The following is a 144,179-nucleotide window of genomic DNA, read 5'->3' on the forward strand; positions in this document are numbered from 1 at the left end:
AATTGATTTCATGTCCACAGAGTAGACGCCTACTTGTCAGTGTATGCAGGGTTTCCAGCTACTCTGGATCAACTAAACCTCTCAAAGTTTCGATACTGCAGTCATGGTCAACTTGGATTTTAGCTTCAAATGTTGTGCTATATATATTTTATGTATTCAATATCTCTTTTTGTGTAGCAGAATTTTTTTATTTTTTTTGCCCCAGCATCGTTCTGAAAATGTTGCTACCTGAAGCTCTTTTCTACTGAATGCTACACAATAATATGTGCGGAAAGGCTTTTAATGTTACATCATAACAACATTTTAAATTCACTTAAAGGCAATAGAAAATATAGATATCTTAAAGGCAAGATACATACTATAGTCTTAGTGAACATGGACATTCCCCCTGCCATCCTTGTTCCTCCTTTTACTTGACATTTACCGTGGGCAAAGGATATTTTATATCGAACTGTTGCCTAGCAAGCAGTCCTCCAAAAAGTTGAGCCTGATATATTCTTTTCAATTTGCAACAAATGTGATATTTCTGCTTTTTATTCTCTTAGACTTGAGAGTGCGGGTCACTGGATGTCTATGCGCCAGCGACCTTCTTTTCCTGCCTTTTTTCACGCCAAACTCTATCTGAACAGATCTCCTAAAGACACCTACATCAAACTCCCCGTAAGTAAGAGGCTGCGGCACAGAACATCCCCACTGTCAATGACAGCCTCAGAAACTGGCATTAATCTGTTTGTTTTAGTCAAAAACGGAACAAGGGACAGTTCAACAGTACCAACGCTCTGTCGGTCTGTGAAGCTAGAAGATGCCTTTTAGCCAGACTGCACTCTTAATTCAGTTCTATGTTTTTCAATATTCATCGGAAAAAAGAAACTCATGTCAGAAATGTTTATTTCTGACATGTTCTGTTCCTCTTCCACAGAGAAATGCCCTTCTTAAGAGATGCATTATAAATGTATTAGATGCATTCACACAGAAAATATTGTGTGAGAGGTCAGTGTTTGTGCATAATGCATTTTCATAGAAACATGCTCAAATGTTCTGTTTTCATTCACTTCTGTATAATACAGTTATTGATTTAAAAAAGAAAACTCCTGTCAAACAGTCATTTCCCTGGTGTTTTACAGCAACTGTGCTGTCTGTTTTACCGTCTTTATTTTTTGGGTCGCATAATGCATTTTTCTTTTTTTTCAGAAAAGTTCATATTTGAAAAATGACAGCACAGAATATGATTAATGAAAATATAAAAATCATATTAAAAAAGCGCCATCTGTAACTGGTTGTGTTCACAGGGCTGGAGCAAAGGTGTTGTTTTTATCAATGGTAGGAATTTAGGACGCCACTGGTCCATTGGTCCCCAGCAAACGCTCTATGTCCCGGCTCCCTGGCTTCACAGAGGGGACAACCAGGTACGCTATTTGATCCTCGCACACATGTATTCACCATTCGGAAAATGTGTTCATCATCAGCATATTTATAGCACTGATCACTTGAGGGCAGATGGAAAACTTCTGCACAAAGAACAACACCTGTAAAAATAGACCATCCCCTTATCTGTGTGAGCATCTGTCTCCTTCTCTCTGAATGGTCACTCAATTTGTAGCACTTTTTATTTTCAAGTAGGTCACCTAAAACTGGTTCGTGAATGTTGTTTAATTGTTCAAGGTCTTCCCTTTACATATGTTTCTCTTAACAACAACTATGTCATCTCAGTCCCAAATATTGAGCTGACAATGATTGAAAACTGATTAAATTGATGAACCGATTCACTGATAAAGTTCCTTGTGCAGTTTGGTTATTTATGAGCTTATTTATGATATATCTGAAGGATTCAGAATGAATCCATCCTAGTCATCAGTGCCCTAATATTCCCAAATTGTAGGTATTTTAAAAAACCCTTCCGATTCGCATTCATTATTTCTATTTTTCCAAACATTTTACATTTTAACCACAACTCACCTTGATGCGTATGCCAAGATAAAATACTGCAACTTTAAAAGACTTCAGCTCCATCCACAGCATCCCAGTGTTTTGCCCTTTTGCCGTCTCCTGCAGTTCTCCTCGGAGAGTGGGCAGATATCGACAGTATCGCTCAGCCGCCCACTCTCCCTGTCCTCCCGTGACCTTAACTTGGCTGCTATTTCTGTGTTGTCACAGGTCATAGTGTTTGAAGAACAGGAAACGGATGGTAAAATCCAGTTCAGCAGCAGCCCAGACTACGGCATGGCCGTTGACGTCCAGTAAGGACAGCAGGTGCAGAGGGGACCGAGGCCAACGCTGTGAGCTATGTTTACATGGGACCCAACGTCCTAATCTCATCAGCACCACTCAAGTGTTCATGTTGTCTATGGAAATAATTAATATGGAAGTTTGATTAGATTTTATCTTGGCACTTTCTTGACTGACACGGTTTGCTACATTTAGTTTAATCTGTTTTATTCATTTTCATAAAAGCCTTTTCAACCTGCATTCTTGTGCTGTGTAATTGAAGACTGAAAAGCTGTTAAAAGAAATGATTCTGATTATATTTAACCCTTTTTAGAAAGACTTATCTGACCTGTTTTAAAAACGTGTGAATAAAGTCTGATTTGACCTTTGTGTCAGAGAGGGCCTGTGAACTCTTTACTCCCAGCAGCACTTACCTCTTCCTGATCCTGCATCGGGATGTTTTGTCAGGAAATCATGGTTATAAACAACCTTTAAATATCAGTTTTTCACAAACTCCAACTATGAAAATGGCTTTCTTCGAACACTGATACCTGAATTTCAGTCATTTTTAAAATGGCATATTAAAAGCTAGTTCCATGTTGATTATAGAACAGCAGCTAGTTTTGGGGGATGATTAACAAAAGGCTGCTTGTAAATGTGGGGGATTCGAAGGAGGTTGCAAACACGTTATTAGGGCCTGAGCACTGACAGTGCGAAGGCCCTATTGTATCTGTAGGAATTATTATTTTTTCCTTCTTCCGACGAAATGAGGGCCTTTTTGCCCCCCTAAACGTGCCCCAAAAGTCACGTTGGCGTGACAAAATGGTTCAACAGCGCCCCCTAGAAAACTTTGTGCCTCAAGCCCCACAATACGGTTTGACGTACATGCACGAAAATTGGTTCAAACCTGTATCATGTCACAACTTAAAGAAAAGTCTCTTGGTGCCATGGCCAAAACCAAACAGGAAGTCGGCCATTTTGAATTAATCGTGTAATTTTGTTGCAATTTATGCCATTCCTTCGGCAGTTAATATGGCCCGAACCGTAACGTGCACCCAGGTGTGTTATACATCAAAATGTGAGTCTCGATCCTGCGACGATGCGCATTACTTTTCTCAGTCAAAAGCGTTACCGTGGCGACGCCAAAAAGCGCGCGCCCCTTTATCTGATTGGTCCATATTTGATAGTTCCTACTTTCTTCCATAACTTTTGAATGGTTTCACATAAAGAGTCGTGGGTGGTGTCATCGGACTCGGTATTGAGTCCTTGACCTTCATTGGCCTGAATTAGCCCCGCCCCTTCTTCTGATTGGTCGATATCTGATAGTTCCTACTTTCTGCCATACCCTTTGAATGGTTTGGTATAGAGAGTCGTGGCTGGTGTCATCCGCTAAATGTCCAGGCCTGAAGAATCTACATGCAAGTCATACAAGCGCTTCCACTGCAGCCTGAACGTGCACAAGGGTGCGAGGGCCCGTTCATTGCTGCTTGCAGCTTTAATTTGAATTTGCATCACCAGTGGGCCGCTTCATGCGGAACATCTGAAACTAGTTATTACGAAGCGAGGGTAACAAATACACACGGACAGAAATTCTGTGTTTTTTTTATCAGGTTGCACTGGTTGTTTGTCTTGAAGGCTTTGTGTTTGTAGTAGATGTTTTCAGCACCAGCAACTAGAAGATGTCTATCAACAGTGCAAGGACGTCCTCTGGACACATCACTCAGGGCCAGATAAGGTTCTTCTCAGTTATTTATTTCTCTTAGTTCAACTAACATTTTTCTTTGAGACTGAGTCGCTGTGGCAAATAAACAACCTTTAGAATAACATGCATAAAATGTGACTCACATGAGGCTGGAAGATGACAGTTGAGATGAGGAAAAGGGGAGGACTAATGTGTAAAGTGTGTTGTGCCTGAAGAGGATGCACATTAGCAGACATTAGATGTCTCCAGGTTGACAAACGCTGTCAGAAGGTGGGTTGTCGTAGACCCCGCTGGGATGAGATATTGCTTTATGTGTCATCTGTCTGAATTGGAGATAGTTCAAATCAGATGTAGGGTAGAGTTGCGAGAACATCATATTTAGGATGAAGCCCTTTGATTTGTTCTGCTGCTTTGAGGACACATCACAGAGAGGAACATCACACAATCCTGTTTGACCGCTCCGACCACATGCTGATCTGTACACCACAGGCCATTAGTGCGCCTGCACCTCCACAAAAGCAACGTCGGGAAGATGAGAGCAAGAAATTATTTCCACTTGAAAAGTATAAACAAGATGAAAACAAGTCAATGTTGCTTTTTCAAATGCTTTTTATACACACATTGGCATTCTTCCACTTTAGACTACAACTGGTGGTTGGTTTTAGTGCTAACACATTTCAAATGGGTTCTTTCATTCAAATGAACACCCCACTAAAGGAGAAGAAAGCTAACAGCACTTCTGACGTGCCTTTTAACTAGTTAACGTCTCATTGATGGACGTGACGGTCCACGTGTGCAGGATACAGTATGTGAGCATGCTGTTTTAGAGCGCAGCTGGACAATGGCAGCTACTGTAATTAAATTGCACATCCACACTTGAAATAAATATATAAATAAATATATTAGATTTGATTTTGAATAAATAATGGGACGGTAGGCTGGCGGTTATCCACGGCCAATCCCCTGCACAGTGTAATAACTTGCGGTAAACGAGAGCATCCAGATGCGAAATAACCGTTGTGGGGACTTTCTAATCATATTCCGGGTGAAATATGGAATAACACGGGTTCTCTGGTACGTTTTCTTCCTGCAGCAGTTTATAGTGGGTTGTAGGGGTGGATGAGGCGTTCTTGGTGTTGGAACCTCCAGCGTTTGATGAGAACCACCGGTGTGGATCACGGGTGGGTGATTTGGAGGGGAGACTCTGCTGCACGACGTGTAAAAGGACTTGGTCGGGGAGCTCTGCTGCACTCAATGCAGCTGATGCCTCTGTTAAGGGTGCAGGGCCTCTTTTTAATGATGCTCATGTGAGTGCTACTAGATGCCAGGATCAGCACTGAAGATGGCATGTTGATATCAGTACCAAAGCATTAGTACAAATATGCTTTATTGTCATTGTGCTTTTTCTTTAGCCAGCTTTCACTTAAGAGCCTCATTTATTATCTGACCTACCAAATGGAAGCTGCAGTTTAAAAAAAAAAAAGGGGGGGTGGGGGGCGCAGTTTTTGGGGCCATGCAACAAATTTGACGCATTTTGAGGAGATTTCTTTCTTTTCTTTCTTTCTAGAATTACACACCTGACTCAGATTACCAGTGCAGACTTTTTCAATGTGCATAGAAAAGAAGAAATAGTAACTCAGTTCAACTCAGTTTATTTTATTTTGATCTGAATCTACATTAAAGCCAATCAGGTGGGCGTGTGTGGTCGTTTCTTGCATTGAGAATCTGTCACAAACTAGACTTTCTGTTCATGTTCGTCCACTATGCTGTCCGTGTGTTGTCACCAGCGCGGGGCTTCGCCTGGTTGCACGTGTTTTACAGATTCAGCAAGGGGAATTAAAAAGGTCTTGCTTTTAACACAAAAACACGTTAATTACGCCACAGCTGTCAAAATTCCTCTCCTTCCGTTACTATTTATACATGTTGCCATGAAAGGAATACATCTGTGGTTTCTTAAGTGCTAAGAAGAGTATTAAGATTTGAATGTTTATATCTATTCAGGTCCCAAACACAAGGGGCAGTTTGTCTTCGAGTGTAAGGGTGTCTCACTGTAAATACCTACGTTTTAATGACACTTTAAATGGACGATGATAACACAACAGTAAATGAAGGTAAAAGTGTTGAACAAGCAGGTCAAGTGTTTGTAAAATGCCTAAGCCAGTTAAATAAGATTAAAGCAAACATTTCATAGTTATCAAAAGAACATTCCTTCCTTTGCTATGTTTGTTTGTTTGTTGTTTTTTTTTCCCAAAAGAAAATCCCCACAAGAAATCTTTCTCCTCGACCTTCAACAAGGCTGTTGATGGAGACCACGTCGCGAAACCCAAGTGGAATTTCTTCCGTGCGCCGTGTACAGATCCAGGTCCGCTTTTTTTTTCCATTTCCTTCCATTTCTTTAGTTGAGATGACATGATTTTTTTTTTTTTCCCCCGTCTTGCTTGCTCAAATCTGCTGGCTGTATGCTCTTCATATTGTGCTGTCTCTTTTCTTAAGCTGTCTTCCACAGGCCTTGTTTTTGTTTTTTTTATTCAGTGGAAGTGCAGGTCACAAGTGTCTGCATCCCCTTTGTGAGGGATGCCTTATGTTCTCTCCTCCAGAAGGACTGCTGCCTCGTACTAATCTGTGCTTTAATGCAATATATTAGTCCTGTTTTGGTCCATATTTGGGAGGAAAGAAGAAAGAAGAAAAAGTCAGTTTCATTCAAGAGGATTAAATCCCTCTTCAAACCCTCCCCACTTCCTTTTTTCCTGATGATTAAGACATGAGCACTGGTCGCACTTATTAAGGAGCTTGACTCTTTTCTCCCCCCGCAGGTCCAAGGCCAACCACCTGCAACAGAAAGGATTAAGATAGACTGAGAGAGAGCATTAAAGCTTAATGTAAGATTATTAAACCTGTTTATTTCCTTGGTGACATTTCATAATGGACAGCAGCAGCTGTAATCGTGCCTTTACAGAAGGAAGACAACTGTACTCTGTATTAGAAGATATTAAAAACACCAGCTCCATTTTTCAATCAAACTAGATATGACAAAGTGACAGTCATCTCATCTCCATTTCCTCCTCTTATCACATTTTCAGTATATTAAGTATTACTTTTGATGGATGAAGGGTTCAGCTCAAACTTAGTACCTGCTGCAGCGTCATTATTTACCGTGGACTGAAGGGAAAACGGTCAAATCTCCACATTGGGGTCTGTGAATCCTTTCTTCCCCTCGTTCACAAGGACGGGCTTCTCCGTTCTTGTATGCCAGACGAGTATCTGGTGAGAATGCAGCGTGGAAACACAAACAACGGCAACATCAGTGACATGCTGTTCCCTTAATGCACCCATTCAGCCTCTGCACCCTGTCAGCTCCCGCTCTCATGTTCTTCAAAATAGTCCGATGTGGCTTTAGCTTTAGCAGTGCACGCACCACCACGGGGGCCATCTACGTGTAAAGAGTTACTTGAGCGTGAACCTTGCATTAGAAGAGGAAAGAGGGGATACAAAAGAGGTTTTTTGTTGCAAATATGACGCAACCCTGCCAGCTTGGCCGGTGCTCAGTCCTCTGATGACCACGCACTAATGGCTACCTTCAAATCACCAGAGATGCTTTGAATTTGTTTCAGTTTTTGCCATTGTGGCAGCCATTTGTGCAGCTTCTTTGAACGTGTTCTGTGAGCATTCACCCTGGCTTGGTTTGGCCAAACTCAAGCAGCCAGAGGGAAACATTATAAAGTAGAATAAGGAGGGTAAACAACCTAAAGTGTCAAGCTCACTTCCCCTTCTCTTCTGTGTCCGCACTCTTCCTCCTTTTATCTCACCTTGGCAGGAGGCATGAATTATGCATGAGATGTGCTCCCAGCCCCTCCCACTTTGCTCAGGTGTAGTCGCAGAGGAGGAAAAAGCAGTCAGACTCGTCTGAAGTGGTAGATTATAAGGAAGAGAGATGCACATGCACGGCTTACCATTTCTTCTCCCCGTTTCTTTCCCTCCACCCTTTCATCCATCCCTGCGCTAATCTGTAATCAGTGTGATGTCTCTACCTCCCCCAACAAGTCCAATTCCGCTCCGTGAGCTGTTCCCTGAATACCCTCTTTTCATTTAGCCCTGTGAATGGCAGGGGGAGAGCAGGAGGAAAACCTGGCTAAAAGCACCTCTCTTTCCCTTTCCTTTCTTCTCTTCTCTCTCTTTGTGAATGTGAGGGTGGTTGTGGCGAGGATATTGGCTCGCTGAAGCCCTCTGGCTGACTTTTCCTTTCCCAGGGAGGGGCTGAGTGACCCAGACCATCAAACATAAGTAGGACCGGAATGGACGACACTATTGCTGATGCTGCTGCTGATACCCTTGAGCATCGCACTCAAGTATACGTGTCGACGTGTCAGGGTGCAGACTGGGCAGCAGGAGAAACATGATCAATGTTTTTAACTTTTCTGCAACAAATCCAGAGTAATTGACATTCAGGTCCTAGTTAAGTTGTTATTTCAAGGATTTCTCATCTAATGTATGCTCAAGAGGACTTACCAAGAATTGCACTCCGGTTCAGGAAGGTTTTATCCAGCAGGGCCGGTTGTCCTGATCAGTCATGGTTTGAAATAAGCTCTAATGCTGCTAACAAACCCTAATTATGTCATAATGACAAGTTTACTCCTATAATATGAAAAGCATTGTGGTTTCATGTTTTCATTTAAAGGAAATAAATATTTGAAGTCAATAACAATATTTATTTTTTTATTATATAATGTTATGTTTTGGTGAACTTTTGAAATTTTGCATATCAGAAAAAAAATCTTAAGTAGCAGTTGTAGTAGTGAGTTAGAGCCAATTAATTGTGCTGCATTGTTTTGTCAGAATGTGATGGTTTAATTATTGTCACATATGACTGTAATACACATGGGAAGACAATAATTATCACTGTCTTCCAACTAAATTTCAAGTATTAAGACACATTCAACCGGTTGCCTTGGCGACATATTTTTTAGTATTTAGTGTCGTGTAATTAAATATTTTTGTATTGTCTGATAAAATAGGCCACGTAATTCTAGATGCAGAAGAAGCTCAACAGAGTTAAAGCGAAAGTATTCATCAGGGCATACTTACAAAAGGTATTTTCATCGTCATTATCTGCTTTTGTTTAAATTTTATCCCCAATTTTTCCCCATTTCTATCACCCAGTGCTCCTACCTAAGTTAGTCCTGGGCATTGCTCACCCTCTCCCAACCCAGGGAGGGCCCTGCACTGAGCTCAGGTTTGTAAAGTAATGGGGATTTGTGAAATGCAAACATTTTAATCAATTTCTTCAATTACAGCATTTTAAAAAGTCCAGCAATATTAGCTGGATAAAGTTTTAAACTAATGCTCAAATAACATACTGACACTCGTTTGTTACTGCCAAACTTTTTGCTTCTACTTCTGCTGAGCATTTAGATTTTCTGCAGCTTTTAAATCTGAACTCCATTACATTTCAAAATGAAACATAATAGATGTGTTTCCATTAGAGAGTGGCCGGGCTAAAACCTGGGAAGCTGGAATAATAAAAGAGCCGATCGCCTCCTTGCTCCTTTTAGCAGCTGTTTCTCCATAAAATAGTCAAGACCCCGGTAGGATCCACTGACTGAGCAAACTAACCCTCCATACCACCTGGTGGCAGTAATGCACCTTTTTCACTGTTTACCAACTGCCAATAAAAAAAGAAGAGGAAGACAAGGAAAACAATGATGGAAGAGCTAAAGAAAAGCAAAAACAATGAGGTCACCATTGCAGAAGTTCAGATGCTTTGTGCACTTCTGTTTGCTAGTATTGCACACATGATAATGATGGCGGTTGAGGAGACTCGAACTTGAACGGCTATTGATGGTAATGGAGATGCAACAATGGTCAACAACCCGTAAAACTAACACAGACCCACATTAGAAATCTGCCCAGTACTTTGCTAATTATATAATAAGAGGTTTTATAAATTGACATGAAGAGAATAATTATTATACACTGCTGCAGATCAAACATGTTAATCCAACCTGTCTGGCGAGTAACACAGTCTGTAGTTTAGGGATGTTTTTTGTAGGTTGCACAAAGTCCACAGGATGTCACAAAGACTTCAAGGCCAACTGTTCAACAGCCGTTAACATAAAATAAGAAATTACCTTTGTGCAATTGGCTGCTTTGGGCTCCAGGTCGTTGAGGGTGACGAGTTCCCGGAGCAAACTACTCTCCTGGTAGCCTCCCTTTACTCCACGAAGCTTAAAATACGCCTGAGGCTTGAAGAGGATCAGCCTCAGGTTGATGGCGAAGCCGGCCATGTCGATGGCGAAGGGTCGATGGGGGTCGAACACCGTCTTCCAGCCGTAGACCTTTCCAGCGGCATTTACCTTGGGGGACTCGTAACGCAGGCCTCCCACAAAAGCCACAGGCCACACCGACACTTTCCGAGTCGATCTCATCTAGCGGGAGGAGAAATGGAGGGAAAGGAAGCAAATTAGTGATCTGAGAAAGTGTCCGTGACAGCGAGAGGGTCTCTGGACCTCAGTTGTCAGCGTTGTAACAGCTCTGACGGAGAGTTTCCGAGCTGCTGCTATGATTCATTCTGAGAGATGCTGCTTATTGACCGCGCTGCTGTACTCTGCTGCAGACGCCGTGTAAGATGAAAGACCGTGACACACTGTTCAGCAGCTGCCCTACAATGGGATAATGAGGCAACAGCATCTTTAAAGGGAGTAAACATGAACAGAGCTGAGAGGGTTTGAAAGAGCGAAGCCATTAGAGCAAGTGGCTCTAGTTGCTGGTTGGCTGAGAAGATTCTTTTAAAGTAGAGCAGCACATCCTCCTCTTTTTGTGTGCTTTTTTTCCCTTGTCCTTTAATCTTCTAGGATCAAACGATTACGCAGCCCCTTCTTTGTCTACCTCTCATTGGGCCTTTGCTGTTCTGGCAAGAGCCGTGGCGGTTATTAAAAGGTACATTTTAATAATGAGGGAAGAAGGTAGTTTAGAAACAGCAGTGTCATTTAATCAAACTCAATGCAGCAGAAAGAAAAATGCCTCTGAAGTGGAGAATGTATTAGAAATTACAGGACGCGCATGCTTAGAATGAGAAATCATGTAGGAAATATCAGTATGCATCCACATGTATGCCGAGTGGTCAGCTCAGTTGATCAGAGGAGCGTCTGAGCAGCAAGATGCAGCGCTGGGATTATGGGGATCAGCAGATTTGAGCTTCAGGGAAAACAACTATGTGATGTGTCTTAATGAACTGTGGGCGCTAACTAGAGAAGGACCGAGTTCATATACAGTATACAAGTGTCTACCTGGTGCTAATAATGTGAAATATTGAGGAAGGCTGATTCATCGTGCAGCAAGAATGCAATGAAAGGCGCATCAACTCTTTGTTGCATTCTCATGCTGTTTTGCTAGCCATAGCTAGTTTCTATTCACAGCACTTCTTCAGAAACATGAATATTCTTTTATGATTTATAGACAGTATATCAGTCTGCTTTCCTTCAAAGATATAGAGATAACTGCAATCAGTTGAAAGCAGTTGAAGCACACTGACAATAAAACTTTAATCAGAGCACCTTGTAAACAGCCCATGATATGCAAGTCCTGAGAAATAAAAGAGACACAATCAAATATAAAAACACTATCAGAGATGCCTTCTGTTGGTAAATTTATAGCAGAAGAGGATCATAAAATTAGAGATGCCGTCTGCTTCCCATATCCAAACTACAGAAGCTCAGGTTGCACAAGAGAGGTTTCTGATGGTGGAACGTTCTGCCTCCAGTTCTGCTTTTGGAAACTTGAGGAATCAAAACAAAGTCTGCCGTCTGAAAGAAAAGTGCTCTGGTGGGATAATTAGACAGAATATTTGACCTATGAGGTTGTAAAGACGAGATGAAGCTTGACCCATAAATGTTTTATATGAGAGGAGATGAGTTTTAAATATTTCTTTCATTTAACAGGAACTCAGTCTAGAGAAGCTGAAACTGGATAATTAGGACCATCTTGTTGATTGTCAATGTTGCTACAGAGTTCTGGGTCGGTCAGAGGCCTTTCAGGGTAATTGTTGGAGAGACTGGTAATAAGGAACGGCAGTAGTGTCATTTTGTAGAAAAAAACAACATGGGCTAGTTTTTCTGCATCACTCTCAAATAGGGCTGGGCGATATATTGAGATTTTAATATATATCGATATATTTTCTAACGCGATATGGTATGAGACAATATCGTTTATATCGATTTAAATTTTTATTTTTTTTTATTTTTATTTTGATATAGCTTATTTTGTGACAAATTGACTTGAATGTTTTATTTGAGATTTGCACAAATGTTTTGTTATTTGCACAACTGTCAACCTCAGTGGAAAAGTCTGCCTGTTACTGTCTACATTGTATTAATTGTACAGTGTATTTTAATTTAATTGTTATGCAGGAAAGGGATATTTGTTTTATTTTATTCAAGAAGCATTTTTATTCTATATATGCAGGCAGTTTATTTTTATTTCATTTGTTTTACACATTTTGATATTGTGCAGACCTCTGTTAATAAAGGAACCTGTGTGACATTTGGCACGAGGCTTTGTATTAAAACTGACTGTTTTTTTAAGGGTTTGCCTCAGAAAAAAATGAAGCTAACAGAGATGCTATGCTATAATGCTTTGGGGGAAACACCAATTAAGGCACAGAAAAAATATCGAGATATATATCGAGTATCGCCATTCAGCTAGAAAATATCGAGATATGACTTTTGGTCCATATCGCCCAGCCCTACTCTCAAACAGCATATTCCTTATTTTGCCAACATAATATGGGTGAAAGAAATTGATCATATAAACTTGTATTTATTTATTTATTGATATGTGTGTGAGATCATTCCGAGTCAAACCTACTGTAAGTTCAAGGTTCCTCTCAGTTGTACTGGAAGCCAAACTGTCCCTCAAGTCCCTCAAGTTTAAAGGCAGCAATAGGAGTCTTGTTTAACTTTAAATTAACAAAGTCACGCCTCTTTTCGTTAAACGCATGCTTGTAGTCACATTTATTGGTTTCATTTGGCTTTATTGAAAAATATAGATGAGTGTGATTTGCACAGTAATTAGATTTCTAATAATATGATGTGAAAGTGTTTATAAATGAAACATTTTCAATCCCAACAAAGAATCCTGTACAACTCCATGACTGGCACGTGCGGAAAACGCATTTATCAAACAAAGAAATTGGAATCTGTCAGACAAATAATTGAGAGGGAACACATTATAATAATAATAATCCCTTTTTTGCTTGAAGGTATACTGTATAACCAACTCAAAATACATCAATGTTATTTTCAGGTTGTTATTCCTGGAGCCGTAAGTCTTTGGGGAGTGTGTGTACGTCTGAGCTATTAATGCTCCGTGATCATTTTGGTTATTGTTTTGTATCCCAATAAGGAAAACCAACTCTTATTTGTTGTCCATTTAGTTTTTTCCCCCACAGTCGTAAATTGGACATTTCTTTTTTCTCTTTTTTCATTGAATACACAGTTAAAAGGAACAATTTTTCTACTTGTAAATATTGGCAAAAAGTAGGCTGTATGCGCAGCGCTTCACAACATTAGCCTCCATCGGTGAAGCCTGGCTATTTTGAGACCACAAGTGATGCAGGGATTGCAGTGGGGTTTTTTGTTTGGCGATTCATCTCCCGGCTGACTGTTGCATTAGCTCATATCTGTGATGAAGTGTCTCAGTAACCTGGGCCAGTTCAATCCATGGCTGGCTACGCCATCATGCTTAAAAGTAGTGGGATCAGTAGTTACTGTCTGTCGCCGAACCGCAGACAAGGGTATGTAAGGTTTGACTGTAAAACTGCCAGTCAACCATTTTCCATCTTTTTAACTTGTGTCTCTCTGTCGTTTATTCTTCTTTCAGGCTCTAACCACTTTTTAATGCAGTTTTTAATGCATTTTGCTGAAAAAAGAAACTCTATTCCGAAGTGAAAAACAGGGTTGTTGAACTGTTCTTCTCTGGTATTTTGTTCAATGCACATTTCTTTGAGACCTCAGGAAAACCGCATTAATTTATTAAGAACGGGGATAAAACGTGTCCTTTAAAACGGGTGCAGTGGAGTTGGTTTAATCCTGGTAACATTTTCATACATGTCTGGCAGAATTTCATGACTGATTACATCAAATGAAAACGTGAGATCTAAAAAGACAAATCGAAATCCATCTGGTTTGCCATGAGGAAATCATTGATACCTTTCAACAATGCTTTTTTCATGGTCTATGAAATATGATTTGAATCCTTCAAACACATCATTTCAAATAGTCAAATAGTTGATTTGCAACAGAATCCTGTCAAACAGAGCATGCCAAATCTATTCATATCTTATCTTACTGTTTCTGTGTAAATGGTAACATTTGCAACTTTATTATTATTATGAGAATTTAAATATAACATCTTGTTGTTTTTTGGGGGTAAAAGTTTAATTACACTAACTGTCAAGAAAGATGTCAATGTTAATTAAAGTCTAATTAAAGTTAAACGCCTCCTTGAGCGGTCTGGTTGGGATGTCTCTGCATCGCGGCTTTCTGGTTTGGATGAGCCGTGTTGCAGCTCTGACAGAGACGGCCCAGATGCCTCTAAAGCTGCTCTGCTTGATGGTACAGTAGAGCCACCGGCGTCTGTGCATTTGGAGCAATATGCTGCCTTGATGTTAGTCTAGCAGAATCTGTCCTTATCGCACATGTATTTATATGAGGAAAGACTCTCTTACGAACACATTTCGGTTTTATAGATTTGTGTATCTATATTATCAGTTATTTGTCAGACCAGTGACAAGCTTAATACGTTTATTCCTCACACAGCACCTGAAAATTGGGCTAACCCTCTGACGCTTAAAGGGGATCTATTATGGCATCTAATACCTATTTTCAACAAGCCTTGAATGTCTTAAAAACAAGCTTTTGATTTTTTTTTGCTAAATAAATTAGAAATTCAGTCTCTAAGCCATGTCTTTATCTTCCCATTTTCTAACCTCATTATCTATGCAGGATTCTGAGTGGGCGGGGCTATGATAATGAGGCTCTGTGCTGATTGGCTGCCTGAATGACGCAATACACCGCTACGAAAAAAGCTGGTGGAAGCTCCGGCCGGCAGAGTTAGTTGTGGGCGTGGTTTCACGCATCGGAGGCCAATCTATGTAAATCGCCTTTTTGTTACGTAACGAAAGTGAGCAGAATCTGAACGGCTCGTAGAAGTCGCATCACACTGGACGGCTCATCCGGGCGGCTGTACAGACACTGCAGAATTTAGTTGCTTTCCTGCTTCTCTGAGTTGGCAGGCTGAGGGGAGACCACTTTATAGATGTTAAAGCAAGAAAAAACCTGTTTTTCATAATAGGTCCCCTTTAAGTAAGGAACCGGTTGGAATCACTGTGCGCATGCTGTACACGGTCTCGGTAGATCACTGGGGAGCACAATTACAAACTTTAAACCTAAACAAACTTTAAAAACATTAGACAAAAAGCCAATTCGCTACCATCATTGCAGAATACTTGAGAAACACAACCTATTGAGCTTTGTGAATTTTAGGTAATTTGCCAATTTGTGCATGGTTTTTAAAATTGTAAATGGTTTGGCCCCACAGCCCTTGTGTGACTTTGTTCACACTCGCTTGTTAAGCTCCATCAGGTCCACTAGGATATCCTCAATACTAGATTGCACTATACCATTTCGCCGCACTGTAACTGGGCAATCAGCTTTTTCTGTAAGAGCCACAAAACAGTGGAATACCTTACCTGATACTGTAAGGAGCAGTAGCTCTCTCAGAGTCTTTAAAGCCAACCTGAAAAATCTGTTAAAAGCTGCTCAGCTCTGTAACCATTAATTTGGGCTCTCTTCTGGGTGTGTGTATGTGGGATAAGGGATGGGTGGGTGGGTGGGAGGCGGCGTGTCGGGGTGGGGGGATTGCACGCAGATGTGTGCAGCCATGTTGTTTTAAATTGTGTTCTAAATAATCTGTGTATTTTTCTTGGTATTGTATTACTTGTTACTGTATTTCTTTTTTATTGTGACCTTTCAAGGGACTGCAGATGCAAATTAGCTTAAAGCTATAATCTGGTACAGTGCATCAGATGGCAACATTTATGTTTTAACTGTACACTGTCCCTTTTTAAATAAAATTGAAAAAAAAAAAAAAAAAAAAAAACGGCCCATGCTGAGACCATCCAATTACAACATTGGATGACTTACGTATGTAATGTACTTCAGTTTTGGACAATGGTAGGGTCGTTTTATACAGTCTATGGGTAGGATGCCCAGCATGGCAGTGCACCACAATCATTTACATGTAGAGGAAACCCTGCCTTTAAAACCAAGTAAATTTGGTTATAGGTGGTGTCACAGAAAAATAAGATGCTACATATAACCGTATCTAGTCTGTTTCCAACTGGAATGTTCATGCTATGGGTATGATTCATTGTCAGTCTGGCTACGGTGCTGAAAAGACATGTAGGTTGTTCTTGTTACATTCTATTAATTTTCCCTCTCCAGCCCAAGATAAACTCTTCTAAATTAATCTAACACCACTACCTCTCCAGCTTTCTGGCATCAACTTTTAGGTATGTACTGTAGCTGAGAATAAATCAAACAACCAACTTCCTCAGACTGATTACTTTCTTTCTTCTGAGGAGCCACAGTATTATTATACACAGTACAGATTCTCTTGTGTGGTACTAAGGTTCAGGTATTAGACTGACACAAAGCACTCAAAAAATTGAATTCAATCTTAAAATATGCAGCATCTGATACATTTGAAAATGTCATTTCCTCACAGAGGCTGTGTTGTCAGTTCATGCACATTTAAAAACTGCTTTAAAAGCAAGGGAGTGAGTACATTTGTGCATGCTACATTGTGAGATGAGCAAACTGAGCCTGCTGTAGAATTACAGGCAATATATCATATTCAGCATCTACATAAATGTTAGTCATCTACTATAATAACTGTATCTCAGGCAGTGTTAAAAGGTTTGTCACTCTCCCAAACATACATTGAAAATGTGAAAATGACTGTTCTGCCTGCTGCTTACGGAAACAACACAATTCCCTTTTTTTGATGGCAGCCAAGCAGATGAAAATATAACGTTTCCCCAGCCCCCTTCTGGTGTGTTTGTTCACAGTCTCTTGCTCAGAACTGCTCCAGTTTGTGAATGTATGCCAGCACGTGCATTTAAACTCTGTTTCCTGCTCCAGTTAGTGAGAGGTCTATAGGGAGACAGTCCTATGCTTTAGTTTGGAAGTCAAGACAGCAGGAATGAAATGAATGAATTCAAAAAACAAGCCCCACATAAGAACAGAGACAAAAAGCAAGCATCCATGTGCGTGAAACAGCCCTTAAGGGCGTACCGGAGATGACAGGAACGCTATCTTTCACTTCTGCAACTGGTAGAGTCTGGAGAATAGTCTTTGTCTAAACCACTGTGAAATGATACTCCTGTGCATTTATTTTTACATTTCAGGGTACTGATTTAAATCTGTTAAATCACATTTATCATTGAGTGTTTTTTTCTTTTTTCATCTAATCTTCTTTAAACAGAGAGGCTTTGTTTAGGCGGCCCCTGTGGAGCACAGTTTTGATTTTGAAGTCATTACTTTGTACAGCGGTTTTTTATATTCATGTAAAACTTTCACAAGAGTTTTACACACACACACACACACACACACACACACACACACACACACACACACACACACACACACATATATATATACAGTAGTTGAGTGAGGGAATGTCAGTGCATATCCAAGGGGAGTCATGATTGTAGCAGGTTGAAATGAAAGTTTTATATACCGGTAACCATCAGCTTCTTACGACGGAGTATTAGGGTCAAACTAGGACAAAAAAATAAATGGAAATTACGAAAATAAAGTCATAATAATATGAGAATAAAGTCGTAAAATTACCAAAATAAAGTCATAATGTTGTGAGAATAAAGTCGTAATATTACGAGAATAAAGTCGTAATATTACGAGAATGAAGTCGTAATATTTTGAGAATAAAGTCGTAGGCCTAATATTAAATATATTATAAATATATAAATATAACTTCACAAGATTCCTCATTTTAACACAGGGAGAAGATTAACTTCCTGTTAGTTCTCATAAATTAACACTTTATTCTTGTAATATTACGACTTTATTTTCATAAATTACCAATTTATTCTCATAAATTACCACTTTATTCTTGTAATATTACGACTTTATTCTCATAAATTACCACTTTATTCTCGTAATATTACGACTTTATTCTCATAATATTACAACTTTATTCTCGCAACATTATGACTTTATTCTCGTAATATTACGACTTTATTCTCGTAATATTACGACTTTATTCTCGTAATATTACGACTTTATTCTCGTAATATTACGACTTTATTCTCGTAATTTTACGACTTTATTCTCATTATATTATGACTTTATTTTCGTAATTTCCAACAAATGTTTTGTCTTAGTTTGGCCCTAATACTCCATCGTAGCTTCTCCACCAGAGAGCCAGATATATTAACCTGGTGTATACCTGGGGTGCTTGCCTGTCCAATATTCTGGACCGAGTTTATTCTAGCATCTTGAGGGTGTATCAAGATGGGCCTTCTCGTGTCTGGCATGTCTGACCACGTCTCGATGGAAGATCCCTCATCCCCAAAACAAACCAAACACTGCTTTGAGCACAATGAGAGCAGAGTGTTTGTCTAAGGACGGTTTACATTTCTATACGGACACTAAATCCATGAAAGTGTTTCCAAATCAGAAACCCTAGCTCAACAGTGCAGTGAGGTATTTGCTCAGGGGCTTAGAAGCCGCCCACAGGTGTGGAGACATGCTAGCCCGTCACAGGGCCTGGACAGGCCTGGAGAAGGGCCTGGGGGAAGGAAAGGGACAGGTACACGCAGCTCATTCAGTGTCACTTTGACAATGACAGCCCCTGGATTCTGGGGGTTTCCCATTTGACAGTGAAGCTGGCAGAGCGATGGTTCAGTCTTCAGCCTGAAGAGCAGGAGCATCAGTCCCTTATCATTTAGTGTCATCATGTGAAATCCACATTGAGCAAAAATGACACCACCAAGGCTGTAGTATCAGACAGGCTGTTAGGCTGGATACTGATATGTGGACCAGCTAGTGGTAGTTTTCTTTAGATATTACCATTTTGTAACCAATCCCTGCAGGAAGGTATAGTCCCCTGCAACATCAAATCCTTCACTATTGTGCCCAAAAAGTGAGCTGTCATCTTCCTCAGCAACTAATCCCCAGTCTTGCCTCACAAAATTCTTGGAGAGGATCATCGTGCAACACAATTTGCTTACAGGGGGAAATGATCCAGAGATGATGGAGATGACGGAGCACTTCGCACAACACTGTCTCACCTAGAGCCTCCTAAACAATATATTAGGATGCTATTCATAGACTGTAGCTCTGCCTTCAAAACAATAACCTCTCATAAACTGAGGTAATTAAATGCTGCAGCCCGGCCGGCTCTTTTCACTATCTTCACACGGGACTGTACCCCCATTAATGACCCCAGCAGTATTGTGAAATTTCAAAATCACACCACTGTAGTTGGCCTTGTATCAGACAATAACAAGATTCACTGCAGAAAAGAGATTCACCCCCTCACTCAGTTGTTGTCACCTTGTCCTGAACATCACCGAGACAAAATATGTTACCGTGGGTTTCAGGACTACATGGATAGACAGTGGAGATAGTAGACAACATCAAGATCCTGGGAATTCACATTAAAGGGGACTTCTCCTGGGTCCTCCTATCCTGGTGAAGAAGGCTTAAAAAAGGGGCTTCTTCCTTAAGAAACTTAAAGGGGATCTGTTATGAAAAACAAGTTTTCTCTTGCTTTAACATATATAAAGTGGTCTCCCCTCAGCCTGTTAACTCAGAGAAGGAGGAAAGCAACCAAATTCTGCAGTGTCTGTACAGCCGCCCGGATGAGCCATCCAGTGTGATGTGGATCTACGAGCCGTTCAGATTCTGCTCCCGACGGGAGCGATTTACATGGGTTGGCCTCCGATGCGTGAAACCACGCCCACAACTAACTCCGCCGGACGGAGCTTCCACCATTTTTTCGTAGCGGTGTATCGCGTCATTCAGGCAGCCAATCAGCACAGAGCCTCATTATCATAGCCCCGCCCACTCATAATCCCACATAGATAATGAGGTTAGAGAATGGGAAGATAAAGACATGGCTCAGAGGCTGAATTTCTAATTTATTTAGCAAAAACAATCAAAAGCTTGTTTTTAAGACATTCAAGGCCCGTTTAAAATAGGTATTAGATGCCATAATAGGTCCCCTTTAAGCAGGCTAGACTCCCGTATCAGCTTTTAGTTAACTTTTATGGAGGCATCAGAGAAAAAGATTGTGAGTCCACTCCCAGATCTGGACAGTGTGTCTGCTAGCTGCCTCTGGAAGAAGCTGCGCTGATGCAGATCCCACCCAACCGAGGTCACACACTATTTGTCCCCATCCTTCAGGATGGAGGTATAGGTGAATAATAAGCCGGACTAGTTAGAACAGAGTCTTTCCTTGGGTTGTGACCTCCATCACCCCAATGTACAGATATAACCACATAATTGAGACACATTTACATCACTACTGCACAGCTTGCTAATGATTTGACCTACATGTTTTGTGTTTCTTGAGCCCTATTTTGTTTGTGTACTCTAAGTCTGTTTCCATCTCGGTCATAACTGAGTACTAACAAATAGTTTTTGCTGTTACAAATGCACTATAGCATTCAATTATGCCATGTCTTCTCTGTATATTTTGGTTGTCCTGCTTTTGTTATTTAATTTTTAATCAGCGTTTAATGTTTAAATTAACAGGAAAAAAAATCAGGCATTTTTCTTGAGGATTAATGTGTTTTCAAAGCACAGATGATGAAAACACAACCACGTTAGTAAGTCTGGATACTAAATGTTTCTGGAAGACAGCCAGCCAAGGAGCAGAAATGTAGAACAGAGACTTGAAAGAGCAACACACCAAACAGCATGTGAGTAATTGTTTTTTGTAGTTTTTTTAGAGGAAAAAGTGAACGCGTTCCTATAAGGAATTAATACATGAATAATTAAATGCATTCTTTGCGGACATGTACTCTGACCGTGGGAAATTATTTTTTAATGACGTTTTTATTCGGTCCTGACCTAAAAAGTATGAGTACATTAAATGACGCTATGTGTGAAAACGTCTCTTGCTGGAAGGGGGGGAAGTCTTTGTATGGATGGAAACAATAGCCGTGTTTTCAGCGCCTCATTAACAAAGCAGCAGGTGCAGGACATGACAGCGACACAAATATATTTCAGTAGTGTATCTGTATCATGTTAGTTCTTCATATCCCATTTTTGTTTTGATAAAATATGAGATAAATGAATTAAATAACGAATTATTGATTTGTATTAAATGCAATCACATACGTATGATGGTTTTTTCCCTGTTGAGTATTTTACTGCTGTAAATTATTTTTGGACAGGTCTGGTTAGTGGAAATATAAGTATGAAATATTTCACATAATAGAGACCTAACAAGAGCGATCATCACCGTATAGGATCTTGTTTCCATTTATCATCATTTATCTTCTGTACAAGCCAATGACTTGAGTATTTACTCTTTGAGTAGTACTTTGAAACCGATTGTCTAAATGTTTGTGGTGAGCATTTCATTCATTGCGCTATACAATACATATAAAAAGCTTGCAAAAACAAAACCCCCAAAGTCTATATTAACTACATCTTCAGAAACCAAATTATAATGAAGAATCCAAAATCTTCTATATATCTGATGTGACAATGACTCAAAAGCTCTGTAATAATACAACACTGTCACTCTGTTTGTCACTTCCTAAGTCTGCAAATGCACTAATGAGTCCATCAGATTTGCAGAGAATTGTGACATAACATTTGCTGTTTCTTCCAGTTTTCCAGCTATACCACAGCACAGAGACGGCTATAGTAAAGATCCTTAATGACATCCGCTCCAATACGGATAGTGGCAACATTTCAGTCTTGGTCTTACTGGATCTCATTTGACGCAGTCGACCAGAACATCTTCCTAACAAGTTCCTCAAGGTTCAGTTCTGGGGCCTCTGTTGTTTAACTTCTATGTGCTCCCACTCCCTCAAATTATGAAAAAGAACAAAATGTGTTACCATAATTATGCAGATGACAAATTTATATAACCGTCTCACCAGGAAACTAATCCAATTCAAACATTGATCAGATGCAGTGATCTAATAAAAGAGTGGATGTGCCAGAATTTTCTTCAGTTAAATGAAGACAAAACAGAAATAATAGTGTTTGGAGCCAAGGAAGGAAGATCAAAAGTCAGCACTCAGCTTCAAGCAGTGACCCTAGAAACAATAACCAAGCCAGAAATCTGGGAGTGGTTCTGGACTCAGGCCTGAATTTTAACAGCCACATTAAGACAGTAGTGAAGTCAGCCTGTTATCACCTAAAGAACATGTCAGCGGTTAAAGGATTTATGTCTCAGCAGGCCTGAGAAAAACGTGTCCATGCTTTTATCTTCAGCGGACTAGACTAAAGTAAGGTTGTTCTCACGACTGTCCCTAAAAAAATCCATCAAACAGCTGCAGTTAGTTCAGAACGCTGCGGCCAGAGTCCTCACTAAGACCAGGAGAGTGGACTATAACTCCAGATCTTAGATCTTTACACTGACTTCCTGTCTGTCACAGAGTAGATGTTAAAATCCTGCTGTTGGTTTATAAATCTCTGGATGGTCTAGGACAGGGGTCGGCAACCCAACATGTTGAAAGAGCCATATTGGACCAAAAACACAAAAAACTAATATGTCTGGAGCCGCAAAAAATGAAAAGTCTCGTATAAGCTTAAAAATGAAGGCAGCACATGCTGCATATATCTATATTAGTTATAACTGGGGGAAGATTTTTTTTTTCATTATGCACTTCGAGAAAAAAGTCGAAATGTCGAGAAAGAAGTCGAAATGTCGAGAAAAAAGTCGAAATGTTGAGAAAAAAGACGAAATGTCGAAATGTCAAGATTAATGTTGAAGTACAAACTCGAGAAAAAAGTCGAAATGTCGAGAAAAAAGTCAAAATGTTGAGAAAAAAGTCAAAATGTCGAGAAAAAAGTCAAAATTTCGTGAAAAAAGTCGAAATGTTGAGAAAAAAGTCAAAATGTTGAGAAAAAAGTCGAAATGTCGAGAAAAAAGTCAAAATTTCATGAAAAAAGTCGAAATGTTGAGAAAAAAGTCAAAATGTCGAGATTAAAAAGGAAAGGAAAAAGGAAGAAAAAAGAGAAAAAAAAGGGAAAAAAGAAGAAGAAAAAAAGGAAAAACTGAAAAAAAGAAAAAAAGAAAAAAAAAGGTCAAATATTTTTGAAAAAGCTCCAGGAGCCACCAGGGCGGCGCTAAAGAGCCGCATGCGGCTCTAGAGCCGCGGGTTGCCGACCCCTGGTCTAGGACCAAAATACATCTCTGATCTCCTGGTCCATGATGAACCAACCAGAACCCTCAGGTCGTCAGGATCACGCCTACTTTCTGTACCCACAGTTCTGTACCCATCTCATTTTTTATATTCTTAAAGCCTTTGCAAGACACTCAAGCCTGAGCCAGCCTAAGTGGGAGGGTTTCCTATACCATAGCGCCTTGCAAGGGTTAACTTATATCTGCCTGTCTTTAATTCTGCTTTTAAACTCTTTTACTTTTTAATACATTTTTTAATGTAATCTCTGTCCTGTACGTTAAATGTGTTACAGTATACAAATAAAGTTGCTTTGTTTCTGAAATAAATAATACAAAGCTGTTCCACTGATTCTAAAAGAGCCACACCTCATAGAAAAGGTTTTCAGACTCCATCTTTTAATGGGTGTTATTTAAAGGAGATGTAAAGACATCATTGAAAAGAGGAGCATGTGTACTGTATCAGGGCTCCAGCAGAGCAGGATTAGCTGCCTGCACGCCGCTGTTTTTACCAATTAACTGCACAATCGGACCAGAATGGCCAAATGAGGGCAGGCCATCAAAGGGGCTAAAACTGAATATTTCCCAGAAGACGAGATGTGTTGAAGCTACGTGCACTGTGGAGAGAAACATTTGGCTTTTGGACATGAAAGCCTAAAGCCCTCTTTTCACAGACTCTTGAATAAAAGCATAAACCTCCAAATGAGCACTACTTAAAAAAAATTTAAAAAAATGGAAATTTTCAAATTCTTTTTTTTTTCTTTTACTAAGGACAAGACACGGCAATGAAGACACCTTTTAAATCCTATAAAATATGTTTTGGTATGTAAATAAAAATGGTTTAAAGTAAATAATTATCCCTTTTTCCCTTTTTTTTGACAATGGAGGAAAGAAAAAAAAATAATGCTGTATTTTTGACGTCATGGAGTGGTGCATTAACACCCATCTGGAACATCATCTGTAGAAAACATCTGGACAGGCTTCAACATTGATTAGAATACATATTTAGCAGTAAGTAGCTGACATTGTTGTCACAACTATAACCCAGACATCGCTCCCAGATAGGAGGCTGATTTGTTCAAACTTTTATTTGTTTTGACCCCGAACAGATATAGAGATCACAAAGATGCTGTCTCTTTGTGATCCTCTCCTGATACCTACACATGTGTAAGCACTTTGTTTAGGGTTAGCGTAAGGAGAAAGGCTGGTTTGCTGAGACACATGTGCAACTGCCTTCTGAGCGTGTGCCATTCACGTTGAGATAGCTGGCCTGTAAGATAAGCCGCCGACTTTTCAATCCTGTTTTCACACAAACGGAGCCACCTATGAATCTATCTGTTGAGACCTGCAATAAAATTTACTAACATTTATGATAATTTCAGAACACTGTAGAGTGTTGGCAGTCAAGACTCTCTGGCTGTTATCTCCCTTTTTCTCTCATTATTTTTCCTGTCTCCACTTCTCCCTCTTCGTGACTCTGTCTTTGGCCCTAAGGGCTGTTATTCTGACCATAAATAGACATATTGGAGGTGATGGAGGGCCTTTGAGGGAGACAGAGCACTTTGGCTGATTCCCAGAGAAAGGTAATGACAGCTGCCGTCAATACCCAGTGCTCCATTTACTCTGGACCTGGCCTGCACTACTAACAAGACTTGAGGCTAATACCCGGAGGACCCCGGCCGTGTCTGCTCAGGTAATTCCACTGATGTCAAGATGGATGGCCCCAAATATACTCATTACTCGCCCCAAACTTCTCTGAACCACCTCCAGATCCCTGACTATCCTTGTTAAAAGCTGAGAAAAACCTCTAATGAAAATCAGGGTTGGGTTATAGTCGAGCTGCACCTTATAATTCAGACTCCACAGTAGGGCTGTTCGATTTTGCCCAAAAATAAAATCTCGATTTTTTTTCTCTCAAAATCCGATTTTCGATTACGATTATTTTGTGAATTGACAAAAGGCAAAGAAATGATTTCAAATATGCTGTTTTTTTTATTGAACATTTGCCCCATTGGGCTTTAAGTGCACACTTTGCTCTTATTAAACCAAAAATGAATGAATAAAGTGCAAAACTCTGTAAAATAAGTTGAAAAAAAGTTTTAAAAAATATAATAAAATATAAAGTTTTATTTCTGAAAAAGAAAAAATCAGCAAATCAGCACTTGCAAACATACAGTAAGTTATATTTCCAATTAAATAAAACAAGACATTTTCTAATTAAACTAAACTGGGTCTTTGCATGCTAAATAATAATGCAACCCATGAAGGAGGTAGAGGTGTGTAATGTCAGTCATTACATTTGCTATTCACATTTGCAAGTTTTTTGCAAAGAACACCAGCCGGTCTACCGCATCTGGCTTGAGATGCCCCCTCCTACACTAAAGAGCCTCTCTGATGGGGTACTTGTCGCAGGTATTGAGAGGTATTTCCATCAATCATTAATATGTTATCAATCATTAATATGTGTGCAGACAAGGTAAAAAAAAAAAAAAGTGAAAAATCGATTTTACGATTTTCACGTTTTAACATCGTTTTAATTACATAATCGCGATTACGATTTAAAATCGATTAATCGAACAGCCCTACTCCACAGAAACCGAATATTTAATTAGCCAGTGTTGCAGGATGGAACCCCAAATCAGCAAAAGTTGGCATGGTCCTGATGATGTTAAAAATGTTTCAAGCTGCACATTTTCCTCTTGACCCTTGTTTAGCAGCAGTGAGGACCAACTCACGACGGTCTCATTTACATTTAATTTTATACACATCATAAAAAAAGACAATGAAGCTCATTATTGTAGCCATTCTTTCTCCCAACACTTAAAAGACATCTGGCATTGATCATAATACGTTTTTTATCTCCCAACAAAAAGAAAAGAAGGTATAAAAATTGTCCAATTTTCATTGCAAATCTTTATGTACATTTATGCTTCTGTCAGAGAAGTGTTGATTCACTTTGACAGCAGATTCTGGCTCTGGGACTTAACGATGATAACAGAGAGACCCTGTTGCCTTTTGTCTGAAACATTACATCCATTTCTTTAAAAAAATGATCAACTGATTCATCTTTTCCATCATAAAGTCCACTGTCTGAGTAGTCTATCCCCAGATGCCTTTGAGCGCACAGTTGTCAAGCCCTGTCTTCAGACAAGGTTAATGTAAGGCTTCTCTAGTCGTAGGTGGCATTTGGGAATGTGGCTCCGTATTGTAGTGACTCGCCACAGTAAAGCCTTGCTCATGTGGTTTTATCAGCTACTGAGGAATGATGGTTCTGACATTTTTAGGCTTTGGGCATTATGGGTGTCCAGTCTAAGCTGGAGCTTTTACCCTTTACTCTCTGAAATTCCTTTATTACTTCAATAATATGATGTATTCTAGAGGAAGTATTATGCAAGAAACATCAATGGAGATGGATTACTATCACAGAAACACAGAAATCTCACCCTGTTTTTAATTGCACATACTGTATTTCTCTCTTATCATGCCATACATGTCATATTGTGTGGAGGTTTGGGGGAATACGTATACAACTTATATAGACCCTATAGTTAAACTCCAGAAAAGAGCTGTAAGAATAATAAATAACGTTTCTTATCATGACACTACTAATAAATTATTTGTAGAGTCATGCATATTAAAATTCATAGATATTGTATATTTAAAAACATTAGAAATCTTGTTTCGAGTTAAGAATAATAGCCTTCCTGCTTGTTTTCATCATTTCTTTAAATTAAGAGAAACAAATTATAATTTAAGAAGGCTGTGGGTCTTTGAAAGATGTCGTGTGAGGACTAATGTTAAATATAGATGTGTTTCATTTTTGGGAGTCAAATTATGGAATCAACTTAGTGATGAAGTGAAACTGTGTAAATCTCTGTTGAATTTTTAAAAAATATTGAAAAGTAAAATAATTAAGGATTACAATGCTAAATGATTGGAGTATAATTTGGTTAAGCAGAACAATTTAAAGGGAAATTTCTCTTTTTGTTTCTTTTCATATTGCAGATAATCTGGGTTTTCTGTTGGAAAGTACAGGGTAGGCAAATATAAGCTTTGGCTTCAGCCTATTCCTTTTTCGGTTACAGAGTTTATTATTATTTTTTGTGTGAAACTGATGAGTGTAAACTTGTATGAAAGTGTTTTGTCATTTACACACACACACACAGTTTGAATTGCAAATAATGTAATGTAACCGAAATAAACAATTCATTCATTCATTCATTCAATTTGGATTTTCAAAATCATCTCATATGTCACTGATTTTGGCCTGAATATTTTACGTTTCATTACTGTAAACGTCACAAAGTGTATATTGAAACTCAATTGGAGCATTTTAAAGTTGAGAAAAGTTGACAAAAATCCATGTTTTTCTTTTCCAGTGGGTGTTCTTGGGCTAATTACGTATAGAAGTAAACATTCAGATGGTATAAATCTGGAAACAGTTCAATGGTCAGATGAAGTTAAAATATTTTTAACGTCATGAATCTGTTGCATGCAAAGGCTGACCTGAATGTTTCAAAGCTTCAAACTTGTCAGCACGAATAAAGTTAGTTTCCAGTGATTTACAATGTCACTGCATGACTAACCTCCTCAAACAGCTCCAGGCTGTATGTGTTGTCGTCATCAGCGAAGTAGACGATTCCTGCCTGGCTGCTGTTGGGGTTGAAGGTTTCCCTGAGCCACCGCAGGGCCAGGTTGCGCTGCATGGTCCCCCTGGGGATCCTGGGGTCCCGAGTGTCGCCTCGCAGCTTATAGTTCCTGGGTGTCTCCACGTTGAGGTGGGTGTAGTTCAGCCCCGTCTCCCGGAGGAGTCGCGTCACCAGAGGCGTCCTCCTCTGCGAGTCCTCCACCAGGATCCAGTGCAGGTTGGGCACGTGGAGGAAAGTGTTTGCCAGCCGTGTCAGCTCTGCCTTCTGCACCGGCCGGCTATAGGTGGGCGTGATGATGTGGATCGTGGGCAGCACATCCGACCAGGGCGGGGGGCGCGTGTACACATACTCTGTCCTCACCACCTCCACAATGTCCTTATCCGAGGCGCAGTATTCTTTGGAGTCCTGCGCCTGGCCGCCTGCCTCCCTCTTGCCCTCGCCGCCTTCATCTGTAGATACGGGGAGAAGAAGAACACGTAAGGCATTAGTGCAACCTTGAGGGGTTCCTTATATATTTGCCTCAGGTGACTTAAGCCCAATGCGGGTAAAGTGTACCTGAGAGTCGGTGGTGGTGAACTGCAAGCCTCTCTGGAATGATAAAGATCTCTTTTACTAGATGGTGACAGGCTGCAAAAAGTGAAAGCAGGCTCTGTGAGAGGATAACACAGCTGACGGACAGAGAGACAGTGCAAGACGCGGGAGGGAAAAGATGAGCCCTGCTATTCCCCAGGCATCGCCTCTGGGCTTTGTTTCATAACGAAAGAAAAAAAGGGTACGTGGATCCAGCAGAAAGGCCCACTTTTTATGTTCAGACTCCACAGACTCCTTTACCCCTCAATTTCTACAGCATATTAGGATTTATTTTGGTTGGTCTTTCTACATTAAAGCGTTTGCTCCGAAGATGGAATGACCTGATGCCGACTGTGGTTTTTATTATCACGGAGCTGGAGCAGAACTGGTTCCAAGATTATCAGGCTCATGTAGTGGTAAGCATACAAGTAAGATTAAGGAATCTTGCTAGTTATTTTGCTCCTGACAAAATCTATAAAAATATGCAAGATTCACAGTTTTTTTCTGTAAATATTTAGGAGGGTATTGCTCAATTATTGAAGGCATGTATACAAACAGTGTTGAGACGTACATTGAGTTGGCTCCAGATGCTGCGTATGTGCTCTGACAGCATGGTGATGATGGGCAGAATATGATTATAGGAGCATAAATGTTGTTACTATCTTCTCATTGTGCCACCGCTCACAGCTAATGGCAGCCTTTGTCACCGCTGTGCTTGAGCTGCATTCGCACCTCCAATGTAAAGAGGATTTTTCTGCTGCACAAAGATTAACGCAATCCGCTGATAGCCAGATGTTCAGCGTCAGCTGCCAGGGTCCGGGAGGCGTGCTGCCAAAAAAAGAAGAAGAAAAAAAAAAGAAATCTCTTGTCTCTCTTTTAGGAGCACACAAAAGGAAACGTCCGGACACATCCTGGTCAAATAGTGCAGACCAAAATCTATTCTTTAAATTATCATTTTTCTATTTTTTTGTTAGAATCGACCTTCAGTGTATAAAAAGAAAGAGTAGAATAATATAATTTCTTTTAAATCTACACAATATATCTTTAAGGGAAAAGTATTTTAGTTATTCAATGATTTTTTTAAAGCAAATAGCTAATCATACTACTGCAGTCTGAATATGTTTAAACTATCTGCAAAAACAGATCGACCTGAATAATTTCTAATTTGTGGGATATCGTCATTGCTGCTTTAGGCCATTTGAATAAACCTGTTATATTTTCTGGCCCCTGTATCTGGCCTTATGGCGCTACAAGGAAAGAACAAACGACTTCATCGATTTGGTGTTGCTCTAATCTGGTTGTGTTTACGTTGCAGCGTACTTGACATTTTACACTGTTGCTGGCTGCGTGGTCTCTGAAGATGATGGAGAGGCTGATGAGCTCATACAAATGACTGGTGTGCAAATGGGACATGTGGGAAGGAGGTATTCACATTTCGCTCTGAGGTCAAACTTTATTACTTCTGGAGTCATTTGCAAAGGCATGGACGCAGTTAAGTTGTTAGAGGATGTACTTTTGGAACATACTGCAACGGGCAAGTTATTAGCAATGCAGAAAAATAAATAAAAGATGCAAGATTTTATTGCAGCCAAGCGATTTCGGAGGGTGTGGTAGAACAGAGGTAAAGGTAGAGCTGTCATTTGTTAATTGGAAAGTTGGTGGTTTGATCTTTGCCCTCTGCAGTCCACACATCTAAGTATCCTCGGGCAGGAGCCCCTCAATATTCTCAGTGCGTTCACTGATTTCCAAGTAGGTGTAGGATAGAGAAATAATAAAGTGACTCAGAAGTGCTATATGAAGGTATACATGAATAGGTGAATGTGCATCTAAAGCCATTTTGATGCGCCAACAAGACTAGAAAATTGCTTTATAAATGAAGTCCATTTACCTTTTATAAATGAACTCTATTCAAGTGACAGTCTGAGTGTCTGAAATCAAGCTAATGTATGAGAGTGAGTGTGGGATGGTAACTTTTAAGCCTCCATCACATAAATATGCAGATAAACCGTCCACTCTGATGAGTACAGAGACTGGACGAGTGTTATTGAGATCTGATGAAACTTGTGGTCATTGGCTGTGAGTGCTTCTACATCAACGACTTATTGTCTAAAAGGGAAGTGGAGCGTTAGGGTCAAGGACCCACTTCAGGTTTGATATTGACCGTGGAGTGTGTTGTACTGCGTACCCTTGCGGATGGCGAGGAGTGGAGCTATCGCGCTTTGGTGCCAAACAGTGATGAGCAGAGTCCAGGGTAATACAATCAACACGATGGCAAGAATATCTCTTCTCTTCGGCATCTCCAGGATTGGTTGTTTGGCTCTGCATTACCTGGAGAAAATAAAATAAAACAAAACTGGTCACTGTCAAAAAGAGGGATATTTAAGTATGATGGATAAATAACCTGGACGAGACTCAAGCAAGATCACACAGTATGTAATAGAGATGAAATACTTGTAAACTCAACAGCACCAACTGCTTTTATAACGATATATCTGGCACTAAAGGACACCCCAAGAAAAAAGGTGCATCAATACCTGGCTTTGAAAAAATAAAATAGCACTATGCCACAAATGCAGCAACAATATTAGTACACAGATCATGTAATGATGGAGGAGGTGAACTCTGTAACATCCATCCTGAATTTAAGTGAGGGAAGAAAAAATATTGGAAGCATCAAAACCTCTGGAGGCCTTAGATCGGGATAACCTGATAGGCTCGTCAATCCCATCACTGTTGTGGTGAAATTGATTACAGGCCAAATGGCATGAAGTGATGTTACCCACAGTTGGTGGTCTTGGTGGAAAGTGTGCGCTACCCTTTCAGCCTTGAACATTTCTTTCATAATGTGTCCCTTTGGGAATTCTAATTGCACTGTGAAAGTCATTAAACAAATACTAAAATATATTGTAGTTAGTAGTGTTGGAACATAACTTCAGGTTATTATACCCAGCTGGAAAGGAAGGAATAAGCACGTACATAGTAAGAAATGCTTGGTATTTAACAACACCACTGCAGCTACAATGTCGATGTACTAATTGGTCTTCGTGGCATGCTGCTGATGTTTTGCATATAGAAATTAAATTGAACTAAATGCTCTGGCTGGGACATGACATCACTGTGGCCTTCATGAAGGTGGATTTTAGTGCCGGTACTCTCATGTAGCTTCACCCTAAGAGACACGGTTCAAACGAGGAGTGAAGCACCTACTCTGTCTACATGGAATTCAACTTATTTTGTATGTATTAGTATACAAATGGTTTTGTATTAATATTAGTTATGACGCTACATTCATGTGAGACTCAAGAGTTTCCTTTAAAGAGGACGTTTTTATTTTAATTTCATTTTGACAAATAAAAAGGATCAATACAAATACTAGCTAACTTAAAGGTCATAACTTGTCCACAAAACTATCGAAGCATATAAGTTTTGAAGTTAAATTATTTTAATGATATTAAAATGGTAGAAGCAACACAGTAGATACAGTCCAACACAATATACAGTACGCCCCGCCGACGGGTACGTTGGTAGTTGGTAGTACAGTATGTAGCGTGACACCTCAAAAGCGATGAGGCTATCGACTGTCTGTCGTTTTTTTGGTTTTGCCGTCGAGTCAATATGTGAAATGGTACATCACGCTGTAAACGTCAGTTGGCAGATCTTCAGATAGTTCAGAGAAAAGCTAACTTTGATTGACATACGCCAACTTCCGGAGCAACATGGCTGTGCAACGCAAGAAGAAAAACAGGCCTAAGAACTGGTCTTCAGAAACCACTGGGTCATGTGACCTAATGCTTTGTGCATTGTTGTAAACATCTATGGAGGTTGGTCAATGGAAATATTAGTGGAAACAGCACACCATCTCTTTTTCGCCTAATGCAGGCTGTACAAGTGTTTGCATACTGAATACTTTGTAATACATTTTTTTTATTTTTTTATTTATTATTTATTTTTTGCACAGTGATAACACAATAATTTTTTTATCATATAAAGACAAATAATTTGTGCAGGAGAGGAAAAGAAGCCCGAAGGGCTTATAAAAAATCCTCCCCTCAATACAAAATCACCAAAAACAAATCAGTCGATAGCAAAAGAATAGAAAGGAAAAAAGAAAAGGTAAAATAAACAAAGAAAAATACAATAAGTACACAAACAAAAATATCCATGAAATGGCAATTTCATTTCCGTAAGAATAGCCTGTTAATTTTGTCTAGATAAAAGATACCCCACCAAGCTGGTCCTAAACGTTTTTAAGGATGAGGCTAACTTAAGAAACCTATCTAAAGAGTTCCAGAGTTGAGGGCCATGGAATTTGATAAAGGATTGGTGACTGCAGGTACAACAAAGAGGTAAATGAAAGTTCTTCCCTCCTCTAACTGAATAAGGGAAGAACTTTAATTTACCTCTTTGTCGTACCTGCAGACATTAGTGATGTGAAGCCTCTTTTTTCTCATACTGCATGGTTGCCATGACACAAATTGGTGGTACAAAAAGGCCCAGGAAGCCGACTGGAACACGCCCACCGTCTGCCAATAAGAGTTAGCCGTGGCTACCAGATCCTTCAGCTGATCCATAACGCAGGAGGAGCATGGGATCTGCGCATGTGTGCACAGATTGTTTTACAAAGCTTTGTAGCATGTCAATGACTGATGGGGAAGTGATCATTGATAGCCACTTGGATAAGCTGACTACCAATCAAATGTTTATGCACCATATTAGAAATCCATTTATTATTATAAGTAAATTCACCTGACACGGTTAAAGAGAGTTAGTTACTCTGCACTATTTGAGCGTTTAGTGTGCAGTAGCATGGACCCATGGGCAGTTCATCACTGGACTTAATTTTGTGTAGGGGTGAGTGTGAGTGTGAGCAAGGATGCTAAATTCAACTTTACAGTGTTAGAGTTTGTATGCATTTATTAATTAATTATTTTTCAGAATTCGTTTTTAAACCCCTTTCACTTTTGGTAAAGAGTTTTGACTGAAAAAACTAAAGTCAGGTTTGAATGGTGTCCCTTTAGGTTTAGCCATTCAGAGCACAGAGAGGAACTGCTGCTGCTCTGTTCAGTTGAGCTTGTTTGAACATCCATCAAGACTCCTGCTTTGACACCTTTGAGATGAAGTATTTTGGTTGTGTCCTATCTGGAGGATCGGAACACCTCCTTTCAGAGGGAGCACCTGCTTTCTAAACGTGTCCCTCTGGAATAGCATAAGCAGGAGACTGGGGAGAGGAACCCGTTGGCAGCTCTGCCTCCACTGCTGCCTCCAGACTCAGATAAGCACAAAAAACATGGATAGATGACTGAACTCCTCGTTCTTCATTGCTCATTTGCACTTGAGTTTAAGAACAGCACACCTCCATATTTCTCCCAGAGTTTGCTTCTTACTTAAAGGCTGTTTGAATTGTGCTGAGCCTAAACTGGAAAATGCTGTTATTAAGTGGTCTGCTCAATTAAACAAAGATGAAACAGACATAATGCGGGCACAGGTGTTTAGCATATTCATTTCAGCTTTACACATGAGAAAACAAGTCATCACATTTTCCAGGGTGATCCAGTTCCCACTGCTCGGGAAGATGGCAATATGCTGAGGCTTAACTTAATTGTACATGGCAATTATGTTTATTGAGCTCTGCTAATAAATACACCATTAAATCCTCAGCCTGAGGTGAGAATAATTCTTGCATGCACCATTCAAAAATAAAAGCTTATACAGATAAGACATTGAGCTGCAAAGCTGTTTTTCTTTCATTTTCTTTTTTTTTTTCTAAAGAGGTGAATTACATTGAAGAGGTCTTCAGTCAAAAATATGATTTATTATAATATTGGAGCAGACTACAATGCAATAACATTGGTCCACTTCCAAAATCCCTCAGGGAATGATGCAGGAACTTTACTAATTCAGAATGTCTTTTTTACTCACATTTATTTTTTGCTACAGTAAAAGTTAAATAAAGGTTTAAAATCTGAAAGCTACTGTTGGGCTTGTACATGATAAATAAGCTTTTTTCATCTTTTCATCCTATTTTTATGCTATTGAGGAACTCTGATCCGGATGAAAATAAAATCTTCCCAATATTATCTTTCCCTTTTGAATGGTTTTTAGGTTTTTTTCCTGTAGAAACAGCATTTCTTCAAGAATTGCCTTCATGTAGCGGCATAGTGCACTGCAAGCAGAGATGGTATAAGCATGTGCATCTGTGTACGTCTCCAAAAGACAAATCTGCTGTGCTGTGTTGTATACTACTGTATTGTCAATAATCCTTTTCTGCTCAACGTTTAGCAGATAAGTGCAAGATTTAACTGTAGTAGAGCTAATAGACTCAAATAACCTTCTGCGGCACAAACACAAGCATGTAATCTGATATTGCAGTTGATGATACGTCCTAAGGGGTAGACTGGAGGTGGGAGTAGAGCATCTCCGTTTGCATGAAAATTGTCTTAGTTGTGTAGATAAAAACATCTTTGTTGGTTTTTTTTTTTTTACACCTGGGACCCATTTTCAAAAAACAGTGTTTCAAGGCTTCCAAGATGCTGGTATTGGATACAATTCTGAAAGGACTTGAATCTTAATTGTGATTTTTATTTTTTTCAATGATTACGAAAACAACATAATGGAGAAAAACGTGTCCACATGTGAACGTTTCCTTCCTTCTATCTGTGTTTAACAATGTTTTCCAAGTAATATCTGAGCAGTTTGAACTTCATTCTCTTAAGTTTACAAAAGAAATGTAAAAAATGTTTATGTTTAGTTTGATAAATGCAAAATGTTTCAAGTCATCTGATAATTGTTTTAGATAATTGTGATTTCAGTGTCCCAGCTGAAACAATCTGGGCTTACTGACAGAAATGAATTCTTGTATGTACATGTTTCATGTATGTACAAGTTCTTGTAAGTATTTTAATGAGATTTTGCCCAACCAAATATGATGACTGTTGTCATCCAAAAGTAGAAAGAAGGACCCAAATGCAGGAGAGCACACGAGGAGGCAGGAATACCAACTAAGGCTACTGCAGGGCTTCATGCTCAATTCAGATTTCTTGCCAAGATCCAATTTTTTTGTGGTTGTTCACATTAGTATTTTAGATGAGTCTCATATGAGACTTCGTTGTGAACAGGCGTCTTTTTTGAAGTGACACCCATGCAAAGGAAGACGATGCGACGCCATTCATGAACTAATTATAATGAGAAGAAGCCTGGGGAAGTAAAACTTTAAACTTTGGCTTTGTGTGGAGCGATGGCTTCAAAATCTGTACAGAGACGGTAGTACAGACAGAGTGGATGCGGAATTGGAGCCAGGGGTGGAGCCTGACCTGAACGGCTTTACTGAAGCCTTCAGAGAATCTCGCCACTGCAGAATTGTGACACTAATCATGAAACGCTAACCTCAAAGACGGATGAGATTTGATCTGACAGTTCAGACTGAAGTCGCTTTGGAAAAACTCAGATACGTATCCGCATTGGTACCACATATGAGGTCTTACGTGAAAAGATGGGACTTTGTGTCATTTGAGCTGTTCAGAAAATCCGATATGGGTCGAAAAAAATCCAACTTCGGTATCTTTTGCCTGCAGTGCGAAAATAGCCTTACTGTCCTTTATTAAAACAGAAAGTGCTGCAATGCAGGAAATCCTGGACAAAAAACAGAAAACAACCTTTACAGGAAAGAAAAACCGTAACAGTAACAGTAACGCAGAACACAAGGACATGCCAGAACAAAAAAACAGACAGATGCACCAGGAAAAGAGGAAAGACAAGACAACATATAATTCCAGGGGTCGACAGGACTCAGGTGTGAACAATCAGGAGAAAAAAGGGAAGTCAAATCAAAACACACAAAGAATCAGCTTTTCAAACTAAAGCAAGCAGCACATCAACCAGCAAACCTAAAGCAACACAAAGAAATACAAGACAAAGACTCAAACAGGAGAACAAAGAAAAACATCAGAAAACACAAGAATAGATACTGAAAGCCATAAAACTGACAGAACCGCCTTCGTACGACCTTGGTATTGATTCGGTCACTTTCTGGAGCTCAGTTGAAGTTATGGAGCATCATCTTTCAAGAAGATATCAGTCACAAAGAAATTATATCTATTATAAAAAGGATGAAGCTCTGCCACTTTAGCTGAGATCATAGCATATGATTTACATTTCATTGATCCATTTCAGATCTTAGGACATATTATAACATCTATTAGATTCTTCATAGTAAATGCACAAAGTTCCGCTGGTTTCCTTAGAAATAATTCATGTTTCCACATGCTAACAAGTTCCATTCATGACCAGAAAAATATGCTTCAATGTTTTAAATGTGGACTGGATGCTCACCCACAGTTAGAACTGGATCATGGCACCACTGGGGATGCACAGCTGGGAAGGGCAGACTGCATGCTGGACGGGCTACCTAAAGGTGACCGTCTCCATAACACTTCACCGCTGCCGGGTCCTCTTCTTCTACTGTACCCCGTCTCCCCACACAGACCTGCAAGATACAAGTATTTTGATGAACATGTGGAAACATGACTTTGTGTTTTCTCAGTGTTACGGTCCAACTTTACCTTTGTAAGCATTGCCAAATAGCCATCAAGATTTAAAGCATTTTAGAGAGGATGTATAAGTCAAAAGCCTTGCAGAGATTGGAGCTTTTGGATATTTTCTTGGGAAGCAAGGGTATGCGACATCTACTAATTCTGTAACATCAAAGAACTGGAGCTGAAATTGAAGCAGTGGAAAATAAACCTGTATTTTTTATTTATTATATATATTTATTTTTATTTTATTTTCTTCATATGCACAATGATAAAACAGTAATTACAGTATATTAACAATACAAGGACAAATGATTGTGCAGGAGAGGAAAAGAAGCCCGAAGGGCTTATAAAAAATCCTCCCCCTCAATACAAAATCACAAAAACAAATCAATCAATAGAAAAAGAAAAGAAAGGAAAAAAGAAAAGGTAAAAGAAACAAAGAAAAACACAATAAACACACAAACAAAAATATCCATAAAATGGCAATTTCATTTCAATTAGAATAGCCTATTCATTTTGCCTAGATAAGAGATACACCACCAAGCTGGTCCTAAACATTTTTAAGGATGACACTAACTTAAGAGATCTATCTAAAGAGTTCCAGAGTTGAGGGCCATGGAATTTGATAAAGGATTTGTGACTGGAGGTACGACAAAGAGGTAAATGAAAGTTCTTCCCACCTCTAACTGAATAAGAATGAATATCTGATGATAACAGAAAAAAAATATGAAAAGTGCCTAGAATGTCTTGTTTGGAATGAATGAACTTAAACATAAACAGACATGTCTGAAACATATTAATAGAAAAAATGTATAATAATTTAAATTTGCTAAATAAGGGTGCAGAAGGTGCTTGCTGAGAAGAAAATGAAATAATTCTCAAAAATCTTTTCTGAATTTCAAAATAATTGATTAAGGTACGAAGAATAAGAAGCGCCCCAAACAATGTTGCAATATGTCAAGTATGGATAAATTAGACTATAATATAATATCATGAGACAGGACTGATTAACTAAGAAAGAAACTCTTCTAATATGAATGTATGAAATGTATATTGTTGGAATCGTGATGTCAGATGCAAATTAATCAGATTAACAAGAACGGTCCCTCGCCTGGTTGTATATCCCCGCTGTGCTTCAGAATGCCGTCTTCTGCCTGTTGGTAAAATGGTTAATAACCAATATATTTATATGCAATATAATCAATTCAGTCCTATTTGAATTACACAGACAAAGGCTTTATTTTAATTTTATTATTTTATTTTATTTTTTTGTTTTTGCCGAATATGAATCTGGAAGAAGGTTAGTCACAACTCCAGCGCCTGCCAACTGTCTGGTGGGGGGATGTTACAAAAATAAACTGGCATCATGTCTTATTCAAATACATCTAAGGAAATGTTGCCTGTGTGGATGCTTCACACAGCCACTGATGTCTGCAGGCGTCAGCTCCTCAACCTGATGGCTGAACACTGTATTTTTAGTATTCCTTGTGATAGAAAATCAATGAACTACAATGAACTGCAAATATTTAGATTTTTTTGGAAAAAGAGCAGCAGGACCAGAGGCAAATAAGCTGACGCACATTGTTCCATAACATGGCAACGTGCCTGTGACCCAGTAATGCAGTCAGGGATATTTGTGCTTGATCCACAAAAAAAATAAAAAAATCTGTCAGCCTTTTCAGACGGCCCTTATATGTTTCTCATATTGATATTCAATCTGAGGGCTGCCATCCCAGGCAAGGTGAAGCAGTACGACAGAAACACAAAGCTCAGGTTTGGCTGAGTGCAGCTTCTGCAGTGTTTTGTATGACAGCGACAAGTAATATTGTAAGAAATACTAACTTAACAGCACTAGCGGGATTTTATTGTTGTTGGCAGGTGCTGTCATGTGTGCGAGTTTCGGGATGGCACTTTTTTTCGGCGTGATTTCTGTGGAACACTGCCCTCCTCATGGAGTTTGATGGAGCAATACACCAAAGGAGACACCAAACACTTACACAACCTGCCAAACATTTTAAACCCAGTTGTTTTTTGAAACTGTTTTTTTTTGTTTTCAGTCACAAAGCAACTTGGCAAGAGCTGCCAGCTTAGGAGAGCTGGAACTCATAATGTACTAAATGGGAGCCAGTCTGCATGTAATTAAAGTCTTCATCTTACTATGTCACATATGGTACGTTTCAGCTTTTATTTTTGGCTGTGTGATTTTGGCTGTGATAACTACTTAAATGGAAGATGGAGATCAGAAATGAGATATTTTTTTATGAAGCATACTTTTGTCCCTGGCTGTTTACCAGCACAATGTTTGCCTGTGTAGCTCAGCTGCTGCTCTCCGGTGCATTTACCAGCATCCAGCCTGGATTACTATGGAAGACACTCGAGAGGACACAGGTGGACACATGGACCACAGGTTGGACACACAACCAGAGGTGTCAAAAGTATTCACATTCATTACTCAGGTAGAAGTATAGATACTAGAGTTTAAAAATACTCCTGTAGAAGGTGAAGTATCAACTCGAGTTTTTTACTTAAGTAAAAGTATAAAAGTACTGGTTTCAAAACTACTTAAAGTATAAAAGTAAAAGTAATGTAAGGGGGAAAAAGCCATTAAGGACAAAAGCCATTGAAAATGAATGCGTCTTAGTATAATGCAAATATATTAAAGAACCATATATGTGTACTATTGAGCATTAACATGTTTCAGAGAGCAGAAGATATGATGACTAGTTGCCTATAAGTATTGTAATGGTGCAAAAAGTCAAACTTCAGAGGCATGTTATCATTTATACTATCCTTTATTGGAATGTACATCCAAGTTTAGTTGCAGGAATCTGAGGGAACGGATGTAAGAACAAAACTGGACAAGAACATCTGAAACAACCACAACCAAATTCACTCTATCTGGATGGAGCAATTTAACTGGATAGTTTTTTTTTAAAGGTCGAAATGAAATAGAGTAACGAGTAGGGGTGGGCAAAAATATCGATATGGCAATATATCGCAATACTTTTCCAGCTGATTCAATATCGATATTCAAAATTTGAATATCGATTTTTTTTTATTTTTTTTTTTAATCCCCGATTTTTTCCCCATTCTATCACCCAGTGCTCCTACCTAAGTGACAGTCCTGGGCATTGCCACTCTCTACCAACCCTGGGAGGGCCCTGCACTGAGCTCAGGTTTTATTTCACGTTTTATTTCATTTTATAACACAATTGCCTGTCCTTAAAAAATGAAAATTAATGGACAGAGGTTTATTTATTTATGGATTTATATCTATACTGACTGATCACTGTGCCTGTCCTTGGTTTTAGTACCCATCTTTCTTGTGTTTATTATCATTTGCCACATAATTAAAGCAACCTCATACTAAATTTAATGTTAATTTCATATGATGTAAATAATATGAAAAACATATACAAATATGTTGTAACTTTAGCTTGTATAGTTATAATAAAACATTGTTTTGACTCAGTTTGTCCCATGAATTGTCACTATAATCTGATGAACGTGCAACTCGGATTTTAAGATCCATCACTATCATCTGATGTACATATATACAACTTGGATTTTAAGATGTGTAATGCATTTTTACATTTTTCGGTGAACTATGTAGAATATAATAATCGGGATATCGCATAATCGGGATATCGCAATGTGTATCGTATCGTGGCTCAAGTATCGTGATGCGTATCGTATCGTGAGGTCCTTCCCAATACCCACCCCTAGTAACGAGGCTGTTTTTAAAATGTAAGGAGTAAAAAGTGCAGATAATTGCGTGAAAATGTAAGGAGTAAAAGTAAAAAGTCGTCTGAAAAATAATGACTCCAGTGAAGTATAGATAACCAAATTTCTACTTAAGTAAGGTAACAAAGTATTTGTACTTCGTTACTTGACACCTCTGCACACAACCATTCAGTTGGTCCAGTTGGTCAGTAGGAGCACCACAGGGCACTGTACTCTCACCATTCCTGTTCACACTGAAGCCCTCAGGCCTCCAGTACAAGTGGGAGCAGCATCACAGCCAGTGACTTACAGAAACTGCAAATACTGATAAAGAAGGATGGCTCTGTTCTGGGGACTGGAGCCTCTGGAGCTGATTTTGAAAAGGAGGATGCTTCATAAAATGAAGCAGATAATGGACAACCCTGGGCTGCTTCCTCACAACACAGTGATTCAGCAACAGAGTGTCTTCTTCAGATCCACTGCAAGTCAAACCGCTGCAGGAGATCCTTCCTGCCCAACCCTCTACAATGTCTCTTTGAAGAGACTTAAATTAAGACTACTGCAACAATTCATTTCCTTTTGGGGGTTAATGAAATATTTTTGAATTGAAATGTGAATTGAAATGTGAATTGAAATGTAGGGCTTGTACTAGATTCAGTGCTAGAGGGATGCTCTGCTGTGAGTTGCTATAGTTGTATCCCACATTTAAAGGAAAATATTACTGTTATTACTTATTTGTCTGGCGGCTTTTGATATTAATTACATCATTTTGATATTAAAACAATGTATGAAGGGCTTCTAAGCCATCAATCAGCAAGTGTTAAATCATAACAAACATTAAAGAATTGGAGCTAAACTGCTTGTGAAAAACAAAACAAAACTGCTCTTTGCTGCTGTTCAGTCATTTTAATAATTTAGTGTTTGAGCAATTGGTTGGAATAGCAAACATTGTATGTTGTTACTTTGAAATCTTTTCCATTTTTTCACCTCATGCTTTTAAATGAGGACAGACACCTTGCTAAACTAATTTGCACCTTCAGTCAGGGGTATGGAAGCTCGACTTTGAAGTTTCTGAAATTTGCTAAAGCTGCACAGCAGCAGCAGTGTTGCCATTGAGCTCAAAGTTTTGATTTGCTGAGCCAGTTCCTTTCAGAGTGAGGTAACCTAAGTCACAAATCTGTTTTTTTTTTTCCAAATCTACTGCATCTGAACATCAGATACAGAGTGACGCCGCCTTGTTACAGCAAATAAGCACCATGAACCTACAGGACATAAAGTATCAGTAACATACAAGCACACAGGTGCATTGTTGCCATCTGTGGCAGCTGAACTGCATGATGCAGCAAGACTGCAGGAAGTCAGTCCTGCGCCGCGGGCTGCAGCCGCCAGTCACAGACAATGAAGGTTGACAGTGTTACGCAGCAGGATGAGCTAACCATCTGTGAAGGGAACACCTGCCTCGGATTAATGAAGGATCACAAAAACAATTCTACACGTGAAAATTGTTAAACTAACTCCACCGACCCTGAAAGGTTAAACATGGAAGTGAAACTATTTCATATATACACACTGGATTTAAGTGTCAGTAAAAAGTATATTTGCCAGATTAAGGGATGTAAGATAGTTGTCATCCTTTTTATGATCACTAGTTTTATGATAAGTACTCTTGCATGATTTTTCCATACAGTTCCAACATAAAATGATCAAATAACTATATTCATTTTTGTAGTTTGATGGTTAAATTATTTGTTCTGATTCGGGCTATACATGCACTTTGATGGGGATCAGACTGTGAACTCTGATAACTCGTCCCTTCAACGCTCGCAGTCAGAAGTAAATCCCAGGCATCAGGCCTGCGCTGTTGGCTCACACATTTCCCCGCTTTGCACACTCCGCGGGATTTATAAAGCTGAGTCTTCAAAGATGAAGCAGGGACGAGTTTCCAAGTTTTCTAATCAGTCCGCCTCTGACTTCTGAGCTCCCGTGGCTTTGGACATCTCCAATGTCCGGGGGACCAATAATAACATCTTCTTTTCCTTGCTTGCTTTGCTACGGCATCATTTTGATGTACAATCAGCAGGAAGGAGAGACTCTCTGGAGATGGTATATCTCGCAATGTCCGATTTCTGCCTTTCATTTGTGTATTCATTGGTCTATAACCAGCACGATAAAACCCATCGCAGTCTTCAGTGATATCTGGGGAGCCAGAGAACATAAGTTGCTGCGATAGATCATTATTGATGTTACTGTCACCGCCCTCCAAAACAGCTTTGCCTGGAGGTGTCGTTAAATTTGAATTTTAAATCTGCTTCAAGCAGACTTAATTGCTTTTAAAAGGACAGTGAGCTGAGAGTCGTTTTTCTGTCTGAGTCTGTTTTTTTCTCTGCCCCTGTCCATGAATTTGAGGACATAATGGCAACAGTTGTGGGAAACTGTTGTGAATTCAATATTCAAGCCACAAAACTGTATTCAAATGTGGCCCTGCAGGGGCTCACTTTGAGCAAGCATGGGACTAGAGTCCTCGCGCAGCCGGCCAGAGTTCAAGTTCCAGCTCGTGGCCTTTTACTGGCATTTCTGTCCCCATTTTCTGTCTCACCACTTTCAATAAAGGCAACAGAAGAAAAAGGAAACAAAACACAAGACCGGCTCCTGTAGTCCAGGGATATTCAAATGGCGGCCCGCGGGCCACATGCAGCCCGCCAGGACCTTTTATATGGCCCCTGGTCATATTTCAAAAAGGGGTTGTTTGTTGAAAAAAAAAAAAAAAAAAATTTAAATAATAGTGATGCATCGAATGTTCAGCCGAAAATAGTAAAAAAACACTTTCGGTGTTCGGTGGAATAAGTGGGGAACTACTACTACTATGGACTGAAATGCTTGTGCTCAATGCTTAATATAATATTCAAATAAGGAAATCTTGGTGGAAAGTGGTGCTTTGTCATTATGGCGTGTTTTATTAAAAGTAGGTCAATATCAACTTCATATTAAGAGGACATCAAGTTTGCACAATGCATGGTTTCAAAATGAACTTGCATTTAAAATAATATTTCTTTATCTGAATATTATATTTAACATTGACAATGACTAAATCTGGAGACAATTAATACATAATTCATATGTAAACTAGATATATTCAAATGTATACAAATGTATTATATATACATAAGTCTTCGTCTTTGAGTGCAAAATATATTTTGAAAACCCCCAAATTTTCAAATTGTGCGGCCCTCTCCATACAGTCCTTTTGCAGATGTGGCCCCCAGCCGAATATAGTTGAATACCCCTGCTGTAGTCCATCACTAAAAGCTGCAGCAGCTTTGCAGAGGCATTAACATTTGTTCACAAGTCATTATAATGGACAGTACAGCATTAGTGACAGAATTAGACAGAACAGTAATTCTGCCTAATCATGTGTCCTCTTGTACCAAATCCAGATGTACCAGAGAAATATGTGAAGGAATCAAAGCAGATGAACTTACTGCCGCACACAAAATTGAAGATGATAATGCTTTTAGGGGAACAGAACCTTCATAATGATGCAAGTTTACTCAGGTTTACTCTCCTTGTATCAAACAAACAGAGAGACCTTTCGCATCCACAGAAGTTTCATCCAGAGCCTGGATTCGGTTCAGCAATAGTTGATCACGGTAAGTTCAGATGGAGTTACACCTGCTACGGGGTGAGTTTCTTCATGTTTTGCATCCCTCCAAGTGAAATTCTACATTGAGTGATGCCAGTATTAATAATGGAGCTACTATATTGCCATTTCAGGTACCTGAGAAGTACGGAGCTCCCTTGATCCCCTCCCTTTCAATTATTGATAAACTGAAACTGATTGCAACAACTATAATGAATGCAGTCACAAGTCATTTAAAAAATGTCTAAAACATGATCAAAAAGGTGTAGGCAGTCAGAAGACCCCAAGAGACCTCACAAGCATTTTTCTTTGTGAGGCCAAAAACGCCTCACTTCTTAAAATGCAGTTTGATACATAAATGAGCTCTAGAGTTTTGGCGAGTGCTGTTTTTCTCATGCTTGATTTAGATTAGAAGAGATGTTTTATTTTCAGGAAAACTCATATAAGCTATTAGCTTTAAGGGCTGGATTTGATTGAGGGCCCCGGCCAGTAGAGGTGGCCGCCTCAGGACTGGTAAAAGATTGAAGGGCTCCAACCCTCCAGTAGGTCCCTCTCTGCTGATAACTACAGGGGGCTGGCCTATCACAGCCTGCCTTCAACTTATCTTCACTGATTCATGATCCCGCTCACCCAGGGCACTTTTCACAAGCTGGACCTGGGAACTAAATTTTGCTACTTGCAGTTTTAGAGCTTTACCAGGTACTGCAGAATTCTTTTAATAGGTTTTTTACTTGGCCAATTTCTTGAATGGTAGCAATTCTGGCCCATCCCTTCTGCTGTGATGCTATAGACGTGGACCGCTTGGGGCCTTCCTTGATGCACTGAGCACCCATGTTCACTCTGTTTTCTTTATTTCTCATGTATGCATATTCTATTAATCCTCTTAAAAGGGACCTATTATGGCATCAAATATTTCAAACAGGCCTTGAATGTCTTAAAAACATCTTTTGATTGATTAATTGAGTGTAGCATAGATGAGCTGAACATTTGTCGACATTTTCTTCCTGCCGCTCTCGTTGAAAGCCGGTTGAAAGCGCTGTAGGAAACAGTCATGGATGAGGAACGGCTGATCCAGTTAGTGGAAATGAGAAGTTATCTCTATGATACCTCCTCATTTCACTACAAAAACCTCAATAAAGTGGCAGCTGCTGGAGGGATATGGACAGAGAGCGTCCGATGTCACGCAGTGCGATGCGATAGTCGGATGCTCACATGCAGTTAGGACCAGGGGTTAATTTGTGCCGGATCCTGCCGGAACAGGATCCGGCACCTCTCGATTTTGGCCTCCCTGTTCCGGGACTTATTTGGGCAGATCCGGCACCTCTCGTATATATATAAAACAATAATAATATAAAAAAGTTTTTTTTAATGTATAAAAAATAATAATATGCATAAATTCATTTACAGAACAAATCCCAAGAATTTCATGTTGTTTATAAAGTTTTAACGTCTTTTGAAAGAGTTGGAGATTTGTTGATGCTATGAAAAGATGGGCCAGCAAACCACGCCCCCGACCAAAAAAACTTTGGAAATTCACTACAAATAAAAAAAACGGGCTGAAGCCCCCCCCAAATTTGATCTCAGCCCCCCCAAAATTAAGAGGACATTTTTTCCTTTCCAACGATACCAATATTGTGTTTGTACAATTTAAAACTGCGTTATTTTGGGGTTGATGCAGCCGCGTCTCTCTGCCTGCAGTCACTGCACTGTGTCCAGCAATGTCCCGCCCACAGCACCATCTGATTGGTTACACACAGAGACAGGCACGGGAAACAGCCAATCAGCGGTGAAGGCTGTGCATGCTCTGTGCTCACACAAACAGAGGAGCGGAGAATAAGTTTAGCCGGGTAGAGAAGCTCCGGAGAGGAGTTTAGGCAAGTTAAGGCAGTAGACACCCTATTATTGTTATTCTAGCTTTCCAAAGTGCACCAGATTGATGCATTTAAATGCATTATGCTCAAAAAATTTCCCGGGGGGGAACGCACCCCGACCTCTTCATGAACAAATTAAGCACTGGTTAGGACACAGTGTTTAGTTGTGGGCGTGGTTTGCATTTTGGTTACGTAACGACGGGCGCAGAATCTGAACGGCTCGTAGAAGCCACATCACACTGGACGGCTCATCCGGGCGGCTGTACAGACACTGCAGAATTTGGTTTCTTTCCTCCTTCTCTGAGTTGGCAGGCTGAGGGGAGACCACTTTATAGATGTTAAAGCAAGAAAAAAACAGTTTTTCATAATAGGTCCCCTTTAAGGACTTGTTTCCTTTTACCATTGCAGGTATGTGCTTGTTGGCACCCGTGTCCCGTCCTCTCAGCCCCCAGCTGGTCAGGGCAGATGGCCGCCCTCCCTGACTCCGTTTCTGTCGGAGGGTTCTTCCTGTTAAAGAGGAGTTCTTCCTCTCCACAACCGCCTGAAACCCCATGCATGCTCAGGCGGGGATATTGAATCAAGGCAGGTTTGATGCAATCTCTTGCTCTTCTTTGTCAGGCAGCTTTTTATAACTTTGCATCTTATACCTACTATCAGAACTGAACCGCTTTGAATTGAAATGACTGTACTGAAATCCCATTATTTCAATAAACTAGATTATACTGTACCGGGTTATAATCAGGTTTGGTCAGGATAGATTTAATTTAAGTGATTTGGATTTAATTTGAACATAACTGAGCTGAGTTGGACTAAAACGTGATGGCCCCGGTAACTGTGTAATTCTTTTATCATACTCTACATGCAAACTGGTGTCACAGAAAGAGTACAATAAGTCACAGTAGGGAGTGGTGCATGCTTATGCGTTGGAACTAACTAACCACAGAAACTATTTCAATGGAAAGTTAATCACGTTCTATGTGATTTACTATAGTGGGAAAATTAATTCTCCAAGATTGTCCAGGTCTTCAGCTTCCATACGGACCACGATGGCTCTCGTAAAACTCTTTACTGACAGCTCCTGCCAACCATGTCTAATCCAGGGCGTTCTTCCAGTAAGATGACAGTTCTAACCATCTGTCCGAACCGCTATGCTTCCTCTCTGTGAGAATCATTTATACTCTTTGAAAATATTGATGTAATCAAATTTAATCTGTTGTAATCTTGTCTTTTTTTTAATACCTGGCACTCTTCCTTAAAGAGCCTTTTTATTTTTTTTCTCAAATCTAGCATTAATAAAATAACATTCATGGCTGCCGTACAGTAGTTACACTCTGACTGCTAATGCTAGAAATGTGCTTATATTGTAAATTAGAACATGTTGCAGGACCTTTACATGCCATAAATATGAAATGACATCAGCTGGTAAACAATACTTTTGATGCCACAACATACGTGAATTAAAACCATAAAACACAAAATGTTATGTAATAATCGTGAGTGCAAACGTCAGGCTGGAGGCCTTGCAGCTGCAAATGTTGTTTTGGTTTTTTATTACTTTTTGTGAGTTTTTAATTAAAAGTTGTTGTTTCTTTTCTTTTTTAGATTGAGGCTTTGCGTTCACAACATATTTTCATTTTTCACTGTAATGGGAAAAAAAAACAAAATACAAATTTAGGTTGTTTTTTTTAAGTCCGTTTAATCATCTTTTTAACAAATAACACATTAGCACTTATTTGGATGATGAAATAAGTTGCAACTCTGGAAACCCAAGATACAAAAATATTTATTTTCCTAAAATTCAGTCTATATTTTCAAAGTTTTAACAGGTGTGTTTTGTTTGTATATAATTTATAGCCTCATTTATATAACGTAAAATGTTATGATGATGATGTCTTGCCGCAGCTTCATGGCTTCCGATCAAATTTCACATTGAATATTAGATTTTACTACTTACTTTCAAAGCCGTCTACGGCATCGCCCCCCACTGACTATGTGAACTTTAACACATGGACACAGGTCACCGTCCTCCATCAGGCTTCCCTCTGCTCGTATGGTCACCACGGACTCCAGGTCCTGTAGCTGCTCTGCCCCTCACCTCTGAATTTATTTCCCACATAACATCTCTTCAGACTTTTAAAGCCCTACTTTTTTAAAATTGCCTATTCTTTTTAGTTCATTGTCTTTGTTTTATTGTTTTGCTGTTTTATTTTGCATAATCCTGTTGTGTGTTCTTATGCGGTGACCTTGGGTACCTTAAAAGGTGTTTTTTTATGAAATGTATTATAATCTAGAGATACACCGATCGATCGGCAACCGATCGGTAATGGCCCGATAATGGCCCTATCGGTTTTGATCGGAGATCGGAAAATAATAGTTCAAAGCGAGCCGATCTGATGACGTTTACAACAACAAACCGCCGCCCGCACCTGCATTCCTACACCTCAGACCCAGGTGTCCTGAGGGGGCGTGGTTTTGCAATGTCCGAAAAGGACAACAAATTTGCAGTTTGCAAAGTGTGTCCAAAGGAGATACCCGGAGGAGGAATGTTACAAAAGAATTTCAACACCACGAAGCTGATAAGACATTTGAAAGTTTCTCACACGAAGGAGTATATAGAGTTGCTAAAGTTGGCTGCTAACTCAGCTGAATGTAACAGAGGCCTATAAACGACAGCACGAAAAATAAAGAAATACATCCTAAGATAATGAATTCATAAGCCTTGATCATCAGCCGCTTTCTGTTTTAGAGGACATCGGTTTTAAACACCTCGTTAGCAGCTTGGATCCGCGGTACGCGCTGCTGCGTCGTAATTATTTCACTGATAAATGTCCGCCAGAGTTAAACCGAATTATACACAGTCCAAACCCTTATGCAGGACGACAGTCGTGTCAGTCGCTTCACGAGGGACATTTGGAGTTCTAGTGTGAAGAGTTTTGCTTAGCTCAAAATAGTTTCCTCACACGCGGCGGATGCTACCACTAAAGCTTTCACAAAGCTTCATAATTCATAATTAAGTTTTATTTTAAGATTTAATTCCTTTTTCCACAGGAAAACTAAGGTTTATAGTTTACAACTTGTATCAACTTTTAGAGAGTGACATGTCTACTGTTGTCTGTGTTGGTGCACATGTTGTACATAATTATTACCACAGGAAAGCTGAAGCTAGTAAACTACACGTCACGCCTCATCTCGCCTCCACTCGCTTTGTCCTCGTTTGTTTCTAGACACCCAGATGAGAAGTTGGAGGGTTGGAGCGAAGCTGCTGTGACGTATTTGATTGTGTGATTAAAAATTTAAACTAAAGATGTAGAACCTGGAGGAGATGATAGATGTGCTGCTGGGTCTGTGACTTGTGTTCAATATCAAGTTAAAAAATGAGAGAAAAAGAAGCTTCAAGCGGCAACGTTTTTTTTTTGTTTGTTTGTTTCGGCGCTGCTGAAAAGTCAGCTGGAGCCGTGAGCAGCTATGAAGTGACAGAGCTCCTGGTAGATCTGGTCGTTCCTTATCTCCGTCTACATCCCCTTTTTAATTCTCTCCTCAGCCACCGGGTTTATGAACATCTGCACCTCAGAGTTGGATCATGAAACAGACTTCTGCGCTGCCATTGCCTGTTGAATAAAATCGCTGCGAGTTGCTCTTGCACTGATTCCCGCTTCCTGATTCAAATGTCTGACCAATCGGTGGCCTGTATTGTGATGACGTCAGATACAGCGCGCTTAGAACCTCGGCAGAATAGGTACAGAAAAAGTATCTACTCTGCACGCCTCCACCCGCCTCCACTGAAATATGAAATATGAAATATTGCATATTGCCTGTAATAAAACAGGTACTTTCTCATCTCCTAATTTTTATACCTACAGTAATAATACAATGTCAGTGTTGTACATAAGACAACACTATTAACGAATTTCTGGATTTCACGCTGTGATCGGCAATATCGGGATCGGCAGATACTGATTTTGGAGATCGGTTTTAACGGTGATCGGCCCTCAAAATCCTGATCGGTGGATCTCTATTATTATCATTATTATTTTTGCTTCAAAAACCACGATTATGATTAGTGTTGTGATAAAAGGACCTATCAAAATCTCCTGTGTAAACATCATTGGCTTTCATACAATGCATCAAGTACATTTAATTTAAACTGTGTAATACTAAGCCTTCTGCACCGAAAGTTTGTTAAAAAAAACATTGTATATTTTTTTGGATAACTCTCTTTTTTCATTTTTAAACATAACATAAAAAAAAGGTTTAACATAACACAACTTCAAGAGGTAATTACAATAATATCAGTTACGTGTTTCATTGTTATTTTTATTCTCTTCTTGTGCACAACTGTTTCCAGCAATACAAGGGATGGCCTTGTGTTTAACTCGTTAACGTGGAATTGATCTGAATTGCACGTGACATGTTTCACACTGCGCACAGCCCTTATTATGCTTTAGTGTAAAGGTGAAAGGTTGGCAGGGGGAGCTCCTACTGTAGATTCATCAGCTAATTAAAGGCTGCAGGCTGGAGGTGTCCAACTCTCTTCTGCACTTCTCAGACTTCAGCGCGCTCCACCGCTACAGAGTTCGGAGCTTCTTAATGAGGGTTTGACCGTGGTCTCTGATGAAAGATTTCCTGATGTCCAAGTCACCCAATTATTTGCCCTCGTGCAGGGAAAATATATATTATCATGAATCTGATTATTGCTAATTAAACCCGGGAGATTTGATCCAATGCAGTAGTAGATTTTTATTTGAACTGGGTTATAATTGCCTTAAACTGACAAAATGAATGAATAGAAATGTAAAAAAAAACAACAAAAGTGAATAAAAATCTTCCAACCTCTTGTCTGAGATAGAATCACAGACAGAACAAGCTGGCAAATTTCAGCTATGATCAAATGAACAGAGTTATTGAGAAATGTCTCACTCTCTCTTTCTCTCTCGACCTGAAAAACATCAGCCATCAAGATGAGAAATGGAGACTTGAGAGCGAAGAATGATGCTATGAAAGAGGAAAATGGGGAAACTAAATAGCTCAGGTTGCAGGGACGTGACAGTGTCCATGATGGAGCAGCTCCATGACCAAAATGTGAAAAGGAGCTGGCTGGAGGTGCCAAGCACGTACTCTGGTATACCTCTCTTCATCCTCTCTTGTGTGAGGATGAAGTGCCTCGTCCACAAAAGCTCGGCACTTTCATGACATCAAGCTTATCCCTGGTTTCCTCCTAATTATATTATTAGTCAAACGGTTACTTTATGTGATTTTCCTTTGTCACCCTGTCATTAGTGTTGAATCTGCCAATAAAGTAAGGAACCCACAAGACTTCCCATTGGTGGAGGCTAAATTAGTTTTTTTTTTTGTAATGAGTAGGTTCGCTGTTATTATTATTTCCTGTTCTTTTCAAGTTTCCAAATTAAACACAGTATGCACTAAATTGTATGAATGTAATGATCTCCAAACAGTCACAGACGTACTTGTGCTCCTGCTCCAAAACCACACGCAGCCGTACACGAGCCGGGCTCGGAGCGGCAGTTTCCGTTACATCATGCTTTTATGCAAAGCAACTTAAAGGTGAGGAACACAGACAACGTGGGCTTCACTGATTCAGGGAGACTGAGGATCAAACCAGCTAGTTTCTGACAGAAAGTCAACTATAACAACTCCATGGCTACTGTTATCTTCCCAAGTTCAACACCAGAAAAGGTTATATATTCAGTATGTGCTGTTCACACAAGTGGTATTTCTTTAATGCCATAATAAAAGCACTGACATTTAAAGTTATGTGGTAAAATGTCAGATACGTAATGATGATAAATGCATGCGCAAAAAAAGCAGCAAGTCAGCATTGTTTCCAATCTTGACGAAAGAAACAAAACACCTTTGACATTTCCACCTGAGCTTTCATAATCTGCTTTATGCTGGCGTTTCAAATCATTGCTTATCACTTACTATTCTTATTTGCCCTTCGACTCTGCTTGCGTTCAGCAATGCAGTTGAATTGAAAGAGCGCCCGGGGGCAGAGAAAGATGACACCGCCAGAACAGTGTTGACACAGCGGCCGTGTGCCTGCTCGCTGCAGAGGCGTCATCGACTCAACGCTGGAAGGACTTTTGCTGAGATAAAGGGAATGGCGGTGACTGATGGCGTGTCTTCGGTGACCACAGCGTCGCCAAAGGCACAGAGGATATTCAGTTCATTTTACGCTGTGCAAACATCCAGTCCGATAAGACACAGTCTACCTGATCAGATAACTATATCACTAATATAATATGTAATGCACCTTTGTCATCTGTTATCATCTTTGTCATGGTATAAATACAAACTGACTCATTCATTTAGATGAGTATAGTTCATTTGGTATGAAAATAAATAAAACTACTGTATGTAGTCATGAGAATATCATATTCTAAAATGTATAAACCTCCTTCAGTGGAGGAGGAGGCTGCAGAAGGAACAAAGGTAAGCACTGTTATCAGTCCAGAACCACAACAAGAGCCCCGGATGAACCAAAAATAGCGCCTGCCTTTGTTCATTAAGCAGTAAAACCCATTAGTGCCCTGTGAAATTACAGTTTTGTGGCTGAAATTTATGTGATAATAATATTCATGCACCCAGCTCCCCATAATGTTAATGGTTTTACAAGGTTGTGGACATTTCATGTGCTTTTATGACATCATCTGCTTATTACTCTCCTCTGAAATTTGGCACCAAAGAATTACAGCATCCATGTGTTAGTAGGATTCATGTTAATATGAAGGTTTTGCTATAACACCCTTCCTTCTTTTCACCTCTAATTTTTAAAAAGAGCTATTCACTGGGATCTTTTGTTTAATTCTTAGAGACAGGCTGTTTCCTTGTTTATTGTTCAGTAGTTCAGAAAAGGGGTTGCTTTATTTTACTTCACATTTATCAGATTTTTTTTAAATTTTACAGCCAAATAAACCATCAATCAAGTCTCGTCCCTTACATCGGGGGGTTGCCAACCCGACCATTGTGATTGACAGAGATAATGACTGACTTATTCTCAGTGGTGGACAGTAACGGAGTAAATTTACTTGAGTACTGTACTTAAGTACATATCCAGAGGATTTGTACTTTACTTGAGTATTAGATTTCTTTGGTACTTATTACTCTTACTTGAATACATTTCCAAGACAAATATTTTTACTTTTACTCGAGTAAATTTCTAGGAAGGCTGAAAAGTACTTGTTACTTTCAGGTCTGCTCTTTTTTCTTCTTCCCTAAAATCCTATTGGACACAAGCTGTTTTTGTCAAAGGAGGAGACCTATCACAGTGCACGCTCTCCACTGGGATGTACGTAAAGCGGAAATACGTCAAGCCTCCTCAAAACGATACCGCCAAAGTAGCCTGCGTTTGTCAAGACAGAGCCGCAACAAGTCAAGACAGAGCCGCAACAATTAATTTAGAAAAAATATAGTAATTTACTGATGTGGAAAATAAGAAATGTACTCTTACTCTTACGTTTACTTAAAGTAAATTTAAAAGCATTTACTTTTGGATACTTAAGTACCTTTAAAAGCAGGTACTTTTCTACTCTTACTCGAGTAATATTTTGACTGAGCTACTTTTACTTGTAACGGAGTAAATTTTGACCAGTAGTATTTGTACTCTTACTCAAGTACTGGGGTCGAGTACTCTGTCCACCTCTGACATCGGGGAGTTGCCAACCCGACCATTGTGATTGACAGAGATAATGACTGACTTATTCTTTGCTCTCTCCCTCTAATCCTGCTTGTTGTATCGTTCAAAGTGCATTTAAATGACTTCAGACCCACTAAGTAATTTGTTCTTCAAAAACTCCGAGCCACATACAGTATATGGTGGCATTTGACGGACAATTTTACTGAATAATTTGAAACATTTGTGGAGAGATAATTTGCATAATCCAACCCAATACTTTTATCAGGTGCTACAGCACAGCACTGTTAACTGTATTAACAAGCCTACTAAAGTTCAGGGCTTCAGTTTTTTCAGTATGTGAGATTTTAATGTCATTTAGTAAAAGTAACTTATTTCTGCTCTTTTTCTTAAGCTGTGGCTTTCTGTGGCTTCGTTTTCCTGACCAGGAACCCTTCTCCGGGAGACGGGGCCGGACACTAATCTGGCCACATTCAGGCCGGAGGGCGACCGGCGACCTGCTGTCTCTGACTCAGTATTTCATCCCAGGCCACATTAGCATTATGATTAGCGTCAAAGGCCAGTTGTACAATAACTGCAAGACTACTTAAATATATCCAATTCATTTTTAATTATATTACATAGGTGCGTCTGCATTGAATTATTAATGAAAGATAAAAATCCATAGGTGCATCAGACACTTGATGAAGAAATTGGACTGCAGGCCCCTTAAAATAATAAATACTTGCTTGTCTCGATTAGGCAGAAACAGGTTTTTGCTTCTATTTTATCCTGAAATTACCTTCTCTCTTTTTCTTTCCTTTGACAAATCCATGAATTAACCAGAAAACCGTAGTCAGAAATAGCGAAATTTGAGATAGTGCCATCCAGTGGGAGGATTTCCTGCAGCGGCAATAAGATTCATTGTGATTTAATTCATGTCTTTAAAACAGTACAGAAATATATTGTAAGTATATAATTATGTTGGCATGTTCTCATGAGTTGGATAAAAAGAGGTGATGGGCAAATCTCTTGGAGTTAGATGGGGACTACCATTTTCTGTCATTTGGAGATAGTGCTAAATCAATCAGAACGCATCAATTTAAACAGTGCCAATACCTCAAACAGCATGCCAGTTGCAGCTTCACATTGCTATATACTGTAAGTTGAGCTATTATTGATTTCCTTTAAGCTAGAAACTTCTTAAGAGCTCGACAGGGTAGAGCAATCAGACAGGTGGGTCCGTGCTTTCTGCCCAGCAGATTCAGCTGGGCAGGGAAGAGATGCCGGTGTGCCAAGATCAGCTCTGGGTCAGTCTCTGAGCAGACACCATCATTTCCCCTCAAGGATGATAAACTGAGCTGCAGTGTGACAGTTTAAAATAAAATGCATTAAGAGGCTTGTTACAATTTTTAAAAGCCGGATGCAAGCCTGCCAAGTCTCGTATGAAAGGGGGTGTTTTTTTGTTTTTGGATAGCCTCATCCCCAATGCATTCATGGTGATCTCTGGAGATTGCAACCACACTTGTCTCCCTGCTGCATTGCCTTGCCAGAGAAAATAAAACTCTGAATGTATTCTATGCTAATGTTGGAGAGGAATACATTTACTCGGCCCATATATTCTTCTGCTCCACCTTCAAACCCACTGTTCAGTGGCAGCCTGTGACAAAAACAACAAGCGAGGACATGGCAACAGGAAGCTGAGGTTTCTTTACTGGGGTGTTGTGAGGCCACAGACCGGGATGCACTCTGGGAGCCACATGGAGATGACAAAAATGCCACGGATGAGTGCGTGACAGACTACATTAACTTCTGCGTCGAGAGCTCCATCCCCACCCGAACAGTGAGGCAGCTCCCCAGTAACGAGCCGTGGATCACCAGTGACCTGAAAGAGCTGCTGAACAAGAAGAAAAGCGGCTTCAGAGAGAGAGAGAGAGACAGGACGTTAGCCGTAGGGAGCTACAGTAGCTGCATCTGGGGCCTCATTTATAAAGCTTGCTTGCGCACAAAACAGGGCTTGAAAGATGCGCGAGCCACCTTCTACGCAAAGGTTGGGATTTAAAAAGAAAAAACGAACCGAAAAATGTGCGTATCTTTACGCCAACCCTGACCCTCGTGCACAAACATTTTGAAGATATGGGGAACTGGCGACGCAGGCGGTGAGGTGGTGAAATCAGAATCTGAATCAGAATCAGAAAAGGGTTTATTGCCAAGTTTTCACACGAGGAATTTGTTTTGGGGATTGGTGCAACACAATACAAATATAAAAACAAATATATAAGAGATAAAATAAAATGAAATGTATAAACAATAAAAAGTATAAACAGTAAAATAAAATGTAGACCAGAAATGTACAAAATGTACAAAATGTACAAAATGAAGCCAGATTCATGTCATACTTTTAATGTCATCACATATCAGACTTATAGATCCATGTACACCCATGCCGGTGTTCTGCCGAGGTGTCCTACCTCGGCAGAAAATACTACCGTACCATCCCCGTTTCTTTTATCTCAATTTCTTTTTTTTCAAAGGTTTTTTCGTGCAAATAGACGATTTAACAGCAGGAAGTCAGAAAGTGCTTCACATAGATATATGTGTATGACGCTTCGGCGGAAGAAAAAAAAACCTCAAATCACTCTTCCACATAGATATTGGCAGGTAGGATGATTTGACATGAAAATACCCTGTCAGATCACGCTTCCACATAGATAAATGTTGATGTCTATGTGGAAGCGTGGTCTGACTGCTGTATTACGGCTTAAGCAGGACTCGTGTTCAGTGGGATTCTCTTCTACAACTGCTGTGGCCATTTCATTGTTCCTTTTCCTTTAGTTCCATTATGCCAGAAGTGAACAATTTCTGTAGTGCCCACTGCAGCGTCACAGATCCACATGTACACTAACGCACTCATGCATCATAACCAGCATGACTTCTCTCCCCCCTAATGGTGATCAATAGCCTGTAGGATGAAGGAAACCCCGCCGTATATGTCACTGGACTGAACCATAGGACCTTGATGGAGGGGGTCGCTAAAGAATAGCTGAGGTGGGTCTGCACTCGTTCTATAATTAGCCCTCTTGGGGCTAGCACATTATATGTGGAAATAGTTACAAGCCATCCAGCTATAAAAGCTGCAGTTTGGAGGGCTGGAGAAGAGAAGTTATGGATGTGACTCAGCTACAAAAACTTTGTTTTTAGAGCTGCGACCAGTCACTGCTCTCGCCGCACTTCTTCGGATTATACTAACCAATTACAAGTCAGGATTTATTACTTAAACTCATGATAATACGTAGCTATAATAGGTCTATCTGCTTTTGCTCTTTGACATCAGCCGCAGATGCTTTTCAGTATCATTCTGAGAAAAGCAGATTAATAAATGCGATGTGTTGGGATGACCTCTGTAGCTGACGGATAAATACGATGCTTTTGATGAATGCGTCAACTAAAGTTTGACTGACCCCCGTAGCCCTTTGCCCTTTAAAAGAGATTTCTGGTTGGGATGGATGTAATATGACCATTAAGCAAGCAGAAAGGTCAGGGGCTCAGCAAAACCATTCATCTTCTTGTATTAATGCCAAAGGCTAGCCAGCGTTACGTGCTTCCTCACAGGGGTCCCCGCTTGGAAGATTTTTCACATCGGTGAAGTATTTAGCATGTTTTCAACACGTTACTGTAAGTATATCCTCAATATGTACTGCTGAACTTCTCTTCTTACCTTTTATTATGTCATTTGGACAAACTTTGTATGCAGAGCATTTCTACAACAACAAAACAAAAGAAAACACAAACATTCTATCATCATGTGACGATTTTCCGAACAGACTGCTAATGTGACTTTGAATCGGCTGTGCTTCCCTCGACTTTTTCTTATTCAATTTGTCACGAACACTTTGAGGCGCCAGCTGGCGGAGAAATTAATATTTTTCTCACTCACACTGTGGCATTGTGGAATAAACTCTACATGTGCATAAGACGGGGTTTACGCTGGCTCACTATTGATCAGCATCTCTTCCAGTTCACGCTGACACAGATACATTTTTATGCTGATGTTCATGCTTTGATTTGGGGCAGAACGGAGAACTGAAGGCATGCTCAAACACGCAGCGCATCCTTGCACTCAGATGCTAATCCAATACGAAGAGGCAGCTTCACACACCTCCCCTTCACAAATCGCTTTTGTTTTATGTGGGTGTATGATTGACTTTCTGCGTAGCGTAACCGCACCACAAATCAGAAGAAAGGCAGCGTCTCCTGGATCTTCTCTGATCCGGCACTGAGATCATATCAGAGAACAACTATTAACCTTCATGTCTTTCTGTGATCTTTGCTTTTGTATCCACAAACAATCTGCTGCCACTAGAATGTGGTTAAAAAAAAAGTAAAAAACCTAATCGTCATATCTTGATCTTACTATTTCCAGGTTATTATAAAAAGTGCAGAGCTTGCCATTAGGCCTACAGACAAAAGCGTGTAACTCACTGACCGAGAAACACTGGAGATCAGAGGCCGTTTTAACAAAGAACTGCCGTGAATTCTGGGCAAACCATGACTCTTCTCAGACTGTAAAACGTATTTGATTGCTCGACTGGATCATGGAGCTCTCCCAGAAAACAGCTTTTGATTTCCAGAAGATACTTTTTCTTTGAAAATCCGTTGTACAAAAGAAACCTCTCGGTTTAGAGATGCATCTTGGCACGGTGCAAAACATATTTAAGAGAGCCGAGATCCTTCTAACTCGTTAGTTTGAGTTTCTTATAGTTGAGGAAAGAGAATTCAACTAACAATGATCTCACTGCACACTTCCAGCGGGGTACTGTACCCCATGAAAACCGTTTCCACTTTTATTTCTCCCTTAATGGGTTTGAAATGAAAGCAAAAGTTGGGGGCTGAATTTGCCCTCCCGTCATGTGTGGCCACTGGTCAGCAGTGGCTACACGTAATTAGAGAGGACTCTAAGGGCATGGGACATGTGCCACTGATTGTTGCCATGGAAACATGGCTCCTGCTTCTGAGTCAGCCATGGGGTGAATTTATACATTTTGTCGGCTTAAACCAGCCGAGTTTTTAGTTTTGTGAAACTTTCTAATTCTGTCAGCAGGATTTCTGCTGCCTGGACTCCGTTGACCAGGATGATGTTTAGCACTCTAGTTCAAGATTGCTCTTAGAGTGCACTCGTACTAGACGCTGCTTAACACTAGGGCTGCAGCTATCGAAAATTTTAGTAATCGAGTATTCTACTGAAAATTCCATCGATTAGTCGAGTAATCGGATGAAACATATTTTTGTTTAGTTAAAGAGCAATTATAAATATACATAAGATGTTAGATGTTAATTGACATTACTAAGACTAAATTATATAATCCAGTAGGTTCATGGCTGTGCATTTAAAAACCCTGAACTTACACCAGTTGATCAAATTCACTGCCTTCACTCAAAAAACCAAGGATCTTACCAAGAAATGTTCTTATTTCTAACCTAAAAATGCCATTACACCTGATAACACACATCACTTAAAAGGTTAGGTGTTTTCCCCACGTGTTTCAATTGAACTTTCATTTGTGTCAAGCACCTTTTAAGTTCTAGTTAAGTTAAAGTATAAGATTTTGAGTTTTGGTAGTGTTCAAAATAAAATGATGAGACCTGCTGTATTGGAGCACATTAGGCACCAGTGCTGCTTGTTTTATCCATCAATGACTACAGAGATAAAACTGAAAACTACGCAGTTAGCTTTATTACGTTTTTATTTTTCTGACATTTTCTGCCTTTTCTTTTAGTTAAAACTGTAGCGGGAACAGATGTTTAGAGGAACCTATGTATGTACCGGGTTAGAGGGGGAACATATAGGAGAACGGACCACAATAATATAGCGTGGATTGAAAATAAAAGTTAAGCACTGAGCTACATTTGTCTCCCGTCTGGGCCATTGCAGACTGCCTGAGCATGAGGCATGTTACAAAAACCAAACATATCCGCCGCCTCTTTCTTCTTCCTTTACGTCATGGATGTATTATAGAACTGGATGGAAGACCAAAAATGGCCGCCCATTCATTTCAATGCATTTTGCTCAGCCAGCTCATGTGCCGAAAAAATTTCTGACTTCCGGGTTTACTTCCTGGTACACGGGCCCATAGAGCATGCGCAGTTGAGTCACCTCCCATGATGCTCTGGGGCCTCCCATCATGCCCCGGGGCAATGACGCAAATATTAATATAATATGTATTAATATAATATATGAATTAATGTATATAATTACATGTATAGTATTACATATATTATTAATGTATTAATATAATATAATTACATAATATATATTAATATAAACATCCGTCTTTTACTATTGCGGTCTATGGGAAAAAAGCTTTCTGGGCCCCATGGGATTTTTTGTTGCAGTACCGCGGCTGGCCACTGGAAAAAATCGGCGTGCCTTCTGAGCGCGAGATTCGGGGGCTGCTTTACGTGCGCGGCGTCAGCGCGCTGTGCCGCATTAAATGTAGTCCGGGCGAAACACCTGCTTTGAGCTGAAGAAATTAAATGGTTCCTCGAGGCAGAGAAAATTCCTCGATCATTTTTTGTAATAGAATTACTCGAATTATTCGAGGAATCGCTTCAGCCCTACTTACCATGCACGACTCAATCATGTGCCGTCGTATCGCTACACCGGTGTGTTTTCTGCGCTGTTTTCCATTGAGCTGATTCTCTGAGACGGCATAAACGTCCAATGTGAATGAACAGCCGGTTAACGTATTCATGTGAAGACCTATATACGAGCTGTAATCATGCTCAGATGTGATTGAGTGAGCGGGGGCCAGCGGGGGTATTGGAAGGGAAGGTCAAATGTGCCTCTGCACAGCAGGGTACAACTTGATAAGCGTGATTGTGCCCTTAGTGATTGGAGGGATTTGGATTTCAGTGACATTGTTTTTCTGTTGTTTTTTTTTAAAGGGAAGAGAGTGTGCTGCTTGTCACTGTAATAGTTTCATTTTGTGTGTGTGTGCGTGTGGTGTCTTATTTCTCCTTGAATTGTTGCTCTTGCAGCACTGACAGGATGGATGCCAGCCGGGAACAGTGGCACCATTTGACACATAGCTTGATTTTGTTCAGTAATCACTCAGAGAAGGCCATTTCAGTCAGAGCGAGCTGCACCATCATTTAGACCTCACAGCTCCAAACACCTTCTTCCAGGTTCAGTGTTGCGGTGCCTGGAAAAGAACTTCCTTGGACGGGTCTTTGCAGCTCTATAGCTGCATGGTGAGACGAGGCTGGCATGTCCCCTTTTACTTCCTTGGTATAGACATGGCGTAAATGTGGTTGGAGGGAGTTGTGCTGCAGTTGCAGCCGTCACCTTGTTAACTGGTGCTGGCTGCATTTGCCTCGGTCCATTTGGTGACACACTTTAACGCACTGAAACACTGATGTGGTCTGATGGGCTTCAGGGTGACTTAGGCTCTTTAAAAGCCTCTGGGATCCCCCGATTTGTTTGTGCTCGAAAAACATGTCCATACTTTTGCCCGTGTTCGTGTCCTCTTCTGTGCACTCGTGGCTCCATGTTGTCCGCGTTAGTCTCATCAGACCGCCAAACACCAACTTCCCAAATTCCCCAGGAGGTTGCAAGGCCCTTGCAGATCTATCAAGGCAAAGCTTTCAAGGGGCTCACGGCATCCAGATACCTGTGGGCAGACTCTGCCTTCAAGTCTTGTGCACAGGCTTGTGAATTTGTCGTAGTAATTGTGCTGCACATCCTCTTTACACTCCAAAAACCAGCTTTCTCTGCACCGATTACCTCACTGTTTCAGAGGGAGCTGTTAAAAGTCATTTCTCATAAGAGGGAAGTTGCACACAGTTGCATCACAGCACAACTTTTCTTCTGTCCTCAATAGAAGATTATATAAATCTGAGAAAATGTTTCCTTGTACAGGAGCTGTACGTTTTAAAATCCCTGCTGTGTACAGTTGCAAGGAGCTCCGGTGGACTATTTTCAGTGGTTTTGTTTTTATTACCACAGAAATGTATGTTTTTCATGCGTATGTATATGTTTGATTCATCACTAGAGAAAACGGCCAAAAGCTGTATTTGTTGTGTCGGGTTGGAAAGCCAAGTAAATATTGATGCATTTAAGTCCTTTCTAAAACTACCAAATGTGTGTGTTATTATCTTTTCCCTCCAAGTAAGTAATAGCACACAATGATTGTGTGTCATGTTTTGAAATGCATCATTAATCTGGGAATGACTCAGCAGCTAAGGCTTTAAAATTGAAATGAGAATCCGTCGACTGTAGAGTTCCTGCATCGCAGGTTCGCGCCGTGGTGGAACAAAGAGCTTGTGCAACGGAGGGGAGAAGCAGCACTGCGAGGTATTACTGTACGTGTAAAAAGCTCAGCCCGTATGATCGAGCTGAGATTTAGGCACCAACTTCCAGAATTGCTTAGTTTGCTAGAATTAAAAAAAAAGGGGAAAAAGAAAAGAGCTATATATAATGGGCACTTTTTGGGAGGGAAGGAGGTGGGGCAAATTCTCACTCAATAATTTATGCTCCAATTTCTTGTTCTGCAAAAAGACCTGGCCTCTAGCATGTTTGTCATCCAGGGCTGTAGAGAGCCCCGGGACTAAGGAGCAAAATGGGAAACGCACTTACTGTTAATAAAAATGCCTGGCGGTGGCATTTGCAGGAGAAAACGATTGCTTATTCAATATAAACCTGCAGGCTTTGTCAGGGATGTACATTATTGTATTCTGTTTTAAGCAAACTGCAGTGCTCTGTTTTGCGCAACTGTTTACACACCGGACTCTTAGGTAGATAATAGCACACTATGTACCTGCTTTTGTTTTAGATTTTTTTTTCTTCTTTTCTTTTCTCTTTTTTTGGCAGGAAACATAGAAAACAGGAAAAACTATGGTGTTGAGTACATAATTGATCGCCATAGTGTTTCTTACTTGTATTTTCATATTCTACTTTAAGATGCAACTCAAGTGTGCACTAAAATGAAACATGCTCATAATAAAGGAGCAAATTCATTTAGATTAAATCAGTCTTGAACATGGATACCCACGAATCTCAGAATAACAAATAGAGACAAACCTTTCTTTAGGATTACAGTGATAATGGGTAATCATACGCAGAAACACAATTTGATTATCGGAAAAAAATTACAAATGGCATAAAATTGCTTGCAAATAAGGATATCGTGTTTTTATTGACTTACAGTGAAAAATGCAACGTGCATAGCAAGTGCCATTGTCTGGAATTTAAAAAACTAGATGGCAACACATCTTGCATATTGCTCTTTTTTCATGTTATCATTTCAGTTTTGATTTTCTTTTAGGGAATATTTGATTAGTTTTAGGAAGTGTTGTTCCTTATATCCACAAATAACACCTGAAAAAATTTTGGACCCTGTCTTGGTTGGGCAAAAACTGTGTAAAGCTTTACAGCAAAGAACGACCAAAAAACTGTACATTTTGGTCATTGTCGTGAAAGGGATTTAACCACCAAGCCTAAGCTAAAGCTAAAAACTGCTATATATGTATATATGTATACAGTATAACTGATTATTTTCACAATTAAATTATCATTGTTTATCCAATAATTCATCAGAAACACATCTATAACAACACATTTATAGATTTAAGATTGATATCATAATCATTTCTGAAAGTGCCAATTAATTAACATGTAAGCATCTATCCATCTATCCATTATATGTGCCCACTTATTCCCACCCAGGGATCTGCAGTAGCTGCCAGCTGTCTTCTGGTGAGAAGCAGGGGCACATGCTGTCACCAGTAACAAGATTACACAAACACAACTGAAGTGTTATGAGCTAATTAATGCTGCAATCTCGGTACATAAAAGGTGTTAAGATTAGCTTTAACAAATGACACGTCTTATTACAACAAGCATTCATCTAGGTTATATGTTTCTTTTGATTTGTTTTCCGTCTTCTTTATCACGTTCGGTCAGAAATGAAAGTGATGGTGAGCTGAGTTTCTTTAAGCTCTCGCTTTCATCTTTTCTCTATTTACTTCTCTGTTCAGCCATGAGCACACACACAACCACACGAGTGCAATTTTATCTTCTTTCCCTTATTCTGACTCCGGTGTCCTCGTCTCCCAAATCATCTTCCATCCTTCTTTCTCCCAGGCAACTTTCTCTCTATCTCTCTCTCTTTTTAAATAACTTCCACTTTTCTCAACCCCCGATTCTCCAACCACTGCTCTTTTCCTCTCCCCATTCATCTCTTACCCTCTTGTTCTGACTCTCTCTCTCCCCCACCGTCTCTTTCTCTCTCTCTCTCTCTCTAGGCGGATGTGTCTCCGCGGTCCTCCGTAGATCTGGAAAGGACATCCTCTCAGTTTAATTCAAGTCATTCCCAGCCTGCTGGTGCTCCAAGACGCAGCGTGTGTGACAGCTCCACAGAGACAGCCAGAGGGAACAGACCGGGCTCATCTGCATATACGTGCATGTGTGTGTTGGAATACCAGCACGAGGGTGTGAGAGTTTCTGCACATCCCTCCAGACGGAAAGAGTTAATTTCGCCCTGGCAGCAATCAAGGCCATGTATGAGCCTATGATGAGAAACTGCCATGTTGATTAGTTAGTATGAATCCAGCTCCCACCAATTAAAGAGGTTCTGAATGCAATCTAAGTTATTACATAACAGATTCTTTTTTTTGCTCCGAGCTCGGTGGAGAGACTGTAAATAAAGCTAAGATCACAAAGACGTGAAGAAGTGCTGCGTTTGTTTCACGTTAGATGTACACCAGGGTAAACAGTGTGCCTGGCAGCTACGACATCCAAGACTGTCTGCATTAATATTGCAAGAGCAAACATTTAATGCAGTGTAATAATTGACTTGTGCGAGGTAACGATAAAACCAAGAGCAGTCTCAAACTTCAGAGTGCTTTTCACTCCTCGGAGCCACAGACTTCAAAAAAAGTAGGGTACAGTAGGGCTGCTATTAATTGTTATTAAACTCTCTCTGACTACAACTTGCACGAGGCATGCAAAGTAAATATCTCTAAATGTCTTTAAATATCTACCTGGATATCTTTAAAAATCTAGAGCAAATAAATTCTGTAAAATCAGAAAAAAATTAGGGCATTGTTATTTAATGATAACAATAATAGCAAGCCTTTCATTTATAAAGTATTTATAGATAAAATTATAACCTAAGTAGCTGCTTCCAGTTTTATAAAGTAATGTGCTACAAAAAGAGGATCTGTTTGAATTCATATGTTGGAGACAACTTGGGAAAAAAATCCCCATTGGAACCAGATCTGTAATTGTGACTTAAGAATGTTTGAGATTTTAGATATTTACACTTTTTCCACAGACAGTGGTTCTAGATTTTCTGCAAACTTAAGACCATAGCTGGACTCAGCCACGCTGTCATTTTTTTTTTTTTGTTAATATTTTTAATCGCAGATTTTTTTTCCCATTTTTATCACTCAGTGCTCCTACCTAAGTTAGTCCTGGGCATTGCCATCCTCTCCCAACCCCGGGAGGCCCTGCACTGAAGTCTCCTTGAGACTTCAGTGTACTCCCTGAGGAGTGAGCAGCCCCTTCTTTTCACCAGACAGGGTGGGGTTTCTCTGGCCGGACGTAGCGCGTGGAAGGATCACGTTATTCCGGCCGGATCCTCCCCACCCCATCTTCCAGAGGGGGCATGTGTAGCCCAAGACCGTTGCCTGTTTTTGTGAGAGTAGCTCACATTACTACCCAAGGGAACACGTGGAGAACATGCAAACTCCACACAGAAAGGCCCTTTCACCAACCCCACCCAGGGTGTGGGTGCTGAAGTCATGGGGAAGTAAACACTTCCTCACCACCCACACCCACGCTGTCATTTTTAAAAGTGCACAATCATCTGCACCATATGTGTTCATATAGTCATAATGACTCGCACTTGTCAAGCGGGGATTAAGAGGGGACGGGCAACGGTTTGTAAGTCCAGGGTGACCTGAGAAATGATTGTAAATGACTGATTCTTGCTGCATGTCTGCACTGATTTTCATGTTTTAATCACGTAACTTAACTATTTAACTTTGCCCTCAGAGCATCACGAAACCCAAGCAAACAGACTTTCTATACTCACATGTAGGGGTGGGCAAAAATATTGATACGGCAATATATCGCGATACATAGTCTCCCGATACGATATCGATATTCAATGTATGTATCGCGATATATTGCCGTATCAATATTTTTGCCCACCCCTAGCTGCACTTTATTTTGTGATTTCAGTGTGGGTGAGACACTGCATTTTATTTTGAGTATTTTGTATCTAAGAATAATGCACACACTGCACTTTTCATTGTGTGTTTTCTGTTTTTTCATGCAAATATGTTGCATAATTAAATGGAAAGTTTGAATTACATTGTTTTGACTCAGTCTGTCCAATGAATTATCACTATCATCTGATGTACATATATACAACTTGGATTTTAAGATGTGTAATGCATTTTTAAATTTTGCCGGTGAACTATGTAGAATATCGGGATATATCGCATAATCGGGATATCGCAATTTGTATCGTATCTTGGCTCAAGTATCGTGATGCGTATCGTATCGTGAGGTCCTTCCCAATACCCACCCCTACTCACATGACTCAGCGCCAAATATCTGCTTATACTACTGTTTTTACAGTGAGTCCGACTGCTTTTTCAAGTACAACATTCACACCTTGCATGTCTTGTTGTTGGTTACATTGTTCAGATCTGATCTTACAATAGCTACTACACTTCAGTACATCCCTTTTATATTAGGTGCGTTGATATTCATGCTTCTACTCAAGAGTGGTGTATCTGCAATAAATCAAAAGCCTCCACAGGGGATTCATAGAAATACTGATGACTGATTGCACTTCTTACATGGGTGAAAGGAAATGTCAGAGATAGTTAAAATCAGTAAGCCACAGTGACCGTGAATGCTTGCTGTAAAGGTACATTCAAGAACTTTATCAGATGTTTAACAAAAGCATAGCTTTCAATTCAGTGGCAATCCTTTTATAAAAGCCTTTTATGCTTGTTATCTTGACTTTGTCTTATGATGAGCTACGGAGGTTAACTGGTGTTGATGTCCAAGGACACTGGGATTTACGTATGTTTTATAGATGTCCTATAGATCTGGATCTCACCAGTCTCTTTACAGCACACAAAAGACAAATTGATGCCATAAAGTCGAGATCCACTTGCCGCTAAGATGATTTCAGTATTTTCTCTGGTAAAATGAGGAGACAACGGAGCGATTTAAAACCTCAACATATTTTACTCTGTCTCTCCCCCTGCAGCTTTTTGATATAATCATTTACCGCCTTTCCACCTTAAGACTGTTTCTGGAGCGTTGTCATCAGCAGCACTGGCTCCTCGGCTCTCAGATCTTCGCTTCCCCGTCTTTCTCCCCGTGCTCGCTCTCCGAGCCAACATATATATCAATCTCTTATAATTTCAGAGGCCGGGGGGATCGCAGGCAGCAGAGGTAAGTGGATCTGTCAGATCATTTTGCCCCATATCTTCCGCCTAATTCCTCTGCTGTCTATTCTGGGGAAAGCTGAACTTCTACTGGACGGGAAGAAATGTAAAAAGAAGGAGGCTGTGATGTAGAAAAATTAAGAGGAACAGCTTCACAATTTTACCTTTAACCCTTTTCTTTCATGCTCAGAGTTTTAAATGTAACCCACCCCCGCATGAAAAAGGAACAGCCTTCACTGTTGTGTGTGGAGCTTTTAAGCGAGAGCTGAAAATTGTCAAGGTCAGCTTGAGAGTTTACACAGATAATAAAACTATCCTGATCCGTTTGAAAAACGCCTCGATAGATTTCCACTGCTCCCAACAAAGAAATCAATAGACTCGACATCGTTCGCTGGAGTTATGAGCTCCTTTCATTTTTGGTGTGACAAAAAAAAATAAAAAAAATCATCAAACGGGTGAGATGGAAATGACCCCCCTCTCCCGCCCACTCCAACTCCCACAACAGAGGGAACAAAGCAATACTCACAAACAGCGTTCTGCCTGTCCCCAACAAGCACAGGCCCCTCCTCCGCCGTATTCCCGTCCTCCCCGCTCGCGTCTGAGCCGTCGGGTACAGTCACAAGTCCTTATCTTGAGCCCCGCCCGAGATTGCTGCCCTTTGGGGGGCAGAGACGTGTGCGGCTCCAGTCAGTCGGTCAGAGAAGGAAGCCGTGTCACGCGTGACATGCGACGTCTCACAACAGTTTTTCAGGTCCTCGGGGCCGGTCCCTGGAGAAACAAGAGCACGAGAGATGTGAGTAAGAATGGGCCTCCTCTTCCCGACACAATGAGGGCCATTGAAGACGGGGAATGAGCAGGATGGCAGCTGGGAGGAGACGCTGCCATACTAGAACAACCAGAGGGTCATTGTCAGGGCCTCTGACTGTGACAGATTTCTCAGCTTGCATCTGGACAGCTGTCGCGAGAGATAATCATTGTGCGCGTCTGTTCTGAGGATAAGCTCCGTGCAGCTTCACAGGAAGAAGAAATTTGATTTTCGCTTTCGTGGTGTTGGACTGTAACCGTGCAGCTGGCCCAGGCCTCATAAAATTAGGATAGTTCACACATGGTGTTATGTAAGCTGTCAATCATTTGAATGGTCTTTAAATAATAAAAAGACAAATCTAAAGAAATTATTCTCATTTTAATTGCCCTGCTCTGCAGAGAAACAACGGCAGGGAAAGAAATGCCCATTAACCTCTGACAAATTGCTAGGCACGTAGCCAAATGACAATTTCTAAGTTATTCAGCCGTTAGCTTTTCATGCACGTTCTCTCTCTCTCTTTCTCCCTCTGTCTCTCTCTGAGAGAGAGACAGAGAATGGCAACATGTCAGTTTGGTAGAAATGAGGCAAACGCACCAGCTGCACTTCTTTCTCACTTTACTGCAATTCCTCTGCATGACTCCCTCAGTTGCTGCTCTCCATTATTGATGAGACTTCCTCGGCGGCCTTCGTCTGCCGCTGTGGTCGTGGCCGTCGCCTACGGGTAGCCGCTGCGGTCGTGGAGGGGGACCAGATGATGCCACGCGTGGAAAAACAAAAAGGACCGGGCGCATTAACAGCCTATTGACAAGATGCCATCCAGCGAAGCGTGCCTTTGTCGGAGGTTTGTTTTTGGCGTAATCTAAATTCAATAGGGTTCTCATAAAGGGAGAAGGTAATTATCTCCAAAACCTGGGGGAACGGCCTTTATGTAGGTCCAGCTGACTTTCAGATACTCACCTTGAGCTCTGCAATATAACACAAGCTGTGCGGCACCAAATTACAGCAACAAAAGCAAATGGCAGAGAACGGGAGTGCTATTGAGAACCCGAGCGAGGAAAAGCCAGCTGCAGGGTTAGCTGTTTGCAGCTGGCAGAAAGGCAGATACATCAAAGATGAGCACTGATGACATGTAAGCTGAAATATGAGAGATCGCATCAAGAGAAATTCGGGAAACGTCAACGCAGAAACGATGAGTTCTACAATATACTGTGTCACACAAACACCCAAAAAAAACATGTTGTGCTTTGCTTTGACATAATTATGATAAATGACTGAATACCTGCTCCTCCTTTATGACAGGAAGCCATACATCACTCTACCACCAATGATGTTACCACATGTACAAAACGCTGTTTGTGGAGCGCCATTATTAAATTGCCGCGGCTGCAGCTACAACAGGGCGGCAAAGGAAGAGTTGAAAAGATTTATGAACTAAAAGAGTGTGAGCAAAAACATTAAACAAACATTTCCAAAATGCCTGGAGACAGACAAGAGGGGTAAAAAAGCCGAACCACGATTCCCAAAATACAATGAAATCAAGGATTCCTGGAAGTAGAGAATCATGAACTACTTCAAGCTAAGTGACCGTCAGGGGTGAAGACACTGTAGATTACAAAGTATTAAAAATTTCACTAACATGTTGTTTTTTAGACTGATATTAATCATTTATATCCATAAACGTCAATATGTCTCCTCACTATGAGGGGCTACGGTAAAACTGGGGCTCATTTAAGCCGTGATTTGGGGGCAGCATCGTTGACCTGATCCACTGACAGAAGATGCTGCTCCAAACAAGAGGGGGAGATTTGATCCCTTAATATCGCTTCTGTTCTCATCCATGCAAAAATCCAACAGCCTTCACCTCATCATGAATAAGGGAACACCGTGAAAAGCCTAGAGGTAATGCTCAGTAGGCTACTTTCTCAGGCCAAACTATTTTTTTCCCCCTTTGCAATAACTACAAGTAGCTTGAGTGCAGTGGTGATTTGAAAATTGGTCAAAGCATATACAATTTTTGTATTTATTTTCTGTGATGAGATGTGATGCAAATTTGAGATGAAGCCTCTAAGTGTTGTGTCATCCTGTCTGTTGGGAATTTGATGTGACGTTAGAATTTGCTCTGCTCTCGTGAAGCCGTTCACGACTTGATGTAGTCAGAGCAGAAAGCCCAGACAGCAGCCAGCTGTAAAACTCTTCCGCCACTTTTCTGTCATGTTCTGCTCTGCGGCAAGAAACCAAACATGTAATCACGCAAGTGTATGTGCGAGGGAGGATGCACACTTTCACACACTTCCTTTCTTTTTTTGCCTTTTTGCAGCGCAGCAGACTCCACTCGCTGACCGCTGCGACTGTGTCAGCTATTGCCTCCGACAGTGATGGATGGACCGAAGATGAAGATGGAGGATAAAGGGAGGGAAACCAGAGAGCGCTGTGGATACTGATCAACTTCAAATCTGCTAATAGAAGTCATCAGAGAAGGGGTGGACCTGCACCGATTATCACGCACGCTGTTTTTGCAAGCTTGTTCATCAAATCCACGGCAAGACATTATTCTTCACATGGGTGCTGTCTTGCAAGAAGAAATCAGATGAGAATAAATCTAGATTAATAGTGCAAAACTGTGCAAAACAAAAGCCTTCTTGATGATGTTTTGCGAGGGATCCATTTTTGCAAATATATTAAGTGTCAGTCCTTCTTTCCTTCTCTCTCTCTTCTTTTTGCCGTGATTGCGTTCCTCTTTTGTGTTAGTCGCTTCGGATAAAAACATCTGCTAAACAAAACGTAATGTACATTTGGGAAGCGGCAGATGCCTCTCAGTTATGCACCTTTACAATTCAGCCTACGCCTGGGAGATGAGTAAGGTGCTATAAAAACATGGACTGTTTTTTGGCTTATTACAACATTCAGTCCACATACAGGTTCACTTCCTCGAGGCAAAGAGAAATATAAAAAGTTAGCAAGTGCACTGTGGGAGAGCAGGAGCAGAGAAAGAAACTGTGGGAGTGGGAACTTTGCCTCACACCATTGCATAAACATCCCAGATTTTCCGGTTTTCAATCTGTTTGCACATCTCTATATGCATCTCTATCTGCATTATGGCAATATTTCTGTACGAGGATATGAATGATCGTTAATGAACACATGCATGTCCTCCTGTGGAGAATACAGAGCAAATCTACCAAACTTAAGCAGTCTTCTGCATACAGTAAGAGAATGCGTGAGATAATGATTGAGGACATCTTTCATCAGAGTGAAAATTGCCAGGTTTGCCATGAAAGAGAATTCGCCATGCCCTTTCAACATCGCACTATAATTAATTCAAGAATGTCAGTTGGTGAGTAAATGCTCCTTTATTCTCATGTAAGTGGTCAATATTAATAATGCACGCACGGGTCTAAGTTCAACATCCGTCTTGGCAAACTTTGACATGGAAGGTTTCACCAGCTGTGCACGCTTGTCAACACATCCCCTCTCCGTCTTTCCCCCTTTTCTTTCTCTGCCTCTCTTTCCGCTTCAAGCTTGCCACTTTATCCCTTCTGCCTTTGCCCGTCCCCGGCTCTCAAAGGCGCCGCATGGCTCCGACACCTACTCTGATGGAAAGATGTGGCCCATCAGCAGTAATTGGAGGAGCTGTGGTGGTTGGGTTTCTCTAGGGGGGAGGCGGTGGTGTGATCGATCCCTTGGATGGAGGAGGTGGGCAGAAAGGCAGGCTGCATCCCCTACAGCTCCTGACAACTCAATGAGGGCCGCGCCGCGGAGCGCGCCGTGCCCTTTTACAAGAACAATCATCAAGCTAGGTCACCGTCGAGTCCTCGGAGCGCCCAGTCAGCCATTTAAATCATAATTACCCATTTAGTCGATGATCACCTGGCTACAAGCACATTGAGTTTAATGTTAGTATTTCATTATACTATAAGGAAATGTCAGAGACTTAATGACAATCATATGAGATAATTATCTCTTAGGTGATTTATTTGAAAAATTTTACACCGATAATCTCCTGACACCGTCATACATTCTGGGAGGTACACGATCTAATTGCCTTCTGTGTGTACTTGCACGACGACATAGCAGGAGACGTGAGTGATGTGTGGAGCGCAGGCCTCACACAGGCAGGATGATTTGCATACTCGTGGCACAGATACACTCAGGCTGACATCCCTGCCCCTCAGCGTCTTCTTGTCACAGTCTTTCTTTTTACTCCTGTTTGTGTTTTTGTTTTTTTTTTCCTTTTCTAAAGACCAAAACCACACTGTGCTGAGCACAGCCTGCCCATCGGTTGCCATGACAACGCAAGGCAACTGGGGGGATGGATGGTGATTTAAAAAAAGCTTGGCACAGGTTAAGACCAAAGAGCAATTTATTTGCCTCACACTGTGGTCCTTCCCTTATCACTGTCAGAGTTTGACTTACTCACCGCGGCCGACTCTGCGCACAACCCTCTGGCAGCCTCCAAAATGACTTTAATGGGTTGAAAAGGTTCCGTCGCCTGCGTGCATTTTCATCGAGAAAATGCACTCAAGAGACGGACGCAAACAAAAAAGATCGAGTGATTGAGAAACCAGACATCAAACTGAGCAAGGGCCTGCTTTCAGTTAGAGGGATGGATGGATGGATGGATTGATGGATGGATGGATGGATGGATGGATGGATGGATGGATGGATGGATGGATGGATGGATGGATGGATGGATGGATGGATGGATGGATGTGTAGGTATGGTATTTTCGGACTTGTTTAAGGAATGTTTAAGAAATTGGATTTGGATGAAGTTTAGCCTTCTGTCTTACATCATGGGGCTTATCATTGCATCAGTATGTTTTTCTTTTACTTTGTTTTCCTCAGGTTCAGGTCCGTAGGCATGCCAGGAGGCTTTACAGGCAGGGCGACCAATAAACTGACGGGTAGTTATCTGCTTTCAGAGCTCCTTTAGAGTTACCAAAGACTAAAAGAATTCAATAAAATGAAATAATGAGATTGTTTAAAATCCTTAAGTCAACTGTCACTTCAGGCACCCAAATGTGCACCAGCAAGCTCACAGTCTTTATTTTTTTCAGAATATGCCTCCTTTAAAACTTAGGATATGCATATGTTTCTAGTACAGACCGCTTCAATTTCTACAGCTACATTATCTCAACAGTTATTTAATAAAAAGACTGATTGAGTTTTAAATGCACAACTTTCAAATCAGCCCAATTGTTTGTTCAAAAGCAAGCAAACAAATCATAAAACTCCTTCTGTTATGATCCCCAAACTTTCAGCCAAAACGGGCTCTCAACACTACCTGCTAACCCGCCTCGGGGAGATCTTCATTGCCAGAGGACAGGAGAAGGTTGTGGGTTTATAGGCAATCGCCCTGTAATATTACCTCTCTTCCCCTGCCGCTTACACACACACACACACGCACACACACACACACAAACACGCACACACATAAACACGGCCGCGACCTACACCATTTCAAGAATACGCTGATGCCTGTGAAGAATTTCCAGCCTGAGCCGGGGCTGCAGAGCTGTACCAGAATAACATGGGCAGCCTGGAGGTGTTTCTGGGTGAATCAGCCACAACTCCAGTTCGTCTCTGGGGCTTTACACACAGAGTAGCAGGTTGTTTCCTGTTTGAACCCAAAATAGTGTTTTAAATACTGATGAGGGGTAATTCTAATAAATATATGTTGTTCTTATGATTTTATACAAGCACAGGCTCAAAAATTGTCTATTAAACTCAGCCATAGTTGCAGCATAATGAACCCCACCCTCCGATCTGCTTGGGGTGACTAATATGGCAGCCTGGAGCTGATATTCTTGGCAAGTTTACACTAATAGTGAGTTCACTCCCAAAGTGAAGCTATCAAAACCTTCTGCCGGATGCCTTTTATCATCACAGCTGTCGCTCAATTGATCCCAGAGAGCTTGACAAGGAGGAGTTCATTTTTACTTCTGGCCAGTAGGAAGGAAACTGCTGTAATTTGCACTTTACAGATTTCCCTATTCCATGTCTGACTGGAAGCGTGGCGTGGAGTTTCTGGTGGACATCACCAGAAACTCAAGGAAACGTTGAAGGTGATGGCACGCTCCGGGTTTGGGCTTCAAGTGGGAATGTGAATACTTTTACAGCTGTAGTAGTCACTGTAGAGAGAAAAGAAACTTGTGGGAGCTGAAATATTTATCCTTTTATCTCATTGAGCGTGACCTTTCACAGTATTCACCGAGTGATTATGTTTTTTGTAAAACCTCTAATGTAGGTCATGCCCAAGATCCATGTTGTTAATAATGCATTGAAGATGAGGTGTAATGTAATCACTCTGGCATTTAACCTGCTGATGATGTCAAAGGGTTGGCCTCGGTTTACTTTTGCATTACAGGCCCAGCTCTCTTACTCGCACTGAGTGGCAAAAATGTCTGCAACTAGTAGGGAATAGGGGTGGGCAAAAATATCGATATGGCAATATATCGCAATACTTTTCCAGACGATTCGATATCGATATACAAAATTTGAATATCGATTTTTTTTTAATTTTTGTTATTTATTTATTTTTTTATCCCCGATCTTTTTCCCATTATATCACCCAGTGCTCCTACCTAAGTGACAGTCCTGGGCATTGCCACTCACTACCAACCCTGGGAGGGCCCTGCACTGAGCTCAGGTTTTATTTCACGTTTTATTTCATTTTATAATTTATTTTTTATATAACACAATTGCCTGTCCTTAAAAAATTTAAAATAATGGACAGAGGTTTATTTATTTATGGATTTATATCTATACTGACTGATCACTGCGCCTGTCCTTGGTTTTAGTACCATCTTTCTTGTGTTTATTATCATTTGCCACATAATTAAAGCAACCTCATACTAAATTTAATGTTAATTTCATATGATGTAAATAATATGAAAAACATATACAAATATGTTGTAACTTTAGCTTGTATAGTTATAATAAAACATTGTTTTGACTCAGTTTGTCCCATGAATTGTCACTATAATCTGATGAACGTGCAACTCAGATTTTAAGATCCATCACTATCATCTGATGTACATATGTACAACTTGGATTTTAAGATGTGTAATGCATTTTTAAATTTTTCGGTGAACTATGTAGAATATAATAATCGGGATATCGCATAATCGGGATATCGCAATGTGTATCGTATCGTGGCTCAAGTATCGTGATGCGTATCGTATCGTGAGGTCCTTCCCAATACCCACCCCTAGTAGGGAAACTGTGGAAAAGATGGGATAACAGCTGATTATGGGCTTAAATTAAAGGCAGTTGGACTTGACAGTGACCCGTACAGTTACCCCAAGAACCAGTGGTCCATGGACATTAATATTTGGCCATGAATCCAGTTTCCTGATATTTATATGTACTTAATTACTACGCCGGGGAAATACACGAAGCAAAGCTTGAAGGAATACAAAAGTCTTGACGCTTGGTTCGACTTCAAGGCAGGATTTGTTGGTGAAATTAAAGTGATGAGGACACCGAACTTTCTGATTTGACCGTTTAACGTTAGTTACCCAAAAATTCAACATTACCTGATACTAAATGGGAACTGCAAATCCACGTTTCGGTGCTTGGAATCCAGATGTTTCTGTGAATTGCAGTGATCCATTTGTCTCTTTAAGCTTATTTTTTGCTAGTCTGTAAAACGATAACTCCGATTTCTTGCTAAATCTATGAGTACAGTCAATCACACAACAGCTCTTTCCCATTTTAGATGTTTTCCAGTTGCTCAAACTGAAAGTCTACGCTGCCACTCCGTCTTTCTAAAACTCCGTCTTTCTGACACTCAGTCTTTCTGACACTCAGTGGGCGTAACCCGCTGTGAAGTCGCATCTGTGACGTCATGGGCATTCCCTCCACAGCGCCTGGCTAGAAGGGGGGGGAGTCAGCCTTTCAACTCAGCTACACCATCCTCTTCCTGAGAGTGTCAATCAATCTAGTCTCACTTCTACCCACTTCAAAGGCTCATGGTCTGAAGGTGGCTGGTTATAAAGCTGTCGAGACTCAATGTTTTGACTCTGATTCGGATTTGTGACGTCACAACAACCTGCAAATCTGAACTACTCAAAGAAAAAAGACAAAACAATCCAGACCTGGCATCCCACACACAAAGGCAGAGTTGAGTATGTCCGTGTCTGAGTTGGTAATTACTTCAGACTCCCAAATATATGCTCTCTGACACAGAAGAAGTTATTATCTTTATCTCATGTACTCTTTAACAATGGATCCCTTCTATATCTATAATAACATAACAACACGTTTTCTCTTTCTTTAACATATATAAAGTGGTCTCCCCTCAGCCTGCCAACTCAGAGAAGGAGGAAAGCAACCAAATTCTGCAGTGTCTGTACAGCCGCCCGGATGATCCATCCAGTGTGATGTGGATCTACGAGCTGTTCAGATTCTGCTCCCGTCGTTACGTAACGACGGGAGCGATGCGTGAAACTACGCCCACAACTAACTCCGCCGGCAGGAGCTTCCGCCATTTTTTCGTAGCAATGTATCGCGTCATTCAGGCAGCCAATCAGCACAGAGCCTCATTATCATAGCCCCGCCCACTCAGAATCCTGCATAGATAATGAGGTTAGAGAATGGGATGATAAAGACAGAGGCTGAATTTCTAATTTATTTAGCAAAAACAATCAAAAGCTTGTTTTTAAGACATTCTAGGCCTGTTTAAAATAGGTATTAGATGCCATAATAGGTCCCCTTTAACTTTTTCTGAAAAGCCATAGTACGGCTAACAGATCTGAACACAGTGATGCTCCGGGGTAAAAAGAACCAGCTGACAACCTGGTAAGTCAAGCATCATCACAAAATCCCTTCACTAAATGATTCCGATTCAATTTAATTTTTTTTCTTAATCACTCCAACGCCCAATCAAGATACACCCCAATAAAATAACTACTATGCACACAAAAGATACAGTATACATTTACAATAAAATATATGCCAGCACATAGCAGCAGAAGATATTAAATTATGAATGTATGACTATATATCTGCCATCTATAGTTCAACGTGATCCCAATTTCTAAGTCAACTTTTATGGATCAAAATATACCTTCATTTGATTCCAATGTGAAACTTTACTTTAGTTATGTTTGATTGTTTTGCTTGGGTTATTGTTACCTTTGATTTAAGTTACTGTTTGGGTTTGGGCACAAGTCTATTACATTCTTTTCTCTCTTTTATTATAGTCTTTGTTTGGTTTGGTTTATTACTATCAGGTGTAGATGTATTTTTACTCTCATTTTTAAATTGCTAATGGAAAATATTTTCACAAATGTCACCGTACAAGAGGCAGGAATTGTCACCCTGGTAACCAGTTGAGCTGAAAGGAAGTTTGTTGCTTTATTCTTGAAATCTTTTGAAACTTCACATGCATACAGGGAATATTTTAGTTAGATATGAAGTATGGGATTAATGTATAAATCAAGAGCTCATGGTGCATTCTGTAGATGTGGTTTGTGTAAGTGGCAAAGTGACAGTCAGTGCTGGCTAAAAATGGGAATGTTTTTCCCAGTGTGTTTTTTTTTCAATTAGTACAACAATGAAAACACTCAAATTGTCATTTGTGTGTGGAGCAGAATGTAGGCAGTGAGCTGCATAGATATGTTGAATAATCCATCCATCCATCCATCCATCCATCCATCCATCCATCCATCCATCCATCCATCCATCCATCCATCAGGGGTCTGCTGGAGCCTATTCCATCTATCTTGAGTTAAATTCAGGAGTACACCCTGGACGGGTCACCAGTCAGGGTGCATAAGAGAAAGATAAAATACTGATCTTGTGATGTTATTTGTTAGAATGTCGGGTATTTTGGCAAAAACATAATTAAGGGCAACACAAGCTACTTAAAGGACAGTAATGTGTGCGAATGACATGCCGTGCAGGGACTTTTGGTGCAGCAGAGCCGACCCCTGATCACGTCTCATGTTACCTACATATTAGACTCCACCAGTGCACTGACAGCCTGAACAAGGCTGTGGCTACTGGTGCAGTCAGGCGCACAAAAAGAAAATCCCTTTAACATGCTCCCACATTCGAAACCTGTGTGAGCAGCAATTATATTGGTCCCCGAGGAGCTCTCCCTGACACCCTAAAAACGTAATGCTCTACCTTCTGCTGAGGAACACAATCAGATGGTTCATAATCCTCGCCTGCATAATTACTAGGGCTTGGGGAAATTTAAGGGCATCGCTGCCCATAAAGCTAGGGGGCTTAAGTAATCTTAGTGTGAGAGTAGACATTAAGAGGAACATAGATGAATCAGTGCTGCAGCACATCTTATGTGACTACCTGCCACGTTTGGATAAAGACGCAGTTAATAGGCCCCTAATGGCATCATCTGGCAAGCAGCCGCATGAGCAGCACCTTGAGTCATTTTTACAGATTTAAATGTAACAAAAGGCTTTGCATGACGCTGAGCTTGAGTTATGTATCTGTGTATTTACCTCTCCATCTATCTATGACAAGTGTGGAGAAAAGGGTACTTGTGGAAGATGGGGAATGAGCTGAAGATGAATACACTTGCAGGTCAGGTCATATAAGAAGCAAATGGCGATGCAGCGTCCCCCGTCTGCCATCAGCAGACCTGGCAGAGCGCTGTCTGCAGCTCTCAGTGTTCCTTCACATTGAATCAGAGAATGTTGACCTCTGCGCTCCTATTACACAATACTTCCTCCTGAGTCACAACAACGATGGTGCCACTGCTGGTAACTGCAGGGGGTGTCATGAGCCGAAGCTGCTCTGAGTTATAGTGGCATCCCCTTTAGATTTGATACAGCTGAATGGTCATTTGGCGAAGAGCACATATTCCGCCCATTGACCGAGGAGTAGGGGAAACATCCCAGTCTGCAGAAAGATTGCGGCTGAATCTATAGCAATAGATTCAGAGGTACAGTACAAGTCAATTTGTCTGAGAGCTGATCTGACAGAACTGCAAGAGGCTGCAGCTCTTGTTTCACCCCAGAACTTTTTAATGCAGAGTCCAACACATTTTGTGGTTCCCAGAGGCTCCATTTGCTGAAGGTCTTTTACAAAGTCCTCTGCAAACACACCAAATGGATTTGTTCATTTCAAAACAAACTTCAGCGTTATACAATGGTTACAGAAATCAATCCTGTCATGATTGCATTAAAATATTTGATATGTTCCACGCACTTCTGGTCCAGGGGCCTGTACTACGAAGCAAGTTCAACATACCCAGGATATCTTTTCCTTATCCAGATTCACTAACCCGGACAATTGCAATCACGCTAAGCGGTCACACGACGGCGGTTATCAACTCGGTATATCAACCCAGGTTTCTCCAATCTGGATATGAGCGCGTGCACATAAAAGGGGCAGTGTTTTCAGCGCATGACCAATCGCAAGCATGGAGAAGTCCGCTGTCAGAGCCGCTTATTTCAGTAGCGAAGAGCAAACAATAATTTTACGGAAATATGATGAGTATAGGCATATAATACAGGCAAAAAGCAACACAGTTGCAGCTGCAAAATGCAGGAAAGACAGCTGGCAAAAGATCGCTGACTGTATAAATGCGTAAATTCATAGGGATATAAACATATATTTGAATATTCTGGGAATCTTAATCTTAAACTGTAAACCATGATCAGCAATATTAAAATAATAAAAGGCTTGCAATATTTCAGTTGATTTGTAATGAATCCAGAATGTATGAAGTTTTTGTGTTTGCATTACAGAAAATCACAATATTCTAATTTTCTGAGACAGTCCTGTATATATTGGTTCTATAACTATTGTTGTTGACCGATAACTTGTGCTGATGCTGTACCAAAGAATTGGGTTTTTTTATTTATTTTATTTTATTTTTTATTTTTTCAGGAGGGGGGTATTTAGTATTTTAAAGTGACTTCTCAGAATGTTCGAGGGACGAAATTGAAAATCCCTTTTTTGCTATCCCCTTACAAATGCATCTTCTTTTTGATTTCTTCTTGATTTATTTATTTAATTGGTATTAGTTTTGGATTGACTGTACATCGGATTTTGGGTGATGATTTGTTTTATTTATTCATTGATTGATTTATTTTTTATTTTCTCCTCCACCTCTTTTTTCTTTTTTTCCTTTTTTCCTTTTTTTTTTTTATTTTTTTGGATCGTTCATACAGGGAAAGCAAAGGGGTTTTGGCGGTCCCTGAATACGCGTTCTCTTCGGAGGGATCCTCTCACGATCCGCGCACCGAGCTCCACTGGATTCTCTTCGAAAGGGCATGCCATTTTCCAAGAGAGCTGATTGGTCAGTGGGCGGTGCTTTTACACCCGGCGATCTGTATCTCGAACATAACCTGCTCCGGAGCAGGTTAGCTGTTCAGCATAAGTTACCATGGCGATGTACCCCGGTAAGAAGTGAACCACCGTCGTAGTCCTGAAAACCCAGGGTTAAACCTGAAGTTACCTCGCTAACCCCAAATCCCGCTTCGTAGTACAGGCCCCAGGTCTCTTCTCCTGGCCTCTAAAGAGAGGTTTTTTTTTGTTTTGTTTTTTCTGTCACACTGCAGATCTCTTGACTCTGAGCCATTTAAGCAGAACTCACAGCGATCTAAGTGACAAACCATTGTTTGGGCTCAAAAACCCCCTTTTCTTTGCCAATTTCCTGGAAAACCTGCATCGGAAAATGACTCTGTATCAGCTTCTTTGTTCCTTCCACTTAATTGCTGCCAAGCTGCAATATGTCAGCTCAGTCCAGTACAACACACTCCCTCCGTCTCCCGAGCAAGTGGAGTTTTCCCACCATTAAGAAGATCCCCAACTAATTGCAAGCATTTTGGAAGACAGGTGCACTAATGAAGGGAAAGAGCTGCCAACCCAGCAAATCCCATTACAAACACTGGGGAGAGGGGTGAAATATAATTGCTGACCACAAAACTGAGCTTCTTTGATGTATTTCAAAAGGTAAAGAATCTATTTCGAAACTATGATGTTTGAAAAAAAAGGAAGAATCCTTTAATCTGCATGTTCAGCACACAGATTAATGGTGGCAGAGATTCCACTTCTGATTGCCTTGCAGAACATAATTATCTGTCAGCTGTGCACTTTATGTGCCTGTCTCACATTCATACAGATACAGGAGGAGACTGTTCTCTGGCATTTAGCATACAGCACATTCATGCTGACATTAATTAAAATCCATACATTTAATACAGTAATGATACAGCCATGTCTACAGTCATTATGATCTGTGGAGGTAACGTTCTACGTCTTTACTGCATTATGAGGTGAAGTCCCTCCCCAAAGAACAAGTTGGATATTTTACATGCACTGCGTTCAAACCACCAGAAAAAAACAAGTAGCCATATTGATGCATTTTTGCTGATGCAGATCTCTCCGAATGGTCAGGGGAGGCAGAGGAGGCTGTGCCTCACCATCATCATCAGTGAAAGAAAATAATGAAATGGTTATATTTATCCAGTGATTTGCACTATAAAATTGTTTTCCATCTAACTTTACCAGTTTTAGATTATTTTTTATTCAAAATCGCTGAATTTTTCACATTTACTGTTCAAAAACTGAGGACAGAGCCTAATCATGGATTGCACAATTGCTAACTGTGATGGCATGCTATGCAGTGGGACCGTATTATTGTCTCTCTGTCTCTATTAAAATGTTCAAAAACTGTTGCTATATGTACTAAGTTTCCATAGTTCACTTGATGTATATAATGTAGGGTTTTTGTAACGGGTTTCTTGCGCTGAGCAATCATGAAAAGCGCTGCGCGAGGCACTAAGTGAGGCACGCGGTTCTCCTGCCTCACGGTAGGGGGCAGTAGTGAGCCCAGTGTTTCTTCCTGCGACTCCTCGTTGCAATATTAGTGACATATTAGTGACAGCAAGCTACAAGCTACAGTTAATAAGTCAAGTGCAGCCATCCGTTTATTTTTTCCACTTGTCTGACCTTACTTTCAAAATAAGAGCAGCTCATTTATAAGTAAAGATAAGACCATAATAATGTTTATTTTGATCAAATGTGCTTTTTTGGGTGCTACAGTTTGTATCTGTAAAGAGATTTTAAACATTAATCTCAATCAAATGGTAAATAAGCTACTCTGTAGGGTTCCTGTTTGTAAATCTGATTGGTGCCTCACCAGCCTTGAACCTCACTGCCCGTCACGGGTCCTAACCATGACGCTTGCTTAAACCTGACAGAGTAGTTTCAGTGCTAAAACCTACCCAACAATATCTGAAAAAAGAGACGATGATTCACTCTGAGCTTATGAAAAAGTCGTGATTCTGTATTTTTTGTTAGGCTGGAGGACAAGGCATTGAAGACACTCATAAGACCATTAAATATGATGGTTTTCTGTTTAGACTTAGTTTTCCAGCTACCACAGTAGCCATTTCTTCTTCTTCTAAAAATACCCTCCCACATCATCTTCCTCATGTTCAAAAAAAGAAAATCTGTTTGTTTGACAAGGCCCATCACCTCTGAACAACACTCAAACGTGGCGCCGCAGACATGAAAGAAAAGCATGTGGGATCTTACATGTTCACTAGCTTTCCTCTGCTGGTGACTGTATTTCTGTAAAACTGGTTGCTGATGGAAGCATCCGCATTTTCTAATCTTCCACATGTAAATGTTTGCTTTGATTTTAAATGAGTCTCTGTAGTATGGCTTCAGACCAACGAGACCTCCAAACGGTGTGACCCTGAAGTTTGTTTGTTTTTGTGCCTATCACATAAGATACCTCAATATTAGCACCCTGTAGGCGGCATGAATATGTATCACACCTAAGATCTTTTCCATACCCTGAAATACCACTCATATGAGCATTTCCAGCAGGTTATTTTAGAGGCTACAGAAAACAGAGCAAACATAATTATGAAGTGCTTACTTATGAATACCCAACCATGGGGGTTGAAGAGGAGGTGAAGGAGCTCAAGCAACAGCAATGTTTTCCTCTTCTTTTATGAATTTATTCACTCTTTTCTTTAGTTTTCACTCTCCTTGTCCTTGGTTGGTGTTTGCAAGCACAGTTTCTTGGTTTCTTTTAGAGGTCAAAAACGTGTTATTTCAATGTGCTGTTATTGTTCTTCATTATTGAGTCCATTGTAAGTACAGTCGGACAAAGCACCGTGTCTGAAGCGTTGTGGCTTCAGCTGTGTCACGCAGATGCACAGATTTGTTGTGAGAACTACATCTTATTTTGTCTAAAGCATTTCTGCTCTGTTAAAACTACCTTTAATATTGATTCTTGGTGTCACTCCTTCATCACCTTCCAGAGCTGTATGTGTGACCCCTTCGCATTCGATGATAATTAAAGATTTTCTGAAGTCCAGCCAAGACCAAGCTTTTATTTCTTGAGTGTTATTATTTCAGTGTCACTCAGATATTATAGTCACGTTGTGGTTACTGTGTATGAACAGAGGTATGTTTTCCACAATAGTTAGGGTTAGGATTAAAATCTACCTTGTTAGGACTAAGAAAACATCATTATACCCAACCCTGATTTAGCTTGAAAACTATAATAATGTCACAACACTAACTATTGTGGTTGAAATGGCTTTATGAACAAATAACCTACGGTGTCCTTGCAGGAGGAATTTCCCTCATGTTAAATTCAAAGGCCATATAGGGGTGAGAGACAAAAAGCTGTTGGAAAGACATCAGCAGTGACGATAAGACGATCAATGACTTAAAACCTAAAGATAATCAACCAAGATAGCAATCTAACTTTGCTTTTAGTAGAGAACACCTTGAGAAAAGGGAAGTAAGTTGGTTGGTTTTGGGGCTTTATTTAAGTCAGAAGTAAAAGAAAATCTGCTCCCACAGTGGCTTGACTTGAACTGAGGAACCATTTGAAATATTTTGTGATTATGCCTGTAGGTATAAACTGTGGAAATGGCAAAACAGTGATCTTTTCAAAACAGTTTTTTATGATGTTTACACAGTAGATGGCCTTGGGTTAATTCAAAGATGTATCATTACCACAGGTGCCTTGCACTGAGTGAGGAATTAATGTGGAACACAAGAGGATGTATCACAATACCTCACAATCCATTGCAAATAATGCAGTTTCTGATTTCAAACTAAACAGAGACAAAGCAATACATTCTATTTAAACTAAACACATTTTCAAAATCCAATACATTTGTGTATGAAGCCTCTTTGAGCAGTAAACACGAAGTACAATTAAACAGCCCTGCGTCTGTAAACAAGGCTAAACTTGCATCGAAAGCAATATCGCCTCTGTGATTATTTACTACCCTGAGCACTCAGTGAAAATCAATAACATGTGCAAACCAAACATGATTTGCAAATTGGTCTTTAAAAAACAAAAAGTCAAAAGAAAAACCCTCTAAACAACACCGAGATGCTTTACAGAGCCATTGGTGATAAGAACTATCCCGAGAAGCTGGAGTTTTATATGTTTCTCTGTATTTGGGGTTTACATGGTCAAAGCTGCAAAATAAAATTTCAAATTAAGCTAAAGCCAAGAGTGTTTATGTGCAATTATGTGAGCACATGCTTGGATTTGTCCTTGCACACGCAGCGTGTGAACGTGTGAACGTGTGAACACACACAGCGTCCTTCATTTAAATGCAGGTTCAAACCCTCATTTCAAATCAAAACTTGCATCAATTATTACGTTTAATAATGACTACAGTGTCAAAATGACTTTGGTAAAGATCTTAAACTCATTACTGTATATGCCTTGACGGGGATTCTAGCTGTGGAGAGCAAAACCCTAGTGGTCGGTTGATCAACTGCAGTTTTTCCAGTTACCAGTTTGGCTCTGAGGTTGAAATGATGGTGAAAACCCGTAGTTGTTGTATCGGTGTAGCTTTCAGCTCTTCACTTCAGGTTGGTTGACATGGAAACATGAGGCTCTGCCAAGACTGTTATGGACCAATGGCACCGCTGACACTCGTGGTGCAGTGTTTTGGCTCGAGTGAAAACACTTTTGAGCATGAACGAACACCAAAATGTGAAAACAGCCTTTATCTGAAAAGATAACACCCATTGTTGGGCTTTTATTGTATCTTAACTGTAACAAAAGGTGCTAAAGTTTCATCAGGTACATCCTGATTTGACAATGTTGCATGTACAACTATAAAAATTGTGTAGTAAAAGTATAAGGTCCTATCAAAGCTAATGTTTTCTTTTTACAGAGCATTATGACGTGCCACACACACGCTGTACTATAAATAAATCTCACTTTACACATCTAGAAACGAGCTAAGCTTCCCTTCAAATGATGCAGAGTTGATTTAACTGCTCCATGCTGCGTACAACCTGTTAATGCCTCCCCCTCACTGCTCCCAATACCACACTATAATAATGGTGCCCTCCTTCTCTTTTGATTCATATTTTATCACAAAATCCAAATACCAGCGTGCTGGCCAACCCGCCGAAAACTTGTTGTGAAGAAAATCCATAAACATCTCTGAATGACCAACTTTCTTTCAAAAGTGTTTTATGTGTTCACTGAAAGCTGAGTTTCCAGGCTTAGCACTTGATTCAGCTTAACAGCCGGTCTTTTGGGAAAATCATTTTGAATACAAAACCATTAAATCTGAGTTGTGGTTTAAACCCAGCTCTGCTGCCGTGCAAATCTGTTAGTGTACGCGTGTATTGTAAGTGAATTAGGCTGTTTTAAAAAGGTAGTCATTCTTCAAAGGATATCTCAAGATTTTCAGAGGCATGCGCACGTTTATATCCCCGTTGTTAATGTGTCTTTTCTCCTCTCCGACCCAAACTCTCTCCTCCCATTTCAACAGAAAGGCATCTAACAATATGCAGTGAGGGCTCCAGATAATACGGGCCCTTAAACAGAATCACTTCTCCCCGCTGCCTGCCTCCTGGTGATTCCACGCAAAGTGTGATTTACGTTGACACAAGTCTCTGCAGCCTCTTCCACAACATCTGTCTCTTTCTCACTGCTTGCTTTTAAATACCTATTTAGACCCTTATAGATCTCAGCTTAAAAGCAAAAAAGCTATTTATCATGGTTGTCATTGTTTAAGACAAAACATTGAAAGGCTTTTTGTTTATATATATATATATATATATATATATATATATATATATATATATATATATACAGGGCCGCCGCAAGGGGTGTGCGAACCGTGCGACCGCATGGGGCCTCGCGCCCCAAGAGGCCTGGCGTTATGGGCCGTTTTTTTTTTTTTTTTTTTTTTCTTTTTTTCCCTTATAAATATCAACAGTCACGTTCCATTACAGACCTAAATGTATACTAGTCTGTGCATATCAATAAATATATGTGCAATGATGCGCGTGTCTGTTGTTCAATACAACTGCGTCAGACCAAGCGCAGACACAAGCTGCTCTGATCGAGACGGGTGGAGTGTGGAACAAATTGTCACACAATGTCGAGAGAACGATATAAATTCAGGACATTTCCATCAGGGGATGAAAAAAGAAAAAAACGAAAGAAAATGGAAGAGTTTAATGCCTCTCTGAAAGCCTCGTTAGATAAATTTGTTACAAAAATCACCGATCCGACCGGGTCTCAAGCAGCCGCGGGGCCCCGCGTCGAGGCAGTCGAGATGATGATGAGGCAGGGGAAGGTATCCAGTATTTTGCTAATTGGAGAGTTAAAATTGCGCATATAGACACCCAATCCAACCCGAAAAACCCAAAAATGTCACGCGCGTGAGCGTAGCGAGGGGCCCCCCCCGGCCATTTCGCACAGGGCCTCGCAAATCTCCCAGTCGGCTCTGTATATATATATACACATATATATATATATATATATATATATATATATATATATATATATATATATATATATATATATATGTATATTTTCACCTCTTGGAGGGACACTGGTACTCATTTGTCACAGACGCCATCCTCTCTGGTTTTGATGTATAGGGTGGGGGTCTCCGCCCTCACTCTGCCATCCATCAGATTGTGTGGATGTTCAGTATCAAAGACAGGTAACATTTCCAGGGATCTCTGCAACCCCACAGGAGTTCTGACACCCCGTGAGTCCACTCCATGGCTCCAGGATGGGTTCTGGTTGGCTCAAGGTTATTCGCACTTGGAGGACTTTTCTGTCCAAGTAATACTTTAGTAAGTATATACTTATGTACAAAATTTAGATAAAAAGCGAACCACCCCTCAGCGTCAGCATGCTGCGTGTCGTGGATGTCTTATCTTCTGTTTATGTGACAGGCTCGGGTTATTAGAGAAATGGTGGAACGCTGTGAAAGCTGATGGATTAATGCCCTGTTATCTGCGGATAAAGACACAAGAAGTTAACATTTCTGCAACCAGTCAGCCGTTGCGTGAGTGATTTGAAACAATGTTATATAAATAACATAAATAGAGTAATGATATGCATTTGTTTCACAGGATACCAGAATTGAATTGGTGCTCAAAACAGGATTTATATTCTGTATTTTAAAACATTTTGAACTGATGTTATTTATATGTTATGTATGTATCATTAGTAGTTTCAGTTTATTATCATCTTTTAGGATCCTTGGATCCACAGCTGAAGAGCATGACAAGAGGCTCCCCTCCAAATGCCATTGAAGATGGCAACTGCAGGCTCAGTTTTTCCCATCTAATTGATTATAGACTTTATCACCCTGTAAAGGTTCCCAATGACATAATACGCCACTTTTTTTTGTCAATTCAGCTCAGCCAATATGCACATCCACAAGTGAGAGCAGCATCCTCCCATAATGAAGATGATTCATTAGCATCTTCCTCCCGGAGCGGCTCCACCAACTCAGCCATATAAGGCACACGTACGGGAGCTTAGACTGATATCTGGGACTTAAGAACATTTTAATTAAATTGATAACATCTACCATGCCTTGTAAAGGCTCTTTATGATGACATGTAGTACCTCTTGCGTCATTTCACTACAGACAGTATCCACAACTAGTGAAATAGATCTTCGCTTTATGAAGATGTATCACTATTAACCTCCAATGCCGAGATCAACGTAGAAATGGTTTGAGCAATTTGAACAATTCTGCACAAGGGTCAAATAATCAAGAAGCAAAAACACATTTTTACATTTCTCAATCGTGTTCTGGGTGTCAGATTATTAATGACATTATGGGGATGAAGACGGGTCTGAGGTGTCCTCGAGCCTCAACATACCCCAGAGTCACCGCTGAAGGTGCTGGACAACTTTTAAATTCTGTCAAATTCTCACCGTTTGCAGGAAGAACAGCAGACATTTTTAATTTTACAGTACAGGAATTTTTGAAAGCCTGCCACTGGTATATATTACTTTGCTCAGCCTGCAACAGCTCTGAACACAAGCTGGGTTTTGGGTGGATATTATTCATTACAAGAAAACTTCACTGGTTTATATTCTGTATTGTAAAACAGAGAAACTGGTGGGATGAGCGGGCGACATTTACAGAGGCCTCTGCCCTCCTGCAGGCAGCGCAGATGTGTCTTCCCCCTTCTCTCTACCTATTTCCTGTCCGCCTATTTTCCCAATAAAGGCCACTAGTGCCACAAAAATCTTCACTGAAATATGTATCAACAGGATGAGCTCCCCGACGTATTAAAATAAAAGAGGAAGAAATGAATCATAATTTGTCAGTCTTATGCAGTCTGCATGTCCGAATCAGCATCCTGCTCTTTCGGCAGGCAGGATCCTCTGCAGATACTTGAACTAAATAAATTGCATACTCAACATGAACCGCTTTGACTGAACGGAGCACTTTCCAGCCCAGATGTGTACAGTTTGCAGCAGCTGCAGAAATCTTAACTATCACAGAAATCTATTCTCACAGGAACGGAGAGAAACAGCCGAGGACGTTTTCTCCACTCCCACCTTCTGGGAGATTTAAGAAATGTGAAAATGTGATGGCAGGCATAACGATTAGTTAATAAAATAGCAAATTAAAAAAAAAAAAAAAAAAACAATATTAAGTTTTTGCCACCTAGTAATTGTGAAACCTCTGGAACATTGGATTACTTTGGATGGCATTTAATTTCAAACTCGAATGCGTAAGCCTTTTTCGATGTTATGCGTCCACAATTAGGTGTAACACCTCGGACAAATTGCCTTTCATGGTCAGACGGGGAGAGATTGCGTCTCGCCTCCGTCTGCCAGATGAGACGGTAGAACGGACGCTGTCCATCTCCCTGGCATGACATTGCATTAACCTCCCACATACCGGAGCTTCATCTCCAGATAAGCCCACCATTACGGCGGCTTCGCTGCCTCTTCCCTTACACCCCTCTCTCGCTCTCCATCTCCCTTTATTGCCTCCCTGTCTTCGCCACCCTTCTTTCTTCCCAGTTCAATTAACATTAACAGAGCTCTGGCGGACTGTCTGTTCATGGTGACAGCCCGCTGTCCGCAACAGACTGTGTTGCAATTATGTTCCGGCCAAGTGGTATCAGAGCCGCCCGTGTCAAGGTGATCCCACGTGAGAAAGCTCTCTGACCTCCAACCAGTGCGCCGACAGCAGAGCTCCTGTACGACACCGCGTCTTGAATCAGCCTCGGCGCCCTCAGGCAAAACGTCGGAGCCCAAACGCGGGTTGAGGCTGCTGCTTTAATGTGAAGGCTTCATGGAGGAGGAAGAAAAATAAAATTAAAAAGTAGCAGCTCAGGTGGTCTTAAGGAGCAGGTTGTCTTTCAGGGAATAAAGACGTCGCGCATGGTTTCTCTTCACCTTGAGATGTTACCAGGGGCAAAGAGATTTGAGTTAACATTTCCTGTCATAATTCAGCAACGATGGAAGAAAAAAAAAGCCTCAGTCTCTGTGTTTCTGTGGGCATACGTGCTGCGTATGATAATCTGAGCCAGGAAAACTGTTCAGTCTTTGTGAGCTGTTTTGCCAAACATGTTTGGATTCAGTCACGGCTGGCAGTTTGAAGGCTTATTCATTTTTATTGTCTTGATTGGGGCGTAGGTGTACATTTCACAGCCTGCACTTCAGTTATTTTTTCAGTTTATTTGTAGTTATTTTTGATCACTGTAATGTAGGAGTAACTCATGATTGCACAATTATGAAAGGAAACACTGTCCAGCACTAAGTGTAGACGGTAGACCCCGGATGTGACAAGTTAGAGAGGTGACATCAGCAATAGAAAGAATCTAATTCATGATAAAGTGCAATATAACAATTTACCATATTTATACATTAACACAGAAAAAAAAGAATGAAAGAAGAAACTTTTTTAGTGTCTTTGTATCCAGACTACAATATTGATTGATGTCATAAATCACATCCAAATACAGACGGTAGTTTTATTAACTGTGCTGATTAGTGAAGCAGGAAGCTGTATCATGTTTGATGACAACTATAAAATCCTTCTTGTTTTGCTCTGTACCGGTTTGATGAGAACTACTTATTTAATTTGAGACATTGTCTCTTTAACAGGGGGATGGGGTCACGTCAGGAAACGCTGGGCAGAGTGCTGAGTCCAAAACAGTGTGACATCTAACACAAGTCACACTTGGAAGAAAAGCCTCTTTGACCGGCAGTAACCTCTTATTACACGGACACAAGAGACGAGTCAACTGTTAACATTGGCTCTTTAAGCAGTTGACCCCAGATGAATTATGTCATCCTCTCAATTTTCAGCATAAGCACGCAATGTCAAGACTTCCTTTAGTTTGAGGAGGCGATTACGAGAGAAATGAGTAACCCTGTCATGCATGAGTTACTAAAAATAGTGCAACTTTTTTCTCTAATACTTTTATATGAAAGGCTCTTTCAGGGGCAGGGCCATGGGGACATAGGACCCGCCCCCTAAAGTTAATGTTTTGTGGGTAGCTTGGAGACTAAAACCCATTCACAGTGCCAGTTTGTTTACCTTTACTTAGCCCCTTTTACAGAAACAGAATGGCATGATGTTTGGATCTGGCACCGTTACGACCCTGGTCCACCTCGGGAGGCAGTAACACGGCCGTAATTAGGGTAAATATGGGTGCTGTATGAATTAGCAATGCAGAAGGGCATAAATCACATGCAATGATGGCTGTAAACTCTTCACAAAGGATCAAATCGGTGCGTCACAGTGACGGTGAGAGATGGTCTGACCGGCCGTCCGACAGTGATGTCTGGCTGTCACACCACCGTGCCAAGTTATAGGCACGCTAAAGATGCAGCAGAAGACAAAAATACCAGTGGATTTATATCCACAGCAGTGGCAGGGGCTGGCTGTACCACAAACTTTGTCAGTTTACTTGGGCCTTTTGCTACTTGGTGAACCCAGATGCTATGTTTACCAACACACGGGAGCCTTAACCCCCTGAAACCAGGCCAGAGTCTCTAACCCCCTGAAACCAGGCCAGAGTCTCTAACCCACTGAAACCAGGCCAGAGTCTCTAACTCACTGAAACCAGGCCAGAGTCTTTAACCCACTGAAACCAGGCGAGAGTCTCTAACCCACTGAAACCAGGCCAACATCTCTAACCTACTGAAATCAGGCCAGAGTCTCTAACCCCCTGAAACCAGGCCAGAGTCTCTAACCCACTGAAACCAGGCCAACATCTCTAACCCACTGAAACCAGGCCAGAGTCTCTAACCCACTGAAACCAGGCCAGAGTCTCTAACCCACTGAAACCAGGCCAGCATCTCTAACCCCCTGAAACCAGGCCAGAGTCTCTAACCCACTGAAACCAGGCCAGAGTCTCTAACTCACTGAAACCAGGCCAGAGTCTCTAACTCACTGAAACCAGGCCAGAGTCTCTAACCCACTGAAACCAGGCCAGAGTCTCTAACCCACTGAAACCAGGCCAGCATCTCTAACCCACTGAAACCAGGCCAGAGTCTCTAACCCACTGAAACCAGGCCAGCATCTCTAACCCCCTGAAACCAGGCCAGCGTCTCTAACCCACTGAAACCAGGCCAGAGTCTCTAACTCACTGAAACCAGACCAGTCTTTAACCCACTGAAACCAGGCCAGAGTCTCTAACCCACTGAAACCAGGCCAGAGTCTCTAACCCACTGAAACCAGGCCAGAGTCTCTAACCCACTGAAACCAGGCCAGAGTCTCTAACCCACTGAAACCAGGCCAGAGTCTCTAACCCACTGAAACCAGGCCAGAGTCTCTAACCCACTGAAACCAGGCCAGAGTCTCTAACCCACTGAAACCAGGCCAGAGTCTCTAACCTACGGAAACCAGGCCAGAGTCTCTAACCCACTGAAACCAGGCCAGAGTCTCTAACCCACTGAAACCAGGCCAGAGTCTCTAACCCACTGAAACCAGGCCAGAGTCTCTAACTCACTGAAACCAGGCCAGCATATCTAACTCACCGAAACCAGGCCAGCGTCTCTAACCCCCTGAAACCAGGTCAGAGTCTCTAACCTACTGAAACCAGGCCAGAGTCTCTAACCTACGGAAACCAGGCCAGAGTCTCTAACCCACTGAAACCAGGCCAGAGTCTCTAACCCACTGAAACCAGGCCAGAGTCTCTAACCCACTGAAACCAGGCCAGAGTCTCTAACCCACTGAAACCAGGCCAGAGTCTCTAACTCACTGAAACCAGGCCAGCATATCTAACTCACCGAAACCAGGCCAGCGTCTCTAACCCCCTGAAACCAGGCCAGAGTCTCTAACCTACGGAAACCAGGCCAGAGTCTCTAACCCATTGAAACCAGGCCAGGGTCTCTAACCCATTGAAACCAGGCCAGAGTCTCTAACCCACTGAAACCAGGCCAGAGTCTCTAACCCATTGAAACCAGGCTAGGGTCTCTAACCCATTGAAACCAGGCCAGAGTCTCTAACCCATTGAAACCAGGCCAGGGTCTCTAACCCATTGAAACCAGGCCAGAGTCTCTAACCCACTGAAACCAGGCCAGAGTCTCTAACCCATTGAAACCAGGCTAGGGTCTCTAACCCACTGAAACCAGGCCAGAGTCTCTAACCCCCTGAAACCAGGCCAACATCTCTAACCCACTGAAACCAGGCCAGAGTCTCTAACCCATTGAAACCAGGCCAGAGTCTCTAACCCCCTGAAACCAGGCCAGAGTCTCTAACCCCCTGAAACCAGGCCAGAGTCTCTAACCCACTGAAACCAGGCCAGAGTCTCTAACCCACTGAAACCAGGCCAGAGTCTCTAACTCACTGAAACCAGGCCAGAGTCTCTAACCCACTGAAACCAGGCCAGAGTCTCTAACCCATTGAAACCAGGCCAGAGTCTCTAACCCACTGAAACCAGGCCAGAGTCTCTAACTCACTGAAACCAGGCCAGAGTCTCTAACCCACTGAAACCAGGCCAGAGTCTTTAACCCACTGAAACCAGGCCAGAGTCTCTAACTCACTGAAACCAGGCCAGAGTCTCTAACTCACTGAAACCAGGCCAGAGTCTCTAACTCACTGAAACCAGGCCAGAGTCTCTAACTCACTGAAACCAGGCCAGAGTCTCTAACCCACTGAAACCAGGCCAGAGTCTCTAACCCACTGAAACCAGACCAGAGTCTCTAACCCACTGAAACCAGGCCAGAGTCTCTAACCCACTGAAACCAAGCCAACATCTCTAACCCACTGAAACCAGACCAGTCTCTAACCCACTGAAACCAGGCCAACGTCTTCCTCCTGCAGCAATTAAGGGCAGCTATGATGAAACCGGCACTAATGTGTGTGTCTCATCATTTTTAAAGGCATTTGGCACCACCTGGATGGAGCGACCAGTGACCACAGATATAAGGGATTTGTCGCTGACTGTGGAGCCAAAGTAGAGGACAGGGGCTGTCTGGAGATTGCTTTGTGACAGCATACACTAGGCAGGTAATAATGTGCAACAGAGCAGTTCCTGACATGCTGTCACTCAGCTTAAGTCTGACAAACATTCAATTAAGAATCAGCTTTTCGTTAACAATAACTTAATTGTGTTTGATGAATCTTGCATTTCACTATTGCTTGTAAATCTAAAGCTAATTTACCTGCTTCTGTGTTGTGTGTTTTGAAGATATTTTTCCTATGCACAGTAAATCGTGTTTTATTCATTCATTTATTATATGGAATTTTTAAACAATCAATAATTCCCTTTTTATTAAAAAAAAAAAATAATAAAATTGGCTCCTCTGAAAAATGTTGCCACTTATTTATAAAAATCCTCTATAATTTACTTCTAAGGATATGCATGTAACATTCTTCTTGTAAAATTCCTACATATTCATTTCTGAGCAGTTTGTGGGTGCGATTCCATCACCCCTAGAGCTGCGTAAAACCAAATATCAAAATAGAAAAACAGCGATCAACGGAAACACCGGCCCTCTGCTGTACATCAAACTTTCAGCGATTCAATTTTCTTTTGCACAAGTGTCATGGAAACGCAACTAGTGATGTGTCCCACATATCATTCAATCCTTTCACAAATTCATGATGACAAGCTCAGGTTGCAATTTTCACCTCAAGTGTATTTACTCTTTCCTTGACAAAATCTAAAATTTTTGAACACTGTTCAACATGTATTTTCCATTTTACAACTGTCCACTCTGGTGGACAGCAAAATCTACTGAAAATAAATTAAACTGTGAGCTCTCCGTACTGCAATGGAAAGCATGGGTCTGGCAGGGCTCTGCGATGTCCACTGAAGTGACTGATTTGCATCCTATTTGTGCCTAAACCCTCCAAACCCACACCTATACTTAAGGAAATGGCTTTTTAATGAATGTCCACTCTACAGACTCTGACCCCTTTGCATATATGCATGAAAGGAGATTTACAGTACTGTGCAAAAGTCTTAGAGGCCCATAGTCTTGTGGGACACCGCTACCCCTCACCTGACTGTGAAATACAAAGTGGTCGAGCGATGGCAGAAATAGGACCAAGAACCAAGCACGGACTTAACTCTTTACAGAAACCGTGTCATACAGATGTTTGCAACAACATTAATTAGCATTCAGTTATAGGTTCAGGAGAGGTTTACATATGATCTATTTGTGTCTTCAAGTGACTGTAAAATTAATAATTTGCTCTGCTTTGACTTTAGTCGCTGCTACAGTTGGATTCTAACAAATAATGACTCGTTTAAATGTTTTGGATGTAATTCACATCGTAATCATACTATTCCTGTGTCTTTCCTCAGCTGCACTGACCATGTGCCCGCAACTGACCACACTAACGGACAGCTTAAAAAAGCAATGGTGCCTTAGTTTGGCTAAAAGTGGAAATATAAAAATGGTAAAAGTGATCGGGTGGTGTACTGGGAAACTCAGTAGCTGATCATGACAACTTATTGTGTAGGTGCAAGTCTTCCTGTGGCTATGTAACACTGTGCTCAGAGCACAGGAGCAAATTATTCTGGAGAAATGTACTGAAGTGATATATAACGATTTTGAAAGTACAATTTTCCATTTGAGGCTCAGATTTTCAAAAGAACTGCAGATGAGAGATAATGTTCTTCTGCAAAGTTGAGTCCCAAAAAACTCTCTCTTTGGAAAAGCACATTTGACTTTCAGATCAGCTACGCTGTTTCAACTCATTTGATACGGAGTTACAGAGCTGGTGGCAGACGCCCAGAGCAGCTGACGACGGGGACGATCAGCCATGATGCAATGATGATGTGACGAGGACAAAGACAACAAAGCGGAACGTTGGGAAGAAACAATAACAGTACACAATGTGGAAAAATGTCATTTCTAAAAAGAAAGGAAAAAGAAAAAATATGTCTACAAGCTAAAATAGAGTAATTTCACTTTTCAACTCAGAATTAAACTCGTTAAAAAGGTGCAATTCACAGCAGGAAATACATCCACATTTCAGTCACACATAAAAGCATTCATGAGCCATATTTATACCCACACGACCCATAAATACTAGTAAGCCAATGCACTTGGTCTGAACACTCAGAGATTATGTATCCTTGTTGTCTAATATCATTTACATATAAACTTAATGATGAAGAGCAACTCAACAACAGAAGAGGCCGACTTCAATTTGGGACAAGAACTGATAATTCTATATGACATTAGCCTATTGCAGGGCTTCAAATTAAATGTTATTAGACAAGATACCCTATAAAATATATTCAACATAAAACCCACGTCTTCTTTACAAGCAGCTGGTACTGTAGCTCAACAGCTCCTTGCTGTCACCGTGGTAACAGCATTGTGGAGGGTCACATATATAATACCGTGCACTCACTAGACAAACATTGAATGGAAATGCAACACTGTGGGCTGGATATTAAGACACACAAATATGTTGCACTGAAGGAATTTCCCACACAGAAACACATCAGGAACCCCAGCACAGAGCCGGAGTCTCACTTATTACAAACAATCTGAAACATCTCCGGGCTGCTAACCAGATCTTCTCAGCCAGGTGGAAATTGTTATGTTGCTCTTTTTCCCTTTATCAGCGCCACAAAAAGGTGTTTGAAATCCTGCCTAAGTCTTAGCTGCCGTTTAAACAGGAGCCTGAAAGTTCATCTGCGCTCCGTCTTTACGTAAGCCAACCTCCGACAGCTGCAGATTACAGAGACACAGGAGGAGGCAAGCACAGGCGTCGGCCTTCACTTGCACTACTGAATGCTAACCTGTTCCAGATTAAAGGAAGGCTCTTCTCAGAAAAAGGGAATTCGAATCACACAGTTACATGTCTCCTATTAACACGGGAATCAAACACCAAAAAAAGTGCTGAAAAAGAAGACTCCTCATCCTGAGCCCTCATCACTCATCTTTGTCATACTATACATAAAGATCTGTGCACTGTATGAGAGTGAAGCATGAGCCATAGACTCAAAAATCCATACCCATTATCGTTGCATGCATGCTTTTCATTTGCAGCGCGGCGCGGCCAAAGCCGTATTGATTTGCTTCCCATTTCCCAGCTTTGGCCGAGGTGTAAAAGCGTGTTTTCTCTCCTACTGGGTTTGAATTCCTCGTGATTGAGACCACCTTTGGATAATGCCTATCAATCATATGGTGATTATCATAAATGTCGGTGGTGCAGGGGACATCTAATGTACTGAGGAAGGAGCAATTTTAGTTCTATTTGGAAAAATACATTCTTCAAATGCTGTCTAGTTATGTAGTTAGATTGTTTTTTAACTGAAAACATTGAAATGATTCTTAAGCTTTCACATACTAACACCACTGCCTTAGATTTTAATGAAATCTTTGTGACATGTTTAGGTCAAAATAATACAAACTAATGGACTGCAACAGCTCTGTTTCAGTCATTTCCAGCTCTGGTTTTAGGAGGCGGGGCAAGAAACTCCACCTCCCTGTAATGCAGGATCAGCTGCTTTTGAAATCGACGTTGCAACTTTTAATTCCCAGCTTCCGAGGCCCAGCATGCATGTATGCAGTATGATGTGAAGTTGTTGCTGGAAATAAAGAGGGAACACATGTCTATTTCTACTCTGATCTGAGTTTCTGAAATCACAGATTTGTACAGCTCATCCAATAGACTCAGATGACACCAAACAAACTGTCTGAATTATAAGTCCCTGATTTGATAGTCATGTTGGATAGCCAGATAGTTCCTCTCAGTTAGTTTTTTACATTAGTAGTCTTGTGCTGCCAAGACATTTTATTACAAATGTTACTATCTTGATTATAATACACTTAATCTGACCTCATGTGTGTCCTGATTTGAATGTGGAGCTGAGCAAAATGAAAAGCAGCAGTGGTAACGTGTTACTCTTGATACTTAACAGTTTTACACATTTAACTTTGATTAAGCCTTATTTAAAGTCAGGGATCCTGCCTTCATTAGCACATAAAAGCTCCTCTCCTTGATTGTATAAATGGACTAAAACATGTATGTGCATATTAAGACTAATGGCTGTGCTCATGAACTCTCACAGACAAAACACACACACACACACACACACACACACACACACACACACACACACACACACACACACACATGCATACAAAGTATGTGCAGCTATTGGAAATGTAACCTTCAGAAGTAAAACGTGGAATCACTTGAAAAAGCATCTCTTTGTGAAACTGTGGACAAATTGCAGCGATCTTGTTGCTGCACTCTTGCCTTCCAACCCAGAGGCATCACATCAGACACAATAACAAATGATATTTGATTAAATTGGACCCAGATGGAATTATTTCCCCCCCGTAGATCTTTATTAACACGGGCAACACAGAAAATCTTGTCCACTGTGTAAGATAAAAGACTTGATTGATGGCAGGTTCTCCAGGATACTGTTGCTCTGTCATTGTCTATGATGGATGACCTACTCCCAAATGTCCTCTGGTGGGGACAAGTCTTGAGTGACACAATCATAAAGCAGTCAATTAAATCCACGCCTTCTGAGTGTCCTTTCAGGAGCCGGGTCACAGTTTCCTCCCTTTGTTCTGAACAGAATAGCAAAAGGCTTAAAAATCCCTTATTCTCAATAGATAAAAAACAACGTAGATCGATAGTCCTAAAGCCGTGCAAAATGTACATAAAAAACGAATATTATGATGACTATACATATATATATAGTCCACTTTGAATTTGATGGCAGCAACACGTCTCAAAAGTTGAAACATAGACAAAAAAAGTTAGTTGGACAACAAAATACCTCAATAAACATCCTGCGACTTATTATTATAGTGTAAATGGTTATAAGGTTTATGGTGCTCTTGTCTCTTTGCTGCTTTCTCTCCTGTCGTTCTGGGAAAGATAAAAAAGACTGCTCCCAAGCCAACTTTTAAATGCATATAAAGGTTTATTACAATAAAAGAAGGCATAAAAACACACTGCAGGGTCTGGGATCTTTCTGAGCCAATTGTGAAAAAAAATCAATGAGCATGCTCTCAACTGAAGCTTTTAAAGGAGACAAATGAAAGAAAGCCTGTCCTACGTATGTTGTCCATCAAACATGACAGTTTTATCTTCAGTGAAACTCATGACTGAGAGATGCACAAATCAATGGTCAATGAATTTCTTTCTTAACGAGGAGAGGCCAGAGAGGCCCAATGTCCGATTAACAAAGTGTCCATTTTGTCAGATGAGCTCACAAGACCAGATTAATATTCAGATGGAATCACAAGACCAGACACTACAGTAACAAGTCAGTCTTAGAGAGGAAGAGTCTCTCATAAGTAAACCTGCCAAGAGATTTATCAATCTGTGCCTCAAACTAAATCATTTGCAGATAATGTTCACAGCATAAAATAGCCAAATCATTGAATATCTCATCATCTAAAGTATAGAATCTGGAGAAATCTCTGAGTGGACGGGTCACGGCTCAGGAACACTTCTGAAAATCACTGTGTAAAAACACGGCTTTGTCATCCACCAATGAAGCTTAAAATTCTGTCAGGGAAGGAGGAAGCCGTGTGTTGGCATGATCAAGCAACTCAGGAAACAACGTAGAAAACCATCCTGTGGTTAGAGGGAATCAAAGTTTGAAATCCTCTTTAAACCTAAGTGGACGGCGACCATTTGGCTTCAACTAGCTATAACAGAACTGTTAGCCAAACTTCAGGTATGTCTTAGGGACATTAATACCTGGATGTCCACCAATGTTTTACTGCTAAATTCCAATAAAACAGAGGTTATTGTTTTTGGTCCCAAACACCTTAGATTGGATGATGTTGAGAAGACCTCCAGTGTTACTGTGCGAAACATTGGAGTTATTTTTCGATCAGGATTTGTCGTTTAAACAGCAAATTAATCAGGTTTGTAAGAGAGAATTTCTTGATTTGCAAGACCTGATAGTACCGTATGTTCCTAACAGAGCTCTCCGTTCTCAGACTGCAGGTTTACTCGTAGTTCCTAGAGTATCCAGATGTCGATCTGGAGGACGGTTCTTCTGCTATCAGGCATCATTTCTATGGAACCAACTTCCAATCTGGGTTAAGGAGGCTGACTGGAGGCTAAACCCAGACTTCTTCAGCTCAATTCACGGTCTATTGTTCTTGTAGTTTGTCGTGCTGGTCTGCCCCCTCTTTTCTCTTCTCTACATGTTTGCAGGACAGATCTTCAAGAATTGCATCCTGACCTGCAGCCCCCCCCTCTGACAGTCCCTGTGTTTACCTCCATCTGTCTGTATAGATGTCTCTGATGGATATCTACTGACATCCTGATCTGCAGCCCCCCCCCCTCTGATGATCCGTGTCTGCTGTCTACATCTGTTTATACAGTCATCCCTGTAGTGCACCAGCTAGTAATGTATCAGTAATATGTACATAGAACTCTTAGTTCTCCAGCTAACAGATGGAAAGATCAGTAATATAATTTGTCTTATGTACCATTGACAATATATCCGTGTCTCTTCTCTTCCTGTTCTTCATCCTCTCTGTCTGTTTTCTCCCCCCTTATGATCCACGACCTGCTCAAGTTTTTCCTGCCACTGTTTGGCTGAAGGTTTTTCTCCCGCTAGGGAGTTTTTATCTGCCATTGTTTATGTAATAGTTGTTCAGGGGTCATGTTCTGGGTCTTACAAAAGCGCTGAGAGACAACTTGTATTAGACGCTATATAAATAACATTGAATTGAATTACATTATCTGCACTCAGTTCAAAAGCCTGCACCTCTGATGGTATGGGAGTACAACAGAACGGGAAGTCTACACATCTGGGAAAGAAATAACAATGCTGAAAAGTACATGCAGGTTTTAGAGCAACATATACTCTTCTCTGATAACTTTTTCAGAGAAGGTTTGGCTTCTTTCAGCAAGACAATGCTAAATCACATATTGAATTCATTGCAAAAACATGGTAACTCCAACTGGTCTCCTCTAGTCCCTTCAGTTCAGTTCAGTTCTGTTGTTAAAAGAAAACGAGACGTGGAACAAGTTGCTGTGTCCCAACTTTTTGGAAAGGTGTTGCTGCCATCAAGACCAAAAATAGCTGATATGGTAATATGTCTTACTGTGACATCTGTTTTTTATGTTCTGTTGTGAATAAAATGTGCGTTTATGACAGCTGCAAAAATCTTTCATCAATTCTTATTTACATTTGACACAATGTCCACGCCTTTTTGGTGCAGTGGTGGTGTGGATAATGCCTAACAGCCAGGAGCAGAAACATGACAGTAATCCTAACCGGTAGGTAGGTCGAAGCAGAGCAGAAAATTACCTCCTCTGAACTCTGTGCTGTCTCTGAACTCAAATCTTCTGAGCCACCATGTGCAGCTCAAGACAAGCTCAGCATCTCAGATGGCATCTAGCTCTGCTGATCCTCTCACAGTCATCGTGGTAAGGCATAACGTTTTTAATTAGTTAACCACAGCCCTCATCATATCAACGTGTCTGTCAGCGGGTGATCCGAACCAGTAAGAGCTCCAGCTGATCGCCCCGACTGGTCATCCACGCTCATATTGTGATTCGGTTTGTCATAACAGTAAAAAGTGCTCTCCCTGGTCATCTTCTTTTTTCTTTCCTTTTCTTTCTTTCTGCAGGGCCATCAGCTCTTGTTGTTCTTGTCTTTGACAAGAAAACACTTTTCCTAGCACCGGTCGTTATGCGGTAAGTACTCAGCTTGTCAGATCTCATCACGAGTGTTTGATTTGAGCCGCATCGACCCTGATTGCAGCGTTGGGCAAAGTAGCCTCATTCAGCACGAGGGGACACGGCTCTATTTTCCGCCATAACTACAGCCTCTGGTCTTTTGAATATGAGCATGTCAATACAGTCATTGCACACAGCTGCATATGCCCCTGGCATGATTCTTGCCCAACTGGATTGATTCAGGCTCTGTTTATCTCATTAGCTTGTAGCGTGTAATCAGTCACACAAGGGCATTCGTTCCAGGCATCCAACCCATTGTGAAATGTAACTCAACTGCACTCCGCAGCGTGAACATTACTCTGTCTACAGTTATGCTTAGTGAGGATGCCACTCTGAGAAGCTTGTAACTTAGTGCAGCCTCTCGGCATTCAGTCAAACAGTGTTGTTTCAATATCACCGAGTGATTTGGGGACCTCGCATGGATGGGACAGAAGACACGTCAAAGACTACGTTTACATGCAGTCAAAATTCAGGTTATTGCTAATATTCCGGTTACTGAAACATTCGGAATATTCTTTTTACATGGTAATTAATCATTCGGGATATCCCGATCAAACCAGCGACGCGCGGAGAACGTGATGACGCAATTACCGTCATTTCCGCTTCCTCTTCCTGTATCCAAATTCAAAACAAATGCTGCTTCGCGCAACTTTTCGCTCACCTTCTTTTAAATCTCGCTATCCCTGTACTTTCTACCGTCTACAAATGCCAAAATGTTCATATCCTTCATTACATTTATGAAGTGATTAGTCTCCTCCTCACTCCAAAAGTGTGGCGTGGTCTTGCGTTTCTCCGTGTTTAGAAGAACTTCCTGGACTCAAAAGACAAGGATTCCTTGCGAACAGAACATGCGCAGAAAACAAATTCATGTTCCGTTTGATGGGGATATTCCGTTTGGCGTTTACATGACCGAATATTCGGGTTTTAAAAGGAGTAACACAGGGCTCATATTCGGGTTTTTAAAAACCCGAATATGAGCAAAGTCGGGTTATTGGTGTTTACATGGCCGTGCAAATTCGGTTTATTGCCAATATTCGGGTTTTAAAAGGGTTATTGAGTGCATGTAAACGCAGTCAGTGTTGTTTCAATATCACCGAGTGAGGCCAGGGCTTGTGACAACAAAGAACCTAAACATGGTTTGCTCCAGCTCACAGAGATCCTGGTGTTCACCAGGCCTGTATTTTTACAGCTTCAGTGTGTTTTATGTTTCATTTCCCAAAAGATTGAGGTAATGCTCTTTTTTTGCTCATTATGTGTCTAAATGTAAGCAAACAAAAAAAAGAAGTTATCCTCAGGAAAAGACAGAGAAAAAGAGATCATAGCGGGTTAGACTAATTTTAAATGTACAGCCTGCAGAAGCTGGTCATGTCAGGCAGACGTGACGAGTACACCATGGAGCTGTGGCTTATTACAGCTGGGCTCTGCCTACGGCCAGGCATCAAATTTGATATCTCACGCAGTCACATCCATCTCCACATGGTACTTTTGACAAACCCCTTCATCACGGATGCGCGTCACCAAGAGGCACAAACAATTATTGCTGTCTTAGATACCTGAATGGCTGTAAATACAACTACCACTTCATCCACTCAGCAGCAGTTCACACTGATAATTTACCACTGGTGCGTCTGGCAATATACATTTGCTCTGTTCCCTTTGTACTCCGAAGAGATGAGGCAGACATAAACAAGACATTCTCCCGAGTCTCTCGGGGGAACAAAAGGACTACGATGAGGATTCTTTTTTTTATTTTTTTATTGAAACCCACACACACTGTTTTGAGAAGACACATTATAATAGGTCCCTCAGTGCACTGCTGTGTTGCTCTCTTAAAAGCAAAATAAGCTGTTCAGAAATTACCAGTGTCAAAGGGAAATTGCTATTCTTGACACTCAGTGGCAGTGATTGTATTCTGACCTGCTGACGTGACCGCAGCCAAGAGTGGCCTCAGCATAGCAGATGGTAGGAGAGCTTCAACACACAGGTTGCTCATTCCTCAAGTCCATTTTTGTTTGAAATGGTAAACAGATCTAACATTAATCCCAGCTGCCATGTCGGCCTGCGTTTTCCTTTCATCGCTCACTAGAGTATGGTGTATTTGCATCACAAACATACTGTAAACTAAGCCCGAGCGCAGTTCAGTTCAGTGGATGTCAAGAGACGGAATCAGAATCTTTCAAAATCAACGGTGAGGGCATATTGTGCACAAGTCATTGTTCAGTTTTTGTTTCAATATCACCCATCTATGTGTTTGGTATCATATGTAGTCAGATTAAAAACAGCCTCACCAGTTGGCGCCTTAGGGAAATCAGCCACCTGGACTTCATGACTTCATGTGCAAACTTTTATAAAACATTTAGGATCAACTATAGATGAACAAAAATAGTAAATATCTTTGTTTCCAATATTATTAAGATGTTTAGGAAATAGCCTACTGCAATTAAAGAGCCAACTAGGCTGGTCAATAGACTCTTTATATAGTTTAAAAATAATAACAATAATGATAATAAATCATATATTCATTCATGTTATCATATTGTAGCTTGATACAGCATCTTTTGTCACGTTCCATCTGGAAGGCTTTATTTTGGCTGCTGTCTCTTTAAGACGTCCCTTTGCTTCCACTGATAATTACTCAAACACGTCTGCTTCTCCCCCTTGACCCTGTATAGGATTAAGCAGGTATGGGAAATGGAAGTCTCTGCTTCTCTTTTTTCTTGTATTTCTTTGCTTTTTGTTTTGTTTTCTTAAAGACAGACTAAATTAGCCAGAGGCCAGGCACCGTATGCGTTTCACGGTTATGTCAAGAGAGGGCAATCTACAAAGCAGCTCAGGAGTTGGTTTTTAATTAAATTACATTTTGTCTTATTTATTTTTGAGCAGGGGACTCACTTTGTTGCAGGCTTATTAAGGAAACAGACTTATCAGATGCACTTTAAACTATATAACACTTAAAAAAAATAGAAAAAACAACAACAACAAAACAAACCAGGTAATATAAGCTCTGGAAAGTCTCCCTTCTTTATAGGCCATGTCTTCTTTGGTACAGAAATGCTATTTAAATAATTACTGGCATGAACAGTCTAAGCTCTTTATTTTGTGTATGTATTTTGGAGTTGGTTCATGGTGATTAATTTCTGCAGCGGAGAAGCTTAGCAAATAAATGCAGGTGCGAGGCACGTGTGACTCGTCTTCCACGGCTCTTATTAAACTATTAATTAAAGCCTATGACAGATGTGTTAAATACGCACACAAGATGCTCCAATAGGTTACCTTGCCCTTTAAATCTTTTGGCGTTAAAGTGATTATGAGAATGAGCTTGAGTTTCTATTTATTTCTTTTTTTATAATTTACATTTTTCCTTCTTTTTTTTTTTTTTTTTTTTTACACACAACATATAACATCAAAGACGCCTCCTTTCCTCGGCTGCCTAAGGGACCCAAAGAGAGAATATGTAAATGCAACAGTATTCTCTGGACTGGTTTAATTCCACATTTGAATGCATCAGCGACAGTTACTGAGTATTTAATGAAGGAAGCAGGGGCGACTTGTGATGCAGAGATGCAGCTCTGAGTGAGATGTAATTGGCACCTCCTGCACATGAAATGTCATGCAGGAAACAACAACAATAACAATGGGCTTTATAAAGAAAGCCTGTCATCTTTAACACCTCAGCGAGCTGCAAGACACTGTTTGTCAGCTCTGAACCGGTTTTAGTTTTTCTACCAAACACCTAAACTCCTGCAGCTGTTTACAATTCTAACCATGTATTTATTTTAATTTCTTTACTTGGCAGAAGATGGATAAACTCGAATACAAAATAGCCCACTAAAGCAGTGAAATACAATGGAAATAGGTCTTCCTTCCTCATTACTTGATGTGTGTGTGTGTGTGTGTGTATTTGATATATGTGCATTCAATCTAGAACAGCTCCCTTTAGGAAATGAGTATTTATCCTCACTCAGTTCAGACAGTCACAACTCCTGCCTACATTTCCCTCAGTAACTACAAAAAAGAGAACCAGACAGCCCTCTGTGCAGCGTGCGCCAATCCTATTTCATACTTTGTAACGAGGATGTTTGCTTCATGGGAGAAAACGATTTCAACACATTCAGCATTGATGGATTAAAAAAAAAAAAAGTCATGGTTTTAATAGTGTTTTTACAGGGTTGATTAGTAAATCAGATTGGTTTCAGATAGAGAAAAAATTTGAAAAACATTTGAAAGCATGAAACGCTACAGAACCAAACTAGGCATTTATCTTTTATTTTGCACTGATTATCTGTTTGCACAGGTCCAAAGCTGCAGATTGCATAACAATGCTGAGCTGAGATGCAAAGACAGAGTTGCGTGCACAGCTACGGCATCAATTGGTCAATTAGTTTATTAGAGCTTAAAACCATGAACTGAAGTGGAAAGGAACGGGCTTGTGAATAGCATCATTTTACACTGCAGCTGTTCCTAACATTGATATCTGCGCCTAATTTTCACCTGCAGTACAGACTGTGTTTACAGCAACTTTAATGGATACGGGGCACCTCTGTTGAGCCATTTAAAATGCCGGACTGATGCCTTCAACAATTTACTGGGTATGGAGCAATAAACCCCACTGAGTAACCTCCACTTACATGACAAGTCATCATCTGAGCCTTCCCATGCAGCCCGGAGCCGTTATTTATGCCTGACAAACATCCTGTTTGTTAATAACACCAGAGATTAAGATCAGCAGAAAATGAGATTGCTCCTGTTGATGAATTCATAGGCCTGGCAGCATCATTAGCACAAACAATGGATTCTCAACACACCAAGGCTCCGCTTAATAATGAGCAAGATGTTTTCTGTAGATTGCATAACAAGTCGGCGTTCGCGCCATACATCATGAAAAGAATAGGACACAGAAGGGCGAGATATCAAGTTGTTTAGTGTCATTTTTCACCTTCAAAGAGGATCACAAATTCCCTCAAAGAAGACAAAACAACATCAGCACAGTCCTCCTCCGGCAGATTTATGAGAATGACCAAAGACGACCCACTGGAGGATGCTGCTAGACATGTCAAGTTGTTATAAATATGTTCCTCCATCTTTATTTTTGCCACCGAGTCAAGTTTACTGAGTGGGTTTTCTTTTCCTGGGCATCGTGCACTTCTGCTTTGTCGGGAATCCTTTGCATCAACAAACCACAGAGACTTTACAGTCACCTTCCAGCGCAATGGACAAATATGACATACTTTATTTCAGCAGGCAGGGTTAATGTGTTGAGCCTGTGTGTTTTAAAGCAATCCTTGATCCTTTTTCCCAATGCAAGTTCCTCTGGCCACTGCACATGTATTTGTCGTGTTGCTCTAAGTAAATAGTGGGTGAAAAGTGAGATAAAGAGTGAGAACAAAGAAGATTGAAGACAGATCGGTCTCCAAATCAGGTCTCCAAATTTCGAGCCTGCCCTTCAGCTTAGTCGATTTTGTTGCTTGCTTGTAAGGAAAAGGGTAATCTTTTTCACCACTAAAAGTTTGGAGTCAGGTTTAGCTTTTCAACACAATTCCACTTTGTTCGGTCCGGGATTTTTGTCACTGAATTTGACATGCAGTCATACTAACTTGCACTGATGTAATGCCCGAGAGGCTCATAAACACATTCAGTGAATGGCACTGGCTAATGGAGCTCTCTTTCCACTGGCCCGTGCCAGTGAAATAATCTCCCAGCATGTTCATAAGGTGATGCCTTCCCCTGCAGAGCTGGACGCTCACTTATTCTCGTTAAAGATGAGGGATTTGCGACAAAAGCCTCGAGGATTTTCTCAAAAGGGTAAATGAGAGAGCAGGACTTTTTCAATGGTTCTGTGCAACCCTTCGCTATTTCCTAATCTGTGAGTAATTGCGACAGCCGCCACTGGATGGGAGTGGATGGCTACCAGAGAGACGGAGGCATAAAAGCTTCAAAAGATTCACCACCAGACTTCCTGCTTTGATAAAACATTTGTAACGTCAGATCAGACGGATCCGATCTTCAGGTTTGCAGATACATCCAAATGATTGAAAATAGCACCTTTCTTTATAATATTCATATTTGATATAATTCCCAGTTATAGTGTTTTGTTTGTTAGACCTCAACTATAACTAGCACACCCACATTGTTCATCACCGCTGTCAGGTCACATTATCCTCATGTGGCTCAGGGTGACGACAAGGGAAGACCTCTGTCATCATCTGAAATTATCTTCCCTGACTTCTGATAGCAGACATTTACTGTTGTGGGGGACATGCAGTTTATTCTACTGTAGTTTCACAGTTGGCTAAATGCACTTAACACTCCACTAACGACACGAGCCGTGCCATCGCTGCCACAGTGATTGCAGGTTAAGCTCATTTCGACATGATGGACGGAGTGAAGCTCTTCCTTTTCACTCTTGTAATTGTAACACTCAAAATAATTGAAACTAGAGGAGGCAGAGGAGGGAGCGGAGCTGCAAGCCACTTCTTGATCTTTCAATGTGGTATAACACAGTTTGGCTCTGGAGGAGGCAAACCTTGCGGGCCGGGTGAGGAGTTGTGCTTATTGCTTGTGCCTGGAGATATTGCAGTCTTTAGTAGTTATTGTGTGTGTGTGTGTGTGTGTGTGTGTGTGTGTGTGTGTGTGTGTGTGTGTGTGTGTCTTTGTCATAAACTTGAGGCTACACGCACTGTACGCCTTCAGCAGCATCTCTGCTCCGGCTCCTAATCTTCAGCAGGCCTGATGAATTTGAACAAAACAAAACAAGTGACTTCCAGCTGCCAGCTGTTTGTAATGCCTCCCTCTGTTCTAACAGCAGCATTGCCCCCGGGGAGCATGGGTAACCACAAATATGCATGACGAGATTATATTAAAGAAAAAAAAAAAAATCACTAAGAAAAATAATTTGTTTGACTCACTCAGTCTTACCAATTGAAACTGATGCCTAAGCGGTAAAACCCTGTAAAACAAATGATTACAGGGTTTACTTCATGGGCCAACTTGCTCAGCGGACGTGAAACATGATGTCTGAACAAAAACAAATCACTTGTTAAAATGTTACAGATTTTAACAAGCTTTCTAAATAATACAAGAGGAAAAAACAATCTTTAATGTGGCTGCTCTGACTGGAATAATACTCCTTTTTTCCTTTTTTCTTTTCTTTTTTGCTAAAAAAAACCAAACAAAACAAAGCAAAACACATTAGTTTTATTTGCCTGTGGTATTGTGTAAGTGATGCTGGCATCTTCTGACTTATTTTAAGCATGACTGAGAGGAAGGATGGCATCAACCAACCCTAAGAGGCAGCTCCGGTTTTGGATTGAAGATTAATGTGATACTTGACAGGGTGCTCTGGTTTTTTTTGGCTTCGTCAGAATGAAATATGATTTACAGTGTAAAATAAATTTCACGAGCATCTTTTGCACTTTGACTGGGACACTTACACGATGTGATGCCACTGATCCAATCATACTGAGTACCTCTGTTATCAAACACCTCACTAATTAATATGCTTGAATACATTTCCCAGAGAAAAATGTGACATATAATCTACATCTCTTTTGAAAAGCAATACAATGTGTGGAAAAAAAAGACCTTTCAAGGTATGCTTTATGATCCTTTTGAAGCACTTTCTTTCTTTGACTTTAATGCTTTCTATTATGAGCGCCATTGCCTCTGGACTTTAAGATAGCATCCCGTCCTCCTCTTATAATCCTTGCCTTTCAAACTCAATTTCCCATTTAAGTGAGTGCTAGTAGCCTGTCCAGTGATTCTGTTTGGCAACCCTCCCGAAATTGCTGAAACAAGTCACGATGACTTCAACAGCTCCAGCAGTTTTTAGGAGTTGAGCATCTAATTATGTGGTGTTGCTGGTCACTACAAGCTGCTGTGAGGAACCTCGAGCGAACGAGCGCCGTCCCTGAGGGGAGAAAAGCTGCTGGAGGGAAGGCGGGGAGCCGCTGCCAGCACACGTCCGGGGAGTGCACTTTATTCTAATTCCTCTGCAGGACAGTAATGAGCCACAATAGTGTCTTTGTCATTGGGCAGATGGACAGATTTTAAGCGCCCCGTGGAGTGCAGTCTAGTGAGGTACAGCCGCGCTGCTGCAAGACCTGACAGATTGTTCTTAGAAGCCATTTTGGTGTAAAGAGCATGTTCCCACTGCATTTTTAAGCAGATGTATCCAACCCTACGGCGTTCCAACCGTCCCACCACACAATTTAGGCTTCAGGTTCATAACACTGGTAACTGTAGTGACTAAATGTATTCTGTGGTGTAGAATAAACATTAACCCTAACCCTGGTACAAGCAGCCTTTGCTTTATGTCAATAAGAGAAACACATAATTGTCCATCTGGTCAGTAATAATCACAGTGATCATGAAACCGTTTCATACACAGGAATTAGAGGGCAGATTTGAGAACTACTAATATTCATACTAGTTTTAGAGGCAATAATATCCGCATTGTTGCATAATGTTTTGTTTTCAACTTCTAAAATCACTTCTTAACAGCTTGTGGAGAAACAGCAACAAAGTCCACCATGCAGATACAGAACTCTGCAGATAAAACTGGTTTGAGGAAAATAACGTCTTCAATGTTAAGGAGAGTGGGCATTTAAAGGAATTTAGTCGTTAAAACTACAATAATGAGCTTTACTTTTACTATCCACTTGTCAAGTTGACCTGATAATTTGTAATGTCCATCTTTCATTCAGCTGGTTTTTGTGCCGTACATTGGTAATAACCTCTGGCTGATATCAGCCGTGCTTTGTAGTGGCGAGAGGTGTTTTTTTATTCCACAAAACTGCAAATACAGACAGATATTTTGTATATTCATAGTGTATTTGCAGCAGGTGGTGCATGCAAACGAACGCTTACACCCTACTTGCCTGCTGTGAACAAGAAAACCTTTGATGTAAACTGTAGGAAAGTTGGAAATAGAGTTGGAAATAAGACTGTGGCAGTTCTCTGGCAAACAGTCTTTTTTTTTTTCTAAAGCATTTAATATTCATGATCATGAATGGGGGAAGTGTGGGGGTTGGCATGGCCTGCACCTGTCATACATAGTTTTACTGCTAAGCACAGACTGTACTGAATGCTGTAACACTGTTTTTCAGTCATATGATGTCAACCATCTATTGCGCATAACAAAGTTAATATATTTTTGTTCTAGTTGAATGTGTTCCCTCGCTCCGACCTGCTGTTGCTAGGGGTGGACCGCTCCATGTTTGACTCTGCGGAGAAGCTCACTTACCTTCAAAGAGAAACCCATAGCACCCACTGAACAGACATCAAACATCGCTGAATTTTTCCCACTGGAGTGCAGTTCCACAACCTGCATCTGCGAGCTCTCAGCGTAGGTAGACAGACTTTACATCCACCCACTTGCCGCCCCGTGTTTCTAAACCCCCACAGTCTTGTCAATAGCTTTCAAAACATTTATTCACAGTCTAATCCCTCCGTCTTCTCAGGCCTGGAACATGTTATTACACCGCCCAATGATGTGTGAAATACTGCTGAGTTACCCGCGATAAACTTCACATAAAGACCTTCAACACGTGCATTTACAATTATGTTCACCAACATAGTACTGTTGTGAAATCACACTGTCAATGCAACATTTATTAAGTGTTCCACATTCAGTCAGTAAAAAGACTGTACAGGTTGTGACACGTCTTGGTGGGGCTGGGAATCAAACTGTTGACCTTCAGATTGGAAGATCAACTGCTTCACCTACTGAGTAAAAGAGGCCCCAAACCACTTTAAAGACACGCTGTGTGGTAATTCGTGTACTGGAGTGATGATTGCTTTGTGTTTGCATTTATTGCTCCACATTTCTGATGCTTATCAGAGGCTAAAGAGCTACAAGAACAATAACCTGGGCTTGTGTATTCTGCACCCATTAGAGCTTAACTTACCCAAGACAGACATTTAGAAATAGTTTTCCCACAACTATGGATTCATGAACTGGGAGTCTGAGTGAGTTATTTATAAGCGGCTATTCACTGTCTCACAAAAATGACAGAAATTTCCCAACAAATCTATTCCATTCATTCAGTAAGTGAGTTACAATGGCAGAAATCTCGGCAAATTGGGTTTGTATTTCTGGCCCCTGGACACTGTGTTTTGCGGCCAAAGACAGGGACAACCTTGAATACAGAATGAAACGACAAGCGTTCTTCTCCATAAAAGACACAGATACTATTAGCTGACATTGCTGAAGTGAGCAGAAACTAAATTTATACTCGGTCAGAGGGTGCAGAGCTATATGGGAGCCCGCTAACACCCATGTGGGAAACAGCTGGGAACATGCATGGCATTGCTGCATGGGAGCACTGCTGTATAGACTGAGAAATGAGCGCCAGGTGTTGTTGCCATCATGCATTTAGGCTGCACAATGGAAGGAGCACAATTAACCCTATAAAGCTGAATTTCTGGGACCTTTTTACCTCCCCTCCCCCCAATTAAAAAAAGGAGAAAAAAAGCTGTATAGAAACCAAAAAATTCTGCAAAATAAATAAATTAAATTAAATATAAAATTAAAATAAAATGATCATACATAATGAATTCAAAATGATAAAAAAAAAATATGTACACATTGTTGAATACAATACAATTTCAATATATGATTAACACTTCAGTTAAAAATATAAAAAAATTATTAATCTTGTGTGTTATTTCATGTCAGGCATTAAAAGGTTAAGCCGCCTGGTTACTCGTGTTGGAATATTGACCACTGCGTCTTGTGTTGCAGTTTCCAGGGTGAGGTGATCCTGAACTGACAGGAGTTTTGGGTTTTGGGTTTTTTTTTTGGGTTTTACGTTACATACGGAATAAACATGTCTATACCACTCAAGAGTTTATTTTTAGTTCTAATAATTATGGTCTTCACTTTTACTCAGTGGTTTGTTGTTTTTTTTATTTTTTTCAAATATGAGAGGAGCCACATTTACTGGTAATGCTTGATGTCATGTTTTGGGCGTCAGCATGCTGTGAGAGGACCAGTTAAAACTCCCAGGGATCAATTATGGGATATGCACTCTTGACATGACTTAGGACTGGAGCCCAGACCTCCGGGAGACATTGTGCAATGTTTTCCACTGAGATTACCAAAGGTTTCTGCTCGAGTAAAAACACAAATATTTTTGTATATAACATCATAAAAAATAATAAGTCAGTTATTTCAGTATTGATAACACCAACTCCCACCTACATGTGAACAATGCTTCTTTTCAGTCTTTGCTAAGTTGAACCGATACCTCGTCCTGCTTTTTGCTTTTGCTTTTTAGATTAGAAGTTCAGCACGGCTTGAAACAACAGACAATGGATGCCTTTCGTACCTGTGCTGAGCACCTTTTCTAAGAGCTGAGGTTCCCGGAGCAGGTGTCTGTGTACGATTGATCAGTGTCACCTGTGAAAAGCTCTTAGACTTTCTATTTTGTTTTTTTAGACTTCATAATATATTTCTTTCATCACACTTTTTCGAAAAAAATAAAAATAAAAATCCCACCACAATATGTGCAATAATATATAGTGAAAAAGTAAATTCAGTTTATACTTATAAGCAAAACTCATGGACAGTAAATTCCAGTTAGCTTTGCGGGTCCCTTAAAAACCAAATCCCTTCTGCTCAGCACCCAAATGCTCATCATGAGGATTAACACCAATTTTTTCTTTCATCCGGCTGACACTGAACTCTTCTTCCAGCACCAGCCTGTGCTGCCTCTCTGCGGCATGCAACATTGCAACATGCACAGATTTTCCCTCTCAGTTCCACAGTGCCGCTGTTCACAGCGACCTGGGGACAAAGATGACAATCTCCCTGACTGCTAATCCAGCCCTGATCAGCATGGAAATTGGTTCATCTCTCTCAAGCTTGTGTGCATGCTGCTTTCGAGTGCATGTCTGATGCATATCTGTGCATTTCAACCAGTCAGGCATGATGAACATGAAGATAGTGTGCTATCTGTATTTTTACCTCATTCAGAGACTTCAGTGTAAGACTGCTGCTACTCCCAGCGGCAGAAAGACTCCAATTCATCCTAGAAATCCTGTTCTTGTCCCTGCTGTGTGTTGTCCCCCTTCCTCTTCATTGTCCCATCTTGAAGGAAAGGCAGCATTCAAAGCATCCCTTTCTTTTATTCTGCCATGCCAGTAGAAACTCGCCTTCATGCATTGGATAATGGAGAGAAAAAAAGGAGAGTGATGTAAATCAAAGAGAGGACTCGCGCTCCCAGGATTTGTTTTTGTCTCTTCTCTCTCCTCTTCGTGGGCTCACACGCGCAGGAAACGTCAGAGTGGCAGAAATGTATGTGTTTTGCCTCTGTGGCTCCGCACCTCTCCTTTTCCTCACGCTCACTCCCACCCCCTCTCCTCTCTACCTCTTTTTGTATGTCTCTGTTTTTGTCCGTCTACGGCTCGTTGGCTCACACAGAAGCCGGCTGCTCTGTCGTGACGGTTGAGACGGCTCTACGCGTGCAGAGACATCTGCGAATGTGCTTATGTTGGGGGACTACAGTTGCCTCTTAGCAGAGACCGAGATCACCCTCCCCTCCTCCCTTCCAGAGATGGGCTTTCTCATGGCATGTACCACTTAAGCTCGGAGCAGGGTGGGCTGCAGCACCGACAGAGAGGGGGGATGGAGAAATATGGCATGTGGGAGGGGGTGATAGAATACGATTTGGTTACAAAAAAAAGTCTGCTAAAAACTGTTTTTGTATTGGCAAGTGGTAAAAGTTGTACTTCTGCTATTCAGATTTCATTGCAGTCTCCTTACCACCATCAGTGCAACGGTTCTCCATTCTGGACATGTCCAGAATAACTGCATAAAAGATGACAGTATATTTTAACTTTTAAAGCACAGAAATACTAACAGCTGAAACTGAGTCATGATAGGATATTCACTGCCATGAACTGACAACGCGCAACATCTGGTTTTTAAAGCTGGAACCACTATGAAAGTAGAGAAAATTGCAGTTTATCATAAGGCCACTAGAGGGCGGCTTCTAATATTTGAGCTACATGTTGCGATAATGTCGCGATATCATAAAATGTGATTTTGAAATTGCAACATGAGAGATTATAAGGTTGTCATGCGATGCAAGAGTGAGCAAGCACTCGACTTCATCAACTCTTCATGCTGTGCTTTACTCTGTTGCGGAAAAGCCTCTAACTAGACTGTTTTATACAGTCTAAGGGCTAAATGCATCAGTCTGAAACTGAATCAGCTGAAACTCAGTCTAGAAAAGGAACAGCACATCCGTACTTTAGGATCATTTTGGTGCAGGAAGATGCAGTCAGGTGTTGAGAGCAAGCCGTGTTAATGTTGCTACTTCACTGACTAAAAGTAGGGGTGAGATGAGACTGCGGCTTTTACAACGATGCGGCTAATTTATGGATTTCCATAGGCCAACTAGCTTTCTGCCGGCAACACATTTACTGGTAACCTCGTCATATCAGACCAATGAAATTACCGAACAGGTCACAGTGGACCAAGGAAACTGTTTCGGCAAACTACGGTAACCCGCACTTTTTCAGATGCTAACTGCGTGGAGCAGTGTCAAAGAATCCACCGTCACCAACGGGTTCCTAAAGGCTGGACTGCTGCATGACGAGGAGGGCAGCGCAAGCTCACCGGCGGACGGTGACACTGAGAGCGGAGGAAAGAGAGACGGAGTTCAACGAAGCCATTCTGAGACTCTTTAATTCCGACACTGAAGAAGAGGACTTTAATGGTTTTAGTGCACAGGAAGATAATGGCGATAGTGATCAGTGACTTTTGCTGGTAGGTTCCTGTATTTTCACAGAGAAAAGTAATGACGAAATAATCCTTCAGGCTGTTCAATTCCAACGTTATTACTGTTAAAAGCACCGTTCTGTTTATTCACTGTTCTGAAAAAAGACATTTGCAGTATGTATGTACCGTATTTTACGCACTATAAGGCGCACCTAAAAGCCTTACATTTTTTCAAAAGCTGACCATGCGCCTTATAATCCGGTGCGCCTTATATATGGATCAATATTGAGCCGCAACAGGTCTCAAAAATAATAAAACAGTTGTTTATTCATTTTGGGAGTGAATGGAGTTGTCAGAAAGCTGATTTGTAATCTATTAATAAAGTTTGACTGACCTATCTGACTGTTTTGTTGATATTCCCTTTAGCGCAGTACCGTCTAATGCAGTGATTCTTAACCATAGGGCCGCGGCCCACACTTGGGCCGCGAGCGCCATCTAGTGGGCCGTGAAAGAAATTCAGTTTTGTACGTGTGGGCCGCGAGGGCCGCGGGACTGCATAGCAACTCCCAACCAAATGAGGACAAGAAGACCCTCAGCTAGCTGTACGTGTAATAGTAAGAGAAATGGTGTGTATTTATAGAGAAAATCCTTCATTTTGCACAGAGTACGTTTAGATCCGCCAGGATCAGGGATCGATTACTTGGGTCTGCGCCCAGAGCGAGCGAGCACGGCATGATTTATCCCGGCGCGTCCCCGCGGCCGGGGAGGTCGGTGCCGCTCGGGCTCACCAATGAGCACCTTCACATGTGCATGAGATTCTGACGCCATCCAGACCAGATTTTAAGTCCTGTCAGGAGAAATTAGAGCTCAGTTCTCTCACTGAACGACAGAAAGTGGGGACATACGATTAAGGGGAAGAAATAAAAACTGCAAAACTGTTCAATTGTTAAGATGTGTTTATATTCATTTATTATAAAAATGTGTTGAGACAATTAACAAAGAAAAGGGGAAATTCAAACTGCTGGTAAAGAAATAAAATAAGATAGCATTTGGAAAATAAAATAAAATCTATTTTATTTTTAAGAGAAAAAAATATGTGTAATTGAAGTTACACATGTTAATGGGCAAATATGTACTTTTTTAATATAACAGTCAGATGCAGATGTTGATACAACCATGAGGCTACTTGAATATATATACACACACACATATATACATATATATATATATATATATTTATTATGATGTTCTGGACCTTCGCTTGAGTAAATTTTCTCTAAATGGACCTCTTAAAGTTGAATACTCCTGCTATACAGTGTTGATATTTAACGGGCCCCGGGCCACTCTGTCCTGAAAAAATTGGGCCCCAAGGTCAGAAAGGTTAAGAACCCCTGGTCTAATGGATGCATAACGTAACCCCAGCCTTTACTGTAGCGCCTTATAATGCGGTGCGCCTTATATATGGAAAATGTTTTAAAATACGTCATTCATTGAAGGTGCGCCTTATAATGCGAAAATACGGTAGTTGTGGATGTTACCGGCATTTAATTAAAAGTGCGGCTTATTTATGTACAATTTCTTTTTACTTTTAAAAATTAGCAGGTGCTGCCTATATATGGGTGCGCTCTATAGTCTACCTCTCTCTCTCTTAATACACATACGTTCACACCATACAAGGTTTAAAAAAGACTTAGCTAAGCTAAAAAATCAGTGTCAACTAGCCTATTGCAACTTGCTTTCTAACACATTCATCCAAACATCAGCAAAAAACTACAATAGTAATTCCAGAAAAATAATGGACATTAAGCGAGACATAAAGGAAATATTCCACAAAATGTGCCATGGTTGGGGATGGTCTTCCTTGTTTGAAGAGAAGCTCAGCAAGACCATTTCTCCAGGATGCAAACAGGTTGATCACCATTTCATTAAAGTCAGTTAAAGTCCCGCTCATTAGAAAATACGTCCAGTGCAGTCAGTCTTTCCTGTCCCATACTACTTCTCAGAAGAGACTTGATCCTCCGCTCTGATTATGCTGATGTCATTGGGGTTGTGAGGGTATTTGCACCAGTTTTAGCATTTCAGAGAAATGATTTTGAAGATCATTCTCTGTCAACATCTTCAATAGTGTCGCTGCAGATGTCAATCCTGCCAACTGCACTGCTGTACATCACCACCGTTTCAGTCTTTAGTTTTTATTGCAGATCATGGGGAAATGTGCACATGCTGGCCTTGAACTGGGAACAAAGCTCTGGACTAATCAGTTCAAAAAACATTAAGTGTCGGGCTTTCTGAAAGCGAACTTTTGACTGTTCGATCATTATTTCACAGCACTGAATGGCCACCGACGCGCTGTCAGACCTCTGCGTCCTCCGTGCTGCTGCTGCTTCTGCAGCAGCGTTTTTTTCTGGATGCTGCTGGGTGTCATCTTTGATCAGCTTGTCTTTCACTTCAGTTATGGACTTGGAAAAGTCCTTCAGGCCTTATCCAGTGTCCAGAGGATCTGTGGTTTGATTCTGAAAGATGTTGTACGGAACATCAACATGCATCAGGGACGAATGAAAAAAACAATAAAAAGAAAATAAAGTTTTCATCCTCCAGTGAGGTGGACAGACCCTGATCTTGTCGGACTGACACACTGTCCCAGGACCGACTGTTTTGGATTTACTAAAAACATGCCTTCAGGGTATTTTGCTGCTCAGACACTGTGCAGCTCGTTACTGCCGATGCAGGAATGCTTCTGCCGCACACTTCATCCAGAACCGCGGTTCTCTTGGGAAACTGGGAGAAAAACGTTGCAAATGCTGTGATGTTTGCAAAAGAGATCCTGACAGGTGTAAGACACGAGCGGGCCTGTTGACTTATTAGGTTAAGCTGAAGAGCATAACACTGTACGAAGTGCGCGCAAGGAAATGTCTCTCTTAATCTGGCCAGCAAGCCGGACGCTGCGCCGCTCATAACGGCAGCCCCGTCCTACGTCTGTGCGATCAGCTTATTTTCCAGTGTAAGTGGCTGGAAATTTTCTTTCAGAACCTTTTCAAGTCTTTCTGCGGTTCTGTCCACTAATGGAGAAAAGCAATGAAAGCGCACCACAGCCGAACATTCAGTGATGTACTCAGGGTGCGATTTGTGAAAAAACCAGAGGGGGGGATAATTTTGAGAAATATTTTTATTCAGAAAAATTACCACACAACAGCGGTCCAACAGTATAGGCTATATGAAAACTTGTTTCTTGTGTAAACCTTACACTTAAGCTACATAACGTACGTGGTAGGCCTATTTTGAACATGAACTGAACCACTGCATGCAGAAATATTTTCTCCTAATGTTGTTTTTAAATGTGCCAAATAAAAATAAATAAACAAAATTAATATTTTTTTTTATTCTTTCTCGATATCAGTTTAACAAAAGACACGGGAGCTCTCCTCAGCCGGGGAGATGCTGCTGTCCTCCATCCGATCAGCAATGTCACATCTTGTTTCATCTTCTGTCGCATTTTTTCTCTGGATTTTTGGTTGTGATCCCCTAAAATATGAGGATATGCTGATCTGGATTCTTTTCATTTTTTCATTAATTTGACTGACTGTATCTTTTATTTTGGCGCGCCGGAAGTCGGAGTTTGGAATGCAAGAAAATCCGGTTGTTTTCAAAATAAAACTGCTTTCTGTGGGCGCGATGCGTAAAACGTCTCTGGTCTGACTCGCTCCCGGTATCAAAATCACAGCACAAGCAGAATGAACACGGACTCTGTGTATTGTGGTTGTTATTACTTTTTAATAATTACGATGTAATGGTGAAAATACTTTGGGAGGGGGGGGTGAATTTTGTCCCCACCGAGGATAAAAATAATTCAGCAGAGGGTAGGACGTGTAAACCGGAGGGGGGGAAAATCCCCACTATCCCCACCGGCAAATCGCACCCTGGATGTACCTGAGCACAATCATGCACTGAATTAGACATGCTCATCTGTGGTCTCATCAGCTTGCACCGCCACAAATGGTGCTTGCGATATCTCATCAGCCAATTTCTTTTCATAAACCAATAGCCTGCAGTCAAGCAACTCATTCCAGTTGCTCTTTGATGTATATTTTGCAACCTGTGCGTTTGACAGGTGATCAGCTAATTGGGTAAAAAGGAGAACTGGTCAACAATATCTAGAAACACGCCTTAATTTATGGAAGTGGAGGACTCATGAGATCCACGTAAAGCTAGCTCGTGTGCCCCACAAAATCTACAGTAACACCGTCCACAATCCGTGATAAAGCATGTTTTTCTTAACAAGCTCGTTGAGTCTCTGTACAGCAACTCGGTGGCCCACATCAAGTTGACGGGCGATGTTCACTTTACCCAGCATTGACAGCTTTGAGTCTTGCTGCATTGATGTTTTCTTATTTTCTCAGACGAACGTTTCAGATCCCCATCACCTTGCTGGGTCGAGCTGTGTCTCCTCCACAAAGTAAGCACAGGAAACAGAAAAGTGACTTTCTAGCTACAGTAGGCTAGCTGTTAGCCAGTCTCCTCCCCCCAAACCAAGTTACACAAAAGCTGTGATTTTGGCGCTTCTCTTTCTGTTAAATCTGAGGTTGTAATATTACGACTTTATTCTCGTAATATTACGACTTTATTCTCATAATATTACGACTTTATTCTCGTAATATTACGACTTTATTCTCATAATACGACGACTTTATTCTCGTAATATTACGACTTTATTCTCATTATATGACGACTTTATTCTCATAATATTACTTTATTCTCATAATATGACGACTTTATTCTCGTAATATTACGACTTTATTCTCGTAATATTACGACTTTATTCTCATAATATTACGACTTTATTCTCGTAATATTACGACTTTATTCTCATAATATTACTTTATTTTCATAATATGACGACTTTATTCTCATAATATTACGACTTTATTCTTGTAATATTACAACTTTATTGTCATAATATGACGACTTTATTCTCATATTACTTTATTCTGGTAATGTTACGAGTTTATTCTCGTAATATTACGACTTTATTCTCATAAATTACGACTTTATTCTCATAATGTTACGACTTTATCCTCGTAATATTACGACTTTATTCTATTACGACTTTATTCTTGCAACATTATGACTTTATTCTCGTAATTTCCTATTTTTTTTTGTCTTAGTTTGGCCCCAATACTCCGTCGTAGCATTGTACAGTAAAAAGGAAAAAAAAGAAATGTGTTGCACACATGAAGCAAGCCCAATCACATCACTGAAAAGATGTGGGGATTAAAGGTGTAATTTTTGTAGAGCAAATGTTCAGATTTTGGCTCCTGTTTGTATTGTTGTTGTTTCAATCTCTGTGAGCTGGTCAGGTTGAAAATCTATTTTTACAGAGATGGACAGTTTTTTCGCACATATGTTCAATATATGAAATAAATTGCAGTCGCATTTGAATGCAAAAGATGTGTGTGTCTGTGTTGGGGTCGGGGGGGGGGGCTCGGAAATTCTGTTACGTACAAAAGGGGGCCCTGGCAAAAAAAGTTTGGGAACCACTGCTTTAGAGGATGTGCTGCCCTCACTTTGAGTTTTTCTTCTAAGGACAGTGAAGAAGACGGATGTTCACACCGATGCCTTCCATTGCCAAAGTTTTTGTCACACACACACACACACGCACACACACACTGGCACAACTCTCATCAAGTCATCTGTCTTTGGCCGAAATCTTCTTTGGGCTGTACAGATTTAGCCCAAGTAAGCAGAGAATGGAGGGGGCGTTATATGCAACCTGTCACTCGTATCGAAGTAACGAACCAAGGTCACGTGTATTTGATTTGCTTTGCTTGGGCTGTGGATAATTAGCCCGTTTTCACCGATTTCATGGGTTTTAGTGCAGATTTTGCTCTGCCTCTGATCAAAAATTAAAAAACAATTTGTTTGTAGTTTTTTTATTAAACTATTATTTATTATATTCTCATCTTTATTGAATAATCTCGGGAAGGCTACGCCCTGTTATCCCAATTATACCAGCTATCCCTGCAAAGCAGAAGGCAGCAGCTATGTTTGTCCCCAGCCGAAGACTGCTAGCTGAAGGCTAATCGCAAGATGGCTGACCTGACGATCTCGAGCTCATTGGCCATTCGCTATCTAACGAAGCTAGCTGAGGGCCCTAGTGGACCTCGGGTGGAGCTCCAGTAGTACCGTATTGGCCTGAATATAAGACGGAGTTTTTTGCATTGAAATAAGACTGAAAAAGTGGGGGTCGTCTTACATTCGGGGTCTAGACGTTATACCCATTTACACCGCTAGATGGCGCCAGATATCTTTAAAGCCAATGCTGAATTTAAATCCCCAGGCCAAAGCCAACCCCTGTCACGAAGAAGAAAAATAAAAAATAGTATAAGAAAGAAAAGAGAAGAAAAATAAGAGAAGAGATAACAGAAAGTGGAGAAACGTAGCGACAATCTGGAGAAAAGTGGGTGGAAGTTTGGCAGGTTAACCGGCAGCTGAGGAGAAGTAAAATAACATGCTTTTTCTCTCGAATATATTGTTATAATCATTTGTTTCAGATGTACTGTCATTATTTTCTGTATAAAAATTGAATTTGGTGTTCAAAAAGTCTTTCTTCAAACTTGAGTCTTGAAAAAGAGGGGGTCGTCTTATAATCGGGGTCGTCTTATATTCTGGACAATACGGTACTTATTTCAGATGTCATTTGGTAGCAGCATCTGAAATAAGGATGGATGGAGAAATTAAGTAGGATGTCCAAAGTAATATGCGTGGGCATGTTGTTTTGTCATTTTTTTGGAGTAACTTAGATTGGGTGGAGTTAGCTACAGCTGAAATATCACCACCCAGTCCTGAAAACTCACTCTTCAGTGTGACATCAGAGGGTTCGTCTTTTTCTTTTTCTGCTGTCCATATGAGTGACTGCAAAAATGACACACATCCAAAAACATGTACCAGAAGTTGTCTTGAATCAACTTAATTTTGCTTCAAAATTTTATGCAGAAATGTGGAAATGTCACCCCAAAACAACTCCAGATGCTGCTGTAGCCTAAATGGTTGCATAGACTTGAAACCAGCCTAAGAAGTGCACCATCTCATTTCAGGCGTCACTGACTAAAGAGCCGTCTGTTATGGTGGTGAGACAGCGTCTGGTGCGAGGATCAGACTCACCTATGAGCCTGGAAAAGGGACATAGAACTCCCAGAGTTGCTCAGCCAGGAGAGCTGGCACTCAAAAAGATGTGCTTGCTCTGGAGAACATGCACGTTGAATAAACATGTCCACAAAGAGGGAGGGACAGAGGTAGAGACAGACAGTGCGTAATCCCCCCCTCCCCCATGTAACACATGCATGGCAATGAAGGAAGTCATAGCAAGACATCTCGACGATTCGGTTTTATTTATGGTTGTTATATCAAAAGGACAGACATCTCAATCCAGGAAAAAGGCAGCAGGCACAAGGGAATTCGAATCACTGAGTTGCTGTTATGAGCTCAGTCACTTATGTGTGTGTGTGTGTGTGTGTGTGTAACCCTGCATAAACTGAAGAAAGAAAAGGAAAAAAAAAAGAAGAAACATCAGATGATCTAGCAGCTATGAGCTAAATTTCACCGCGGTGTGCAATGCAGTATTTTGAGCGTTAGTCCGTTAGTTGGCTTGAATTCCAATGACTTGAGCTGCATGAATAAAGTAGCATGAGAGTGTGACACGGGGCATTAGACGGAGCAATTTACAGGAAAAGGACGCCCGATCCAGAAGAGGGCTGACATCAAGAGAAGCAAAGGGAAAGAAGGGCGGATGATTGATTCAAATCAAACATAATCACAATCAGAGTATTGCCTGGTAGCTGAAATCGGTGCATACATGATGTGGGAAAAAAAAAGTTGCCATCCCCCAGCGTAGATATGGCCTTTTTCATATTCATGGGCCAAAAAATCACCATGAAAACAACCTCAGAACAGCCAGCTTAAAAGAAACACTCAAACATTATTAGATTAACAGAAACACATCGCTTCCATTTCTCTGCCTGATTTATTAGATGACAGTTTAGGCGATTTAACTGGGCTTAGCTTTGCATTAAGACATAAAGTTCAGGGAAAGAAATACCCTGTCAGCAAACCAGGAGCAAAAGAGATTTTAAAAAAAGGCTCTTTAAATTCCGTGCCAGCTTTCTACCACTCTGTTCAGACCTTTCATACTGTCATATTTGGCTCAGGTGTGCTGTTCCCCATCAGAGAGAACATGAGCTGGAGTAGATTTGTTACGAATGCTTTGAAACATGCTTTTGTAAAGAACTATAAATAAACTTTACTGGACCACTGAATTTGAGAACAGAACATGACTGCACGTAGGAATCATTTAGTCACACTATCAAGGTCTAATGGCTCAGTTTATCAAAGACCCATAGCGAGACTTGATCGGCTGATTCCTATACCGGTGTAGATCCTTTTTTGAAATCGTGTGCCATCTGCACAAGTTAGACATGAACAAATGGGGTAAGGGATGTGTGTGGGTAAGTATGATATGCATGTCTTAAATCTTTCAGAGTTTCACCATGGCTGTGGGTGGTGCCTCCTGCATTTCTGGAGGAGGAGGATTTTTCTTTTTGCCCACAAGCCATCTGGTGTGTCTTTTCAAGCCGAATAATTGGAAAACAGAGATCTATTAGAGTTCAGTTGATGATAGAGATGGGAGTTGAGTAGGCCAGGGCACACACACACCCACCCACCTACTCACACAAACATACACGGGATAAGGGTAACAGATGGCATGGGCCCCGATATGTTGCCAGTGTTGGAGCCAGGCCTGGTGGGCAAACCCCACTGGCCTCATTGGAGGTCTACTGATATGTGATGTACTGACAAACTTTGAGGTGCGTTTTTAAATTCAGACTATGTAATTCTTCTTTGGCGTACAAATGAATACCACTAAGGGGAATTGTTCTACAAATTATTTTCTTTGGTGGATGCTAAGTGAAGTTTTAACCTTTTCCAAACCACACAAACAATCCCACTTTGTACTGGAGAGGATGACAAATGTATCATTTGTTTGTATCCCAGAAATTGATATGATCATGTCGCCCAGCATCATTGGCTCAGTTTTTCAAAAGCCAACATTGCAGGACATATGTTTTTTGGAAAATTGGCTTTTAGCTAAAAGGTAGTGAAGTAAGCAGGGGAGGTGCCTTTCATGGGAGTTGTGTCTGATGTCAGTCAAACTGCGTCCATGTAGGTCTGCTCAACGTCAGCCTGGCATCATCTTTGCTTGTAACTGCTCCCAATGGGGAATGCTTGAAGGGACCACAACATTTCAAATTTTAAACTGTACAGGCTTTGAAAGAACATCATGGAAACTACAACAGGGAATCGATAATACAAATGCAACTACAATATGGAAACTAATGGTGACTGACACGTACAATAAACAAACATTTACAGTTCAGGAAACAAATTTACAAAAGCAAAAAGAATTTAGGATAAAATCTTAATTTAAGAACTACATTAAAATTACAAAACAAAACATTCAAGTGGATAACACAGATGGTAAAAAACAATGGATGTAACCATTTGGTCACATGGGGAAGAGCATATTTTGAAGCCCAATTTCCTTCATACGAGTTCGAGTCATCGGCAGTATGTCAATCAAAGTTATCTTTGGCTATCAGCGCCTTTAACATCCCCACTGAAACCTCTCCGGAGCTCCGAGCAGACTTTTACAGCAGAATATACCGCTTTAATATGTTGACTCGACAGGAACATAAAAAGGTTAGGAAAGATAAGAGAATCTGAGGCAACATCAGATCCGGCTGGAGACCGTCTCTCTGGTAGCGATAGTTTGTCCATTGTGGACATAATCTGAGCCAGTTTATACACTTTTGTTCTTAATGTGGGAAATGTTTAGACTTTTTGACAAACCAGATGAATCAGAAGCAATGAACTTCTGCATACAGTAGCTTATTTTTATTGTAGGGCCCTCTTACAATGTAATTGTTGATATGACGTCCTCTTTCTCCCGAGATGTAATTTTCGGTATCAAACCAGATCTGACATTTCATCAAATTTCCTGCAGATAATAACTTCTTGTTATTGTACCTGCCCTTTCAGTCAGATTCTGCACTTGTACATTTATGAGATATATAAAAGGGTTTCACATCTGCTAACAAATGATTTATTGTTTTTTTTTTGTTTTTTTTTTATCCTAAATTTTAATCCTTGGATGAAGTGTTTTTTAAAAATGTTTTTGCTTTTGTAATTTTTTTTCTTGAAATGCTCATTTCTTTTTTTGGCTTGCAACCTGCAATTGTATAGAGGTCCAAAACGGACATAATTAAAATTAAAGCAGAAATATATATATATTTTGTCTTTCCTTATCCTAATACATCCATTCCTTGTATTTACAGTACATTCCCTCGTCTCCTCTTTTTACTTTACCTGATGCATTCCTGCCTCATTATGCAAATGAGGAGGCTGCCCTTCTTGGTACAGCTCCTCTATCTACTATTGGTCAATAAACGGGAAGGATCCGGCTTCTTCCCGTTTAAAATATAAACATTTAAAATATATTCATTTATTTGCGGAAAGGAAGGAAAAGGGAGAAACTAAATATATGTAAATCTGCTTTTATTTTTAATTATGTCAGTTTTTTGTCCTCCATACAATTGCAATTCTCGGCCAAAGTAGAAACTGGTTACAGCTGGCTGAAGTCAGTGGAAGGAGAGAGAGTGTGTCACAACATGAGTGGATATCAAGGTACAAGCATTTAAGACAGTTGTCAATCTTCCCAGTAAATGTACACCAAGTTTAGGCAATGCATTTGTTCAGAATCTTAGAGCTACATCTCAGACCTTTCGGACCTCACTTAACATGTTAGGTTAAAGAAGGGTAAAGTAGAAGAGTGAAGACTGAACAAGTGTGGTTTGTTTGGAACTGTTGCTAGGAAAAAAGCTCATCTGTCTGAACGAAAAATTTAAGCAGGGCTGAGTTTCCAAAACTGCATCTGAACAAACCACAAGACTTATGGAAGAGTGTCCTCTGGAAAGATGAGAGCAAGGTGGAGTGGTTTGGCCTTAATGGCCAGCACCATATTTGGAAAAAACAAACAACAACATAGCATTTTGGCAGGAACACCTCACACCCACTGTATGTGACGTATGGTGGGAGAGGAAGCATGATTTCACTTATTAGGGCCCGAGCACTGACAGTGCGAAGGCCCTATTGTATCGGTCGGAATTTTTCTTGTTTTTCTCATTTTTTTCATTTTTCTATTTTCTGTCTTCCGACAAAATGAGGGCCTTTTTTCCCCCTAAACGTGCACCAAAAGTCACCAAATTTTGCACACAAGCCAGGCCTGGCGAAAAATTTGATATTTAATATTTTGCATTAATGGGCGTGGCCTAATGGCTCAACAGCGCCCCCTAGAAAACTTTGTGCCTCAAGCCCCACAATACGGTTTGACGTACATGCACGAAAATCGGTACACACCTGTATCATGGCACAACTTAAAGAAAAGTCTCTTGGCGCCATGGCCGAAACCGAAGAGGAAGTTGGCCATTTTGACCGTAACCGTAATGTGCACCCAGGTGTGTTATACATCAAAATGTGCGTCTCTATCCTGCGACGATGAGCATTACTTTTCTCAGTCAAAAGCGTTACCGTGGCAACAATAGACGCCAAAAAGCGTGCCCCCCCTTCATCTGATTGGTCCATATTTGATAGTTCCTACTTTCTAGGGGTGTAACAATATATCGTGCCACGAAATTTCGCGATACAAAAACGCCACAATACGTGTCGTGGAGGTGACAAACTGTATCGCGATATTGGATTATTAATATTAATCTATTGTGTTGACTAGTAACGCGCAGTGTATTGGCGCCTCGACCCGCGGACCAAAATCTGACTCAGCTCAGAAGAAACTAGTACCGTTTTGCGGTCCCGATCACGGGGCTCTTGCAGGGTTTTGAGCTCTGAACTTTTAAGTCTGGTGTAGAGTTAAGCCTTACTTCTGCGTGAGTTCCAGTGTACTTTAATGTCCGCTCAACAGTGTAGGATTTTAGAACATCAACACAGCACCTAGTGCCGTACTGTGGCGTATCACTCCGCCCAATCTAAAACAGACTAATCACTACAGATAAACTGACTAGTGTAATTATAGTCCCTGATTTGCATCAGAATATAAAGAATATATTTATAAAATAATGAACCCTGAATTACCAAAATAACCTTCTTAACAAAAAAAAATCTCCTCTTACACTTATAAGGTGAGCATGAATCAATCTTTTTTATGATGTAAAATTGTATGTATATTTACTTACTTTTATTTATTTATCTAATTTTTAGTGATGCACCGAAATGAAAATTTGTGGCCGAAACCGAAACCGAAAATAATAATAAACACTTGGCCGAATACCGAACAATACCGAACTTGGTTCTTCACAGTTTTTCATTTATTTTGCCAATTTTTTCACCATTGCATAAATCAAATACATTTGATTTAGGCATGCTTTTCAAAGAAAAAAATCTTTTACAAAATTACAAGGTAGCATAAAAAAACATAAAACATAAAAAAATGAAAATTTTTTAATTTCCCAGCATTATGTTGTTTTGGTTCCACCTCCTGGTGAATGTTAGGTAAAATTCTTACGGGGTTAGTTTTTGGTTGGCCAACGATTTATTACGGGAGCGGCCAGTCTATTAGGTAAAATTCCTATGGGGTTAGTTTTTGGTTGGCCAACGATTTATGTAGTGCGCAACGTTACGGGACGGAGCGGCCAGTCTATTTCCTTATATTACAACGCCGTTATTAATTGTTCGGTTTTTTTCCCACTTATTCCACCGAACACCAAAAGTGTTTTTTTGCCATTTTCGGCCGAACAATTTCGGTTACCGAACAATCGGTGCATCACTACTAATTTTAGTTGTTAAATGTATGTAAAAGAAAAAAGTCAAATCATACATGAAAGAAACTATTCAGTTTGTGGCAAAATATTTTTACTTGTATGAAACTGAAGATGCATAATGCAAACCTGACATTTACTCTTAGTTCAGTTTGTGGAAAATGGTTGGCCTGGCTTTCTCTTTAAAACTTAAACAGTTATAAAGCATTACAAACTGTAACAATAGGGCAAATGCACAGCATTGTTTTGTATTTTGTGTCTTTCAAATAAAAGACAATTTTTTCCAGTCATATGTTCCTCATTCAAAGTTGTTAAAACAATACTGCTATAATATCGTATCGTTATCGTGACCTCAATATCGTGTATCGTACCGTATCGTGAGATTAGTGTATCGTTACACCCCTACTACTTTCTGCCATAACTTTTGAATGGTTTGACATAGAGAGTCGTGGGTGGTGTCATCGGACTCGGTTTTGACTCCTTCACCTTAATTGGTGCAAATTAGCCCCGCCCCTTCTTCTGATTGGGACTATCAAATATTGACCAATTTTCTGCTATAACTTTTGAATGGTTTGACATAAAGAGTCATGGGTGGTGTCATCGGACTTCCTTTTGAGTCCTTGACCTTTATTGGTGAAAATTGCACGCACAAGGGCCGGTTAATCGCTGCTTGCAGCTTTAATTTTGTTTTGCAACTGCAGGAACTCATTAGTTAAAGTCCTGACCTCAGTCTGATTGAAATGGTGTGGTGAATGTTGTGAAGTGTGCAGAGTAAACGTCTAAACGTCTTAATAACTTAATAAAATTAATCCACAGCAATGTGGGAGACCAGTAGAGTGATAAAGAAAACAACTACTCCATGTTCTTTGCATCTAAAACTAGATCTACAATATGAAACAAAAGGGGTACTTAATATCCTTTGTTTGTGGGCTGAAAAAAAAGACAGTGAAAAAATGTACATGTTGTTGTTTAAAGTCATATTATCCTCAAGTTTTTCAAAAAGCAAAACCACCAAACCAATCTCATTATCGTTTTTTTTCCAAATACATTTGCAGTTGCAAAGCTGACCTGGTGACCTACGTGCTTGTCTGAAAAGATACTACAATGCCTCTTGAAACAATGAAAATACAGATGATTATAGTGAAAGCCTTTAAACGCTTCTTTTTTTAGGGAAGAGTTCACGGTGCGCAACACTTTTCCACAATTGTGCAATTTCATTCCTTGCAGAACATCTTGAAGTGACAAGAGCCCTAGGGAAGTAAAATGAGTGAGAATGGGAGAAGAAGTTAGTGCCAGACACAATTATACAGCTTCTCCGAGTAAAAAACAAGTCCAAATATACCTGTTTGTGACCAGTAAACATTGAATTCAGGTTGGCACTGTTCTCCCCTCATATATGTTTTAGCAGCCGACACGTCTACAATAACTAGCCTGAGTGAGGATGACTGACACTAACGTTTGCACGGTGCTTATAAAGATTGTTATACGGATCTGTGGGCAGATGGCCAGTCCAATAAAAACCTCCACTTTAGCTTTCCCGAGCCTGCAGCCTCGGGCCGCATCATTACTTGGAAGTGAGTGTGTTGGCAGCTGACCCCTACAGGTACAGTAGTCCCCCAGACTGACAGAAGGGGAAGGTGGACTGGCATCATTTTCTGATAACAAATAAAATACTGTACATTGCTGGAGTGTAGCTGCAGATAGAAGAGTAGACCTTTAGAATGATATACTGCATGCATAAATGTAAATCATCTCTTTGTATGGAAAAACATATAAAAGCTGAGTATTTAACAACATTTTCCTGTGGAATTTTCTTCTTTTTTTTCCAGTGTTTGTCTAGATGGGTGTAGCGCTTCTGTGGGCAGTTGAATACTCACAATATCCAGCTGACATCATATGTACTTAACCGCTATGCAGGATATGATCTCAAATGGGTGCGTGCAGTTTTTCAGCTTGCCTCTGGGCCTCGTTAGGTCAGCGGGCACACATGGCACTCTGTGTAAGATGCAAATTCCCTCCATCTAAAGTCTGCAATATTTTACTTGATAGTAATATTCAAACATAAACACATTTTTATGAATGGAGGACAAAAGAAATGAAAGAAACTTGAACCCTCCTTTAATGGTTTCAATCATGGGAGTAAAAGTAGTTTACAGTGTTGTAAAAAGCTCCGAGGGGTGAGGCAGGGGGCCAAGTCGACCCACCGAACAGCTGTCACTGGCAACAGCAGGTAGATTGAGGGGGGGCTGCATTTGCATTGAATTAGGCCGTCACTTGGACAGTATCCTTGGCATAAAGGCGACTCAGACGGATCAACAAACAGATGTCTGATGCTTGTGATTCAAGGACAAATCCTTAGACAGCTACAAATCACAGACTGACACTCGTGTATCTCGTGTAAGGAGCTGAGCTCCTGACACTCACAGCTCCAGATACAAATACTGCGCCGCTGCTTGTCTAGAAGGCCAGATATGCCACAGCTGTCACACTATGCTGCCTGTCAGTCAGCGGGTCTCCAACATGTGCCATTTCACTGGACAAAATGGCATCAATAGGCAAAACAGCAGGAAAATGATGGGGGACGTGGTGGATTCAGTAAAGCAGAAAACAAGCCTACGTCTGTTATTGCTCCTCGCCAAAATCATGGGAATCAAAGAAGTTTTGACTCAAGAATCAAAAATGCAGTTCTGTGCTAATCCTAACTTTGTAAATGTACAAAAAGTGTACAAAGGGATTGTTTGCACAGGCATCCTCGTCTGTTCACCGCTATGTTGTCACACGTTTGTACAAGTTTACTCTCCATTCATCCAAGTTATCGTAAATAGGCACAAAAGGAGGCAAGTTCATGTCCTCTGCTCCCATAACAATGGATGTGATCTTATTTTGATCAAATAGACAATGTTAGACATATAAGTCATGAACTTTTCAATCTCACAACTCATGAACTTCCAGTATGACAGTCAACCTTGAGAGCTGTCTGGTGTGCAGGACTTCTGTCTTCATCAAATAGATCTTGACTGACGGTGGTAATGTAGTATTGATTAAAACACGGGTAACAGTGCAGCAGAGCAGCCAATCATTATATGATTAACAGGTTCTCTCCTCTCGATTTATCATATTTTTACCCTCTGCAGTCAAAGGTTACTTGAAAATTGTTGCAGTGCAACATTTATGCTTTTATGTTCACATAATGACATGTTGTCATACAGATTTTAAATTTTAACAGATGCACAAGCTGCTAAATGAATTTGACAACTGTTATTGATCAGAAGCTTTTAATTAAAGCCTTTTAGTATTTAATTAAAGCTTTAAAGTATTTTATCGAAAGCAAAATAGTGGACCTGTTTTAGGGACTCGATGTTGAATTAGCAGCAAGAATAAAACCCTGGAAAGCAGTAGCAGTAAAAGTAGTTTATACAGTAATATATATATATATATATATATATATATATATATATATATATATATATATATATATATATATATATAAATAATATATATATATAATAATAAAATTAAATATTAATGTTTAAGCAATACATCACGTCAGGCCGTGGTATACGCTCATTATATCACAGCCGAGGGGCGTTTTCTCCGGCCCGACGCCAAGTGATGTATTGGTTTTATAAAACGGTTACCAATAATGTAAATATGAAAGAGGAATACACAATCTATTTGATGTAGTTTTTAATTAATCAGAAATACATATTATCCAGTAAAAATAGCCCCACTGTGGAAAACAATAGTCCCATCTCTCCAGATATCAGCTCCGCATGTCTCGTCTTTTTTTTCAGAGACAGGAATTCCTCACTCCATTCATCCATCGTTAGCCCTCCCCGGAGATCAAAGTTTAACATGAACATGCCTAAATTAATTGTTAACGAAAATAAAAAATAAACTTTAACACCAGCTACTTTTAGCTACCTGCTGTAATCGTCAAAAAATATGTAACAGTTGCTTCCCTGACGTGGAATGATATGCTGTGATAAGGCTTTAGAATAGAAGCCATGGTATATGCTCATTATACCACAGTTAACAACCAATCAGATTGCAGGATTTCACCTTTCCGTTTTCTAATGGTATTTTTATGTCTCAGAGAGAGCAGGGAGTGAGGGATGGGGCAGTTGATGTGTGCATGTGTACGATGTGGCTGTTTGCAGCAACACAGTAACCAATTGTCTGGTTGGCCACCCCTGAACTAGAACATCCATCTACCAGCTGTAGTTAGTCCAGAACCTGCTGCCCGAGTCCTCACTGAGACCAGGAGACCCGAGTCCTCGCTAAGACCAGGATACCAGAGTCCTCACTGAGACCAGGAGACCAGAGTCCTCAGACCAGGGGTTGTTATCTTGATGTAGGCAGCTGCTGCCTCAGAGGCTCATTGTTGCTCCGGTGGTGAAACGTATATCTGATTATTCAAATGTTTCCTAACGGCTGGTCTGAGGTCGGCCTCCCTGAAGGCAACAAGCTTATCTCAAAGTACTTACTTAACACTTTCAGCTGGATCCACCAGTCATTCATAGGAATAAAAATGTTTTTCTTTCTAGGAACTTCTAGGAACTAGGAGTAATCCTGCACTCTGAGAACGGAGAACTCTGTTAGGAACATGAGGAACTATCAGGTCTTGGAGAACTACCACTAACAAAACTGGTACCAGCAGGGGGCCGGTACACTACCACTAACAAAACTGGTACCAGCAGGGGGCCGTTACACTACCACTAATAAAACTGGCTTCTCTGATTTCCAGCTCGGGAGTTTCAGACTAAGCGTGAGGCTTTTGAATGTATTATTTGCATTTAGGTTCAGATTTTGTTTGAACACTGGAGTTATAAATTGCTGCGACTCCTCCGCCTCGGCCCGTGCTTCGAGGAATATGATAATTAAAGTAGCCGGACGGAGTCTATTCATTCAAACTAACATAGTCTTCCTCCTGTAGCCGGGTTTCTGTTAAACAGAAAATATCACTCCTGGTCTCTGTAATTAGATCATTTACGAATAGAGACTTGGAGCTTAACGCTCGTATATTTAGTAGTCTGGATCTAATTTTTCGATCTCTAATCGGTACCAAATGCGCATTGGTTTTAATTTTTACAAGGTTATTTTGATTAACGCCTCTATCACGCCGCACCTGGTGAACGTTTGGAGGGCGGGGGACTGCAACCAATTCTATTTTGCTAGGCACTTGGTTAGAGTCGCCAATTACATAATGCAATCCTCCAGTTTTATTGGCAGGCGTTGGTCCTGGAGAAGCAGCAGAGAAGCGTGTAAGACTGCAGCTCTGCATCCTGGCCTGGATCCTGAATGGGGAGTGTCTAATAATATTGGCCAGATTTCTAGAAAATAAGAGCAGCACCAACCCGGGCCTCCAACTGACTGATTCCCCGTTTACACGTAGCAAAAACGGTGGTGTTTTCATGCGTTTCAGCCGTTCGTTTACACGAAAACCAAGCTCAAAGTCATCAAAAAGGATCATTCCTGAAAACTCCGGCCAATGTGGAGATTTGCAAAAACTCTGTCTTCACGTTTGCTTGTAAACAGAGGGAAACGTCACCAGCATTATGTGTGCGACCTGTGTTTACAATTTGTTTGGCCACGTGTCATTTGGTGATGTTTTGATAAATACACTTAACAGTGTATTTATGCGGGTTCGTGTAAATTATGGTATTTTTCAAAACGTAGAGGGGAATATCCGTTTTTGTAAATACCCGGCTATGTGTAAACATGGTCTGAGCCTCGCCTCCAATCCTACAAATAAACTACACTTCAAACACTTACTGTCTTCGCTAAAGGAGGCGGAGGAATAGCTAAACATTTCACACACTCAGCAGCGAGGGGGAGAAACAGTGGGAGAAGAGGAGGCCATGCTAAGAGGCTAACAGACAGGAAATGTATCGGCGATTGGTGACAATGAAAGTTACGGAAGAGAAAAATGTGCGAGTGTTGAATTAAAGACAGAAGTTTACCAGATATAGTAGAGAAGATTATCTGGATGTGGAGGCAGCTGCTGCTTCAGAGGCTCATTGTTGGTGAAACGTCCTCATATCTCTGCTTATTCAAATGTCTGCTAACGGCAGCTGGTCTGAGGTCGGCCTCCCCGATGGCAACAGGCCACCGGAGCTGCAGATCTCCATCAACCTTCAGGCAGAACAAAACCAGCAGAGAAAGGGCTTCAATCAGACCCAGAATGAGTGAAGTGTTTTGAGAAATAACTTGTTTTACTGTTTAACTATCTAATGTCTTCAGTCTTCTTCATGAAGTCAGAGGAAGATGAGACTGAATAAAGGATGTTTTTCCCATCAGCCAAGACCCAACCACCTTCTAGATAAAGATTCAGTCTTAATACTGTCCTTAAAAATAAAAAAGTGCAACATGGATTTCATGATGATGCTTCAGTTCAGTTTGATGGAAGTCTTCATTTGGAACATGATATAAAGTATAAAGTAACAGTCGTACAGAATCAATCCAAGAGACACGTTTCTCCGGGAGCAGCAGATATGTTTATAATTTATATAGTTTTGTTTGGATCCCCATCAGCTCCACCAAAACTGCAGCTATTCTTCCTGGGTTCCGACACATAGTACACAGTACATTACAACAAAAAAATAAAAGCAAACCTAAAGAGGTAGCATATAAAAAAGAAAGGAAAAACAGAAAATCAAGAGAAAACAAACAGTAATTCCATTTAACATTTAGATATAAATAAAAACAATACATATTCATACATTTTATAACATCAACACATTCAAACTATGTATAGTTATCATAGTTTGCACAAATAACCATTTATAATAAATATTCATTTATTTATATTATATATATATATATATATATATATATATATATATATATATATATATATATATATATACACACACACACACACACACACACACACACACACATACATACCGTACATACATACATACACACACATACCCATATACTATCTACATTATTTATTTATTTAATAATAATTAAATAAGTTTGACATCTATCTATTCAAGAGATGTTTCTTTAATAACAATTTGAATTATTTTATGTTAATAATTTGCTTAAATTGTTTGGGAAGTGGGTTCCATTCATGTTCATGAAGGAAGAAGTAAAAAACGTATGTTCTTTCAGAACCTCGTTATTAAACATCTCCACCTAATTAGAAGTTACACAGATTAATAGTAAGAATCGTACACAGTATACATACTGTGGTTCACCCGAGTATAAACTAGCAGATACCTGGGTTAGGGTTAGGGCAGGTACATGCTACTGTATATAAACAATATTTACCCGGAGTCCCTGTATTCATCTGTATATGAGAGCAACATTATCAACGATGTGTATTTATATTCCCCTGTGTACAAACTTATTCATTACAAACATTCTGACTCAGATGTTTCTACACGCGTTAAAGGGTACCGGTACATGTACACATGTACTTGTTACTGTCCATATATGCAGAAATACACACATGTACACACACGTATATACACATATATACACACATGTACACACACGTATATACACCCACAACCGTACAAGTCCAGCCCCCCCACCAACCCTCCACCCCATTCATGCAGACATAGTACTAAAACTACTACTAAAGTGGCGGCTAATGCTAACAGACTAAACTATAAACATAAAAGAATTCAAATTTTTAGTAAAGAAACATCTCTTGAATAGATACATATAAAACTTATTTAATTATTATTAAATAAATAAATAAATTAGATAGTATATGGGTATGTGTGTATATATATATATATATATATATATATATATATATATATATATATATATATATATATATATATATATATATAGACAAAATATAAATAAATGAATATTTATTAAGAATGGTTATCGGTGCAAACTATGATAACTATACATTGTTTGAATTTGTTGATGTTATAAAATGTATGAATATGTATTGTTTTTATTTATATCTAAAATGTTAAACGGAATAACTTTTTATTTTTTCTTTATTTTCTGTTTTTCCTTTCTTTTTTATATGCTACCTCTTTAGGTTGGTTTGTAATTTTTTTTTTGTTGTAATGTTCTGTGTATTACAGTATGAGAAGAATAGCTGCAGTTTTGCTGTAGGTAATGGGGATCCAAATAAAACTATATAAACTATAAACAAATGGCTTTAAAATGAATTTGTAATAAAAAATGAAGTAAAAGCCTTTTTCATGGCTGATTAAAAATAACCTTTTATTCAAACGTGTGAAGCTGATGACTGGAGGACCCTTGGATGGACCGGACCTCCAACCCTGCCTTAGTCCACCACTGAAAAACCACCTGGTCCTGGTCCAGGTCTGAGGGTTTAATTCCTTTTACGGTTCGTCTTTACTCCTCAGTTAAACCTAACCAGTCCAGCGGTTTTATCAGCTTCATCTTCTGTCCTCATAAGGCCATCTGTTTGCTGATCGACGGTCGGTGTCGGGAGGTGGGTGGGGCATTGGGTGGGGCCAGTCTCCTATAACAGGGACACGTCCTGCTGAGCTCAGAGCATCTTCCTTCCCAGAACCCAGACCAGGACCCGGCTCTCCGGTCGGACCCCAGCAGCCAGAACCCGGACCAGCAGCCAGAACCCGGACCAGGACCCAGCTCTCCGGTCTCTCTCCAGCTCTGCTTCAGGTGAGGATCCTGCTCCTGTATGGAGGTATATTTGTTTCTTAATTATTCAATCAAAAAAGAAGTTGCTTCAAAAAGAAAAAAATATTTTCAATCAAAAGAAAATCACCTCAACAAAAAAAACGTTTTCAATCAAAGAAAGTGTTTGAATGCAAAAAAAAATTTGAGACCCAAAAAATTGCATTTGAACACTTTTTTTTATTGAAAATATTTTTTTTCGATTTGAAGTATTTTTATTTTTTTTTATTGGAGTGGAAAAAAGTTTTGAAGTCTTTTTTTTGATTGAATAATTTTGACACAAACATCCCGCAGGGGGCGGATGCTTCCCCATTGGTTAGACCGTAGGGTCAGACATGTTTAAAGACACAAATGTCCTACCGATAATATGGCTCAAAAACAAAACAATACTACTTCAATCAAAAAAGTTGCTTCAAACAGAACAAACTCTTCTATCAAGAAAAACATTTCCAATCAAAGAAAAACAGTGTTCAAATGCATTTTTTTTTGTCTCAAATATTTTTTTGCATTCAAACCCTTTTTTTCTTTGATTGAAATAATTTTTTGATTGAAGTGAATTTTGTTTGAATTGAAAATATATTTTTTAATTGAAGCAATCTTTTTTTTGATTGAATAATTAAGAAACAAATCTACCTCCATACTCCTGGCGTGAAAAGTGTTCTTGAAGTGCTTTGAGATGATATTTGTCGTGATTTGGCTACACGAAAAAGCTGAACTGAACTGGAAGTTTGTAACTACAGCGGTGAGAAACATTTCAGGTAGTTAGATCTTTGAGTTGGGATTGACTTTTTGGAAAAAATTAGTCTTCTTTTCTGTTACTGTGATGAAATGGAGACCTGCGGATGGATGGATGGATGGATGGATGGATGGATGGATGGATGGATGGATGGATGGATGGATGGATGGATGGATGGATGGATGGATGGATGGATGGATGGATGATGGATGGATGGATGAGGGATGGATAGAAGAATGATGGATGGATGGATGGATGGATGGATGGATGGACGAGGGATGAAGGATGGATGAAGGATGGATGGATGATGGATGCACGGATGGATGAATGGATGGATGAATGATGGATGGATCATGGATGGATGGATGGATGGATGATGGATGGATGAATGGATGGATGGACAGATGAGGGATGGATGGATGATGGATGGATGGATGGATGTGGGATGGATGGATGGATGGATGGACAGATGGATGGGTGGATGGATGGACGGACGGACGAGGGAGGGATGAAGGATGGATGGATGGATCATGGATGGATGGATGGATCATGGATGGACGGACGGATGGATGGATGGACAGATGAGGGATGGATGGATGATGGAAGGATGGATGGATGAGGGATGGATGGAAGAATGATGGATGGATGAGGGATGCATGGATGGATGAATGGATGGATGGATCATGGATGGATGATGGATGGATAGATGGATGATGGATGGACAGATGGATGGATGTGGGATGGATGGATGGACGGATGGGGGACGGATGGATGGATGTGGGATGGATGGATGGATGATGGATGGATGATGGATGGATGGACAGATGAGGGATGGATGGATGATGGATGGATGGATGGATGTGGGATGGATGAATGGATGGATGGATGAGGGATGGATGGACGGATGACAGATGAGGGATGGATGGATGGATGGATGGATGGGTGAATGGATGGATGGATGGGTGGATGGATGGACGGATGGACGAGGGATGAAGGATGGATGGATGGATGAGGGATGGATGAGGGATGCATGGATGGATGAATGGATGGATGAATGATGGATGGATCATGGATGGATGGATGGATGGATGGATGGACAGATGATGGATGGATGGATGGATGAGGGATGGAAGAATGATGGATGGATGGATGGATGGATGGATGGACGGACGGACGAGAGATGAAGGATGGATGGACGGATGAAGGATGGATGAGGGATGCATGAATGGATGAATGGATGGATGAATGATGGATGGATCATAGATGGATGGATGGATGGATGGATGAATGATGGATGGATCATGGATGGATGGATGGGTGGATGGATGGACATGTGGACGAGGGATGAAGGATGGATGGACAGATGATGGATAGATGTATGAGGGATGGATGGATGGATGGATGGTAAGGGATGGATGATGGATGGATGGATGGATGGATGAGGGATGGATGAGGGATGGATGGATGGATGGATGGATCATGGATGAATGGATGGATGAATGGATGAATGATGGATGGATCATGGATGGATGGATGGATGGACAGATGATGGATGGATGGATGGATGAGGGATGGATGGATGGATGGGTGGATGGATGGACGGACGGACGGACGGACGAGGGATGAAGGATGGATGAGGGATGCATGGATGGATGAATGGATGGATGAATGATGGATGGATCATAGATGGATGGATGGATGAATGATGGATGGATCATGGATGGATGGATGGATGGATGGATGGATCATGGATGGATGGATGGATGGATCATGGATGGATGGATGGATGGACGGATGGATGGATGGATCGATGGGTGGACGGATGGAAGGATGGGTGGATGGACGTGTGGACGAGGGATGAAGGATGGATGAACGGATGATGGATGGATGGATGGATGAGGGATGCATGGATGGATGAATGGATGGATGAATGATGGATGGATCATGGATGGATGAGGGATAGATGGATGGATGAGGGATGGATGGATGGATGGATGATGGATGGATGGATGGATGGATGGACGGATGGATGGACAGATGAGGGATGGATGGATGATGGATGGATGGATGGACGCATGACAGATGAGGGATGGATGGATGATGGATGGATGGATGGATGGATGAGGGATGGATGGAAGAATGATGGATGGATGGATGGATGGATGGATGATGAAGAATCAATAAAAGTTGGACTTAAACTACGGTTACAGTTTAGTACTGAAGTTAAAGTTTAAAGTTAAGTCAAGAACAGTTTAAATAATCCATCAAAGGCTGTTAATAAATTAGTTTTAACTTTGATGTAAAGGAACTGAGGGTTTCACTTCCCAGCCTCCCAGGGAAAGTTTTTGATTGAATAATTAAGAAACAAATCTACCTCCATACTCCTGGCGTGAAAAGTGTTCTTGAAGTGCTTTGAGATGATATTTTTCGTGATTTGGCTACACGAAAAAGGATGGGTGGATGGACGTGTGGACGAGGGATGAAGGATGGATGAACGGATGATGGATGGATGGATGGATGGATGAGGGATGCATGGATGGATGAATGGATGGATGAATGATGGATGGATCATGGATGGATGAGGGATAGATGGATGGATGAGGGATGGATGGATGGATGGATGATGGATGGATGAATGGATGGATGGACGGATGGATGGACAGATGAGGGATGGATGGATGATGGATGGATGGATGGACGCATGACAGATGAGGGATGGATGGATGATGGATGGATGGATGAGGGATGGATGGATGAATGGATGGATGAGGGATGGATGGAAGAATGATGGATGGATGGATGGATGGATGGATGGATGGATGGATGGATGGGTGGATGGATGGACGGACGGACGAGGGATGAAGGATGGATGGACGGACGGACGGACGGACGAGGGATGGATGGATGGATGGATGGATGAATGATGGATGGATCATGGATGGATGGATGAGGGATAGATGTACAGTATGAGGGATAGATGTATGAGGGATGGATGGATGGATGGATGATTGATGATGGATGGATGGATGGATGGATGGATGGATGGATGGATGGATGAGGGATAGATGTACAGTATGAGGGATAGATGTATGAGGGATGGATGGATGGATGGATGGATGGATGATTGATGATGGATGGATGGATGGATGGATGGATGGATGGATGGATGGATGGATGGATGGATGGATGGATGGATGGATGATGAAGAATCAATAAAAGTTGGACTTAAACTACGGTTACAGTTTAGTACTGAAGTTAAAGTTTAAAGTTAAGTCCAGAACAGTTTAAATAATCCATCAAATGCTGTTAATAAATTAGTTTTAACTTTGATGTAAAGGAACTGAGGGTTTCACTTCCCAGCCTCCCAGGGAAAGTTTTTGATTGAATAATTAAGAAACAAATCTACCTCCATACTCCTGGCGTGAAAAGTGTTCTTGAAGTGCTTTGAGATGATATTTGTCGTGATTTGGCTACACGAAAAAGCTGAACTGAATGGAAGTTTGTAACTACAGCGGTGAGAAACATTTCGGGTAGTTAGATCTTTGAGTTGGGATTAACTTTTTAGGGAAAATTAGTCTTCTTTTCTGTTACTGTGATGAAATGGAGACGGATGGATGATGGATGGATGGATGGATGGATGGATGGATGGATGGATGGATGGATGGATGGATGGATGGATGGATGGATGGATGGATGGATGGATGGACAGATGAGGGATTGGACCGTGTCTGGTGCCGTTCTGTGTGTGTGTGTGGGGGGGGGGGGGGGGTCAGATAGTCTGGGGTCCAGGTCTGTGGGGGGGGTCAGATAGTCTGGGGTCCAGGTCTGCTAAGGGCTGTCCGGTCTCTATATCAGTGTTTCCCAACCCTGGTCCTCAAGGCCCACTGTCCTGCATGTTTTAGATGTTTCCCTTCATCATTACACCTGATTCTAATTAATGGTCCTAATTAGCTTGTCATCAAGGTCTGCACAATTCTGTTCATGACACAGCCACTTGTATCACAGTGTGCTGAAGCAGGGTGACATCTAAAACATGCAGGACAGTGGGCCTTGAGGACCAGAGTTTGTCACCAGTCCTGTTCATAATTTTTATGGACAGGATTTCTTGGCGTAGCCAGGGGTTGGAGGGGGATCCTGCTTTTTGCAGATGACGTTGTCCTGTTGGCTTCATCGGACCGGGACCTTCAGCATGTGCTGGGGCGGTTTGAGGATGAAAACCAGCACCTCCAGAACCGAGGCCATGGTTCTCCACCGGGAAAGGGTGGTGTTCCTTCTCCGGGTGGGGGAGAAGTCCTGCCTCAGGTGGAGGAGTTTAAGTATCTCGGGGTCTTGTTCACGAGTGAGGGAACGATGGAGCAGAGATTGACAAACGGATCGGTGCAGCGTCGTCGGTGTACCGGACTGTCGTGGTGAAGAAGGAGCTGAGTCAAAAGGCGAAGCTCTCGATTTCCCGGTCAATCTATGCAGCTACCCTCAGCTGAGGATCTCAGCGCCCTGCCATGCTCACGCACCGTTAAAAGCTCCGGTAAATAGGGGGGGGGGGGGGGGGGGGGGGGCAAGGCCGTTGAGGGCTTTAAAAACAAACATTAAAATCAATTCTAAAATGGACAGGAAGCCAATGGAGTGAATAGAGGACCGGAGTAATGTGCTCACGTCTTTTAGTGTCAGTTAAAAGACGGGCAGCTTCATTCTGCATTATCTGAAGGCTAATAGAGGACTTGGAGACGCCGACATATAGAGCATTACAATAGTCTGATCTTGAGCTGATTAGAGCGTGGACAGCTTTCTCCAGGTCGTGACGATTTAAAAAAAGATTTCACTTTGGCTAGGACTAGGGCGTAACTGATAAAAACTTGATTCCCTTGACTCCCCAGGCCAAAGCCAACCCCTGTCACGAAGAAGAAAAATAAAAATAGCGGTAAGAAAGAAAAGAGAAGAAAATAAGAGAAGATGTCTGCTTGATGTCAGCAACATGCTAGCAGGGAACTTTGTGCATCGGTATCTCTGGGCTTCAATGGCAGATAGATTTGCATATCATCCGCATAACAGTGAAATGATATGATATACCCAAGTGGTAACATGTATAGATAGAAAAGAATTGGACCAACAATAGAACCTTGTGGGACGCCGCCCGAGAGTGAGGCCCTAGAGGAGCAGGAGTCACCAATCATCACAGAAAGGTTCTATCAGACAAATACGAAGTAAACCACTCGAGTACTGTGCCGCGAAGGCCAACATAATTGTTCAGGCGTGACAGGAGGACTGTGTGGTCCACTGTATCAAATGCTGCTGTGAGATCTAGGATTACTGAAACAACAGGGTTTTACGTCCTCAGCATCAAAGGGGGGCTGGAGGTCCACCAGCAGCCCACTTCCTGTGCCAATGCAGATGTTCCCAACCAACCGTACTGGTTCAGTCCGTCATGGACTTTAACTCGGTGCTCGGTGAGGCATCGGGAAGGAAATGAATGCATTCGTTTTGTGTGTTTTGCAGTGATGGCTCCTCCACAGTGGACTACCTCCGTCCTGGTGGCTTCCCTCATCCTTGTCCTATGGTCCGCCTCTGCGTGGTCAGATTCCTCCACCAACCCATCGGCTCTCACCAGGTTCAAGAGAGGTCCGATTACACCTGACACCAAACAGAAAATTGAGAAATCCCTCAACGTAGCGGTGAAAACTCTGACTGTTTTCAAAGATGTGATGAGTAAGATTGACCCAAACCAAGTGACCACTGTGCTGAAGGCCCTTGGGGACTTTGCCGCCCTGGCACCAGGCATCGGCACTGCGATTGCTGCCGTCATTGGTCTGGTCTTACTTTTCATACCAACTGAGGACAAAGTGATGAAGGAGTTTGCTGATGTCAACAGGAAGCTGGACTCCATCTCCATGCAGATCTCCCAACTCAAGACTCACGTGAAGGTTTCCAGCTACCTCAGTGCCTACGCTTCAAACGAAGCAACCATCATCAATGCCTGGAAGGAGCTCGAAGAGCTCAAAAAGAAGCAATTCAATGATAATACGCAAGACAAGATTGACAAATTTATTCAATACTACAAGGACACAAATGTGAGGAAGGATGTTGATAACTTATTTCACTTCCTGACAGTGGAAGGCATATCCATCAGTGAAAACATCAACACTTTGTACAAAGAGAAGTTTAAATGTCACCTTAAGTACATGGGTATATATAGCTTGTATTTAAATGATCTGATGTTGAAGGGAATGATTCTGAATCAGGCTTATTTAAAACTGACTCATCAAAGCTCACCTGATGCTCAACTGGTTGACAAGCTGAAGAAACTCTATGAAATTCAAAAAAATACATTTAGTGAGTGCTACAACTCCTACGAGAAACAGATGGAGACGGATGTGGAGGAGATCGCTAAAAGCCTCAGTCCTGATGATAAAATGGGCATCGCTACGCAGGTGAAGGCTCATCTTGACGATAAGTACGGCTGGTACAATTGGCTGGTGGTGGTGTATAACACCAAAGACGATAAAAAACACCAGATATATGACATGACAAAGATTAATGCCAACACTGTGACAGTA

General features: G+C 40.8%; 3 protein-coding genes and 1 long non-coding RNA gene across 10 annotated transcripts in view; 3 read left to right on the plus strand and 1 right to left on the minus strand.

Annotated features, from left to right (window-relative positions):
• LOC133442257 (beta-galactosidase-1-like protein 2) overlaps window positions 1–2,573 on the plus strand; it is a 26,492-nt gene extending 23,919 nt beyond the window's left edge. For both annotated transcript variants that reach the window (XM_061720215.1, XM_061720216.1), the window contains exons 17-19: window positions 546–660; window positions 1,290–1,406; window positions 2,155–2,573. In XM_061720215.1, coding sequence (XP_061576199.1) covers window positions 546–660; window positions 1,290–1,406; window positions 2,155–2,241 — 319 coding nt within the window. In that variant the 3' untranslated portion in view covers window positions 2,242–2,573. The remainder of the gene's footprint in view (window positions 1–545; window positions 661–1,289; window positions 1,407–2,154) is intronic.
• Window positions 2,574–3,945: 1,372 nt separating this feature from the next.
• Window positions 3,946–114,116, minus strand: b3gat1a (beta-1,3-glucuronyltransferase 1 (glucuronosyltransferase P) a). Of its 6 annotated transcripts, none has more exons than XM_061718884.1 (9): window positions 113,611–114,116; window positions 67,958–68,199; window positions 36,902–37,051; window positions 30,755–30,897; window positions 28,555–28,626; window positions 27,937–28,448; window positions 10,033–10,329; window positions 7,061–7,168; window positions 3,946–6,736 (listed from the first exon to the last, which is right to left on the minus strand). In XM_061718884.1, exons 4-8 carry the CDS (start codon window positions 30,864–30,866, stop codon window positions 7,082–7,084), a joined length of 1,080 nt encoding a protein of 359 aa, XP_061574868.1. In that variant the 5' UTR covers window positions 30,867–30,897; window positions 36,902–37,051; window positions 67,958–68,199; window positions 113,611–114,116; the 3' UTR covers window positions 3,946–6,736; window positions 7,061–7,081. The 6 variants fall into 6 exon arrangements, with proteins under 6 accessions (XP_061574868.1, XP_061574869.1, XP_061574864.1 ...); XM_061718885.1 differs by having other exon boundaries at window positions 28,555–28,587; window positions 36,898–37,051; XM_061718880.1 differs by having other exon boundaries at window positions 36,898–37,051.
• On the plus strand, window positions 68,050–71,229 carry LOC133441515 (uncharacterized). The gene is made up of 3 exons (XR_009782482.1): window positions 68,050–68,224; window positions 68,883–69,077; window positions 70,554–71,229. It is a non-coding gene; the product is annotated as an uncharacterized LOC133441515 (long non-coding RNA).
• Window positions 114,117–143,123: 29,007 nt separating the features above from the next.
• The window catches only part of LOC133442489 (uncharacterized), a 1,557-nt gene continuing 501 nt past the window's right edge, over window positions 143,124–144,179 (plus strand). The window contains exon 1 of the mRNA XM_061720497.1: window positions 143,124–144,179. This exon is cut by the window's right edge and continues 501 nt beyond it. Coding sequence (XP_061576481.1) covers window positions 143,124–144,179 — 1,056 coding nt within the window.

Source organism: Cololabis saira, chromosome 4 (genome assembly GCF_033807715.1).
Source record: "Cololabis saira isolate AMF1-May2022 chromosome 4, fColSai1.1, whole genome shotgun sequence".
NCBI classification, from domain to species: Eukaryota; Metazoa; Chordata; class Actinopteri; order Beloniformes; family Belonidae; genus Cololabis; species Cololabis saira.

What these genes read in the sequence shown, in the direction of transcription:
- b3gat1a (XM_061718884.1), bottom strand. Translation starts at nt 30,866, where the DNA reads ATGCCGAAGAGAAGAGATATTCTTGCCATCGTGTTGATTGTATTACCC. An exon ending in TCACCACCACCGACTCTCAG is followed by an intron (nt 28,449 to 28,554) that starts GTACACTTTACC and finishes CCGTATCTACAG; the next exon opens with ATGAAGGCGGCGAGGGCAAG. An exon ending in GCCTGGAGCTGTTTGAGGAG is followed by an intron (nt 10,330 to 27,936) that starts GTTAGTCATGCA and finishes TCCTCCCGCTAG; the next exon opens with ATGAGATCGACTCGGAAAGT.